General features: G+C 45.3%; 4 protein-coding genes and 1 long non-coding RNA gene across 9 annotated transcripts in view; all 5 read right to left on the bottom strand.

Moving 5' to 3' along the window:
* Positions 1–41,432: 41,432 nt before the first annotated feature.
* LOC110501060 (diacylglycerol kinase iota) lies at positions 41,433–85,369 on the bottom strand. Of its 4 annotated transcripts, none has more exons than XM_090214184.1 (33): positions 84,796–85,369; positions 69,286–69,394; positions 66,978–67,073; positions 60,463–60,534; positions 60,293–60,349; positions 60,065–60,130; positions 59,903–59,971; positions 59,601–59,717; positions 57,741–57,815; positions 57,023–57,118; positions 56,829–56,911; positions 56,671–56,731; positions 56,048–56,161; positions 49,564–49,689; positions 49,302–49,380; positions 49,146–49,201; positions 48,914–48,976; positions 48,592–48,665; positions 48,288–48,399; positions 48,115–48,201; positions 45,942–46,054; positions 44,565–44,627; positions 43,971–44,071; positions 43,544–43,623; positions 43,366–43,410; positions 43,210–43,279; positions 42,936–43,095; positions 42,735–42,760; positions 42,535–42,572; positions 42,270–42,390; positions 42,129–42,165; positions 41,874–41,973; positions 41,433–41,592 (listed from the first exon to the last, which is right to left on the bottom strand). In XM_090214184.1, exons 1-33 carry the CDS (start codon positions 85,026–85,028, stop codon positions 41,476–41,478), a joined length of 2,916 nt encoding a protein of 971 aa, XP_090070310.1. In that variant the 5' UTR covers positions 85,029–85,369; the 3' UTR covers positions 41,433–41,475. The 4 variants fall into 4 exon arrangements, with proteins under 4 accessions (XP_090070310.1, XP_090070309.1, XP_090070312.1 ...); XM_090214183.1 differs by having other exon boundaries at positions 60,463–60,537; positions 84,796–85,333; XM_090214186.1 differs by lacking the exon at positions 44,565–44,627.
* Positions 85,370–88,040: 2,671 nt separating this feature from the next.
* Positions 88,041–115,851, bottom strand: LOC110500212 (cyclic AMP-responsive element-binding protein 3-like protein 2). The gene is made up of 12 exons (XM_021577428.3): positions 115,054–115,851; positions 95,559–95,790; positions 95,137–95,321; positions 94,975–95,050; positions 93,158–93,366; positions 92,699–92,845; positions 91,457–91,515; positions 91,122–91,190; positions 90,627–90,726; positions 90,284–90,407; positions 89,331–89,562; positions 88,041–89,174 (listed from the first exon to the last, which is right to left on the bottom strand). The coding sequence occupies exons 1-12, from the start codon at positions 115,150–115,152 to the stop codon at positions 89,102–89,104; spliced, it is 1,605 nt and encodes a 534-aa protein (XP_021433103.2). The 5' UTR covers positions 115,153–115,851; the 3' UTR covers positions 88,041–89,101.
* A 335-nt stretch (positions 115,852–116,186) lies between these two features.
* On the bottom strand, positions 116,187–118,935 carry LOC110500213 (single-stranded DNA-binding protein, mitochondrial). 2 transcript variants are annotated; one of them, XM_021577430.3, is made up of 6 exons: positions 118,844–118,935; positions 118,262–118,330; positions 118,089–118,146; positions 117,708–117,936; positions 117,387–117,475; positions 116,187–117,290 (listed from the first exon to the last, which is right to left on the bottom strand). In XM_021577430.3, the coding sequence occupies exons 2-6, from the start codon at positions 118,283–118,285 to the stop codon at positions 117,244–117,246; spliced, it is 447 nt and encodes a 148-aa protein (XP_021433105.1). In that variant the 5' UTR covers positions 118,286–118,330; positions 118,844–118,935; the 3' UTR covers positions 116,187–117,243. The 2 variants fall into 2 exon arrangements, with proteins under 2 accessions (XP_021433105.1, XP_021433106.1); XM_021577431.3 differs by having other exon boundaries at positions 118,262–118,306; positions 118,844–118,919.
* Positions 118,936–119,099: 164 nt separating this feature from the next.
* LOC110500214 (uncharacterized) lies at positions 119,100–123,513 on the bottom strand. Its single transcript, XR_016490225.1, has 3 exons — positions 123,223–123,513; positions 121,728–123,062; positions 119,100–120,039 (listed from the first exon to the last, which is right to left on the bottom strand). It is a non-coding gene; the product is annotated as an uncharacterized LOC110500214 (long non-coding RNA).
* Positions 123,514–141,655: 18,142 nt separating this feature from the next.
* The window catches only part of LOC110501059 (uncharacterized), a 13,811-nt gene continuing 11,287 nt past the window's right edge, over positions 141,656–144,179 (bottom strand). Inside the window, exons 4-5 of the mRNA XM_036957596.2 lie at positions 143,882–144,064; positions 141,656–143,729 (exon numbers count right to left, since the gene is read on the bottom strand). Of these exons, the coding sequence (XP_036813491.1) occupies positions 143,453–143,729; positions 143,882–144,064 (460 nt within the window). The 3' untranslated portion in view covers positions 141,656–143,452. The remainder of the gene's footprint in view (positions 143,730–143,881; positions 144,065–144,179) is intronic.

Genomic DNA, 144,179 nt, shown 5'->3' with positions numbered 1-144,179 from the left:
GGCAAACAAACACATATTTTCTGTCTCTCTTAAACATGCCTTGATGCATGTGCTGTGGCATGGTATAATTAGTGTGCGTGTGTGTGCGTGTGTGATTAGAGTGTGTGTATACATGGCCTAATGCACTAAATACATGCTGCTCACACCATTAATTGTAGCATGTAACACCTAGTGTATCATAGCACATGCGTGCACTGTTCTTGGCCTGAGGAGTTGAAATGAGATGCATCACATTCACACTGATATAACCAGATTTAAATATACCGATAGTAAAAGTCAGAGAAACAACATTTTACGTCAATGTTGCATTGTGATCCAAATATACATCCGAGGCAAATAACACATTCTGCATTGTCTATGAATATATTAATATATTGTCTAACAATTTACAGTGCCTTCAGAAAGTATTCATACCCCTTGACATTCAACCTTTTGTTGTTTCAGCCTGAATTCAAAATGGATTAAATATTTGTTTTTTCTCACCCATCTTCACACAATACTCCATAATGACAAAGTGAAAACAAAATATCTTATTTTCATGAGTATTCACACCCCTAAGTCAATACTTTATAGAAGCACCTTTGGCAGTGATTACAGCTGTGAGTCTTTCTGGTTAAGTGTCTAAGAGCTTTCCACACCTGGATTGTGCAACATTTGCCCATTATTCTTTTCAAAATCTTTAAGCTCTATCAAATTGGTTGTTGATCATTGCTAGACAACGATTTTCATGTCCTGCAAGAGATTTTCAAGCAGATGTAAGTTAAAACTGTAACTTGCCCACTCAGGAACAATCACTGTCTTCTTCGTAAGCAACTCTAGTCCGGATTTTCCCTTGTGTTTTAGATTATTGCCCTGCTGAAAGGTGAATTCATCTCCCAGTGTCTGGTGGAAAGCTGACTGAAGCAGGTTTTCCTCTAGGATTTAGGCTGTACTTAGCTCCATTACGTTTCTTTTTCATCTGTCAATCAGGTTAGTATTGTGGAGTGACTACAATGTTGTTGATCCATCCTCAGTTTTCTCCTATTACAGCCATTAAACTCTGTAACTGTTTTAAAGTCACCATTGACCTCATAGTGAAATCCATGAGTTTCCTTATTTTCTGGAAGGACGCCTATATCTATTTAATGACCAAGTAAATTGATACTGTTACATCTGCGCCTGCCACGCCCTCTACTGCTGATCCTGTGTCTCCCTGACCTGCCACCACTCCCCCAGTGCTCTCTCCCTCTTTCTCTCTGTGTGTGTTTTGTGATTGTGTGGGCTGAGACAGGTGCTGAAGGCAGTCCAGAGTTCCTCTCCTCTGCCCCATGAGCTGAATGTTCCGGCGCCCGAGCTTAACGATGGCAACCTCGGAGCTTGCAAGCCTATTTGGTACAATGTTCCCTAGTGTAAGAGCACCAGCCCCAAGCTAATGCTAGCGAACGGACCAAGATTTCCTTCCTGATCGGCAGCCTCTGTGGAGCAGCACTTTCCTGGGCCAGCTCTTCCTACTCCAGCTTCACAAAGGAGATGAGGGGAGTCTTCAACCACCCTGTCTGCGGTAAGGATGCCGCTAAGCGACTTCTGTCCCTCCGTCAAGGCTCCCATAGCGTTGCTGAGATGACGATTGAGAATCGCAACCTCGCCACTGAGAGCGACTGGAATGAAGAGGCCCTTCGGGTAGCATTCCAGCAAGCTCTCACTGAGACCATCCATGATGAGTTGGTGTCCAGGGATGAGCTTGAAGGACTCGAGGAGCTCATCGCTCTCGCCATCTCCATCGACAACTGTCTCCGTGAGCGTTGGAGGGAGAGGGCAGGTAGGGTTGCATGCCCGATCACTACATCTGTGTCTTTTCTTGGTTCTCCTCCTCCTCCGCTTCCCTTCCCAAGTCTCTTCCAGAACCTGAACCCATGCAGCTCTGCCGGGCCCGTCTCTCACCCGAGGAGAGGCAGTGGCGAATCATCACTAGGAGCTGCCTATACTGTGGCCAAGTTGGTCCCTTTGTCTCCACTTGTTCCCAGCGACAGGCAAAAGGAGGTGGCTCGGCAGTTGTGGGGGATATACTGTTGAGCCAAATCACCGGTCCATCTCCCATAGACCCTTGCTAGATGGCACCCTTGTGTGGCAGAGCCAGGCTTGTCCTCTGCCTGCCCTCATAGACTTGGGTGCCAACGAGAGTTTCCTGCACTGAGGTGTCGTTATCCAGTTGGACCTGGACACTGTTCCACTTGATTCACCCCTCGATGCCAACGCTCTCAATGGACAGCTCCTCGCTTGTGTCTGAGAGAACTGTCCTTGTCATCCTTTCGTCTCTCTGGGAATCACCAGGAAAGGATCGGTCTCCACATAACCGACTGCCCTCTCCCAAGGTCCTTGGTCATCCTTGGTTAAAGCTGCACAATCCACAGGTTGACTGGACCACCAGAAAGGAGACTCTGAGTTAATTTTGTCACTCAAATTGTCTTCGTTCTGCCCTTTCCCCTGCGTTGTCAGTGCCCCAGTCCATTCCAGAACCTCCGGACCTGTCATCAGTCCCTCTCGAGTATCACAATCTAGCTCCTGTGTTCAGAAAGCACCGCGCTATGTCGCTGCCGCCTCATTGGCCATACAACTGCTCCATGGACCTCCAACTTGGAGCTCCTCTCCCCTGTAGCATATGATGACTTCACAAAATGTGAAGTTTCATCTGCAACTACAGCCGTATGGCAGCACCTCTCACAACTCTCACCTCCACCTCCACTCCGTTCCACTGGACCCCTGAGGCAGAGGCAGCTTTCCTTGAACTCAAGAGTCACTTCACTGCCACGCCGATCCTCACCCAGCCAGACCCAGAACTCCAGTTCATCGTGGAGGTGGATGCCTGCCTCCGTTCTGTCTCAACGTTCACCCTCTGATCAGAAACTCCACCCATGTGCATTCTTTTCTCATATGCTCTCACCTGTAGAGAGAAATCTTGATCGGTAACCGGGAACTCCTGACAGTGAAGCTAGCTCTTGAGGAATGGCGTCACTGGTTGGAGGGTTCTATTCTCCACTTCATCGTGTGGATGGACCACAAAAACCTGTCCTACATCCAGACCACCAAGTGTCTGAATTCCCGGCAAGCCAGGTGGGCATTGTTCTTTGGGAGGTTTAACTTCACACTCGCCCCGGTTCTAGGAACACCAAGCCTGACACCCTCTTCCGCCAGTTCACTGCCGACAACACTGGTTATGAGCCAGATACCACTGTGCCATCCACCTGCATCGTTACCGCTGTCTCCTGGGAGATCGAGTCCCATATTCGCCGGATTCAGCAGACCCAGCCTGACCCATGTAATGGTCCTAGAAATGCTCTGTTTGTTCCGGATTCAGTTCGCTCTGATGTTCTTCAGTGGACCCACTCTACTCACCTGTCAACCGGGTATGAACCAGACCCTCGCCTTCCTGCATCAGCGCTTTTGGTGCTCCACCATGGAGAGAGATGTTCGGGAGTTTGGCTCAGCCTGCTCGGTCTGAGCCCATAATAAGACCTCCACTAAACCCACTTCTGGTCTGCTTTGCCCTCTTCCCATACCCAGTCACCCCTGGTCACACATAGCTCTGGACTTCGTCACTGGCCTACCCCCATCTAACGTTAACTCAGTCATCCTCAACATAATTGATACATTTTCCAAAGCGGCTCACTTCATTCCCCTCTCCAAGCTTCCGTCCTCCAGGGAGACTGTGGACCATGTGCTGAATGCCAATTTGTAAATAAATTCATTAAAAATCCTACAATGTGATTTTCTGGATTTCTTTTCTCTCATTTTGTCTGTCATAGTTGAAGTGTACCTATGATGAAAATTACAGGCCTCTCTCATCTTTTTAAGTGGGAGAACTTGCACAATTGCTGGCTGACTAAATACTTTTTTGCCCCACTGTATTTGGTTTTAAATATACTTAAGTATCAGAAGTAAATGTAATTGCTAAAATATACTTAAGTATCAAAAGTAAAAGTATAAATATAAATAATTTCAAATTCCTTAGATTTAGTAAACCAGATGGTACCATTTTCTTGTTTTTTATTTATTTACAGATAGCCAATAACAAAGGGTTTGCCATAACAACGGGTTTGAATACTTATTGACTCGAGACATTCAAAAAGCATAATTCCACTTGGTAATCCATTTTAAATCCAGGCTGTTACACAACAAAATGTGAAAAAAATCCAGGGGTGTTAATACTTTCTGAAGTCACTGTACATCATGCCGATATATCAAGGAGATTAAATGTATGCGAAACAAATGAATTTGAATGCCTTGCATTGCAGTGACATTCAAGTAAACAACCACCAACAATCTCCATTCTCTATATGCCATACTCCATCAATATTTACACCATATATCAGGATGATGCAATGTACTGTCTGAGACTGAGTGAAATTAATATTAATGTGTTGTAGTGTCTATGTTTGCACAGCACTCTGCTGTATGTTATCAGAGGAATCAGCTCATAGGTTTAGTATGTTTAAACTGTAACATCAGAGATGACTGATGATGGGGAGAAACTTGTCAACAGATTTATAAATCACCATGGGGGATGAGATACCCTGTATTTATGTGACTGCAATATCAAAGCAGAACCCCTCACATACCATTGAATGTACCATACACACAGTGCATACAAAAAGTATACAGTACAACCTGTACATACAGTGTCTTCGGAAAGTATTCAGACCCCTTTACCTTTTCCATATTTTTTTTTAGGTTTCAGACTTATTCTAAAATTGATTAAATAAAATGTTTTCCTCATCAATCAACACTCAATACCCCATAATGACAAAGTGAAAACAGGCTTTTAGAAATGTTCGCAAAAAAATAAATAAACAGAAATAATACTTATTAATACTTATAATACTTATTTCTAAGTATTCAGACCCTTTGCTACAGTATGATACTCAAAATTGGGTGCATTCTGTTTCCATTGATCATCCTTGAGATGTTTATTAAACTTCATTGTAGTCCACCTGTGGTAAATTCCATTGATTGGACATGATTTGGAAAGGCACACACTTTCTATATAAGGTCCCACGGTTGACAGTGCATGTCAGAGCAAAAACCAAGCCATGAGGTCAAAGGAATTGTCCGTAGAGCTCCGAGACAGGTTTATGTTGAGGCCCAAATCTGGGGAAGGGTGCCAAAACATTTCTGCAGTATTGACGGTCCCCAAGAACACAGTGGCCTCCATAATTCTTAAATAAAATAAGTTTGCAACCACCAAGACTCTTTTTAGAGCTGACCGCGTGGTCAAACTGAGCAATCGGGGGAGCAATTGGGGGAGAAGGGCCTTGGTCAGGGAGGTGAGAGAACTCCAGAGAGATCCATAGTTCCTCTGTGGAGAAGGAGAAGCTTCCAGAAGGACTACCATCTCTGCAGCACTCCACCAATCAGGTCATGACAGCCTGCTTGGAGTTTGCCAAAAGGAACCTAAAGACTCTCAGACCATGAGAAACCAGATTCTCTGGTCTGATGAAACCAAGATTGAACTCATTGGACTGAATGCCAAGCATCACATCTGGAAGAAACCTGGCACCATCTCTACGATGTAGCATGGTGGTGGCAGCATCTTGCTGTGGGGATGTTTTTCAGCGGCAAGGACTGGGAGACGGGAAAGATGAATGGCGCAAAGTACAGAGAGATCATTGATGAAAACCTGCTCCAGAGCGCTCTGGACCTCAGACTGGGGTGAAGGTTCAAATTACAACAGGACAACGACCCTAAGCACACAGGCAAGACAATGCAGGAGGGGCTTCGGGACTAGTCCCTGAATGTCCTTGAGTGGCCCAGCCAGAGCCCGGACTTGAACCTGATCAAACATCTCTGGAGAGGCCTGAAAATAGCTGTGCAGCAACGCTCCCCATCCAACCTGACAGCTTGAGAGGATCTGCAGAGATAAATGGGAGAAACTCCCAAAATACAGTGGTTTCAGAAAGTATTCAACACCCCCTTGGTATTTTTCATATTTTGTTGCCATACATACTGGAATTAAAATGGATTTTTGGGGGGGTTGTATCATTTGACTAACACAACATGCATACCACTTTGAAGATGCAAAATGGTGAAACAAACAAGAAATAAGACAAAAAAACTGAACTTGAGTGTGTATAACTATTCACCCCCCCAAAGTCAATACTTTGTAGAGACACCTTTTGCAGCAATTACAGCTGCAAGTCTGTTGGGGTATGTCTCTATAAGCTTGGCACCTCTTGTAACTGGGATTTTTGCCCATTCTTCAAAGCAAAACTGCTCCAGCTCCTTCAAGTTGGATGGGTTCCGCTGGTGTACAGCAATCTTTTAAGTCATACCACAGAATCTTGGATTGAGGTCTGGGCTTTGACTAGGCCATTCCAAGACATTTAAATGTTTCCCCTTAAACCACTCGAGTGTTGCTTTAGCAGTGGGCTTAGGGTCATTGTCCTGCTGGAAAGTGAACCTCCGTCCCAGTCTCAAATCTCTGGAAGACTGAAACAGGTTTCCCTCAAGAATTTCCCTGTATTTACCACCATGAATCATTCCTTCAATTCTGACCAGTTTCCCAGTCCCTGCCGGTGGTAACATCCCCACAGCATGATGCTGCCACCACCATGCTTCACTGTGAGGATGGTATTCTCGGGGGTGATGAGAGGTGTTGGGTTTGCGCCAGACATAGCGTTTTCCTGGATGGCCAAAAAGCTCAATTTTAGTCTCATCTGACCAGAGTACCTTCTTCCATATGTTTGGGGAGTCTCCCACATGACTTTTGGTGAACGTGCTTGCTCATTTTTTTCTTTAAGCAATGGCTTTGTTCTGGCCACTCTTCCGTAAAGCCCAGCTCTGTGGATGCTTCATGGTGGGAACCACACGGTGGGAACCACACATGTGGAGTTTGTACATTCACCTACTCTGCAGCTCACAAAGACACTGCTGTTGGAACCAGAAATCTCAAATTTGGACTCATCAGACCAAAGGACAGATTTCCACCAGTCTAATGTCCATTGCTTGTTTTTCTTGCCCCAAGCAAGTCTCTTCTTCTTATTGGTGTCCTTTATTAGTGGTTTCTTTGCTAGAATTTGATCATGAGGTTCCCAAGGGGCGCAGCGGTCAAAGGCACTGCATCTCAGTGCTAGAGGTGTCACTACAAACACCCTGGTTCGATTCCAGGCTGTATCACAACCAGCTGTGATTGGGAGGTTCATGGGGTGGTGCACAGTTGTCCAGGTTTGGCCAGTGTAGGCCGTCATTGTAAATAAGAATTTGTTCTTAACTGACTTGCCTGGTTTAATGGAGGTTCAATAAAAAATGAAGGCCTGATTCATGTAATCTCCTCTGAACAGTTGATGTTGAGATGTGTCTGTTACTTGAACTCCGTGAGCAGTTATTTGGGCTGCAATTTCAGAGGCTGATAACTCTACTGAACTTATCCTCTGCAGCTGAGGTAACTCTGGGTCTTCCTTTCCTGTGGCGGTCCTCATGAGAGCAAGTTTCATCATAGTGATTGATGGTTTTTGCGACTGCACTTGAAGAAACTTTCAAAGTTATTGAGATTTTCTGGTTTGACTGACCTTCATGTCGTAAAGTAATGATGGACTCGTTTTTCTTCACTTATTTGAGCTGTTCTTGCCATATTCTACAATGTAAAAAATAGTAAAAAGACAGACCCTTGAATGAGTAGGTGTGTCCAAACTTTTGACTGGTAGTTTGTATATTTACAAAAAATATATATTGGAAATGATCAGAAAATGTAATTGATCGAAAGCCACAATCTCGCTGTAATATTGAAGCTGATCTACCCCCCCCCCCCCCCCCCCCCCAAACAAAATACAAAAAAATTATAAAGATAGGTCTACAACAGTACACACATACAGAACATACAGTCCATATACCTACAGTACATACACAGGGAATGAACGATACATACACCAATACATATATCATGTGTGTAACTTTCTGCTTTTGTAACGTGAATTGTGTTGAAAGTTGAAGTCGTGGCTCATTACACCCAGGGCAGTACAGTGCGAAACATATTCAGCCTGCTGTGTCTGTTGTCTGTAGCAGCCGAAGGCCAGTGAAGCGCAGATCAAAGCTGGGGTAGAGATGGAATCATGGGTAGTGATGGCGCTATGTGTAGACTGGCACAGTGGGAGAGGCACGGGGCTGCAGCCTGATAACCTTCAGACTGGGAACATTGGCCATGGAGGACTGGCTATCCCACAATGCCTCTGTATGCTACACACACATGCACACTCACACACAAACACAGATGTATGCCCGCACACACACACTGACACACACACACACACACACACACACACACACACACACACACACACACACACACACACACACACACACACACACACACACACACACACACACACACACACTCACACACACACAGCACATCCCATGCCATCCCTACCACATCAAAAACCCTCCTCAAATGTCAGACCTCCACATCAAACAGACTGGGCTACATTACCAAGTGTCGAGTCTGTCAGATAACTGAATATGATATATACATTCCCTCTTCCCTTGACAGTCTCATCTTGTCCACATAAACTTTTGTACAGTACTACATGGCCTTGTGGTCGTTTTAGTGCATGTTTTAGATACAGTCTTGGCACTTAGGCACAGCTATTACAGAGATATTATTGATCGTGGACGGCTGCTTCAGTGAAGGAGATATCAGCATGCGTGTTTTATCGCCCAAGGTATTCTGCTGTCAGTGGATGCTTTCATAACCAACAAAACCCTACATACTGTACACGCACACACACACACACCTCCTTCAGTGATGGTTAGAAAATAGATTGAGCTCAACAAGCCCTGGCGGGGAATCGGTGTAGGCGAGTGAGCTCGGCTTAATTTGTTTCCATCTCACAAAGTTGCTTAGTGTTTATATAAAAATGTTGCTCCATCTGCTCCTTGGAGTGGAAAATTGTGGCCCTTCTTCGACATAAACAGAAATGATATGGTTTTATTGCCACCGGTGGGCCTGGGAAGATTTCGACTCTTACACCGTCTTCAGAAAATAAGTACACCCCTTAACCATTTCCACATTTTGTTGTTTTACAGCCTGAATTTAAATTGAGATTTTGTGTCACTGGAGTTACACTGATTTTGTGTCAATATACACTGGAGTTGCTTACCAAGACAAAATTTAATGTTCCTGAGTGGCCTAGTTACATGTTTGACTTAAATCGGCTTGAAACTGTATGGCAAGACTTGAAATGGCTGTCTAGCAATGATCAACAACCAATTTGACAGACCTTGAAGAAGTTAAATAATAATCATGTGCATATTTTGTACAGTCCAGGTGTGCAAAGCCCAGAAAGACTCCCAGCTGTAATCACTGCCAAAGGTGATTCTAACATCTAATCACAACACTGTATATTAGTGTTTTACTTTTACAAAAAAAAATTCACGACTCCTACTGAGGGTGGCTCCCCTTCCCGTTCGGGTGGCGCTCGGCGGTCGTCGTCACCGGCCTACTAGCTGCCACTGATCCCTTTTCCCCTTTCTGTTTATTGGTTTCACCTGTTTTGTGTGTAGGCTGATTAGTCTGGCTATGTTAGCCAGTAGGCCCTCCTGCTCTTTGTGCGGGATTGTTTTGTGTTGCTACTGTGCACGTTTGAGGTTGACGTTTTTTCGTTTGTGGGCTTTTCTCCGGACTGTTTGAGTCCCCGTGTTTGGGGCATTTGTTTTGTGTGCGCCCTGTGTTTCGTGTGGTGGCTTATGTTCGCCATGTGTGCATTTAAAAGCACTACCCTGTACTCTCTGCTTCCTGCGCCTGACTTCGCAGCCACTACGCCCAGAGCGTTACAGAATCCCGCACCTTACCAATGGAGTCAGCAGGAGCAGCTGCCACCCCCCTTCCATCGATGAAGAAACGCGTCCTCCTTCATACCACCGTCCTCCATCGGATAGGATCGGCTATGGATCAGATGATGGAGAGAATGGACTGATGGGAGAGGAGTGGGCTCCTCTCTTCACCTTCGGTTCCTACGACGAGTCCACGTCCTCCTCCCCCCGCGTCCAGCTCCGGCGCACTTCGTCTTGCGCTCCTGAAGGAGTACAATGGAGCGGCGGCTGGGTGCCAGGGGTTTTTGCTCCAACTTGAGCTGTACCTGGCTACCGTGAGACCGACACCCTCGGGGGAGGAGCGTGTGAGTGTCCTCGTCTCCTGCCTGACGGGTCGTGCTCTGGGGTGGGCCAACACGGTCTGAAATGGCCCAGACTCGGTGAAGGAGCACTATCCAGAGTTCACCCACCACTTTCGTGCCTTATTTGACCACCCTCCGAAGGGCCGAGCGGCAGGTGAGCGACTATTCCATCTTAGGCAAGAGACGAGGAGCGCGCAGGATTTCGCGTTGGAGTTCCAGAACTTGGCCGCTGGGGCTGGGTGGAGCGACAGGGCCCTGATAGACCACTACCAGTGTAGTCTCCGGGAGGAGCTAGCGTGTCGGGACGCCGCTCTCTCCCTCGACGAACTGATAGACATGTCAATCCGGCTGGACAATCTGCTGGCTGCCCGCGGGCGTTCGGAAAGGGTCCTGTCTGTTCCACTTCCTAGCACTCCCGCTCCCATTCCTATGGAGTTAGAGGGGGGGGGGGGGGGGGGGGGGGGGGGGGGGCCGAGGGGTACCGGAGGAGGAGGCTCCTGGGAGTCGAGAGGGCAGGCAGAACACTTCTCGGTCACCCCAAGTGAGTCAGCACCAAACTCACCCAGAACCCCCTGTTGGTCACATGTTTGTATTTATTTAGTTTCTTGACTTTTCTCCCTCTTCCCAGCGTAAGCAGCTAGTCAATCCAGGCGCAGCTGGGAACTTTATGCATCGCGGACTCGCCATCAAGCTGGGAATTCCGCTAGTGCCGATAGATCCCCCCTTCCCCGTGCACTCGTTAGATAGCCGCCCATTAGGATCAGGGTTGGTCAGGGTTGGTCAGGGAGGCCACGGTTCCACTGGACATGGTAACGCAGGGGAATCAAGGAGCGGATTAGTCTCTTCCTTATCGATTCACCTGCAATTCCAGTAGTGCTGGGGGTTCCCTGGCTGGCTAGTCACAATCCCAGGATTTCTTGGAGACAGCGGGCTCTCCAGGGGTGGTCAGAGGAGTGTTCAGGGAGGTGTATGGGAGTTTCCATCGGTGTCACGTCGGTGGAGAGTCCAGACCAGGTTTCCACTGTGCGCATTCCGCCTGAACATGCCGATTTGGCTATCGCTTTCTGTAAGAAGAGGGCGACTAAATTACCACCTCATCGACAGGGGGATTGTGCGATAAATCTCCAGGTAAATGCTGCGCTTCCCAAGAGTCACGTGCACCCATTGTCGCAGGAGGAGACGTTGGCTATGGAGACATACGTCACGGAATCTCTGGGACAGGGGTACATTCGGCCCTCCATTTCACTCGTCTCCTCGAGTTTCTTTTTTTGTGAAAAAAAAGGAGGGAGGTCTGCGTCTGTGCTTTGATTATAGTGGTCTAAATGCCATCACGGTGGGGTTTAGTTACCCGCTAACTCTCATCTCTACTGCGTTGGAATCATTTCACGGAGCACGGTTTTTCACAAAACTGGACCTCAGGAGCGCGTATAATCATGTGCGTATTCGGGATGGAGACGAGTGGAAAACCGTGTTTAGTACCACATGGGCCATTATGAGTACCTCGTCATGACAAATGGGTTAAAGAATGCTCCAGCTGTCTTTCAATCATTTTTAGACGAGATTCTCAGGGACCTGCACGGGCAGGGCGAGGTTGTCTATATCTATATTCTGATCTATTCCACCACCCACGCCGCGCATGTGTCTCTCAGACTGCTGGAACATGACCTATACTTCAAGGCTGAGAAGTGTGTGTTCTCGGAACGACCCGTCTCCTTCCTGGGTTATCGCATTTCCACCTCGGGGGTGGTGATGGAGTGTGACCGCGTTAAGGCCGTGCGTAATTGGCCGACTCCAACCACGGTGAAGGAAGTGCACCGTGGGTTCTTAGGGTTTGCCAATTACTACCGGAGGTTTATCCGGGGTTTTGGCAAGGTAGCGGACCCCATTACCTCACTGCTGAAGGGGGGGCCGGTGCATTTGCGGTGGTCGGCAGAGGCTAACAGAGCCTTCAATAGGTTGAAGGCTCGGTTCACCGATGCACCCGTGTTGGCGCACCCGGACCCCTATTTAGCATTCATAGTGGAGGTGGACGCGTACGAGGCTGGGGTGTGTGCCATGCTATCACAGCGCTCGGGTACGCCACCAAAACTTTATTTTCGAGGAATCTCAGTCCGGCGGAGCGTAACTATGATGTGGGGGACCGGGAGTTGTTAGCGGTGGTAAAGGCCCTGAAGGTGTGGAGACACTGGCTTGAGGGGGCTGGGCACCCTTTTCTCATCTGGACCGACCACCAGAATCTGGAGTATATCCGGGCAGCTAGGAGATTGAATCCACGTAAGGCAAGGTGGGCCATGTTCTTCACCCAATTCAGGTTCACCATTTCTTATAGACCAGGCTCCCTGAACACGAAGGCCGACGCACAATCCTACTCCCAACCTTCCAGCCTCTCGGCTGGTGGCACCGGTGGTGTGGGAGGTGAACTCGGACATCGAGTGGGTGGAACCTGCGCCTCCTCAGTGTCCGACAGGTCGCAAGTACGTGTCGCTTGGTGTTCGTGATCAATTGATTTGGTGGGGTCACACACTACCCTCTTCGGGTCATCCTGGTGTGGCGAGGACAGTGCGGGGTCTCAGGGGGAAGTACTGGTGGCCCAACTTGGCTAGGGACATTAGGTTCTATGTCTCTTCCTGTTCGGTGTGCGCCCAGAGTAAGGCTCATAGGCACCTTCCTAGAGGGAAGTTACAGCACCTCCCTGTTCCACAACGACCATGGTCTCACCTGTCAGTGGATTTCCTGACCGATCTCCCCCTGTCTCAGGGGAACACTACGGTCCTGGTTGTTGTGGATCGGTTTTCTAAGTCCTGCTGTCTCCTCCCATTGCCCGGTCTCCTTACAGCCCTACAGACTGCTGAGGTGCTATCAACCCACGTCTTCCGGCACTTCGGGGTGCCGGAGGACATCGTCTCTGATCGATGTTCCCAGTTCACGTCCCAGGTATGGAGGGCATTTATTTAGCGTCTGGGGGTCTCGGTCAGCTTGACCTCCGGTTATCACCCCGAGAGTAATGGGCAGGTGGAGAGAGTAAACCAGGAGGTGGGTAGGTTTCTGCGGTCATATTGGCAGGACCGGCCAGGGGAGTGGTCTAGGTACGTCCCATGGGCGGAGTTGGCCCAGAACTCACTCCGTCACTCCTCTACGAACCTATCACCATTTCAGTGTGTGTTGGGCTACCAGCAGGTCCTGGCACCATGGCATCAGAGTCAGACCGAGGCTCCTGCGGTGTAGGAGTGGGTGCAGCGCTCCAAGGAGACCTGGATAGCCGTCCAGGAATCCCTCAAGCAAGCCGGTGGACGGCAGAAGAGGAGTGCTGACCCCCATCGGGGACTTCGTACCCACTACGCCCAGAGCGTTACAATTTTATGTAAAAAATATGGAATGGTGTCGATCGTTGACGAAAAATGACAATTAAATCGATTTTAATCCCACTTTGTAACACAACAAAATGTGGAAAAGTCAAGGGGTGTGAATACTTTTCCTATCTCTCTCTCTCGCTCTCTCGCTCCTCTCTCTCTCTCTGTCTCTCTCGTCGGAGTGCATGCTGGGAGTGAGTCGTCAAGCAGAGTGTTTGTGAGAGCGAATGGAATTTCTTTTCACTCTATTGGGTTTTGGTATGTACATATATATATATATATATTGATTAGTTTAGTTGTTTTACGGATATATTGTTTAACTATCACTAAGCACGTATAGGGGTGGTGGGATCTTTGAGCACGTATAGGGGTGGTGGGATCTTTGAGGTTGTTTTTTCGCGAGGGCACAACCAGCGGGTGGGGCTGGTTGCAATGGCCACTCGCGGAAATGTAGAGTTTGAAAAACTTAGTCGGAGGCATGGAGTAAAAATTCCTGCTGCGGCTGGGTGTTCAGTGGAAGAATGTAGCTTGGCTGTGGGTGCTATCATTGGGTATGATAGCATCAAATCAGCCTCAAGGATGAATAGCGCTGTAGTGATATTCTTAGATTCAATTGAAAAGGTGAATAAGATAGTTGAGAGGGGTGTTGTGTTGCGGGAGACACAGACGCCGGTATTTCCGCTTATGAATCCTGCGAAGAAAGTTATGCTTTCTAACGTGCCACCATTTGTTAGAGATGAAGTGTTAGAGCGAGAGTTATCTCGCCATGGTCAAATCGTATCTACAATAAAGAAGGTTCTTTTTGGATGCAAATCTCCGTTGTTGAAACATGTCGTGTCTCATAGGAGACAAGTGCATATGATTTTAAAGAAGGAAGGAGATGAACTGAATTTAGCGTTTAGTTTTAAGATTGATGGATTTGATTATGTCTTCTATGCATCTACTGAATCAATGAAATGTTTTGGATGTGGAAGAGAGGGGCATTTGGTGCGTAATTGTCCCGAGAATGAACGCGCTGAGCCTGGTAGTAGCTTTAGTGCGGGTGCAACTAACGTACCACAGCGAAGGGATGAAAATACTACAGGTGTAGGGGAAGAGAGAAGGTGGGCAGATGTGGTTGGAAAAGTAGGAGAGGAAGGCATTGTGGATACGGGGGCAATTGTGGTAGATCAGAACAAAGAGGGAGGGGAAACAGTAGGTGAGATTGCGACTGCCGTCGCTGAGGTGGTGCTGGAAAATGAAATTGGAGGTCAAGAGGAGATTGAAATAACGGAAAAGGAAGCGGATGTTTTCAAAATACCGAGGAGTAAAAGGAAGAATTTAAGGGGTGGTGAAGGGTCTAATTCTAAGAGAAAGGTAGAGATGGATAAATCAGGTGAAGATGAACAGGTTGTAGAGATGGGGTTTTCTTCTGGGGAGGATAGCGAGAGTGAGTCATCTGACGCGTCACAACAATATAGTGAGATAGATGGGGTGGAAGGGAGGTATGGGATCGAGAAGATACGTCAATTTCTGAAGTTGACAAAAGGGAAGAAATATATGCAGGATTACAATGTAACTGATTTTTTCCCTGAACGTGAATTGTTTATTGAATCAGCAAAGTTTCTGATGTCAAAAATTACAGGGGGAGGTTTGAAAAGCCCTGAAATTGCTAGACTCAAGAAAGTGGTCACGAGAGTAATAAGTGATGCAAATTCTAAAGAAAATGAAAGAGTTCAGTTGCAGTTTTAACTCTGTAAAGAGATGTGGTGGCTGTATCTTCCTCTGTATTTTTTTCTTATCCATGAGCAGTTTTAAGATCTCTTCTTTAAACGTAAATGGGGCAAGAGATGTTAAAAAAAGAGCCATGGTGTATGAGTTAATGAGGGGAAAGGGAAGTGACATAATTTTTCTACAAGAAACGCATAGTAATTTGGAAAATGAAGTTATGTGGCAACAGGAGTGGGGGGGGGGGACAGTGGTGTGTAGTCATAAAAACTCAAAAAGTGGGGGTGTGGTTATCTTGTTCTCAAAAGGGTTTTTGCCTTTGTCATATGAGGTTGAAGAGGTAGTTGAGGGGAGGTTATTAAAAGTTAGAGCAAGGTATGAAAACATCAATATGTGTCTGATAAATGTATATGCCCCAGTGGTGACAGTTGAGAGGGTATGTTTTTTTAGAGACATTATCAAATACCATTGAGAAATGTAACAAAGAAGATTATTTGTTTATTGCTGGGGATTTTAACTGCACAGTTAGTGATTTAGATAGAAATCACCAAGAACCTCATATAGCCTCAAGGACGTTTTTAAAACGCCTTATTGTAACAAATGAACTGTGTGATATTTGGCGGAGTCAACATGGAAGAACAAGGCAGTACACCTGGGCGCATGTGAGAGAGAACATCATCTCTATGGCCAGGTTAGATAGGTTTTATGTTTTTGAGCATCAATCTCAGGTCTGTAAATCAAGTGTGATAACTCCAGTGGGATTTTCTGATCATTGTTTAATAACAGAGGTGGTGTTCATTAACGATGTAAAACCTAAAAGCGCATACTGGCATTTTAATATAACTTTATTGAGTGATGCTCACTTCAGGAATTGTTTCAGTTTTTTTTGGGAGAGGTGGAGGTCTCAAAAGGCCAGTTTTGTATCCCTTCAACAATGGTGGGATATAGGGAAAATCCAGATTCAACAATTTTGTAATCAATACACGGAGAATGTCACCAAGGATATCACCAGATCAATGAAAGCCCTAGAGATTGAAATAGTGGAACTCATGACGTTGGTTCAGACCACAGGAGATCGAGGCCATACTCGGGCCCTCAAGAGGAGAAAAGCTGCATTGGCAGATCTGCTGGGTATCAGAGCACAGGGGGCATTGGTGAGAAGTAAATTTCAGGGCATATCTGAAATGGATGCCTCATCCAAATTTTTCTTTGGTTTAGAGAAAAAGAATGGACAAAGAAAAATTATTCATTGTCTCAAATCAGCTGTTGGACAAGAGCTCACTAGCCCTAGTGAAATTAGAAAGAGGGCAGTAGAGTTCTATGCTGAGCTCTACAAGTGTGAGTACAAAGAGGACAAAACAGTGACACAGCAGTTCTTTGATGGGCTCCCAAAGGTGCCTGCAGAAGCTCAGGTTGAGCTTGAGCAACCATTGTCTTTGCAGGATTTATACACTGCATTAAATGGCATGGAAAATGGAAGGGCACCAGGCATTGATGGGCTTCCCGTTGACTTTTTTAAGTCTTTTTGGGCTATGTTGGGAGAGGATTGGTTAGAAGTAGCTAATGATAGTTTAACCGGAGGGTTACTACCAATAAGCTGCAGAAGGGCTGTCCTCACCCTACTGCCTAAAAAGGGTGACCTGAGGGAGGTGAAGAACTGGAGGCCGGTGGCTTTATTGTGTACTGATTATAAAATATTGTCAAAGGCTTTGTCCAACAGGCTGAAGGAGGTGATGGGGCAAATCATACATACGGATCAGTCCTACTGTGTTCCTGGCAGGCAGATAGGGGATAACATTTCTCTGATTCGTGATTTTTTGGACGTCTCTAAGGCTATTGGGTTGGATGCTGGTCTAATTTCAATTGATCAGGAAAAGGCATTTGACCGAGTTGAACATCAATATTTATGGCACACGTTTGAGGCGTTTAGGTTCAGCTCTGGTTTTATTGCCATGATAAAGGTGATATATGGTGACATTGAAAGTGTATTGAAAGTTAACGGTGGTTTGAGTGCTCCTTTTAAAGTGTGTAGAGGTATTAGGCAGGGATGTTCTATGTCTGGGATGTTATATGCTATTGCTATAGAGCCACTACTAAATAGCATTAGAAGTCGCATTGCAGGGGTGTGCCTTTCAGAGGATATTCCTCCTATTCGTCTTTCAGCCTATGCTGATGATGTAGTTGTGCTAGTGAAAAATCAAGCGGAGGTGGATAGTTTGAGTCTAATGGTTGATCGTTTTAGGGGAATATCCTCTGCAAAGGTAAATTGGGAAAAGAGTTGTGCTTTACAGATTGGAGAATGGTCTGGAGGGATCATGGTTTTGCCAGGGGGGCTAGAATGGTGTAAGGGAGGTTTTAAGTATCTTGGAGTGTACCTAGGAGATGAGGGGACTATGGAAAAAAATTGGAGTGGGGTGGTTGAAATGGTGGAAGGGAGGATGAGGAGATGGCGTTGGTTACTATCTCGTATGTCATATAGGGGGCGCACTATTATAGTTAACAATGTGATTGCCTCTGCACTGTGGCATCGGTTGTCAGTTTTTGAACCACCATCTGGCCTTCTGGCTAAGATACAGGCAATTATTGTGGATTTCTTTTGGGATAAGTATCACTGGGTTCCACAAAGTGTTTTGTATTTGTCAAAAGAGGAGGGGGGACAAGGTCTTGTACATCTTGCTAGTAGGGCTGCTGCTTTTCGGTTTCAGTTTATTCAAAGGTTGCTTTATGGACCGGAAAATGTGGTGTGGAGAGGGGTGACAGGTCTTATATTACAGCGGGTTGGAGGATTAGGTTTAAAGAAGGCTTTATTTCTGGTTGATAGTAGCCAGATTTCTAGGGAAGGAGTACCTCCGTTTTACAGAGGCCTTCTCAGAGTGTGGAGCGTAATGAAGGTGTCCAGAAGAACTTCAGCGGAGTCAGTGCATTGGCTGTTGGAGGAACCTCTGGTGTATGGGGCAAGACTGGATTGTACAACTGCAGCTGTTCCACATTTCTCCAAGATTCTGGTGAAGGGGAAAATCATCACCGTAAGACAGTTAATGGCCATGGCTGGGCCCGCCTTAATGGATGGAAGACGGGTGGCAGAACATTTGGGGATGAGGTCGGAAAGGATTGTCGGACAAATGCTGGGGAGCTGTAGGAAGGCTCTGTCAGCGGAAGAATGGGGTATGCTTAGTAGCCACAAGAAGAAGGTGCAAGATGAAGACGTCTCATTTCCAAAACTAGGGATTACACCAAATATCCCAGAGTCAGAAAGAAAGGCGTTATTGCTGGATTTGAGAAGGTTGGAGGAGGTGGGTTTGGATGAGGTGAATGGGAAGGAATTGTATAGGGGGTGTGTCAAGGTGTTGAATAAAGATAAATTGAAAAATAGAAAAGATACTCCATGGAGGGTAAAATTGGGCATTGATGACAAGGTAAAGCCAGCATGGAGAGCACTGTACAAACCACCGTTACAAAAGGGTACTGGTGATATGCAATGGAGGGTTTTGCATGGCATCATTGCAGTTAATGCTTTTGTATCTGTTATTAACTCAGATGTTAGAGATGGATGTCCTTTTTGTAATATAAGAGAAACCATTTTTCACTGTTTTATGGAGTGTGAGAGGATAAAACCTCTATTGGAAATGCTGGAATCTTTGTTTAAAGCAGTAGGGGAGTTTTTCAATAACACTGTTTTTATTTTGGGGTTTCAATATAGTAAACAACAGAAAAGAAAATGTCAAATGTTAAATTTTATTTTGGGACAAGCTAAGATGTCAATTTTTCTGAGTAGGAAACATAAGATAGAAACGGGATATGGGCAGGATGTAAGATGTGTTTTTAAAGGTTTAGTGAAAGCAAGAATAAAAGTAGATTTTGAGTTCTTTTCAGCTGTAAAAGATCTCCTATTATTTGAGGAGAAGTGGGCCTACGAAAAAGCGCTTTGTTTTGTAGAGGAGGGGAAATTATTTTTTGCTGCTGAAATAAGTTGAATGTATATGTTATGTATTTATTTTTGTTTAGGAATAACATTTGTTGTTTCATTTCTGAAAAGGCAGTGTGTCATTATTTATGTTAACACTTGAGTAAAAAATAAAGGTTTTATAAAAACTCAAACTCTCTCTCTCTGTCTCTCTCTCTCTCTCTCTCTCTCTCTCTCTCCCTCTCGCCCTCTCCTTCTCTCTCTCTCCCTCTCGCCCTCTCCTTCTCTCTCTCTCTCTTTCTCAATAGGATAATACCCTCTACCATAGACCAGACCATACAGAGGACCTAGTAATATAGTGATACAGCTCAACTTATCCTTTTCCTCAAACTGTCATTCCAGTGCCATAACCTTTAAGAGCCCTTTGGGCTTAATGTCTTACATCAGACAGTTCTATTTTTGCCTTGGCACTGCCTTGTGCTGAGGCAGAACTCTTATAACTCCCTATCACTCTACTGTGCAGTAATTCCACTAAGAAAATGCCATGCAGAAGATTTGATAGTGTTTTGAATAACAGTTTATTTTCCAGATGATTTATGCATAAAGGTAGTTTAGGCAGTTGGGAGTACCTCAAGGGCTTTTTTATGTTGTACATTTTATTCATAGAAGTTCATATCATTTCAAGGTCAGTCAGGAGAAATTGGCGCTGCTTTACGATTTCGCATCTGATGTATCACCTCACGTTGCCTCTATAATGTTGTTTGTTAATGTGAACTTCAATACCTATGTCTCCCTCACAGCCTCCGGTCTTTCAATGCCTGGCCAGTTTAATGTTGTTTGCAAGGTTGTGTCGTATTATATCTCAAGCCTCCAGTCTTTTCTATACGTTGTTTAATCTAGATGTTGGCCACATCACAGACGAGTTAAGTGAATCGTCAGAGTTTTACCTCTGAGAGGTGTAGGAGGGTGAGGGGCTTAAAATCATAAAGTAATTTGGAATCCTCAATTATTGTAATGGCTCTCGTTGGTGGTAGAAAGAGTAGATCAAGGCGTGGAAAGTGTTCATGATTTCAATTTAAAAATCACTCAAACAAAATAACAAAATCGAAAACAAAAACGCACAGTTCTGTCAGGCAACAGTAACTAAACAGAAAACAAGATCCCACAAGCTCAGGTGGAAAACAGGCTGCCTAAGTATGATTCCCAATCAGAGACAACGATAGACAGCTGCCTCTGATTGGGAACCACACTCGGCCAAAAACAAAGAAACAGAAAACATAGAATGTCCCACCCGAGTCACACCCTGACCTAACCAAACATAGAGAATAATAAGGATCTCTAAGGTCAGGGCGTGACAGTACCCCCCTCCCCCCAAAGGTGCGGACTCCGGTTGCAAACCTGAACCTATAGGGGAGGGTCCGGGTGCAGGCTCCGGACTGGGGACTGTTGGTGCAGGCTCCGGACTGGGGACTGTTGCTGCAGGCACCGGACTGGGGACCGTCGCTGGAGGCTCCGGATTGGGAACCCTCGCAGGTGGCTCTAGACTGCAGACCGTCGCTGGAGACTCTGGACTGCAGACCGTCGCTGGAGACTCCGGACCGTGGATCATCACTGGAGGCTTCGTGCCATGGATCATCACTGCAGGCTCCGGGCCATGGATCATCACTGGAGGCTTCGTGCCATGGATCATCACTGGAGGCTCCGGGCCATGGATCATCACTGGAGGCTTCGTGCCATGGATAATCACTCGAGGCTTTGTGCCATGGATCATCACTGGAGGCTTCGTGCCATGGATCATCATTGGAGGCTTTGGGCCATGGATCACCACTGGAGGCTTCGGGCCATGGATCATCACTGGAGGCCTGGTGCATAGAGCTGGCACAGGGCTTACCAGGCTGGGTAGACGCACAGGAGACTGGGTGCGTGGAGCTGGCACAGGATATACTGGGCCGTGGAGATGCACCAGAGGTCTGGAGCGCAGAGCTGGCACAACGCGTCCTGGCTGGATGCTCACCCTAGCCCGGCAACTGCAGGGGGTGCTGGCACAGGACGCACTGGGCTGTGAAGGCGCACTGGAAACCAGGAGCGCTGAGTCGGCACAATCCGTCCTGGCTGAATGCCCACTGTAGCACGGCAAATTCGGGGAGCTGGCACAGAGCGCACCGGGCTGTGGATGCGTACCAGAGACACACTGCGCATCACCGCATAACACGGTGCCTGACCGGTCACACGCTCCCCACGGTAAGCATGGGAGTTGGCTCAGGTCTAAACCCGGACTCCGCCAATCTCCCCGTGTGCCCCCCAAAAAATGTTTTTGGAGCTGCCTCTCGGGCTTTCGTCGTTGACTTAACTCGTATCGTATCGTCGCCGTTCCTTTCTCGCTGCCTCCATCTGCTCTCTTGGACGGCGATACTCTCCGGCCTGCGTCCAGGGTTCTTCTCCATCCAGGATGTCCTCCCATGCCCACTCCTCCTGGCCACGCTGCTTGGTCAGTTTTTGGTGGGATCTTCTGTAACGGCTCCCGGGGATTTGAACCAGCTCCTTTTTGCTTACTTGCCCAAAGCTCTTAACCTGCTGCCACCACAGCCAAACTATCATCTTGACTTTGCAATAATTAGCAATAATGTTTCCAATTGGTGTTTCATTAGTAATGGGCTAGTCTCATGAATCCTTACTCCTCTCGCTCCATTTTTGATGTATGATAAACAATGAGAGAGTCATAGAGGGGCCATTGGGCTGCCGTTGTCAATCAATGGAACGGAGTAGAATGGTATCAAACATGGTTTCCATGTGGTTGATGCCATTCCATTTACTCCATTCCAGCCATTACTATGAGCCGTCTTCCTCTCAGCAGCCTCCTGTTGTGTGTGTGTGTCCTTCAGACCAAACCAGCCAGGTAGAAAGCAGACAAAGTCCTCTCAGTGTGACAGTTTTAGCCACCAACACAACAGCAACAGGTTACCTCATAACAAGTACCATACAGGTGCTCAGCCAACACCAGATTACCTCATAACAAGTACAATACAGGTGATCAGCCAACAACAGATTACCTCATAACAAGTACAATACAGGTGATCATCCAACAACAGATTACCTCATAACAAGTACAATACAGGTGATCAGCCAACAACAGATTACCTCATAACAAGTACAATACAGGTGATCAGCCAACAACAGATTACCTCATAACAAGTACAATACAGGTGATCAGCCAACAACAGATTACCTCATAACAAGTACAATACAGGTGATCAGCCAACAACAGATTACCTCATAACAAGTACAATACAGGTGATCAGCCAACAACAGATTACCTCATAACAAGTACAATACAGGTGATCAGCCAACAACAGGTTACCTCATAACAAGTACAATACAGGTGATCAGCCAACACCACAAGTTTGTGTTGAGGAAAGAAACATCAGACTGCAGCCGATATGAGGTGCATACAGGTAGGACACGCACACACACACACACACACACACACACACACACACACACACACACACACACACACACACGTTAGCCTTCTAAAACCAGACTAGAGCTGACCCAGAACATTTGGCGACGACCTGTGGTGTCTGCCAGCTGCTACAGTACAGTATGTGGATCACCCCTCCCTGGTGCGTCTGCACCAGAAGGAGTAGGGAGGGAGTAGGGAGTAGTAGAACTCAGGGGAAAGGCCCAGCTCCCCGGTTCTACCCGACCCGGTACCCCAGATCTGCTCATCTCCCCAGGCCGGTGCCTCTCTCTCAGGGTCAGGAAACCAGGCAGACTGGGGAGAAGAGAGAGTAGAGTGAGCAACAAAGGGGGAGTCATCGACCTTTCCTCCGATCCACCAGGTCCTGTTTTTTAACCTTTCTGTTCTTTATGTAGGTCTTATTTAGATTGCAAAGAGCTGTGGGGAAGCAGCTCCAGTAGAGGACAGGGAGAGAGCAGACAGTGGAATTAATTCACACTCAGCTGTAGCTGTGTGTTTGACTGCCAGACTCATTTAAATACTGCCCACAGCTGTTTCTCTCTCTTTCTTTCTATTGTTCTCTCTCTCTCCATCTCTCCATCTCTCTCTCTCTCTCTCTCTCTCTCTCTCTCTCTCTCTCTCTCATTGCCTAGCTCTGCTGCTTCTCCTTCTTGTTCCCTCTCTCCTCCTCTTTCGGCTCTGTTTCCCTTCCCCCATTCCCCAGAGCGAGGGGTGAGTTTGGGGTACACAATGCAGCACAGACTTGTTTGTCTTTGTTTGTGTCCTCTGGCGATACAGAGAGTGAATAGTGAAGAGGAGAGGTGGAGAGTTCCTCTCTGCATCTCTATGGAGAAACACACTCCCCTCCTTCAGGTTTAATCATAGGCTAGTGAAGGAATGAATTCACTTCTATTGATTAACTCTACAAATACACTGACACCCAGCAGATCATCCACCTAGGAAGGGCACCTTTAGCAAGAGCATGTCATCTCCCCTGAAAGTCACTCCTCGTTACTGGCTAGTGGCTACACATATGTGGCTCAATTCACACCCTCCTCCATCAAGTGAGTCAATAATATATATATATATATATATATATGTAGAGTGCTGTATATGTAGCTTGTGGATGGAGGGGTATTGGGGGGCTTAGTGATTGAGGAGTGAATCACCCAGAGAGGAGAGAACACAGATGGTGAGGAGAAGCAGGGAAGCAGGCAGCAGCTGGGTTTGGAGCACAAGCCTGGTTCCCTGGGTGCCATCTCTGCTCTGCGGAGGAGGAGCCAAGAGGGCTTCTCCCACTCCCTCTTCCTCTGTTGCTCCCCACCTCTCTCTCCCCCCGCTTTCTAGTTCTCCCTTTCTCTCTCCCGCTCCTCTTCTACTCCCCCTTCTATCTCCCTCTCCTGTAACCACACACATGGCAGCTACTCCATAGAGCAGGATTCCCTAAACTGATGGCCGTGCTGAAACAGGAAAGGGCCTCCAACTGATGGTCATTCTGAAACAGGAAAGGGCCTTCTCCAAACTGTCGCCACAAAGGTGGAAGCACAGAATCATCTAGAACGTTGTTGTATGCTGTAGCGTTAAGATTTCACTATGCATTGGGGAAGATAGCGTTTTCCTGGCATCCGCCAAACCCAGGTTTGTCCGTCGGACAGCCAGACGGTGAAGCGTGATTCCTCACTCCACTGCTCCAGAGTCCAATGGCGGCGAGCTTTACACCACTCCAGCTAATGCTTGTTATTCCGTATGGTGATCTTAAGGCATGTGTGCAGCTGCTCGGCCATGGAAACCCATTTGGCCATAGACACCCATGAAACTACCATACACGGGAGGGTTAAATGACTGTAAACCCAGCACTCTGAATAGAAGCATGTCACAAACCAAACAATACCTCACAATGATGGGGTGCAAAGAACTGAACTAAATAGTGTGTGATAATGGCATACAGGTGTGTGAACAGGTAATCAGAATTCGGGTGGATCAAGGGATCTACATGTATGAGAGTGTGAGTTGGAAGCAGACGTTACACAATGGCAATTCTACACTCAAACCAATTATTTACCAATAGCTACAGCAGAAAGTAGATATTAGAGTATATTACAGAATCAGTGCCCTAAAAACTGTCTCTGTGAATGGGCCACTGTCTGTTAAATCTAATCTGCAGTAGACATCTTGCCCCAGGACCTTGATAACTTTGCTCCGATGGGTAGCATGACTGCTGATGTCTGACTGAAACTTCCCATCGTCCTCTCTCTATCCCTTCTCTCTCTTCACTCTCTATTCCATCTCTCCCAACCCCCTGATTCCTTTTTCTCTACCTCTCAGAATCCTTTCTAAACTCATGAGGGAGATGATTGATCCACACGTTTTTATTAGTTCCCCTCGGGGCTGAGAAACATGCACAAATCTCACACACCATACCCGGGCTACAGCTTAACCAGACCGGAGGCATGTGAAACAGGGATGAAGTGTATTTCCAACCCAATTTTTTTTTACATGAGATATCTACACCCGAAAAAATAAATACTATCATGCCTCTTGATTAGAATTGCTCAACCAGTTCTCTGTGGGTATGCCACAGTGACATAATCATTTGGGCAACGGTTGGGTTATACCAGAGACGGTTGTTTATACACACAGTCACACATCATTCTCAACCCTGACAGGACTGCAATTTCTCACCAAATCTCTGCATATCTTGTCAAACCAGGAGAGACTTTATAAAATATATGTAAAAACATTTTTTAAACCTGGCAAGTCAACAAAGAACAGATTCTTATTTACAATGACGGCCTGACAAAAGATGGTGGGGGGGGGGATTATACATTTATTTTTAAAAACAATGGAAGACAAAACGAACAGCACAGACAGAAGACACTGGCAACAGCAACGAACAACACAGACAGAAGACACTGGCAACAGCAACTAACAACACAGACAGAAGACACTGGCAACAGCAACAATACAACACAGACAGAAGACACTGGCAACAGCAACGAACAACACAGACAGAAGACACTGGCAACAGCAACAATACAACACAGACAGAAGACACTGGCAACAGCAACAAACAACACAGACAGAAGACACTGGCAACAGCAACAATACAACACAGACAGAAGACACTGGCAACAGCAACAATACAACAGCAAACAAACAGTGGATATGTGTGCGTGCAGGCATATGTGTGGTGTGTGTGCTTTTGAGAGTTCATATGACATATATCTATAAGGGCCCTCTGTCTCCAATCCTCTCCATAGGGTTCATGTCTCATGCACCTGTAGTGAGCTATAGAGCCAGGGCACTGTATAATTTTTTCTTTTTTTAAGCTTGGCCCGAGACATCTTTAAATAATACATTTCTAATGGAGATAGTGGGAGTATTGTTCCACTTCCCAATCCAGCTTCACAGTCATGCAGGGGGGGGGGAAATCCCTGCTGTAATCGCAGCATAATAGATGTCTGATAAGAACAGAACACAGTGAAAACACGAGGCCATTCAGACTCCATCACAGTTAACACAACGCATGGAGAAAAAAGGAACATTGTATTTTTCTACCCCGGGGTTAGGAAATAGTTTTCCATTAAAGGGATGCATGCTAGCAGATACCCATAGACTTCCAGGCATTGCGCTAACGCTAGTTAGCCTTGGCTCACGAAAGTACCTTTAACTTCCTTCGTACTGGACACAGTACAGTTCATCTGGCTCTGGGGAAGTAGATAAAGGGCTTCCTTGCCAAAATTCCAAAGTATCCCTTTAACACGAAGCCGCTGTACTGTACACGCTCATACATGTATTCTAAGCTTTGTATGTCCATGTTTAGTGCAACAGAGGCTATTTAGTGTCTATCAAATTGATGTATATGACTGTAGGCGGTTGTAGATTCGTCAGTCAGTTGAAGCAGAGCTCTAGAGGGAGAAACCTAGATGGACGACTGTAGATTTCTCTAAACGCACAGCCCTCCATCATCGCTACCATCATCCCTGTATCACTTCATCCCTCCATCTCTCCCTCCCTCTGCACTCCACAGAACCTCAGTCATCGCCCGTTAACTAATTGTCAGCATGTCAGTGGCGATTTCTCTCTCTGATAGCAGCTCCGTTGTTTCCCTAATGTTCATATTCTCAAGGCTCCCTCTCCCTAACGCCAGGATAAATAGGCTCAGTATCAGGTCCAATCTGATATTGATGTCAGTTAATGTATCCGGTTGTGGTAGCAGCAGACTCTGATAGTTCTGATACGTGAGGAGCTCTTGCAGTGTATCACTCATGTTCAATTAAGACAACGGTCAGTAGACAGGACCGGAAATCTTTGGAGGCTCCCTTTCTGACAGTCTCGGAAAGCATAGGCCAGTCATTAGAGGAGAAATAAATGGACAATATGTTTTTGATTTCTGCTTCAAAGTGACAGTTCTGACTCAGAGGGGTCAAATCAAATCAAATTGTATTTGTCACATGGGCCGAATACAACAGGCGTAGACTTTACCGTGAAATGCTTACTTACAAGCCCTTAACCAACAATGCAGTTCAAGAGTTAATCAAATATTTCCTAAATAAACTAACGTTTAAAAAAATCTATGAAAAAGTGACACAATAAATCAACATAACAATAACGAGGGACCCATGCCAAATCTTTTCAGTCTCCTGAGGGGGAAAAGGTGTTGTCGTGCCCTCTTCACAACTGACATGGTGTGTCTGGACCAGGATCGTTTGTTAGTGATGTGGACACCAATGAATTTAAAACTCTCGACCCGCTCCACTTCAGTCCCGTCGATGTTAATGGGGGCCTGTTTGGCTCTCCTTTTCCTGTAGTCCACGATCAGCTCCTTTGTCTTGCACACAATGCCAGGTCTCTGACCTTCTCCCTATAGGCTGTCTCGTCGTTGTCTGTGATCAGGCTGTTGTGTCGTCAGCAAACTTTTTTTTTTTTTTAATTATTTTTACCCCGTTTTCTCTCCAATTTTGTGGTATCCAATTGTTGTAGTAGCTACTATCTTGTCTCATCGCTACAACTCCCGTACGGGCTCGGGAGAGACGAAGGTTGAAAGTCATGCGTCCTCCGATACACAACCCAACCAGCCGCACTGCTTCTTAACACAGCGCGCATCCAACCCGGAAGCTAGCCGCACCAATGTGTCGGAGGCTACACCGTGCACCTGGCAACCTTGGTTAGCGCGCACTGCGCCCGGCCCGCCACAGGAGTCGCTGGTGTGCGATGAGACAAGACCATCACTATCGACCAAGCCCTCCCTAACCCGGATGACTCTAGGCCAATTGTGCGTCGCCCCACGGACCTCCCGGTCGCGGCCGGTTACGACAGAGCCTGGGCGCGATCCCAGGGACTCTGATGGCACAGCTGGCGCTGCAGTACAGCGCCCTTAACCACTGCGCCACCCGGGAGGCCGTCGTCAGCAAACTTAATGATGATGTCTGAGTCGTGCTTGGCCACGCAGTCGTGGGTGAACAGGGAGTACAGGAGGGGACTAAGCACGCACCCCTGAGGGGCCCCAGTGTTGAGGATCAGCGTGGCAGATGTGTTGTTGCCCACCCTTACCACCTGGGGGCAGCCCGTCAGGAAGTCCCGGATCCAGTTGCAGAGGGAGGTGTTAAGTCCCAGTGTCCTTAGCTTAGTGATGAGCTTTGTGGGCACTATGGTGTTGAATGCTGAGCTGTAGTCAATGAACAGCATTCTCAAATACGTAGGTGTTGCTTTTGTCCAGGTGGGAAAGGGCAGTGTGGAGTGCGATTGAGATTGTTCCATCTGTGGATCTCTTGGGGAGGTATGCAAATTGGAGTTGGTCTAGCGGTTCTGGCATGATGGTGTTGATGTGAGCCATGACCAGCCTTTCAACGCACTTCATGGCTACCAACGTGAGTGCTACGGGGCGGTAATCATTTAGGCAGGTTACCTTCGCTTTCTTGGGCACAGGGACCATGATGTTTGAAACATGTAGGTATTACTGACTCGGTCAGAGAGAGGTTGAAAATGTCAATGAAGACACTTGCCAGTTGGTCCGCGCATGCTTTGAGTACACATCCTGGTAATCTGTCTGGCCCCGCAGCTTTGGGAATGTTGACCTGTTTAAAGGTCTTGCTCACATTGGCTACAGAGAGCGTGATCACACAGTCATGCCATCATCGTTGGCAGGAGGAGATCACTTCTCGTCGTGTTCCCCCTGCCTTCTCTGGAAGAGAAGAACTTGCGGTCAGGGACTTTGCACAGGAACTTAGGGAAACTCCATGCTGTGACAAGTTTCTGTTCTACATATCACTACTTCCCATTTATGTCACACACATGGTTAAATAAACACAATCAACTTTTCTCACTGAAGGGAGACCGGTAGAAGAGAGGGAATAGGTGGTGATATAAGTGATTCGACCCAGACACCTCTAAGGTGTAGTCTGATGTTGTTTTCTGGACACAAAAGGTTACAGACTGTGGGTTGCCTGGCGCTGTGAGTTGCCTAGCAACCCCTTTAGCCATATAGAAAGACTCTGGTTCTGATGAGGTCTATTATTAACCACAATGATCTGTGTAAGAGAGTAGGAAACTCATACTAGTTCCCTTTTCAAAATTCATAGTAACACAATGCTTTGAATCCTTCTTTATTATTGGGAACATGATAAGCTCATGTCTTTATCACTATTGACTACAATAGTTATTATCACTCACAAACATTGCTTATCATTGACATCCTGAATCATGTTTCTATTGAGCAGTTAAATGGTGGTCTGTCTCTATCCTAAGCTACAATCCCTTGACACTTTGAGGCATCACTAACACTGTATGTGTTTACATGATTTGGCGGATTATTTTTCTGTTCATCAGCCCCATCTGTGTGCTGTGTGTGATCTGATACCATCATCACTCATAGAGAATGGCTCTGGTGAACCTGCAGAGAGGCTTATTCCTTCAGAGAGCTTACACCTAGCCTGGGACAAACACCAGTCTCCCAGCATCCTGCAAACTCCTAACTATGCCAGGGATCATCTACTAGATTCAACAGCTGGCCAATTTCTTTCTTGACTGGGTGGTCAGAGGGCCAAAACCTAAAATAAACAAATAATTTGCAAACACATATAATATTTGACTAAAACATAATAATTTCAAACCTTGCTTACATTTGTAGACAATCCCATATTTCTCCCTATTATTCATGGAAATACTTTGGAACAGATTACACTATATATACAAAAGTATGTGGACACCCCTCAAATTAGTGGATTGTGCTATTTCAGCCACACCCGTTACTGACAGGTGTATAAAATCGAGCACACAGCCATGCAATCTCCATAGACAAACATTGGCAGTAGAATGGCCTTACTGAAGAGGCCACCTTTCCAACAAGTCAGTTCGTAAAATTTCTGCCCTGCTAGAGCTGCCCCGGTCAACTGTAAGTCCTGTTATTGTGAAGTGGAAATGTCTTGGAGCAACAACGGCTCAGCCGCAAAGTGGTAGGCCACACAAGCTCACAGAACGGGACCGACGAGTACTGATAATCGTCTGTCCTCGGTTGCCACACTCACTATCGAGTTCCAAACTGCCTCTGGAAGCAACGTCAGCACAATAACAAATCACAAATCTTCAATGTAAAGGGTTTTAACACTGTTTTCCATGCTTGTTCAATGTACCATAAACAATTATTGAACATGCACCTGTGGAACGGTCGTTAAGACACTAACGGCTTACAGACGGTAGGCAATTAAGGTCATAGTTACTTAGGACACTAAAGAGGCCTTTCTACTGACTCTGAAAAACACCAAAAGAAAGGTGCCCAGGGTCCCTGCTCATCTGTGTGAATGTGCCTTAGGCATGCTGCAAGGAGGTATGAGGACTGCAGATGTGGCCAGGGAAATAAATTGCAATGTCCGTACTGTGAGACGCCTAAGACAGCGCTACAACGAGACAGGACGGACAGCTGATCGTCCTCGCAGTGGCAGACCACGTGTAACAACACCTGCACAGGATCGGTAAACAATTATTGAACATGCCGGACAGGTACAGGAAGGCAACAACAACTGCCCGAGTTACACCAGGAACGCACAATCCCTCCATCATTGCTCAGACTGTCCGCAATAGGATGAGAGAGGATGGACTGAGGGCTTATAGGCCTGTTGTAAGGCAGGTCCGCACCAGACATCACCGGCAACAATGTCGCCTATGGGCACAAACCCACCGTCGCTGGACCAGACAGGACGGGCAAAAATGCTTTTCCCTGACGAGTTGCGGTTTTGTCTCACCAGGGGTGATGGTCGGATTGGCGTTTATCGTTGAAGGAATGAGTGTTACACCGAGGCCTGTACTCTGGAGCGGGATTCATTTGGAGGTGGAGGGTCCGTCATGATCTGTGGCGGTGTGTCACAGCATCATCGGACTGAGCTTGTTGTCATTGCAGGAAATCTCAATGCTGTGCGTTACAGGAAAGACATCCTCCACCCTCATGTGGTACCCTTCCTGCAGGCTCATCCTGACATGACCCTCCAGCAATGCCACCAGCCATACTGCTCGTTCTGTGCGTGATTTCCTGCAAGATAGGAATGTCAGTGTTCTGCCATGGCCAGCGAAGAGCCCGGATCTCAAACCCATTGAGCACGTCTTGGATCTGCTGGATTGGAGGGTGAGGGCTAGGGCCATTCCCCCCCTAGTAATGTCTGGGAACTTGCAGGTGCCTTGGTGGAAGAGTGGGGTAACATCTCACAGCAAGAACTGACAAATCTGGTGCAGTCCAGGAGGAGGAGATGCACCACAGTACTTCATCTGTTACAGAGCACATTTGTGTGTTTTTCATCAACCACATGTAGGACAGGCTCTAAAGCATCTTCACAAATACTCTTCAGGAGGTCAAAGAGGTCTGCTTACAGGAGATAATTGCTTTGCATGTCTCTCATGTACTAGACAGAACTGTCAAATTAATGTTTCACCTTAATAATTTCACCTGCATTGAAAGAAAAAAAGACCTGTACAGAAAACAACATTGAGCTACACGAGCTCTAGGCCCAATCCCTCACTGAGTTCATAGGACATAAATGTCGTACATAGTGAGTCCTGGCCCAGGTCCATCTGTAGTGGAGATAGATAGTGGATCTTAGTGTCAGAGGAACAGCGTAACAGCAGGTTAGGAAAATGGCAGCTGCCTGTGGAGCCCACTGATGCCCATCAGTAAGGCGGAATGCACAGCAGAACAGGTGAGAGAGAGTGGTGCCATCACACCTGCACCCATCTAACACCTAATTAGCTGCTAAATGTTCTTTTAATCTACTAAATCTCATGGCCAGATGACAATGACTTGACGCTATTACCACTGTAGCGTATGGAGTAGATATGGAGCTCTAGGGCTGGATTTCAACCAATTGCGGATAGTCGGTTTCCGAAGAATGTCAGATTTGGAAGTGCAGGAATAACACTGTCTACAATGGAGAGAATTCCGGGCTCTGATCTTATACATTTTACATACTAAACACTGTATTAATATTGTAGGACTAGTAATGCCATATCATTTGATATGTTGTACAGTACATCAATGGGTCAAATAATGGGGGAAAAAAATCATTTCCCAGTGTTTAATATGACGATGTCTTGACAGAATAATTCAGTACATACTGTAGCTAATGGAAGAGCTACTGTGCTTCAAGGACGTATTCACACCCCTCGACTTTTTCCACTTTGTCGTGTTACAGCCTGGATTCAAATCTGATTCAATTGAGATGTTGTGTCACTGGCCTATACACAATACCCCATAATGTCAAATTGGACTTCTGTTTAAAGGCATTTTCACAAATGAATTAAAAATGAAAAGCTGAAATGTCTGGAGTCACTAAAGTATTCAACCCCTTTGTTATGGCAATCCTAAATAAGTTCAGGGGTAAACGCTTGCTTAACAAGTCACATCATATGTTGCATGGACTCACTCTGTGTACCATAATAGTGTTTAACATGACTACCTCATCTCTGTACCCCACACATACAATTGTCTGTAAGGTCCCTCAGTCGAGCAGTGAATGTCAAACACAGATTCAACCACAAAGACCAGGGAGGTTTTCCAATGCCTCGCAAAGAACTGCACCTATTGGTAGATTACACTTTTTTTTTTAAAGCAGATGTTGAATATCCCTTTGAGCATGGTGAAGTTATTATTTACACTTTGAATGGTGTGTCAATACACCCAGACACTACAAAGATACAGGCGTCCTTCCTAACTCAGCTGCCGAAGAGGAAGGAAACAGCTCAGGGATTTCACCATGGTGACATTAAAACAGTTACAGAGTTTAATGGCTGTGATAGGAGAAAACGGAGGATGGATCAACAACATTGTAGTCACTCCACAATACTAACCTAAATGACAGAGTGAAAAGAAGGAAGCCTGTACAGAATAAAAATATTCCAAAACATACATCCTGTTTGCAATAAGGCACTAAAGTAAGAAAATTGGCAAAGAAATTAACTTTATGTCCAGAATACAAAACGTTATGTTTGGGGCAAATCCAACACAACACATCACTGGGTAGCGCTTTTCATATTTTCAAGCATGGTGGTTGCTGTTATGGGTATGCATTGGCAAGGACTAGGGAGTTTTTTCTGGACAAAAATAAACTGAATAACCACATCAAATGCTAGAGGAAAACCTGGTTCAGTTTGCTTTCCAACAGACACAGGGAGACAAATTCCCCTTTCAACAGGACAACATCCTAAAACACAAGGCCAAATATACTCTGGAGTTGCTTACCAAGATGACAGTGAATGTTCCTAAATGACCTAGTTACAGTTTTGACTTAAATTTGCTTTAAAATCTACGGCAAGACATGAAAATGGCTGTCTAGCAATGATCAACAACCAATTTGACAGAACTTGAGGAATTTGTAAAATATTAAAATATTGTACAATACAGGTGCACAAAGCTCTTAGAGACTTACCCAGAAAGACTCACAGCTATAATAGCTGCTTAAGGTGATTCTAACATGTATTGACTCAGGGGTGTGAATACTTATGTATATTTTATATTTCTGTATTTCATGTTCAATAAATTAGCAAACATTCTAAAAACCTGTTTTCAAATTGTCATTATGAGGTATTGTGTAGATGGGTGAGAGAGAAAAAATTGATTTTAATCCATTTTGAATTCAGGCTGTAGCACAGCAAAATGTTGAATAAGTCAAGTGGTATGAATACTCTCTGAAGGTACTTTGTGGCCTTGTGTGAGTTTAAAGTGAGGAGATGAAAGGGTAGAGCAGAGTTGGGTGCCCATGTCCCCCCCCCCCCCCACCCCTCACCCCCCTCACCCCCCCACCCCTCACCCCCCTCGCTCTCCCTCTTTCTTTTAATCAATTAAAATCCCTGTTAAGCATCTCCAGGGATACGTGGGCCTGTGAATACCAAGGCATCAGAGGAGACATCTCCTTTATTCTCTCTGTCTCTCCCACCTCCCTCTCTCTCTTTCTCCACTCGGCAGCACACATGAAAAGGTTAATGAATTGAGAGTGAAGTCTCTCGGCCTGTAGACAGTGTATTGAAGAGCGATGGAGAGAGGATAGGTCAGAGTAAAGGCAATGTAAGGAACAGGGTTGTTAGTCTACTCTACTGTTACGAAATGCCACTTCTAATCAATCATCGAATCCATTTTGCCTCTCCGTCATTGTGTTACGGTGAACATACTGAATTAATAATCAATTAAATGAGCTTTCATGATATGTCTCCTGCCGTATGTAGCCTATCTGAAAGTGAAGCAGATGATTTAGAGGCCATATCATCCCTTCTGTTTACTGCAAAGTTGGAGCTATTGCATATGTGCAATACACAAAAGATACAACAGAACAGAGCGGTCCAGGACAAAACAAGTGTGACAACAACCGATCAGATGCTTTGAAACATCCACCTCTTCTATGATTCTGATAGAAAATATTCCATTGATCCAAACGCTAAAACACGACCCCCCCCCCCCACCCAACCCCAACCCCACAGCCCAGTATATTGCTCCAGGGCCTGTGATATGAATTATTAAATACAGTAGCGATTGCATATTCAATGAATATTCAGACCTTTTTTTACTCTCTCGCCGTCCGTCCCACCCACTGTCACCATCTGTATTCATGTGGCATGGAGGTGGGAGGTTGGTGAGGCTGGCACCCGTTGACAGGAGGACGTGACTGGCACACTGATACCTTGACTGGCACACTAAGACCACTGTTCTGTCCTGGCCCTCCACACTGCCTTACCGGCAGGTGATCACAGACAGGGCCTGGCCAGGTAAGAGAAGACAGACATCGGGTACTGGGGAGAGAGGGATGTAGGAAATGAGAGCAAGAGAGAGTAGCAGCTATCATGTGCAACTTTGTTGTGGGAGAAGTTGTTGGAACAAAGCAATAAAGCTGATTTAAAAAAATTATAATCTATTCTATGGTAAAATGGTCAAAACATCCCTGAAGCAGACTTCACAAGTTCATAATTGTACACACCTGTCAAGAAAATACATTCTACGAGCCCCCCTGATTTGTGCTCTTCTATTTTGGTAATGTAGCAGACGCTCTTATGAAGAGCAATTAGGGTTAAGCACTTTGCTCATTGACAGATTTTCCTCTTAATCAGCTTGGTGATTCAAACAAGCAACCTTTCAGTTACTGGCCCAACGCTCTTGACCACGATGCTACCTGCCTGCATGTATTCAATGCTCTTCGGCTTGCTTTGCGTGCCCCAAGTCCATTGCATGTCTCTAAAGCACAGCACACGGCACAATATTCAACACAGTTCACTGCTTCAATAAATTATGAATCAAATTCAGGTCCCTTGGAATTTAAATTGCAGGTGCATCTTGGATGAGTGTGATTTGAAATATTGGAGCAAGGCTCCCCCTAGTGTTAAAAGCTCCTTTAAATCGTGTGCGAATTAAACAGTAGATTAGATCAAATCAAAATGTTATTTGTCACAAATTCGCCAAATACAACGCTTCCTTACAAGCCTCTTCCCAACAATGCAGAGTTATAAAGTAAGAAAAGATTAGCAAACAAATAACATAAGGAAATAGTAACACAGTGAAATAACAATAACGAGGGACAATATACAAGGAGTACCGGTACCGAGTCAATGTGCTGGGGTACGAGGTAGTTGAGGTAATTGAGGTAATATGTACATGTAGGTAGGGGTAAAAGTGACTAGGGAAACAGGATCGATAATAAACAAGAGTAGCATCAATTTAATGCATATTAATACATGTTGTCATCACTACTGCTAAGTGCCTTATTTCAGCTAGAGTAATTCAGCTACAGTTGAAGTCGGAAGTTTACATACACTTAGGTTGGAGTCATTAAAACTCGTTTTTCAACCTCTCCACAAAGTTCTTGTTAACAAACTATAGTTTTGGCAAGTCGGTTAGGACATCTACTTTGTGCATGCCACAAGTAATTATTCCAACAATTGTTTACATACAGATTATTTCACTTATAATTCACTGTATCACAATTCCAGTGGGTCAGAAGTTTACATACACTAAGTTGACTGTGCCTTTAAACAGCTTGAAAAATTCCAGAAAAGGGTGTCATGGCTTTAGAAGCTTCTGATAGGCTTATTTACATAATTTGAGTCAATTGGAGGTGTACCTGTGGATGTATTTCAAGGCCGACCTTTAAATTCAGTGCCTCTTTGCTTGACATCATGGGAAAATCAAAGGAAATCAGCCAAGACCTCATAAAACAAATTGTAGACCTCCACAAGTCTGGTTCATCCTGGGGAGCAATTTCCAAATGCCTGAATGTACCACGTTCATCTGTACAAACAATAGTACGCAAGTATAAACACCATGGGACAACGCAGCCGTCATACCACTCAGGAAGGAAACGGATTTTGTCTCCTAGAGATGAATGTACTTTGGTGCGAAAAGTGCTAATCATTCCCAGAACAACAGCAAAGGACCTTGTGAAGATGCTGGAGGAAACAGGTTCGAAAGTATCTATATCCACAGTGGAACTGTGAGTCCTATATTGACATGACCTGAAAGGACACTCAGCAAGGAAGAAGCCACTGCTCCAAAACCGCCATAAAAAAGCAAGACAGCAGTTTGCAACTGCACATGGGGACAAAGATTGTACTTTTTGGAGAAATGTCCTCTGGTCTGATGAAACAAAAATATAACTGTTTGGCAATAATGACCATCGTTATGTTTGGAGGAAAAAGGGGGATGCTTGCAAGCCGAAGAACACCATCCCAACCATGAAGCACGGGGGTGGCAGCGACATGTTGTGGGGGTGCTTTGCTGCAGGAGGAACTGGTGAACTTCACAAAATAGATGGCATCATGAGGGAGGGAAATTATGTGGATATATTGAAGCAGCATCTCAAGACATCAGTCAGGAAGTTAAAGCTTGGTCGCAAATGGGCCTTCCAAATGAACAATGACCCCAAGAATACTTACACAGTTGTGGCAAAATGGCTTAAGGACAACAAAGTCAAGGTATTGGAGTGGCCATCACAAATCCCTGACCTCAATCCAATAGAAAATGTGTGGGAAGAACTGAAAAAGCATGTGCGAGCAAGGAGGCCTACAAACCTAACTCAGGTACTGTCAGGAGGAATGGGACAAAATTCACCCAACTTATTGAGGGAAGCTTGTGGAAGGCTACCCGAAATGTTTGACCCAAGTTAAACAATTTAAAGGCAATGCTACCAAATACTAACTGAGTGTATGTAAACTTGACACACTGGGAATGTGATGAAAGAAAGAGAATATGAAATAAACTATTCTCCCTACTATTATTCTGATATTTCACATTCTTAAAATAAAGTGGTGATCCTAACTGACCTAAAACAGGGAATTTTTAGTCTGATTAAATGTCAGGAATTAGGAAAAACTGCATTTGTCTAAGGTGTATGTAAACTTCCGACTTCAACTGTATTTGTCTGCTATCACCCTCACCTTTTCTCTCCTTGTCTCCAGGGGCTGTTTGTCCCTGTGAGCTCCCATTTCCTGGGTGTCATCAATCACAGTACAACTCTGTATGGAGGTCAAGTCCACAAGAGACCGACCTCACCTCCATCACACTACAACCCTTGGAGGGACAGTAATAACCAAATCAGGGCCTGCACAAAGCGTCTCTGTCCATTGGGTGCTAGGAAGAATCTATCATTCATTAAAATAACTTATATAGGTCACACATAGACTTGACATTCCCATAGATAGAATATGCATTACTGTAAGTGGGGTGGACATGATATCTATAGTTATCATGCCATCTAATGGTACATTTGTGTATGACTGCTGGGTCATGTTTTTACTCCCATTCCACTCCAATCCAGTAGGTGGCAGGATTGCACAAACCTAATAAACCTTTGCTGTCATCTAGTGGACATATTGCTCTATTGCCCTCAGCTATGTTTAGACTATTGTGGTCAATGTTTGCTGTGTTCTATTGCGCTATGAAATAGATGACTCTCCTATTCGTAGCACTTTGCCCAGTCATATTCAAGATACCTTTCTAGGGGTTCTTATGCTTCTAGCCTCGATTTGCATTTTTGATAACATATCTACATAGCACAGCTTAATAAGTGTAGTGGAATGATTTATGTAACCCCTCCCTCTTCAAATCAGGGTTGATTGGAAACAGCTGTTCAAAAGAGGACGTTATATTATCATTTCTTTGTGCTCCCTGACGAAGGCCCTGCAGCGGAAACGCGCCAGCGTCGTTTCCATTGAACATGCCATACAAATAAAGGCGTTTTAATGAGTTATATGAAGAAGCGCCTCGGTCCTCCTTTCTTCTTCAAAACCCTACAAACAGTTGATTAAAAGGAACAAAACCATGACACTGCAACAAGATGTTTCAATGAAAACTTTAATCTTCTTCTAAAATTATACGATTATTCAGATGTTACAATTGTACACCCCGGCATGCTTTATTTGCCTCTCAAACATCATTTTATTTCCCCAAATAACTTGCAGAACATTTAACAGTTGAACAACAGTGATTTTGGGTGAAAACCTTTTAAGTCCCCGTTGGAAGATATCTGTGGGAGAAGAGTGTTTTTGGTTTGAGGTCCGATTATTTCAGAAAGTTCTTGTAACATCTGCAACATCTTTGTTACTGTAACATCGAAAGACTCAATATGGCACTAACCAATCCCTGTGGGGGGAAAATGGGGATTGAGGGAAATCAGTGTAAACTCAAAAGAAGCTAAAGAAATCTAGAAGTAGTAGTACCCAGTATGACCAGCAGCTATTGTTCTCCATGTCTGTACCGGCCTTATCAACGCCCTGTAGTACTGGGTATTACTGGGTTATAGGAGGGTAAAGGTCAGACCTAGGTCCGATTCGTTAAATACTTGAGGTGCACTTCATTTGGCTTGACTAGCATGCAGGTTGGGTGGAGTTTGCACTTTTGCTACTATTCTATTGGTTCCATTGTACCAGACAAGCAAAGCACACCTCGAGTATTTGACACAGACACCGGTCTGAATCATTATAATTACAGGTTATCTAACAGGCACACTGCGGAGACTAACTGACTACTGATAAGGTCTCTCAGTAGACTGAATATACAGCATTCCCACTAGGTTCTCTTACTATGTTCTCTAAGGTTATTTCCTAGGGTTAGGGGCAGGCTGCCTTGATATTCAACCACACTAGTGTTCAAATTCATCTTCACAGACACTAAGAACGTTGGGAGACTTCAAGAGACTCTCCTCACAGGCCCTCATTACTGTGACCTCACTGTGACATCACGTCAATGACCAATCAAAACACAGGAAACGTTGTGAGAGGCAGCACTATACGACTTTTAGAGAATACAAAATAAACAACAACATTCAAGTAATCCCATGGTCTGAAAAATACAAAAGCAAAAGTAGAACCATTAAACACTTCAAACCTTACCCATATATACTTAGGTATAAAACTATTCAAATCTTAACAATGATAATAACATAATAATAATAATGCCAGTTTGTGATGCCATTATTATGTGGTAGCAACTTCTAAGGAGGGAAGGAAAATGGCATGCACAACAATGTTGAATAATAAAGAACACAAAATAATACAAAATCATATCCAATTTATTCACAATAATCATAAATAATGGATGTTTGTCTCATAGAGATAGATAGAGGACTCATCTTTGTATCTGTGCCAAAATGGCATATGTGACTGCATGGGCATCTCCATTTTAGAGTAGTCAATTTTCTTCTCAATTTGTATTTGAAAAAAAAGTGAAAAGCTAGTATTGGCAATTTACCACCACCTGCAGTTTTAGAATCCTGAACAAAATCTTGTGTGTCGTTTATTTATCGTGGCCACTAGATGGCAGTAATATATCTTAAAGCCATTTGCAAACCATAGGCAACCCGATTTGAAGAAGTGGAAGACAATGCTCGGATCATTGGCTGAAAGTCCCAACCATAGGAATCCCCACCCAGTTGACTAAAAGAAAATGGTTGAAAACTTAATGGAAATGCCCATGCTAAAACGGGTTATATTCATTTAGATTCCTCAATCTATCTCTATGGTTTGTGGCGCTAAGCACGTCCAGGCAGGGTAGTGGGGGATGGAGGGAGGCAGAACAACATAAAAACATTTCCATTTCCCAGGTCATATTCGACCACTGGTAGACGCTGAATAAATAAAACAAGGTCAAGTACTAAAGTACATCTGTCTTGGTTTTCAGAACAGTCATCTTAACACATTACAGCTGTTTTTACAATACCTAACAGTAGTTTTAGTGTTTAAATCATATAAAGTCAACCAAACTAAACCCACCCCTTTGAGGTGTCCACAACAACAGAAACACAGCCACACACACACCACACACACACACCAGCACGGTAAGAAATTGCACATTCAACACTCCTTGGTGCCATAAAGCACTGTTAAAACATTAATGTAATGTAAACATGAATAGGGAAATGCACAAAAATCATTCATTCATATTGCATTGAATATGGCTCAGAATCTTTTTTTTTACTATTCTCTCTCAAGCAGCCCCCCACCCCCCCCACCCCCCCACACACACACACACACACACTCCCCCTCTGTCTCTGCATCACACAAACACGCATATGCACGCACACGCAAGTCTAAAAGAACTGAACACACAAACACACATTCTGTAGGTATGTACATGCTGCTCGGGTAGAGCTCTAGGTTGGGTGTGTAATGGGTCCCCGGGGCTGCATGAAGAATCAGTCCGTCTCTCTTTTCTTTGTCTGCCCAGCTGTCTGTCCACTCATCTCAGTCCCATACTGGCCTCCAGGGGGGGGGTTATGGAGGCTTAGAATTGGTTGTCTACAAGCCTAGCAGTGTTGTTGGGATAGCAGTAGTGGTATCCTAATGTAGCAGTGGTAGTAGTATGGAGGGTGCTGGGTGCTGTCCCTGCCTCACAGTGCTGCGTGTCGTTGGCACACGTCTGAATGATTCACAAAGGCCTTCTGGGAAATACATACATTGAAACTATGTATGTTTAACCGTGGTTGAACCGCGTTGGTACAGTATGTAAGGCTGCAGGGCCACACTGAGAGAGGGTCTGTGTGTCTGCGAACCCTCACCTCTGATCCCTGACCCCTAACCCCCTGAACCCTAACCTAGCCCAGACCGTGGTATTCAGTGAACAACAGGCAACTCCATACCCCAACACTCCCATACGTTTACAATCAATCAATAAATAAATAAAAGCAATAATAAACAATATTAATTTTGATGAAACATTTTCCTGTGCAGGATAGAACAGAGTCTAAAGCGCGTCAGGCTGCTCCTGTCTGTCCATCCGCCTGTCCATCCCTCAGTCAATCTATGGAGGTGAAGGGGGCTTACCTCTCTCCTCCATCTCTCATCCTCTTCTCTCTGTCCTCCCCTCTCTCCATGTGAAGTCCTCTCTCTCTCTCTCTCTCTCTCTCTCTCTCTCTCTTCTCTTCTCTTCTCTTCTCTTCTCTTCTCTTCTCTCTCTCATACAGCAGTCTCTAGATCTTCGTGGGAGACAGTGGTAGGGAGCTGTTTGCTGGTCAGGTAGGAGGCCAGCTCTTGGTCCCCCGCATCACGAGCTTGCTCTACTGGGGTCTTACCCTGTGAACACACACAGACACACAGGTGTGTGGTTACTTACACTCCATTAAACAAACTCTCTCTTATGTGTGAGCTTGCCTTCGTGTGTGCAAGTGTGTGTGTCTGTGTGTGTTTGTGCGGTGCGGTGCGGTACAAATGTGTGTGTGTGTGTAAAGTGTGTACTGTGTGTGTGTGTGTGTACTGTGCATGTCCTGTCTGTGTGTGTGTGTGTGTGTGTGTGTGTGTGTGTGTGTGTGTGCGCGTGTGCGTGTGTGCATGTGTGCGGTATGTGAGGTTCTAACCTTGAAGTTGGTCTTGATGAGGGAAGCTCCGGAGTCCATGAGAAGACGACACACAGCGTGATGCTTCCGAGAGGCCGCTTTGTGCAAGGCAGTATCTCCTCTGAAAACACACAGGGGCACACACTTCACGCAAGCTACAGGCTGCCTGATCCGTTTGAGGCACAAAAAAGTTACTTTAGGCACAGAAACAAGATTCATTCTTCAACTTTAGACCGTCAGACAGACAACAAAGCCATAAGATAGTGGGGGACTTACGTTTCTCTGTTGGTTAAATCCAGGAGCACCTTTGACCCTAAAATAAAATAAACAGAGCAAACATTTTAGCAAACATCCGAGGTTTGCCAAAAATCTCATTTGACGGATGCAATGAGAAGCAACACACACGCACGCACTCACCGTGCTCCAGTATGAAGCGGACCACTTCAGTGTGTCCGTGCTGAGAGGCCAGGTGTAGTGCACTACAACCAGTAGAATCCCTCACCAGGAGGCTGGTCCCGCGAAAGAAGCTGCCCGACAACTGAAAGAGAGACAGGAAGAACACAGCTATGAGAGAAATGTCTGTATCGACTTCAGTAGTGCATATTATGTCCGGAAATGGCTTTTGAGCTATTTCTAGTAAGACAGTCAGATGTTTGCTAGGGAGACGGTCGAGGTATCTAACCGTAGTCAGGTCCCCAGAGGAGGCGGCCGTCAGCAGTGCTAAAGAACACACACACAAACACACCACTATCAGTTAGACAATGTTATAGGGTTACGCGAGAGTTAACAGGAATCACTCCCACTGTAAGACAGGGGTTTCTATCGAGGAACATCATGGGTTTTTAGAAATGTTCTTCTCTCAAAATACGTAAAATATCCCACCTTGTTCCTCAGACGTCAGAGGGCTCCTGTACCAGAGAAACAAATAGATGAAAAGGACTGTGACTCTCAACATGAAATAACGTCAGAGTTGTGTGTGTGTGTGTGTGTGTGTTTGTGTGTGTGTGTGTGTGTGTATGCACGCGTTTACACATCTGTGTATGTGAGTGTGTGTGTGTCTCTCTCGCGCCCTCTGTCTCTCACCCAGAGTTGGGCTCCACCACCAGGTCAGGCATGCCTGTGGCCGGTCCCCCCGCTAGTCCATCGTGGTCCAGGATAAACACCTCTTCCTGGCAGATTTCCGTCACATAGTGCAGGTGCTCCTGGGCCTTGTCTATGCGGTAGAAACGGTCTGCGGACGTAGCTGGGGACAGGAGACTTGGTTTAGAGAGCTCTCCAAAGCTCTGGCACATTTACAGAAATGCTGATTCATGTTTTGACCCCTAGGCGAGTGACGTCACTGACTGATGTCACTCACAGTCCAGGAAGCTCCAGTTGGGGGACAGCCTGTGGGCGGAGCCAGGTCGTGGTAGACCTCGACACTCATCCTACAGCAAGGGGAGGGAAGGGTTCAATAGCGACTCACTGATAACATAGTCAGATATAGTAGATGGAAAGGTAGACAGACAAGAACCTGGTAATGCACTCGGTGGCCAGCAGATGGAGCCTGATGAAGATCCTGTTAGAAACAGGAGAGCCCAGCAGTGTCTCAGAAAATAGAACAATCGTCACAGCCAAATCATATTGGCGCGAGTGTGTGTGTGTGTACGTGTGCGTGTGCAAGTGTGTCACGTGTCTGTGTGTGTTCTCACCTCCTGTAGCCTGTCTATGTAGAGTCTGCAGGTCTCCAGGTCACAGTCCCCTCTCACCACCACAATCCCCACGGCGACCGCTGCAACACACACACACACGCAGGACACGCACATGGAGATTAGGGGCTGCTGCCTATACATAGACTTGAAATCACTGGCCACTTTAATAATGTTTACATATTTTGTATTACTCATCTTATATGTATATACTATCTACTGTATCTTAGACTATGCCGCTCTGACATTGCTCGTCCATATATTTATATATTCTTAATTACATTTCTTTATTTAGATTTGTGTGTATTGTGTGTATTGTTGTGAAATTGTTAGATATTACTTGTTAGATATTACTGCACGTGCATGTGACCAATAACATTTGACTTGATTTGATGGACGCTTCAACAAAGACACGCAGACACACACTCACAGATGTCTCGGAGTCGTTCCTTGTCGAACTGTAGCCTGTCGTGGTCCTGCAGACTGATCCGGTTGACTCTGAGGCGGAGGCGCTCGGGGACAGCATGGGGGCTGGTGGAACACACACACGCGCACGTTGAAACGTCTCAATCAACATGACGTATTGCTTTATTCAATTTGATTCTCTTCAGTACCGGAAACAAACAGGATGTGTGTATTTTTCATTTTTTTCATTGATTGCGATCTAGCAGTGCCAGGATAGATTACACTGTGCTACATGTACTGTAGCCACAACAGCACAGAGCACAGAGCAGGACAGGGTGGACTCCCACAGAGACAGACACTAGGAGACAGCACACCGGCAGGTTAGAAAGGGTTCAGCATGCAGCGGCCACCATATACTTTCGACGTTAGACCCACTTACTGCACACGGTGCTCGACACACGAGCGCAAACACAAACAAATAACTCAACTCTCTCCTTCTCACTCTGTTTCTCTCCGTCTTTCTCTCTCTCAGACACGCTCTCAGACACTCTCTCAGACACTCTCTCAGACACGCTCTCAGACACGCTCTCAGACACTCTCGCCGGGTTAAAGTACTTACACAGAGAAGGAGTCAGGGGGAGCAGAAAGGCGGCGCAGGTCTGCTGCACACACTTTCTGAATACTGCAGTCGTGCACGCACACACAACAGGGCGGGGCGAGTGCGGGGGGGGGGGGGGGGGGGGGGACAGGCCCAGAGGGGAGTCGGGTAAATATCAAGGAAAGAGAGAGGGACAGAGGAGCAGACACGAAGGTGAGGAGTGAGGTGAAGAAAGAAAAGACGAAAAAGACAGCAGATGATGAAGACATGGATGAAGCCCATGACAGACTAGAGTGGTAATTGCAGAACACTAAGGCAACAACCAGGCACAGCTTTAGTTACTATAGCTGAGTAGCACCACACTGAGTAAAGAGCAACACACACACACACACACACACACACACAACGGCAGCAGCTAGATACACACACAGGCATTAGTGCTGTTGGGACGATCTGCTAACAGGTGGTAGGTAGTAAGCGGAACAGACGGTCAGAGGACAAACTAACAGTGTGAAGTGAAATATGATGAGACGAAGCCCTGAATAAAACCAAGAAAATGAACTGTGGGCCGTGTGTGCGGACCTCAGCAGTGAGTTTACACCTTGACAGATGTTACACTGACGCAGCGCCTCGTTTGACCCCGTATCCCCTTGGTGTATATGCTTCTTCCCAACAGAATGCAGCCACGGCATCAAAAAACTAGCCCTGGTTATCGTAATCGGTGTCAACGTACACTTTGACACATTCATAGTGTCCGTTCTGTAGCCCTGGGGAGCTATGTGACTCACTCGCTAGGGCAGGACTCGGAGGACTTTACCCAGGCCTAGTTCCACAGGGAGAAGTGTCCGTTCTGTAGCCCTGGGGAGCTATGTGACTCACTCACTAGGGCAGGACTCGGAGGACTTTACCCAGGCCTAGTTCCACAGGGAGAAGTGTCCGTTCTGTAGCCCTGGGGAGCTATGTGACTCACTCGCTAGGGCAGGACTCGGAGGACTTTACCCAGGCCTAGTTCCACAGGGAGAAGTGTCCGTTCTGTAGCCCTGGGGAGCTATGTGACTCACTCGCTAGGGCAGGACTCTGAGGACTTTACCCAGGCCTAGTTCCACAGGGAGAAGGATGTGTGCGTGATTCACCGAGTCAGCTCAGGGATTCGAACCGGTGACCGCTCGGTTACTGGTCTCAACCGCTAGGCTACCTGCCAGTCCTCCAGCCATTCTCTTTTGAGAGTGTGTGTGTGGTTCACTCGTTGAGTTAGGGCAGTGAGGTCTTGATACCTAGTGCTATATTGGCCTATATCCTTGGTGTGTGTGTGTGTGTGTGTGTGTGTGTGTGTGTGTGTGTGTGTGTGTGTGTGTGTGTGTGTGTGTGTGTGTGTGTGTGTGTGTGTGTGTGACTCACTCATTAAGCAGGGGTACTGAGGTGCGTCTCTTGCTCTTCTGTACCATGTTGGCCTGGTTGCGTAGGGAGATCCGGAGGGTTGAGGGGGCCAAGCGACACGGCTCTCCATCCACCTACACACATGCGCGCCCAGACACACAGACACACACACTGCATATCAAATACATTCTGACTTGGGGTTGTGTCTCTGCAGCATGGGCCTGCATTGTATCTCTGCAGCATGGGCCTGCGTTGTATCTCTGCAGCATGGGCCTGCGTTGTATCTCTGCAGCATGGGCCTGCGTTGTATCTCTGCAGCATGGGCCTGCGTTGTATCTCTGCAGCATGGGCCTGTGTTGTATCTCTGCAGCATGGGCCTGCGTTGTATCTCTGCAGCGAGGGCCTGTGTTGTATCTCTGCAGCAAGGGCCTGTGTTGTATCTCTGCAGCAAGGGCCTGTGTTATACACCTGCCTGTTTGGCCCTCCTGTTAGTGTGCACGATTCTTTCCATTCTCCTTCAACCTCTCTCATCAACAAGCTGTTTTCGCCATCAGAGCTGCTGCTGACTGGATGTTTTTTGTTTGTCGCACCATTCTCTGTAAACCTTAGACACCGTTGTGTGTGAAAAACCCAGGAGGGCGGCCGATTCTGAGATACTGGATCCGGCGTGCCTGGCACCGACGATCATACCTCGCTCAAAGTCGCTTAGGTCACTCGTTTTGCCCATTCTAACGTTCAATCGAACAGTAACTGAATGCCTCAATGCCTGTCTGCCTGCTTTATATAGCAAGTCACGGTCACGTGACTCACTGTACTATCTGTAGGAGCGATCCATTTTCATGAATGGGGTGTACATCATAAACTGGCCAGTGAGTGTATATGTGTAGCATGCACTGTAAACCCCAGTGTGTTCTCATTACTCAAAACCTTGGAGGAAACCCGTTGCACTTAATTTATCTGAGTAAAGTTCCTTAGAGTGATTTTGTAGTCATTACTCAAACCGAATGAGTCACTGCGACCCTAGAGGTTCCAGATTTGATAAGTAACAGAAATACGTAACACTCTTACTAAGTCACGCCTCCAATATAATTTCCCAGTGTGCCTTGCCTTTTTAAGTGAATCGCAGTTACCACCCATGACTGTGTTTGTTAGTGACAGAGGCATGGTTGTTGAATTTGTTCATTTACAGTCCTGTGGCCTTCAAGTGAGTTCATAGTTGAATGTTACCATTATAATTAAACTCTTTATGACAATACATCACATGAGACTTTATTTTGAGGCCTAGCTTTATCCTAATACAGTGGCCTGAAACTCATAGTTTACAGGCCACATCAGGCCTGAAAGTTCCAGTAACTTTCCCAAAATTCCCACATTTTCTAAAAAACCTGGTTGAAGGATTGCCAGGAATATTCCAACTGGGATTTCTGGAAAACCTGAAAAACGTTCCTGAATTTTGCAACCCGACCTGCAAGTCACATTATGCTGGCTTGCAAAATGATGTGCAATTCCTATTGGAATCCAGCCAGAGTTAAGATATCCAACAGTTGTATTCACCCGCAGCCTGCTTTCATAATGACTGCAAGGGTTCAGTACAGTGTGAGGAGACTACCTAAGCAACTTCAACTGGAACAACCATTTCAGTAACAGGTGCAAAAAAATCTAACTAAATTATTGGATTTGTTTAGAAAAATGTATGTTATTTATCTGTAGCATAAGATTAATCACTCAATGTACATGCAAAAACAAAGATATTATTAATGTTTTTAATTTTTTAATCTACCTGCATTAGAAAAAATGCTGGGAAAAAAAGTGAATTTCTTATAATAACTTTTTTTTAAATGTGTTGCTGTGACTTCTCATTTAGTTTTGAGTCATACCACACAAACATTTTAGGTAATAATGACTTTTCATTTACTTTGAGTTCAACTTACTAGAAGTAGAAGTATTTGAGTTAAAAATGCCTTAATTTTCTAATTCCATGAATTCCATTGATTCCTATGGAGGACTGCTCCTTCTGGGGAGTGCCAATATGGCCGATCGGTGGCTTCAAAGCCTCTCACTGGCCAATAAATAGTATCAGCAATCCAGGGTTTATCTACATCATTGGTTGGATCGCTAGTGTGGGCTTGTGTTATATATCTGTAGTATGGGCCTGTGTTGTATCCATTTAGTGTTGGCCTGTGTGATATCTCACCTGTACAGCGATGGTCTTAAAGGTGGTCAGAGTCACCTCTCTACACTGGTGCAGCCTCTCACCATGACCTCCTACCTGCAGTGCCGCCTAGGGGACAGGAAGAGGAATTACACCATTTTGTATAGTCAAACACACTCTCTCACACACACGCACACACGCACACACACACTCACAAGGGAGGACATGGTGAAGCCGATGACTTCAATACAGCCGTCGTCATGGCGCTGAGGCTCAAAATCCCGGTGGTCTCCTGTGTTCCCCCACGGCATGGTGCCCGCACAGTACCTACACACACACACACACACACACACACACACACACACTTTTAAAAACACACATAATCCTCAAACACCCTCACAAAAAACCTGCAGTATGCTGCATGCATAAAACTATGGGGTAGGTTATGGACAGACCACAGATCTACCAACAGCGTCAGGTAGACAGACACAAGGTCACCTGGGTGGGGTGATTAGCTACCTGGGGATGTTTAAGAAGACGATGCACTGGAACTTCTGCTCCTGGATCTTAGCAGTGAGATCCGTCCCGTCACACTGGTACAGAGAAAAAGAGGTTTCACTGAATCCAGTAATTGAATGTAGAGAGATTCCAGTTCCTGAGCCAGGGACCTGTCCAGTGGCAGGTTGATTATCAGGCTGTCAGGGCCCTCTTAACCAAACTGTCAGCCTGTGACACTCTGTGTGTGTGTGTGTGTGTGTGTGTGTGTGTGTGTGTGTGTGTGTGTGTGTGTGTGTGTGTGTGTATGTGTGTGTGTGTTTGTGTGTGTGTGTGTGACACTCACCACCACTCTGACGTGTTTAGACAGATCCCTGGAGCTCCTCTGGAGGAAGTCGGAGAACGCAGCCTGACAGGAAGCAGAGACAACTCGTTACATTCTATATACGCCTTTCTCACTCTCTCTATTCCCTCCCTCCTCTCTACCCTCCCTCCAAATCCCTCCACATCCCTCTCCTCATCCCCTCTCCCCCCTCGCCCCAATCAGTAATGTGGTGTTAAGTCTGTCGGGTACTCACCCCTGCATAGAACATCTTGTTGCGAAAGCGACTATTGAACTTCTCAGGGTTGGCTTCTGCAGGGAGGAGGAGGTACAACAGTTAGAGTCTGTGTCCTACTGTGGTCAGACAGCTAAAGGAACGATGCTTCTGGTCCCGAGAGACAGTACTGCTCACCTCTGGATTCGTGGAACTCCAGTGTGACGTTGGCGTCGAAGCCGAGGCTGAAGTAGTTGTTGAACACGTTCAGTGGGAGCTGGAGACATACAGAGAGATGTAGAGTGAAAAAGAGGGGAACGCACAAGAGGTACAAAATCAGTTTAAATAAGGTTGAACTCACTGTCCATATCACTCAGACCATGAGACAGCCGTACCACTGACCCCTCCCTTGACCATTCACCCCTCATCTCTGACCCCTAACCTCTGACCCCAGACAGACCTTCTGTGTGCCCTCCTCCGGCTGGGCGGGGCTTCTCTCCACCTGAAGGTTCCACCTGTCTAGCTGCACCACAGAGCCATCCTCCACCTGACACAGTACCTTGGACACCGGCTCGTCTGTATAACCCTACACAGAGAGAGACAGGTTATAACCCTACACAAAGAGAGACAGATTATAACCCTACAGAGAGAGACAGGTAATAATCCTACACATAAAGAGACAGGTTGTAACCCTACACAGAGCAACACAGATTATAACCCTACACAGAGAGAGAGAGAGGTTATAACCCTACACAGAGAGAGACAGGTTATAACCCTACACAGAGAGAGACAGGTTATAACCCAACACAGAGAGTGACAGGTTATAACAAAACACAGAGAGAGAAATGTTATAATCCTACACATAAAGAGACAGGTTATAACCCTACACAGAGAGAGACAGGTAATAATCCTACACATAAAGAGACAGGTTGTAACCCTACACAGAGCAACACAGATTATAACCCTACACAGAGAGAGAGAGAGGTTATAACCCTACACAGAGAGAGACAGGTTATAACCCTACACAGAGAGAGACAGGTTATAACCCAACACAGAGAGTGACAGGTTATAACAAAACACAGAGAGAGAAATGTTATAATCCTACACATAAAGAGACAGGTTATAACGCTACACAGAGAGTGACAGGTTATAACCCTACACAGAGAGTGACAGGTTATAACCCAACACAGAGAGAAACAGGTTATAACCCAACACAGAGAGAGACAGGTTATAACCCAACACAGAGAGAGAAATGTTATAATCCTACTCATAAAGAGACAGGTTATAACCCTACACAGAGAGTGACAGGTTATAACCCTACACAGAGAGTGACAGGTTATAACCCAACACAGAGAGAGACAGGTTATAACCCTACACAGAGAGTGACAGGTTATAACCCTACAGTGAGAGACATGTTATAACCCTACACAGAGAGAGACAAGTTATAACCCTACACAGAGAGACACATGTTGTAACCCTACACAGAGAGCGACAGGTTATAACCCTACACAGAGAGTGACAGGTTATAACCCTACACAGAGAGTGACAGGTAATAATCCTACGCATAAAGAGACAGGTTGTAACCCTACACAGAGAGAGACATGTTGTAACCCTACAGAGAGAGAGAGAGAGAGAGAGACATGTTATAACCCTACATAGAGAGACAGGTTATAACCCTACAGAGAGAGACAGGTTATAACCCTACAGAGAGAGAGAGAGAGACATGTTACTTCAGGTAAACGGAGCTAATTTCAATTCCTTTAAACTGAAGCCAGAGACAAGTGGAATGGGACCACGACAATAATAGCATTTCAAGTGTTCGAAAGAGAATGAGAGTGACTTATCCAGGACACCGAGGTCAGACTGTTTACCACCTACACCGTCAGACGGGTGGACACACACATGCACACACACACACACGTGCATGTACACGCACGCACGCACGCACACACACACACACACACACACACACACACACACACACACACACACACACACACACACACACACACACAGTGACAGAATAATGAAGGGCTTTTATGGAAATAAGTACCTATTATGCCTGTCTCTCTGTCACGGTAATAACCAGCATAGTTCCAACACAGCTGAGGCATCACATACAGCATTCAATAGCCATGTACATAAACACACAATAAAACCCTAACACATGTGCTGCAGTGGATTCTTCTCTTGTTGCCACCGTAGTAAGCAAATGTTCAAATCAAATCAAACCTTATTTGTCACATGCTTCGTAGACAACAGGTGTAGACTGACAGTGGAACGCTTAATAGCGGGTCCTTTTCCAAAAACGCAGAGTTTAAGATAAAGATCGGGGGGAAAAATCAAATAGAAATAGTGACACGGGGGATAAATACACAGTGAAAAAAGACGAATAAAGAGCAGAAACAACATGCTAAATACAGGGAGCACCCGTACTGAGTCAATGTGCAGGGCCACAAAGTCACTGAGGTAGCTACAGAATGTACATATAGGTAGGGGTGAAGTGACGAGGCAACAGGATAGACAATACACTGAGCTGTGGCCGCAGCGTATTTGACGCAGTAGCAGCAGCGTACGTGGTGAGTGTGAAAGTGTGTGTGTGTGTGTGTGTGTGTGTGTGTATGTTGTCAGTGTGCACACGTGCGCATGTTATGTGTGTGTGGGCGTATGCGGTGGATATGTGTAAGTATGGGTGAGTGTGTGGGTATAGTCCAGTGTGTGGGTATAGTCCAGTGTGTGTGTGTAGAGTCCAGTGTGTGGGTATAGTCCAGTGTGTGGGTAGAGTCCAGTGTGTGGGTAGAGTCCAGTGTGTGGGTAGAGTCCAGTGTGTGTGTAGAGTCCAGTGTGTGGGTAGAGTCCAGTGTGTGGGTAGAGTCCAGTGTGTGGGTAGAGTCCAGTGTGTGGGTAGAGTCCAGTGTGTGTGTAGAGTCCAGTGTGTGGGTAGAGTCCAGTGTGTGTGTAGAGTCCAGTGTGTGTGTAGAGTCCAGTGTGTGGGTAGAGTCCAGTGTGTGTGTAGAGTCCAGTGTGTGGGTAGACTCCAGTGTGTGGGTAGAGTCCAGTGTGTGGGTAGAGTCCAGTGTGTGGGTATAGTCCAGTGTGTGGGTAGAGTCCAGTGTGTGGGTATAGTCCAGTGTGTGTGTGTAGAGTCCAGTGTGTGGGTAGAGTCCAGTGTGTGGGTATAGTCCAGTGTGTGGGTAGAGTCCAGTGTGTGGGTATAGTCCAGTGTGTGTGTGTGTAGAGTCCAGTGTGTGGGTAGAGTCCAGTGTGTGGGTATAGTCCAGTGTGTGGGTAGAGTCCAGTGTGTGGGTATAGTCCAGTGTGTGTGTATAGAGTCCAGTGTGTGGGTAGAGTCCAGTGTGTGTGTGTGTAGAGTCCAGTGTGTGGGTAGAGTCCAGTGTGTGGGTAGAGTCCAGTGTGTGGGTAGAGTCCAGTGTGTGGGTATAGTCCAGTGTGTGGGTAGAGTCCAGTGTGTGGGTATAGTCCAGTGTGTGTGTATAGAGTCCAGTGTGTGGGTAGAGTCCAGTGTGTGTGTGTGTAGAGTCCAGTGTGTGGGTATAGTCCAGTGTGTGTGTATAGAGTCCAGTGTGTGGGTAGAGTCCAGTGTGTGTGTGTGTAGAGTCCAGTGTGTGGGTATAGTCCAGTGTGTGTGTATAGAGTCCAGTGTGTGGGTAGAGTCCAGTGTGTGTGTGTATAGAGTCCAGTGTGTGGGTATAGTCCAGTGTGTGTGTATAGAGTCCAGTGTGTGGGTAGAGTCCAGTGTGTGGGTAGAGTCCAGTGTGTGGGTAGAGTCCAGTGTGTGGGTAGAGTCCAGTGTGTGGGTAGAGTCCAGTGTGTGGGTATAGTCCAGTGTGTGTGTATAGAGTCCAGTGTGTGGGTAGAGTCCAGTGTGTGTGTGTGTAGAGTCCAGTGTGTGGGTAGAGTCCAGTGTGTGGGTAGAGTCCAGTGTGTGGGTAGAGTCCAGTGTGTGGGTATAGTCCAGTGTGTGTGTATAGAGTCCAGTGTGTGGGTAGAGTCCAGTGTGTGGGTAGAGTCCAGTGTGTGGGTAGAGTCCAGTGTGTGGGTAGAGTCCAGTGTGTGGGTAGAGTCCAGTGTGTGGGTAGAGTCCAGTGTGTGTGCATAGAGTCCGTGCAAGAGAGTTAGTTAAAGAAAAGGGTCAATGCTGGTAGTCCGGGTAGCCATTTGATTAGCTATTTAGCAGTCTTTTTAAGCAGCGTTATGGCTTGGGGGTAGAAGCTGTTCAGGGTCTTGTTGGTTCCAGACTTGGTACACCGGTACCACTTGCCATGAGGTAGCAGAGAGAACAGTCTATGGCTTGGGGTGGCTGGAGTCTTTGACAATTGTTTGGGCCTTCCTCTGACACCGCCTGGTATACAGGTCCAGGCTCCAGTGAGCCTCTCCCTCCCTCATGCACTCTCTCCCTCATCATCTCTCTCCCTCATACTCTCTCTCCCTCATACTCTCTCTCCCTCATACTCTCCCTCCCTCTCTCTCCCTCATACTCTCTCTCCCTCATACTCTCTCTCCCTCATACTCTCCCTCCCTCATACTCTCCCTCCCTCTCTCTCCCTCATACTCTCTCTCCCTCATACTCTCCCTCCCTCATACTCTCCCTCCCTCTCTGTCCCTCATACTCTCTCTCCCTCATACTCTCCCTCCCTCATACTCTCCCTCCCTCTCTGTCCCTCATACTCTCTCTCCTTCATACTCTCTCTCCCTCATACTCTCCCTCCCTCATACTCTAACTCCCTCTCTGTCCCTCATACTCTCTCTCCTTCATACTCTCTCTCCCTCATACTCTCCCTCCCACATACTCTCTCTCCCACATACTCTCCCTCCCTCATACTCTACCTCCCTCATACTCTCCCTCCCTCATATTCTCCCTCCCTCATACTCTCCCTCCCTCATACTCTCCGTCCCTCATACTCTCTCTCTCTCCCTCGTCTCTTTTCTCTTCTCTTCTCCTCTAAGCAGCTGAATGTTATTTCCATGCAGATTTTATGTTGTTGTCTGTAATGAATTCTAATCACAGCTAATAATCCTTGATATACACATCCCTCCTCTCCTCCCCAAGAGTCTGGAAGTGTTTCCTCTCTCTCTCTCTCAATCTCTGCCCCCCCCCCCCCCCCCCACACACACACACACATGTGTGGTTCAGAGAGAACTCGTTTATATTTAGGCAACGCTCATTAGAGCTACTGCTAATTAGCCTTAGTGCACACACACCCACACACACATGCACACACGCACAAACATATTTACACTGATTCAGGCAATTTGTGTCAGAGAAAGTAGCACTCTCACCAACAGGATACAGACATACACAAACACGCACGCACACACACAACATACACACAAAGAGAGAGAGAGAGATTGAGAGAGAGTGCCAAACAAAGGCTGTTTCACATCACCTACACACACACACTCTTAGCTTTTGTGTCAGCGAACGTGCTGATGACAGCAGCACTCTCACCAACAGGACACACAGACACACAGACCCACAGACACACACACACACACACACACACACACACACACAGGCGCTGTGGCAAGGTGCAGGGGAACCGAGAGGACAGGCTGTATGCTGATAAAACAGGACAGTCAGACAGAGCAGCAGCGGCGAAAAGGACAGTCTAAAAGAGCCACAGGCTCAAAGAGAACAAGACAACACCTGCAACGATCCCCACTAATTACAGCTGCAGTACAACATTAGTTATTTCAGTAAGACAGAGTCCACTGTGTTGACTGTTACTGTAGTTAGCAAGGTGACTGTATAGGGTCAGAGTCCACTGTGTTGACTGTTACTGTAGTTAGCAAGGTGACTGTATAGGGTCAGAGTCCACTGTGTTGACTGTGCTGTAGTTAGCAAGGTGACTGTATAGGGTCAGAGTCCACTGTGTTGACTGTTACTGTAGTTAGCAAGGTGACTGTATAGGGTCAGAGTCCACTGTGTTGACTGTTACTGTAGTTTGCAAGGTGACTGTATAGGGTCAGAGTCCACTGTGTTGACTGTTACTGTAGTTAGCAAGGTGACTGTATAGGGTCAGAGTCCACTGTGTTGACTGTTACTGTAGTTAGCAAGGTGACTGTATAGGGTCAGAGTCCACTGTGTTGACTGTTACTGTAGTTAGCAAGGTGACTGTATAGGGTCAGAGTCAGACAGAGGGAAATGTATACCGTACAAAACATAATGAGATACACACATGCAGGGAGGACACAATGGGCACGTGCCCCCCTCTGCTTTTTACACGTTGAATTCATTACTTAACTTCATTTTTAAGCCCACGTTTTATCCAAATTGTTTATAAAAAAAGATCTGTCAGCGGGAATTTGGCGGAGGGGGCACACCGACTGGACCAGTCAAAGAGTAGCCCGACCCCCTATTCTCCTTGCCACCTAGCAATGTTATGAAGTAGGTTTTAGCTGGCCAGCTAGGTTCCCAATCTCCCGACCTCATTACTAGCCACCAAGGCATTTCAGGCTACCAAGTTGGTGTAGCTTGTCTGGCTATCTTAGCTGGCAGGCCTGCTGGCAAGGTTGCTAGACTTGAGAAAATATGAAAATGCCTTATGACACTTTACACCAGTGTGACAATCGTACTAAACTCCTAAGGCATAAATGTTCCTAAAGAATCGATGTGCAACATTCATTCAAATGACATTTGAACAGGTTAAGATGTACGATTAGATTACCTATGCAGAATAATATACATACTGTATTTTTTTTGTTGCACAGAATTAGGCATAATGACTATCGCTCTAGGTTGCAGGGAAAAGGTGTTTCAGGTGTTTGAAAAGTACAAAATTCCAGCCCCTCTCCGGACAACCCCCCCCATCCTCATGTTCCTCTTGCCCCCTCTAAAATAATGAGTGGATGACACCCCAGTGCGGGCGCACACCGGCGCAAAACAAACACACACGCACATCCACACACAAAGGGCAGCTTACCCCTCCCCAGTTGAGAGTCCTGGCGAGGTCATTTCCTGTCCCCAGAGGAAGTACTGCTACAGGCGGATGGGGGGTCATTCCTAACTCATCCAGAGCAGACAGGATCCACCCCACCTAAGGCGAGAGAAGGTGAGAGAGAGAGAGAGAGAGAGAGAGAGAGAGTGAGATGGGGCTCTGTTAATGAAGTTCATTAATGCTGTGAATAATGTATAGGTCCTGGGACATGTTCATACATGTTAACTATGTATGTGTGTGTGTGTGTGTTGCCACCAGGGGGAGCTGTGTTCACACACAGTAACACATTTGCACTGTCTATCATCAAGCACCCTCAAACTCAACTCTGGACCTCGAAGCCAGTTCCATTGCTTTTTTCATTGTTCCCCTGTAATCAGGGACTGATTTAGATCTGGGACACCAGGTGTGTCCAATTAATTAGCAAAATTAACAGAAAACCAAAAGGTTTCGGATCCCATGGGGTAAAAGTTGAATACCCCTGACAGTAGCACTGAAAACATACAGAGTCATTGTGACGGACGGACGGACGGACGGACGGACGGACAGACAGACGTTAGTAATAGCAGTTGAATTGAAGTAAAACAGTAATAACATGTTCATTCTCTCACCGTCCCGTCTCCTCCACAGGCCAGGATACGCAGGTTTGGCACTTTCCTGTACAACTCCAACCTGGGAGACATGACGTACAGAGGTTAGGGTGTAGGAAATAGTGTATAGGGTGTAGTGTGTGGGAAATAGATTGTAGCATGCAGGGCGTAGTACTCACGCCTCTCTGAGCCCTCCCTGGGAGAGATCAAACACCTGGCGAGGGTTCAGGATCCACATAAACATCTGTAACACCTTAGTACCCTGAGACACGGAGAGAGAAGGATGTTAGGGTCAGGGGTCAGGGATGACGGTAGCTAGGGGTTTGTGGGACAGCAGTTAGGATTATAAGTCAGGAATCATTGGTTAACTTACCTGGTTGCCTCCACTCTTGGGGTTGACAAAGACTAGAACAGGTTTCATCAGAGGGGAGGGAAGGGGCTTCAGCATGAATGGGCGCCACTTTGACTCCTAATGGGAGCAAAAAGATATTAGCAAGAGTCTACCCCTTGTCAGCAAATAGAACACGTTTGTACCTACACCCCACAGGGGGACAGAGAACAGTACTCCCCCCACAGAGGGACAGAGAACAGTACTCACCCCACAGGGGGACAGAAAACAGTACTCACCCCACAGGGGGACAGAGAACAGTACTCACCCCACACAGGGACAGAGAACAGTACTCACCCCACAGGGGGACAGAGAACAGTACTCACCCCACAGAGGGACAGAGAACGGTACTCACCCCACAGAGGGACAGAGAACGGTACTCACGCCACAGAAGGACAGAGAACAGTACTCACCCCACAGAGGGACAGAGAACAGTACTCACCCCACAGGGGGACAGAGAACAGTACTCACGCCACAGAAGGACAGAGAACAGTACTCACCCCACAGAGGGACAGAGAACGGTACTCACGCCACAGAAGGACAGAGAACAGTACTCACCCCACAGAGGGACAGAGAACAGTACTCACCCCACAGAGGGACAGAGAACAGTACTCACCCCACAGAGGGACAGAGAACAGTACTCACCCCACAGAAGGACAGAGAACAGTACTCACCCCACAGAGGGACAGAGAACAGTACTCACGTCAGTTCCTCTCTTACTGGTCCTTCTTTTGAATGATGTGCGTTTTTTCCTCCTTGTAGAGTTTTTGAATGAGCTCTGTGTGAGGGGAGAGAGAGAGAAACGCATTAAGGCATGTTCCACAGATAAACCCTGAAGCACACACAACACGCACACACAACACACACACACACACACAGCGCTGTCTAGCTGCTGGTATATGCGGAGGTCAGTTGAAGTTAACAGTAATAAGAAGAGACTGCAGACTCTAAAAGGAGTGTGCAAAGGAGTGCGTAAAGGAGTCTGTGAATGAGTATGTAAATGAAGTTGGTAAATGAGTCTGTAATTGAGTCTGTAAAGGGCTGCGTAAAGGAGTGTGTAAAGGACTGCGTAAAGGAGTGCATAAAGGAGTCTGTAAAGGAGTCTGTAAAGGACTGCCTAAAGGAGTATGTAAAGGAATCTGTAAAGGAGTGCGTAAAGGACTGTCTAAAGGAGTCTGTAAAGGAGTCTGTAAAGGAGTGTGTAAAGGAGTCTGTAAAGGAGTACGTAAAGCAGTCTATAAAGGAGTCTGTAAAGGAGTGTGTAAAGGACTGCCTAAAGAGTATGTAAAAGAGTCTGTAAAGGAGTCTGTAAAGGACTGCCTAAAGGAGTCTGTAAAGGAGTGTGTAAAGAAAGGAGTGTGTAAATGAGTCTGTAAAGGAGTGTGTAAAGGAGTGTGTAAAGGAGTCTGTAAAGGAGTACGTAAAGCAGTCTATAAAGGAGTCTGTAAAGGAGTGTGTAAAGGACTGCCTAAAGGAGTATGTAAAAGAGTCTGTAAAGGAGTCTGTAAAGGACTGCCTAAAGGAGTCTGTAAAGGAGTGTGTAAAGAAAGGAGTGTGTAAATTAGTCTGTAAAGGAGTCTGTAAAGGAGTGTGTAAAGGAGTGTGTAAAGGAGTGTGTAAATGAGTCTGTAAATGAGTCTGTAAAGGAGTGTGTAAAGGAGTCTGTAAAGGAGTGTGTAAAGGAGTGTGTAAAGGACTGCGTAAAGGACTGCGTAAAGGAGTGCGTAAAGGAGTGTGTAAATGAGTGTGTAAAGGAGTCTGTAAAGGAGTCTGTAAAGGAGTGTGTAAAGGAGTGTGTAAAGGAGTGCCTAAAGGAGTCTGTAAAGGAGTGTGTAAAGGAGTCTGTAAAGGAGTGCGTAAAGGACTGCCTAAAGGAGTGTGTAAAGGAGTGGTTAAAGGAGTGTGTAAATGAGTCTGTAAAGGAGTGTGTAAAGGAGTATGTAAAGGAGTGTGTAAATTAGTATGTAAAGGAGTCTGTAAAGGAGTGTGTAAAGGAGTGTGTAAAGGAGTGCCTAAAGGAGTCTGTAAAGGAGTGCGTAAAGGACTGCCTAAAGGAGTGTGCAAAGGAGTGGTTAAAGGAAAGTGTAAAGGTGTGTGTAAAGGAGTGTGTAAAGAACTGCGTAAAGGACTGCCTAAATGAGTCTGTAAAGGAGTGTGTAAAGAAAGGAGTGTGTAAAGAAAGGAGTGTGTAAAGGAGTCTGTAAAGGAGTCTGTAAAGGAGTGTGTAAAGGAGTCTGTAAAGGACTGCCTAAATGAGTGTGTAAAGGAGTGGTTAAAGGAGTGTGTAAAGGAGTGTGTAAAGGAGTGCGTAAAGGAGTGTGTAAAGGAGTGCGTAAAGGAGTGGTAAATGAGTGCGTAAAGGAGTCTGTAAAGGAGTGTGTAAAGGAGTGCGTGCCCAAGCATGTGGGTCTCCTCCAATCCTGGCTGTTTGGCTGTGATGTGACGTGAAGGCTCCCTGTTGGACTGTGTGTGTGCTCTAGGGTTAAGCCGGTGGTTGAGCTGCAGTTGAGCTACGTGCGTGTGTGAATCTGTGTCAGGGTTCGTGTGTGTGTTGTGTTCTCACCTGTGGCTTCCTGACTTTGATGATCCAGGAGGGGGGGACGATGACCCCGGCGTGAGCCCCCAGTGAACAGGGCTCCTCAATCTGATGTAGCTGGAAACACGTCACCTTGTTATGGAACTGAGGGGGACAGGAGGGGAGAGAGGAAAGAGAGGAGAGAGGGAGGAGACGGGGTTAGGGGTCTGTAGGTACCGCTACTAACTCATACAGACACTCTAATAGAGAAGAACACACACACACACATCCCCAATACACAAACACACACACATACAAACACACAGAGAAACACACAAGACACTACTCACAGCTTGTTTGCACCAGGAGCAACTGATGGCCACAATCTCTTTACTGTGGAAGAACTTCTGCTGGAAGCTCTACCGGATACACAGGATGTATCATGTTATTCATTCGAGATATACACAATATACAGGGTGCATATACTTCAAGGTGTACAGTAGGTGTCTTACCTTCCCACACTGTCTGCATTTCCCCTCTTGGCGGCGCCGGTGCACCCAGTGATGCCTCAACATATTCTGCAGAAGACAGGGACGAGGGAGAGGGAAAGAAAAGAGAGCAGTCAGAGACGGACATATACAGCAGTTCTCACACACAAACACACACGCACACACACGCACGCACGCACACACACACACACACACATATCAGAGACACACCATCATCAGATGCTGACTTACATCTCTGAGGCAGCGAGAGCCTCCTTCTCTAAACGTTGGTTTACAGCGGAAGTTAATCTGAGAGAGAAGGAGAGGGTGGGGGCAGTGAGAGATGGTACGGATGTAGCGCCAGGTGTGCTTTATCGGACTGACTTGTTGAAAGGGAGAATTGCAATGTGTGTGTGTGTTACCTTGTCGAGCTGCTCGATGCAGGCGGTGTGGACTACGATCTTACACGCTCCGCACTTCCTCCTGGGGGCAGACTTCTTAAAAGAGAGGACACACACACACACACACACCAGAGAAAGCAGTGAGACTCACGTAGAGACACACACACACACACACACACACACACACACACACACACACATACAATCGGGTAAATCTGCCAGCTCGGACCAAGTCACAATAAAATAGTTGTCTACGCTTGAAAAAAACATAAAACACGTATTAAGCCCATAATGTGTTAGAGAGGAACTTGACATAGAGAGAGGAAGAGATGTATTTATTGTTTATTTCACTTTTGTTCATCTACTTCACGTGCTTTGGCAATGTAAACATACGTTTCCCATGCCAATAAAGCCCTTAAATTGAATTAAATTGAAATTGAGAGAGAGAGAGGGAGAGAGGAAAAGAGAGAAGAAGAGAGAGAAAGAGGGAGAGGGGGGAAGAAAGAGAGAGAGACAGATGGGAAACTAGAGAGAGATTACATTTTGTCCTGCTCTTACCAGCCTCTATCCTATTCAGACTAATGACAGTGTTTGTGGCCTATCCACTAAGAGATATTAAAGGACAAATGCAGCCGTTTTTTTTATCAATATCAGATCATTTCTGGGTAACAATTAAGTACCTTACTAACCATTTTTGCATCCAACCATTTAATGCGATGAATTACCTGACGCACGAAAAAAGTCACGACCGGGCTGATGGAAACATGAAATGCCGGTACAGTATTATAAATGCGGACTGACAATTTGTTCGTTCGACCGGTGGATACCTTTTGTGTCTGTAAAATGTATTATGCAAGAAATGGTGGTGGAACCGCCTTTATGCGCAAATATTGACATACTATTAACCATCATATCGAAGTAAACTTGGAGTCACGCGAAGACAATGGTGTGTGGTCCTCCCACTAGGACTCGGGAAAGCCTTGCGGTTTATTAGGCTACAGATGAAATAAGTCATGATGAATTTCACAGGGCGGTGAATACGCACGGCGATGAGCTTGATGTTGCTTTCCAATAAATATTGAGGGTCTTATTCTGGTGACATGATAATCGATGTTTGGCTGCCGTTTGACAAAAACAAATAATATCGCTTTTATCCATAATCTCATAGTACACTGTAGGTAGCCTACCCGTACTGTATCTGTGAGCTGTTGGCTGGAGAGTTTTTTTTGTGAAGACCAGAGTTTTTCTATATAACGCAACAGTTTTTGTGATCAAACCATCAGTAGATTTGAAACTGTGATGGAAACCCATTTCATTTTTAATTCGGTACATGGGAATTTAACGTTATTTGTATGTGCACCACGTCATCACGCACAGCCTTTTATCAGCAAAATAAGTCTGTCTGATGGAAAGACATCTCTGGCAGGAAAATGCACATATTGTTTTATGCAGACTTTAGAATATTTGCATAAAAATCTGTCGCAATTTTTTTCCTAAAAGCAATATCTTATGCAAGACTTTTGCTTGGAGTGGTCTGAGTCGGGAAGGGAAAACGGACAATTTGTTGTTATTGGCAGAGAGGGCCTGTTAGAGGACCTCTGACAGTCTCTATGGGGGTGCCACAGGGTTCAATCCTCGGGCTGACTCTTTTCTCTGTATACATCAATGATGTCGCTCTTGCTGCTGGTGATTCTCTGATCTACCTCTATGCAGACGACATCATTCTGTATAATTCTGGCCCCTCTTTGGACACTGTGTTAACTAACCTCCAGACGAGCTTCAGTGCCATACAACTCTCCTTCCGTGGCCTCCAACTGCTCTTAAATGCAAGTAAAACTAAATGCATGCTCTTCAACCGATCGCTACCAGCACCTGCCCGCCCATCCAGCATCACTACTCTGGACGGCTCTGACTTAGAATATGTGGACATCTACGAATACCTAGGTGTCTGGTTAGACAGTAAACTCTCCTTCCAGACTCACATTAAGCATCTCCAATACAAAATTAAATCTAGAATTGGCTTCCTATTTCACAACAAAGCATTCTTCACTCCTGCTGCCAAACATACCCTTGTAAAACTGACCATCCTACCGATCCTTCACTTCAGCGATGTCATTTACAAAATAGCCTCCAACACTCTACTCAGCAAATTGGATGCAGTCTATCACAGTGCCATCCATTTTGTCGTCACCAAAGTCCCATATACTACCCATCACTGCGACCTGTATGCTCTCGTTGGCTGGCCCTCACTTCATATTCATCACCAAACCCACTGGCTCCAGGTCATCTATAAGTCTTTGCTAAGTAAAGCCCCGCCTTATCTCAGCTCACTGGTTACCATAGCAGCACCCACCCATAGCACGCGCTCCAGCTGGTATATTTCTCTGGTCACCCCCAAAGCCAATTCCTCCTTTGGTCGCCTTTCCTTCCAGTTCTCTGCTGCCAATGACTGGAACGAATTTCAAAAAAGCACTGAAGCTGGAGACTCATATCTCCCTCACTAACTTTTAAGCACCAGCTGTCAGAGTAGCTCACAGATCACTGCACCTGTACAATAATGATATAAAACACAGGCAAAACTGAATGTTGACGACACAGGGCCATTAAAGGTAATGTTAGAGATTACTACTGCAGATAGTGTCAAAGCTATTTCTTATCCTTTTTCATGATCAAAGTCATCTCTCTAGAGCAGTGGTTCCCAAACTTTTTGTAGTCCCGTACCCCTTCAAACATTCGACCTCCAGCTGCATACCCCCTCTAGCACCTGGGTCAGCACACTCTCAAATGTTGTTTTTTTGCCATTATTGTAAGCCTGCCACACACACACTATACGATACATTTATTAACCAGTTGCATCTCTAGGGGCGCTATTTCATTTTTGGATAAAAAACGTTCCCGTTTTAAGCGCGATATTTTGTCACGAAAAGATGCTCGACTATGCATATTCTTGAGTTTTGGAAAGAAAACACTCTGAAGTTTCAGAATCTGCAAAGATTTTGTCTGTAAGTGCCCCAGAACTCATTCTACAGGCGAAACCAAGATGATACGTTAAACAGGAAATGAGCAGAATTTCTGAAGCTCTGTTTTCTAATGTCTCCTTATATGGCTGTGAATGCGACAGGAATAAGCTTAGACCTTCTGCCGTTTCCCCAAGATGTCGGCAGCATTGTGACGTATTTGTAGGCATATCATTGGAAGATTGACCATAAGAGACTACATTTTCCAAGTGTCCGCCTGGTGTCCTGCGTCGAAACTGGTGCGTAAAGCCATGTGCAAGTATTTTTCCATTTGATTGAGAGGGGAAACCATGCTTCCACGAACGATATATCATCGAAGAGATATGTGAAAAACACCTTGAGGATTGATTCTAAACAACGTTTGCCATGTTTTCAGTCGATATTATGGAGTTAATTTGGAAAAAAGTTCGCGTTTTGAGGACTGAATTTTCGTTTTTTTTTGGTAGCCAAATGTGATGTACAAAACGGAGCTATTTCTAATACACAAATAATCTTTTTGGAAAAACTGAGCATCTGCTATCTAACTGAGAGTCTCCTCATTGAAAACATCTGAAGTTCTTCAAAGGTAAATGATTTTATTTGAAGGCTTTTATGTTTTTGTTGAAATGTTGCGTGCTGGATGCTAATGCTAATGCTAACGCTAAATGCTACGCTAGCTAGCTACTTTTACACAAATAATTGTTTTCCTATGGTTGAGAAGCATATTTTGAAAATCTGAGATGACAGTGTTGTTTACAAAAGGCTAAGCTTGAGAGATGGCATATTTATTTCATTTCATTTGCGATTTTCATGAATAGCTAACGTTGTGTTATGCTAATGAGCTTGCTGATAGATTTACACAATCCTGGATACAGGGGTTTTTTCATAGCTAAACGTGACGCAGAAAACGGAGCGATTTGTCCTAAACAAATAATCTTTCAGGAAAAACTGAACATTTGCTATCTGAGAGTCTCCTCATTGAAAACATCTGAAGTTCTTCAAAGGTAAATGATTTTATTTGAATGCTTTTCTGTTTTTTTGTGTAAATGTTGCCAGCTGAATTCTAATGCTAAATGCTACGCTAAATGCTACGTTAGCCATCAATACTGTTACACAAATGCTTGTTTTGCAATGGTTGAGAAGCATATTTTGAAAATCTGAGATGACAGTGTTGTTAACAAAAGGCTAAGCTTGAGAGCTAGCATATTTATTTCATTTCATTTGCGATTTTCATGAATAGTTAACGTTGCGTTATGGTAATGAGCTTGAGTCTGTATTCACGATCCCGGATCCGGGATGGGGAGATCAGAAAGGTTAAACATAAGAATGAGTGTGAGTTTTTGGCACAACCCGGCTCGTGGGAAGTGACAAAGAGCTCTTATAGGACCAGGGCACAAATAATAATATAATAATTATCAATATTTTTGCTCTTTATTTAACCATCTTACATATAAAACCTTATTTGTTCATCGAAATGTTGGGTTGTATTGGAGAGAGTCTCAGCCTTAAATCATTTCCCACAGTCTGTGCCTGTATTTAGTTTTCATGCTAGTGAGGGCCGAGAATCCACTCTCATAGGTACTTGGTTGCAAAGGGCATCAGTGTCTTAACAGCATGATTTGCCAAGGCAGGATACTCTGAGTGCAGCCCAATCCAGAAATCTGGCAGTGGCTTCTGATTAAATTACATTTTCACAGAACCGCTTGTTGCAATTTCGATGATGCTCTCTTGTTCAGATATCGGTAAGTGGACTGGAGGCAGGGCATGAAAGGGATAACGAATCCAGTTGTTTGTGTCATCCGTTTCAGGAAAGCACCCGTGTAATTGTGCATCCAATTCACTCAGGTGCTTCGCTGTATCACATTTGACATTGTCCGTAAGCTTGAGTTCATTTGCACACAAACAAATCATACAATGATGGAAAGACCTGTGTGTTGTCCTTGTTAATGCAGACAGAGAAGAGCTCCAACTTCTCAATCATAGACTCAATTTTGTCCCGCACATTGAATATAGTTGTGGAGAGTCCCTGTAATCCCAGATTCAGATCATTCAGGCGAGAAATAACATCACCCAGATAGGCCAGTCGTGTGAGAAACTCGTCACCATGCAAGCGGTCAGACAAGTGAAAATTGTGGTCAGTAAAGTAAACTTTAAGCTGGTCTCTTAATAAAAAAAAAACGTGTCAATACTTTGCCCCTTGACAACCAGCACACTTCTGTACGTTGTAAAAGCATTACATGGTCGCTGCCCATATCATTGCATAGTGCAGAAAATACATGAAAGTTCAGGGGCCTTGCTTTAACTAGGTTAACCATTTTCACTGTAGTGTCCAAAACGTATTTCAAGCTGTCAGGCATTCCCTTGGTAGCAAGAGCCTCTCGGTGGATGCTGCAGTGTACCCAAGTGGCGTCGGGAGCAACTGCTTGCACACATGTTCCCACTCCACTATGTCTCCCTGTCATGGCTTTTGCTCCATCAGTACAGATACCAACATGAGCTGCAGCTACGTTTGGCTACATGCAGAATTAGTGGAATTCCCGCGAGAGAGTAACGGTTAATGTGATTGGATGTTAATTACTTGACGAGGCTACCTGTATTTGACATTGTGTTGTTACTTCGCTGAACACTAGATGGTTGAATTTGATTTTTGGCAGTGAAACGAGGCTACTCAGGCAATAAACAAACTTCACCCAAATGTATGGACCCATTGGAAATTATAAATGGACTGTTTGAAAATGTGAAGGAAAAAAAAGTTGTAAAAAATTTGAATCACATTTTTATTTGGCGTACCCCTGACGGCATTGCGTGTACCCATGGGGGTACGCATACCCCAGTTTGGGAATACCTGCACTTCACTCTACTGACGCTCTCCGTGGCCTTCTAACACAATGTAAATACATACAGCCAATAAAACTTGAAATTTGAATTATAGACCTCAGCATAACACTGTTATCACCAGTGCTCTCCTCACACACTCTGGCTCTCTCTCCTCACACACTCTGGCTCTCTCTCCTCACACACTCTGGCTCTCTCTCCTCACACACTCTGGCTCTCTCTCCTCACACACTCTGGCTCTCTCTCCTCACACACTCTGGCTCTCTCTCCTCACACACTCTGGCTCTCTCTCCTCACACACACTGGCTCTCTCTCCTCACACACACTGGCTCTCTCTCCTCACACACACTGGCTCTCTCTCCTCACACACTCTGGCTCTCTCTCCTCGCACACTCTGGCTCTCTCTCCTCACACACTCTGGCTCTCTCTCCTCACAGACTCCTGGCTCTCTCTCCTCACACACTCTGGCTCTCTCTCCTCACACACTCTGGCTCTCTCTCCTGTGACCACTCTCTTCCTCTTTCCCCTTCTGTCTATTCTCTCCCTGTTTCCCTCACTCATCTCTCCACTTTCTGTCCCTTGTCCTTTCTGTCAGTCTACCCTCCTCCTCTCCTTCTCCCTCCCTCTCTTTTTCTCGCTGTCTCTATTTTCCACTCTCCCTCTCTCTATCCCTCTCTCTGTCTCACTCCCTCTCCATGTACTCACTGCAGTCTTCAGTACACAGGTGTCTTCTCCCAGGTAGCACAGCTCTCCAGAACAACTGGTCTCCAGCCACAGGTGGTCTCCGTTCACAGCAGTCTCCTACACACACACACACACAAATGCACGGCAACACAAAATTCAGCACACGCACACAAAGAAACATGTTAGACCTTCTCCCACATGCCCGGCAGACAAACAGTGTATGAGTGTTTAATGTGTCTAATTGTCCATTGGATTCCAGTGTGTGGGCGAGGGAAATATATCCTCCCCTACAGGGTGTGTGGATCAAACATAAAACACACACAACAAACACACACAGAGAAGCAGCACAGCACAACCACAATCACATTATTCGCTCTGTGCTGCATGAAGTTGATACATTAGCTCATTAAAGTTTAATGGCTGTGTGTGTGTGTGTGTGTGTGTGTGTGTGTGTGTGTGTGTGTGTGTGTGTGTGTGTGTGTGTGTGTGTGTGTGTGTGTGTGTGTGTGTGTGTGTGTGAGTGTGTGAGTGAGTGAGTGAGTGCGGTGTTTGTGTGTTTGCGTGTTTGCGTGCGTGTGAGTTAGTGTGTGCGCGCGGTGTGTGTGGATCATGCAGAGAGGGAAATGCCAGTAATGACGTTGAGGAAATCTCCTGCATGGAGGGACCTATTTCTCCCCAGGTATAGCCGGGTTGGATCCCTGGGTGTGCCCTTACAGAAAAACCACACCAATTTCACCTGATGAGGTGTTTCACATGTGATATTATGTGAAGTGAATGTGATAAAATGTGACAACATGTAAAAGCAACATGTGATGACATGAAACTACACAGGTGACAAACATAAGGATGCCAAATATTTTCACATGTGAAACTGCAATTGTGAGAACATGTTATTCTATGTGAAAAGGTGGTGTTAGCATCTACATTTATTACATGTGAACATATGGTTTCACATGTGAACAACTGAACTCACACATGTCTCTTTTGTTTTCACATGTGAACATTTCAGCTCAACATGTGAAAACACATGAAACTGCAAATTTCACATGCTTATTTGTAAGGGAAATGAATGAAATGGTATGGGGTTTTAAAGTAAGTGGTATGCCGTTCAGCTCAAATAGTGTTCAAATCTTTAATCAATGACAATATGATTACATTTGACATGACCACCTAGTGCTGAATTTGCAATATGATCCCACCTGGGATTTGAACTCACAACCTCTGGATTTGGGATACACTGAGAGTTCTGTAGCAGTCCAATACACAGTCATTACCTATAATACATATCTGCACTTAGCAGAAGAGTGCCATCTGCACTGTTATGTTAGTTCTCATTTAAAGACATGCTCCGGAACTTTGGTGACTGGTAAGTATTTTCTAAACCTCTCGCTGTGGGCTGGATGTGTCAATGTGTAGTTCATACATGCATAATCTATTAGCAGAATTAATATCTTACCTCAATTAGCCACGGAATCCCTCATTTGAAAGCAACAGTTTTTCTGGAAGCTGTGCTGCGCCATTTTCCCTCCATTTTCCCCCATGTGGTCCAGAACCCGAGCAATTCGAGTTCAACCAATGGGCTTCAGCCTCTCGCCCCATGAGTGACAGCTAGCAAGAGGTACATCATGAACCCATAGCAGAGCGAGAGAGAGAGAGCAATGACGTGATGCACATACTGTATGTGATGTACTAGGCCATTTTCGGGGACCACTTTAGGCTCGTGAGTTCTACTTTCAGAACTACTGGCAAAAAAAGAATACAAAAGTACCGGAGAACCTCTTTAATCTGACTATTCTCCCATCATTGATTTAATTGACGTATTTCAGACATTTGAGGGTTTTCTGTATAGATATCTAATGTTGGTGGGGCATATTATTCTGCTTTAATGTTACTGCTGAATCACTATGGTAAATATCATATTTTCTTCTTGAGTTTATTTTTTAACAAAGCTGAGATGGAATATGAAGTTCAAAGTGTGAAATCAGTCGTTGACACAGACATGGTGGCGTAGCAAGTTGATCATCGTGCTGCGAACCGAGAGGTTGTGAGTTCAAATCCCAGGGAGGACGTGTTGAATAAAAAGCCCTGTATAAATAAACAATCTAATCAAGTGTGTCAAATATGTAAGTTGGAAATGCTGTATGTGTTGTTTGTGTGTGTATTCTAAGAACTGACTTTTGTTTGCAGGAAATCTCAGGTGAAATACTCAATCCATATTTGAAAGGTTATGTGATCACGTGAACCGTCATCACACGTGAAGTGTTCCAAAAAGTGTTCCAAAAACACGGTTTTCCGTGTGTGTGTGTGTTTGTTTGTGTGTGTGACTCACTGTCCAGTCAACGAACGTGCGTATCTCCTTGGACGGTCCGTTTGTGATGGGGGGCATGGGTTTGTGGACCGGGGCCAAGTGCTGGAGACCCGACCGCGAGATGGCTTTCCTGAAAAACACACACATTATTAAAGTATTAGTGTGACCCATCATATCAAATCTCTTGACCTGTAATCAGTGAAATGAAGGGATTCATTGACGAGTACCATCTTTAATCAGTGACATGAAGGGATTCATTGATGAGTACCATCTTTAATCAGTGACATGAAGGGACTCCGGTGATTGAGGAAAATAACACCATGTTTTTTTTAGAGAGGATTGCATGATGCTACTTCAGTACACTGACCCAGTAGCCCCGATACTCTGGAGAGATGTGGAGAGAAAGAAAGAGAGGGGGACGGAGGGAGAGAGAGAAAACGTCTGCTCTCTCAGTCAGGGGTAGGATGAGTCAGCAGTGTTGAGAGCTGCTCCTGGCGCCCTCTCCCTCAATATAACCTCCCCACAACCTCCACACAACCTCCTTAAAGCCTCCCCTACAACAACCCACAACCTCCCTATAACCAACTTTGAGAGTTAAATCTCTGCTATCTGCTCGCAGTAACATTTGTATGCTTAATGCGTAATAGCACTATAATATTGAGTATGTTCAGTATAATGTAATACAATAAATCTAACATTCAGATCCGTCCTACAGAGTAGCTGCCTATATTCCAATCTCCAGCCCGCTGTAACTGTGACAATCTAGGTGGGTTAAATAACAGCAACTACCCTGCTCCACCTCATCTCTCTCTCATTTGTCCTATGCAGTATGCAACACAGAGGGCGTATGGTGAGGCCTGCGTGCGTGCGTGCGTGTGTGTGTGGATAGGTACGGTGGAAAGTGTGCCTAATTCCCCTGGTGCCAAAGATGTCAATGAAGGCAGCCCCCCCTCTGATTCAGAGGGGTTGGGTTAAATGCAGAAGACACATTCCAGTTGAAGGCATTCAGTTGTACAACTGACTAGGTATCCCCCCCCTTTCCCTTTCCCGAATACCTGACAACCTGTTGAAAGTTTCAGACCTCATCTAGAATTATCCACCGTGACAAAAACAGGGCTGCTTACAGGGCTACGTAACACGAGCCCCTGCACACACACACACAAAATAGACGTACGTGGGTGACAACACGCGACTGAAAATGCATGCCACTGAGGCCAACACACACACACACACACACCACATTGACAGACAATAATGCACCTAAAATCTACCGCATTAACGGATACCAGTGATAACATAACACACACACACACACACAAACACACACCCATACTGTCCAAACACACTTAACCCCTGTTCTTATCAGATGCCAGTGATAAAGAAACACACACACAAACTTCCCACACACGCTCATCAGTGTTTTTAGTGTTGAGTGATCTAGATTAATCTAACCTGATTATAGCCGGGACCTGATCTGACAGGATAGACAGTTTGAGTAGACTGACAAAGTAGAGATACGGATGTGTGTGTGAGGGAGTGGGATAAAGAGAGAGAGAGAGAGAGTGTATATGATAGCGAGAGTGATAGAGAGGCCTGTGTTCATTCACTACTATCAACACCTGATGCCTCAGCGATCAGAGAGTAGCTATGTACTGTAGTGTGTTGAACACACACACACACACACACAGAGACACACAGACAGAGGGCAGACAGACCACCATTGCATTTCAACTGCATGCTTAGTAATCTACTAAGTACATAGCAGGATCAAGGTATTAAAGCTTGATTTGATGACTTTGGTGTTAGACTGGATGGATATACAGTAATGGGGGCTCTACAGAGGAACGAGTCGGCTCAGGCACCTAACAGTCAACAGGGTAACAGATTAGAATATGCACTCCATGGTTGGGGTTCATTCAGTTCACTTTTCAGTTCAGTAAATCCAGGAAGTGAACTGAAATTAAACTAATTCCTTAAAAAAATCCTCAGAGAAAACACTGGGCGAAAATTCAGAATGAACCGAATGGAAAACTGAATTGATCCCAACTGGTGATTGACACTCCCCCGATGTAGAAGTTAGTGGTTGCTGGTGTATCACATAAACCAAAGAAAGATACCCACACAACTGACTGATTAACTGAGCAACTACCGAAAAAAGCAGACTGTGCCTCTGCCTCCATCTCTCACCTCCATCTCTCGCCTCCATCTCTCGCCTCCATCTCTCTCTCTCTCTCTCTCTCTCTCTCTCTCTTCTTATCTCCTTTGTCCTCCTTGCCTACTCTTCTTCTTTCTCCTCCTCCTCTTCTTCCTCCTCTTCCTTCTATAAGTCGTGGCAGCAGTGCAAGGCTGACATGGTTGCTATAGTAACCACCCAGTATGCACCAGTTGTCTCTGTGTAAAGATGTAATTATAGAGTAGAGACTTAGTGTCAGCATCATGGTCTGCGCACACACACACACACACACACGCACGCACGCACACGCATGCACGCACGCACACACGCACGCACACACACCTGTATCCTCTGACTGTCAGGCTGCTACACAGGCAGGACCAACCCCCAAAGATGAGGTCACCCTACTGTACCCACTCAATGCCTCTACCAAGACACCATCTAATATAAAAGCATCTCCAATACAGTGCCTATTGTAACTGTTCAACAGCATTATATACAGTTGAAGTCAGAAGTGTACATACACTTAGGAGTCATTAAAACTAGTTACAAGCTACAAAAGTATCAATATCCACAGTAAAACGAGTCCTATATCGAGATAACCTGAAAGGCCGCTCAGCAAATAATAAGCCACTGCTCCAAAACCACCATAAAAAAGCCAGACTACGGTTTGCAACTGCACATGGGGACAAAGATTGTAGTTTTTGGAGAATTTTTTACATTTTTTTAATTTTACCTTTATTTAACCAGGTAGGCTAGTTGAGAACAAGTTCTCATTTGCAATTGCGACCTGGCCAAGATAAAGCAAAGCAGTTCGGCACAAACAACACCACAGAGTTACACATGGAGTAAACAAAACACAGTCAATAATACAGTAGAACAAAAGAAAACAAAAAGTCTATATACAGTGAATGCAAATGAGGTAAGATATGAGGGTTAAGGCAATAAATAGGCCATGGTGGCGAAGTAATTACAATATAGCAATTAAACACTGGAATGGTAGATGTGCAGAAGATTAATGTGCAAGTAGAGATACTGGGGTGCAAAGGAGCAAGATAAATAAATACAGTATGGGGATGAGGTAGATAGATGGGCTGTTTACAGATAGGCTACGTACAGGTGCAGTGATCTGTAAGCTGCTCTGACAACTGGTGCTTAAAGTGCAGTTCGTTCCAGTCATTGGCAGCAGAGAACTGGAAGGAAAAACGACCAAAGGAGGAATTGGCTTTGGGGGTGACCAGTGAGATATACCTGCTGAAGCGCTTGCTACGAGTGGGTGCTGCTATGGTGACCAGTGAGCTGAGATAAGGCGGGGCTTTACCTAGCAGAGACTAGTAGATAACCTGTAGCCAGTGGGTTTGGCGACGAGTATGAAGCGAGGGCCAACAAACGAGAGCGTACAGGTCACAATGATGGGTAGTGTATGGGGCGTTGGTGACAAAACGGATGGCACTGTGATAGACTGCATCCAGTTTGTTGAGTAGAGTGTTGGAGGCTATTTTATAGATGACATCACCGAAGTCGAGGATCGGTAGGATGGTCAGTTTTACGAGGGTATGTTTGGCAGCATGAGTGAAGGATGCTTTGTTGCGATATAGGAAGCCAATTCTAGATTTCATTTTGGATGTCCTCTGGTCTGATGAAACAAAAATAGAGCTGTTTGACCATAATGACCATCGTTATGTTTGGAGGGAAAAGTGGGATGCTTGCAAGCCGAAGAACACCATCCCAACCTTGAAGCATGGGGGTGGCAGCATCATGTTGTGGGGGTGTTTTGCTGCAGGACGGACTGGTGCACTTCACAAAATAGATGGCATCATGAGGAAGGAAATTACGTGGATATTTTGAAGCAACATCTCAAGACATCAGTCAGGAAGTTCAAGCTTGATCGCAAATGGGTCTTCCAAATGGACAATGACCCCAAGCATACTTCCAAAGTTGTGGCAAAATGGCTTAAGGACAACAAAGTCAAGGTATCACAAAGCCCTGACCTCAATCCTGACTGGAACTCATCAATCTATGGAATACACACAGACCCCATACAAATACACACATACCCTAAGCCAGTGGGTTTTGAACGCTCTCCTCGGCACCCCCAGGCGTTTCACAATGTTGTTGTAGCCCTAAACTAGCTCACCTGACTCAAGTAGTCCAGGGCTTGATAATTAGTTGAATCAGGTGTGCTATCTCTGGAATAATTCAAATCCACGGAACGGCAGGGGTGTCCCGGAGGAGAGGTTTGAAAAGCCCTGCCCGAGGTTGGCCGCTCACTCACCTGTAACCCAGCAGCCTGCGATACCAACGTACTTCCTTTATTCTACCTCTCCTCTCATCCCCTCTGTCCTTTTCTCTCCATCAGTCTTCCACAAACGCTCCTCTCCGCCCCTCCGCCCTGCACTTCTACAGTCCTGCAACTAGTGTCCACTGGTCGACAGGTACTGATGGAAATGCATCCTTAGTAACACACACACACCAGGTAATTGTTCTGATCATTGTGACGGGCAGCTGAGACTTGACACCAGTCTCCTATACCGTGTGTGTGTGTGTGTGTGTGTGTGTGTGTGGTGTCAGATGGTCCGTGCCACTTAGCCACATCACCCCAGTCTTCCCCCATCTCAGTCACCCCAAGGTCTATTCTGGGAACATTGCGTCACCCTCACGACCCTGACCGTTGACCCACGACCTGACACCGACAGCTGTTCGCCAGCGCGCCGGTCCAAGGTTTTACGTGACATAGAATTCACAACATCACGTACACAGTGCGGATTACACCATTCCTTTTTGCTGTTGTTTCTTTTAAGACGGAATGAGAGTTTCTTCAACCGCAAACACACACACACACGCACAGACACACACACACACACGCATAAAGGCCCAATGCACACAAACACATACATAGACAATGGCAGGAAAACTCAAAATAGTGTAGACCAGATCTTAACGACACGCAATAAGCACTCACAGTCACACACTGACCAGGGGTGGACGAGACTAGGGAGAGGGTCAGGAAAGGGTTGTCATGGTAACCTCAAACTTCCTTCCCTCTGAGTTCATCTAAATACAGCATCTCTCTCTCTCTCTCTCTCTCTCTCTGAGTGGGTGTATGTGAGAGCAGCTGCAGTGAGAACAGAGCTCACTATCAGCTCCTATTAGATCAACTCCGCTCTTCGCAGCACTGCTATGACACACACACACCCCTACCAAAGCACTTTGAACACACCGCCTGCTAGATCAGACTGTGTATCATATACAACACACACACACTTAACTAAAATCCCTGTGAGACTTCACCACTTCTTCAAAAACACAAAAGAGAGAAGAGAAGTGAGGAGAGAGGAGAGGAGAAAAGAGGTATGGAGAGAGGAAAGAGGAGAGGTATAGAGAGAGGAGAGAGGAGAGGAGAGGTATGGAGAGAGGAGAGGAGAAGAGAGGTATGGAGAGAGGAGAGAGGAGAGGTATAGAGAGAGGAGAGAGGAGAGGTATGGAGAGAGGAGAGGAGAAGAGAGGTATGGAGAGAGGAGAGAGGACAGGAGAAGAGAGGTATGGAAAGAAGAGAGGAGAGAGGAGAGGTATAAAGAGAGGAGCGAGGAGAGGAGAGGTGTGGAGAGAGGAGAGAGGATGGGAGAAGAGAGGAGAGAGGAGAGGTATAAAGAGAGGAGCGAGGAGAGGAGAGGACAGGTATGGAGAGGAGAGGAGAGGAGAGGAGAGGAGAGGAAAGGAGAGGAGAGGAGAGGAGAGGAGAGGAGAGGAGAGGAGAGGAGAGGGGTACGGAGAGGCTTGCTTTGTCAGCACGATTCACTGGCAGATAAAAAACAATCTCATCTTTGACTCTCCTTATTTCTGCTAAATTAAACTAATGTACTGTTGGAGGGAGATAAGAAAGCGCTGAGTGGAGAAGAGGAGGACAAGATGCTACTGAAACAGCAGATGTGTCCTCAATCTGTTTGTCTTCTTTAACCCTGTAATGTCTGGGGTTTTTAACATTGTAACACACACACACAACAGACACAAATACACACACTCGCAAACACGCATTCGCAAAGACACACACACACACATGTAATAGCATGGCTGCCTGGACACCAGTGGAGAGGGAGGAGTAGGTGTTGGAGAGAGAAGATAACCTGTGTGTGTGTGTGTGTGTGTGTGTGTGTGTGTGTTTGAGCTCCATCCTGTCTGTGCAGACAGGAAGCCTGGGCCTTTCCCCCTGACCCCCCCCCCCCCTTCCTCTTTCTATTTCTATCCCTCTCCCACCCCACCTCTAACCACGCACGCACACACACACACACACACAAAACACATACAGACAGACACACAGACACTGAAAGAAAACACACACACACACACAAAACACATACAAACAGACACACAGACACTGAAAAGACACACATACAAACAGACACACAGACACATTTCGGTTTGGAATGAGAGTAACAGAGGAGTGGGGAGGGGGACAGTGGAGGGAGGAATAGGAAGAAAGCAAAGAGAGGGAGAGGAGGAGGAAGAGGTGTCAGCCACTGGGGAGGGTTAGGGTCCCAATAGAACAGATGCTCACCGCTGCTGTCCTTGACCAGGAGCAGAGGGTGTGTGTGTGTGTGTGTGTGTGTGTGTGTAAGGGTGGTTCAAGCTGTCCTATTCCTTCACTCCTCTATTGGCCTACATTACTTTTCCTTAGGCAGAGAGACAGCGAAAGAGAGAGAGAGCGAAAGAGAAAGAGAGAGAGCGAAAGAGCGAAAGAGAGAGAGAGAGAGAGAGAGTGACAGCGAAAGAGAGAGTGAGAGCAAGAGAAAGAGAGAGAGAGTGAAAGAAAGAAAGAGAATGAGAGTGTGGGAGAGAGAAAGAGAGAGCGAGTGAAAGAGAGCGTGAGAGAGAGAGAGAGAGCGAGAGAGAGAGAGAGAGTGAGAGAGGGTCAGTGGGTGGTTTGGCTCTGCACCCCAACCTCCAAACAGAATCCAAGTGCTCGGGGGCTCAAGCTTCTCTCGTCTCTTATCCTTCTGTCCGTTCTGCCTCTTTCATGCCACAGAAGAAAAGAAGCAGCACATTCTTCCAGAACTCCTACCCTGCCAACCCCCTCTCCTCTCAAAGAGGCGGCAGTTCCAAAAACAGCTTTAATGGCATATATCTCTGTCTCTCTCCCTCTGTCTATCTCTCTCTCTCTCTCTTTCAGTGTGTGTGTGTGTGTGTGTCTACATGGGCATCAGTTCCAGAATTGTGGGAGGGAATGTGCCCACTCGCGACAGAGGATCCTCTCTCCCTCTATTTCTCTCTCTCTGTTCTTCTCTCATTCTCCCTCTCTTTTACACAGGGTCGTGACACCTCAATAATTACCCAGTGTGTGTGTGTGGGTGTGTGTGTCTGCGTGTACTGTGGGGGAAGTATCTGAAGCATGCTGCTCTCCATGACCTTCCATCAGCGCAGAACAGACCGGCCAGCAGAAGAAAAGGACTGAACTGTCATATCAAAATATAACAGCAGCATTTACCGCTTTCATTCAAAGTCCCTTGTGTCAATGGTGAAATCTGTAGTTCTATTTCTGGTACAAAACATTAACCCAGGTGGGAATGAAGGGAAAACTGACACTTGAATATGGCTGGAATAATGTTGAAATAGGGTTAGCGTAAGGTTTAAAAAAGGGTTTTGTATTAATAATGTTCAAACCGGGTTAGAATGAGGTTGTAACAACACCGTATCACTGTTGAAACAAGCGTTAGATTGCATTCATGTCGTAATAGGGTTAGGCAGAGGTTATAATAAGGTTAGAGTTGAGCAGGAATAACGTTGGAACAGGATTAGACAGAGGTTAGGCTTGCTGCTGAAGGAGTGGTGTCTCCTGGCTACGGTCTCACTCTCATCTCCTCACTGGTTAATAGAATCAATGATTTACTAAATGAGGCTCTGCTACCCAGAGAAATCACACACAAGGCCCCCCAGACCACAGCTGGAGAGCAAGGGACGTTCTAGAATTACTGAGATCTCCAAACAACTGTTCTGTGTATTCTGTGTTGTGTGCTGTGTGCTGTGTGCTGTGTGTGTGGGTGTGTGTGTGTGTGTGTGTGTGTGTCTGTTGAGATAATTCACAGAGTGAAGCTTACATGTATCAATACTTTTGCAATTAACTCCCACACCTGTCTGGATGCTAGAACCACAGCCAGGCATTTTATTAAGCTTTTGTGTGTGTGTGTGTGTGTGTGTGTGTGTGTGTGTGTGTGTGTGTGTGTGTGTGTATATACGACTGGTAGGATTACAGAACACTGCTAGTCCCTCAGCACTCAGAGAGATGACTCTCGATTCAGAGCTAATGCCTCGCTTGCTCACAGACACACACACACACACACACACACTCACACGCTCTGCTCACACATAAACCCTGACACACTGGCACCTCATGCACTAGGATGAGGATGTGAGAGGTGTGTATCGCCTCCTTTCCTCTCTCTGCCTCCCTTCTCCCCTCCCTCTCTCTCTCCTCTCCCTCTCCCTCCCTCTATTTCTCTCTCCTCTCCCTCTTTCTCCTCTCTCTCCCTCTCTTTCTCTCTCCTCTCCCTCCCTCTCTTTCTCTCCCCTCTCCCTCCCTCTCTTTCTCTCTCCTCTCCCTCCCTCTCTTTCTCTCTCCTCTCCCTCCCTCTCTTTCTCTCTCCTCTCCCTCCCTCTCTTTCTCTCTCCTCCCGCTCCCTCTCTTTCTTTCTCCTCTCCCTCTCTTCCTCTCCTCTCCCTCTCTTCCTCTCTCCTCTCCTCCTCTCCTCTCTTCCTCTCTCATCTCTTCCTCTCTCCTCTCCTCCTCTCCTCTCTTCCTCTCTCATCTCTTCCTCTCCCTCTCTTTCTCTCTCCTCTCCCTCTCTTTCTCTCTCCTCTCTCTCTCTTTCTCTCCCTCTCTCTCTTTCTCTCTCCTCTCCCTCTCTTTCTCTCTCCTCTCCCTCTCTTTCTCTCTCCTCTCCCTCTCTTTCTCTCTCCTCTCCCTCTCTTTCTCTCTCAGCCAGACATGTGTCACAGTGATGGAGTCAGTCTCAGCTCAGTGGGACTGTCTGTGGCACTGCCAGATGGACTGGACAGCACAGAGGGAGAGAGAGAGGAGGGGGGGGGGTATTTGTCTAAGCAGAGAGCTCTGACAGACAAACAGCAGGTTTAACAGGCACACACCACACCTGTTCCTGCCCAGCCATCCACTCTAGGGCCTAGTGAATCCTGCTGAAACTTGGGGCTGTAGTAGGGCCCCTCAGCCTGGTCTGCCTGGTGCTGGGTGATGTGATGTTGGGGGGGGGGGGGCAGGATCCAAAGCCTCTTACAGCCAGACAAACACCAAATAAGGAGAGACTGACTCCACGCAGCCTGAACATCCAATCCCCTTAATGCCTCATCACACTGCATTATGGGATGAAAACACCAGTCGCCAGCCCCAACCTCAGCGCTGCTCTGGAAAACGCCAGGAGACAGAGAGACCTTTTAAAGGAATAATCTGTCCTCTACTCCTAAAACAGACATCCCCCCATTCCTCTCTTCACCACACAGATTAAGACTGACGGTTACCTACGCACGTATTATCAGACACTGTCTGTGTGTCTGACCTGCCCCACAGACCTGCTCCCATCAAATAAAACACTGGCATGCACACACACACACCTCACTCACACACACACACACACCTCACACTCTCTCACACACTCACACACTCACTCACTCTCACACACTCACACACTCACACACACACACTCACTCACTCACTCACTCTCACACACTCACTCACAAACACACACATCTCAGTGTTGGACAACCAGAACAGGGTATTACAACCCACAATGAGGAGGAAAGAGAGGAGGATGTATCACACTACTAACATCCTGGTGTGTGTGTGTGTGTGTGTGTGTGTGTGTGTGTGTGTGTACTGCATACTGTGTGCGTTCTGCACGTGTGTATGCATGCAAGCGATGTGCAGAACGCACACAGTATGCAGTACACACACACACACACACACACACACAGAACACCCAACCATCTCACACACGCAGCTCAAATACACACCGCTCCAATGCCTTTCAGCACATTCACGGGCTGCCAAAACTCCAGAAACTCAGCAGCTTATCCACCTTCAAACCAACTCACAGAGAATGATCGACTCCTCCTCTCCCTCAGTAATCACAACTCACAGAGAATGATCGACTACTCCTCTCCCTCAGTAATCACAACTCACAGAGAATGACCGACTCCTCCTCTCCCTCAGTAATCACAACTCACAGAGAATGATCGACTCCTCCTCTCCCTCAGTAATCACAACTCACAGAGAATGATCGACTCCTCCTCTCCCTCAGTAATCACAACTCACAGAGAATGATCGACTCCTCCTCTTCTCCCTCAGTAATCACAACTCACAGAGAATGATCGACTCCTCCTCTCCCTCAGTAATCGCAACTCACAGAGAATGATCGACTCCTCCTCTTCTCCCTCAGTAATCACAACTCACAGAGAATGATCGACTCCTCCTCTTCTCCCTCAGTAATCACAACTCACAGAGAATGATCGACTCCTCCTCCTCTCCTTCAGTAATCACAACTCACAGAGAATGATCGACTCCTCCTCTCCCTCAGTAATCACAACTCACAGAGAATGATCGACTCCTCCTCTCCCTCAGTAATCGCAACTCACAGAGAATGATCGACTCCTCCTCTCCCTCAGTAATCACAACTCACAGAGAATGATCGACTCCTCCTCTCCCTCAGTTATCAAAGGGTTCATATGAAGGGGTCACCGCCTGGGCCCTGATCTGTCTTTTAATTTTGTCCATCCGTCCGGCTGCTCCCTACGCCCGCTGCCTGCTTTAGAAATACACGAGGACGAAGGGACTGAACGAAGGGACAGAAGGACAGAGAGAGAAAGAGAGAGAGAGGAAAAGATGGAGAGAGCGGACGAGGGGGGGATCATTGAAACAGGCTAGATAGAAGCAGACAGTTGTAAGCCCTCTCTTCCCCTGCACTAGACAGTCAACGTTCAGTGTGTTATCATTATGTATTCATCTGTATAAAACGATGGCGTCAGCAGCACGCTCTCTCTGCTGCACATGAATAAGTTAGTGAGGAAATGGAGGGGATGTACTTCCTCCCTGCTGTACAGCCCTCAGCTCAAAGCAGAGAGAGAGATGAGAGGGAGAGAGAGAGAGAGAGAGAGGTTGTATTGCTCAAAGTCAGCCTTTAATAATGACAACAAATTCTGTCTTGTATATTTCCCATACACAACCACTACCAGGCCCAGGCTCTTCCCAAGGACATCCAACCACTACCAGGCCCAGGCTCTTCCCAAGGACATACAACCACTACCAGGCCCAAGCTCTTCCCAAGGACATCCAACCACTACCAGGCCCAGGCTCTTCCCAAGGACATCCAACCACTACCAGGCCCAGGCTCTTCCCAAGGACATACAACCACTACCAGGCCCAGGCTCTTCCCAAGGACATACAACCACTACCAGGCCCAGGCTCTTCCCAAGGACATCCAACCACTACCTGGCCCAGGCTCTTCCCAAGGACATCCAACCACTACCAGGCCCAGGCTCTTCCCAAGGACATCCAACCACTACCAGGCCCAGGCTCTTCCCAAGGACATACAACCACTACCAGGCCCAGGCTCTTCCCAAGGACATACAACCACTACCAGGCCCAGGCTCTTCCCAAGGACATACAACCACTACCAGGCCCAGGCTCTTCCCAAGGACATACAACCACTACCAGGCCGAGGCTCTTCCCAAGGACATACAACCACTACCAAGCCCAGTGCAAAGTTAAAGCTAGAATCATTAGGTGCTATATACATCTTTGGACTTATAAATCAATGATATATACCCATTATTCTTGAAGACGATAACCTATAAATGCCTCATGAGCTTATTTCAACTGTCGTTCCCCATTAGAAGCCAAAATATAAGTTTGTAAACAACGTAAACAATGTAAACAAACACTGTAATAACCTCAAATCATGGTTAAAACTACACATTTAAAATCATGGATGTCAGTCCTTGCATCCATAACGATGCCTATGAATTTGAGAGTGGTTACATTTCTCCAGCATCATTCCCTTCGTTGTTTAGCGACACAGGGGCGGGGAGAACGCTTTGTTATTGTTTCAGTTAAGGATAAGGTTTTGTCTCCTTAAAGTTGGTGGCAGCTCAGTTGACATACAGTATGATGCTTTAGAGACACAGTAGCCCTAGATCAGCCTGTAGGCTCATGTCCTCTCTCCTCCGTTCTCTCTCTCCTCCTTTTGGGAAAAAAAAAGGTCAAAGGTAATCCAGGAGAGGCGACGTGGGGGGGGGGGAACGTGGACGGAAAATGCACCTGTATGAAACGGGAAGCTCCTTCTTCTCGCGTGTCATCAGGCAAATTACGTTTACAGGGGTGTGTCCCAAAATAAATGTGTAAAGTTATAAAAAAAATTAAAAAAGAAGTTTATGTGCAAAACATTTTATAAATACAAAGATAAGTAGCATATCGTTTTTAAATTGTGTGCTGGCTTTTCTCCTCCCACAATGCAACTGATCTGATTCAAAACTCTTCCGCGGTAGGATACACTTGTGCTTCCTCACCAAAAGGACGCTATCAAGGAGGGAAGGGCCGTCTTCCGTTTGCCTACTAACGGAAATGACACACTCCTCGACAACTCGGCCACTTATCAGTTTCCGGGGTCACGGAGGAGAGAGGACGGAGGAGAGAAAACAGGGCACGTTCTTTTGCCCAAAAAAGAAAAGGCCTATGACTCAGAGTTTGTCAGGAACAGAAACCCATTCATATTGTATGTTGAACTGTTCACTGGTTCGGGATGGGAAAATGTGTCATCTGAACAATTCTACAATTAGGACTCTGATGGGCTGTTCAGAAGAGCACAAGTCTCTTTCTGAAGTCCCAGGCTGAGCGCTCTACTCTCTCACTGTGACAACTGATTAAATCCCGACAGGCCTCCTGGAGAGTTTTACGCCAATATTTGAGTCTGGGTTATGGATGTTGTGGCCTTTTCATGGCAAACAGATCTGACCCAATTCTGGACGATAATAACAATAAATGGTAACTGGGCCAAACAGATGTGGGCCGGATTTGGGCCGTAACAATTTTGCTGTCAGTGTCTGTCTGTTCTGGTCAGTTCAATGCTTCTTCCTTCAGTTACTGCAGGCAGGAACTGCGATCAGGGAACCATATCCAGAAGGTGTCTCGGAGTAGGGGTGCTGATCTAGGATCTGTCCATATAAATCGTACTCATTAGGATCTAAAAGGCTAAAATGATCCTAGATCAGCACATCAGAGTTGATGTTTTTCCATCCTGTCCTGTTTCTCTCTGTGTGGTTGTTAATCTTCTCTCTGTTGTTGGGTGTCCTGGTTGGGGATGAAGTAAAAACGATTTTATCCCACATGAGAGAGAGAGAGGCTTTGAACGTCCTCCTCTGGGAGATAGGCTACCCCACATACAACACAGACAACCACACATGCGAATGCATGCAAACACACACTTGCGTACACACACACATACACACAGTGGCGTTAAGTCCTTAAGTAAAAATACTTTAAAGTACTACATAAGTAGTGTTTTGGGGTATCTGTATTTTATTATACTTTCACAACATTCCTAAAGAAAATAATGTACTTTTTACTCCATACATTTTCCCCGACACCCAAAAGTACTCGTTGCATTTTGAATGCTTAGCAGGAGAGAACATGGTCCAATTCACCTCCCTGGTCATCCCTACTGCCTCTGATCTGGCGGACTCATTAAACACACATTCTTTGTTTGTAAATGATGCCTGCTATCCGTAAATAAATTTAAAAAACAAGAAAACGGTGCCATCAGGTTTGCTTAATATAAGGAATTGTTTTATTATGTATACTTTTACTTAAGTATATTTTAGCAATTACATTTACTTGTGATACTTAAGTATATTTAAAACCAAATACTTTTAGACTTTTACTCAAGTAGTATTTGACAGGGTGACTTTCACTTTTACTTGAGTCATTTTCTATTAAGGTATCTTTACTGTTACTCGAGTATGACAATTGGGTACTTTTTCCCACCACTGCACATACACACACACACACACCCGCTGGGTGTCTGAGCGCTGTTTATTTATGGGTAGCAGACATAGACGTCTCAGAATAGATGAAAGGGCCGAGAGCTTTCTGGGAACACAGTCCTGTGTGACCACTCACCCAGTGGGAGTCAGCTCAATGTGGGGATACAACACACTAAGTACACTCTCTCTATTATCTATATATCTACATATCTGTCTGTCTGTCTATCTCAATCAATCAATCAAATGTATTTATTGACACTCACACACAGAGACACACAATTACACACTCTGCCTGATTACCACAATACACACTCTCCAGCTGTGGTCTGCCCCCTGGGGGCAGTGTCACTATTACAGACTGGTGAAGGGGGTACCTATTACTGGTCTGAAAGAAGTCATTGTTTTACACACACACACACACACACACACACAGACACAGAGAGAGAGAGAGAGCCTTTGATGTTCAACGGTATCATTTCTCAGGTTTGTTTGAATCACACACTTAGACCACGGAGAGCTTGGACTTCAAACAGACACAGGAGCTGCATGTAATCCTGATGCATTCATTCACTATGGCTACTACAAACCAGAAGGCAGACAGACAGACTAAAGATTTCAACATCTCTCCACAAAAACCAAACGGCAAACAAATCATTAGGCGATATTGATTTGACCTCCAAAGCAGACCGTTTTCCAATACAAGAGGCAGACTGACCGACACACTACGCTATGCAAGACCACACACACACACGCACACTCCATCTCTCACTAAATCAGAACGAAAGCTATAGCTTCCTCTGGGTTTTGTTGGGCACACACACACACACACACACACAGCCTGCAAATCAATAAAGATAACCCCCCTTCCACACACGACACCACACAGAAAAACGACACAGAAAATACAACAATACGCATTTGCACACACACTATGGACACTAGGTCAGAATGCTAGTGTGCTCAAGCCAATGCGTGGTTCAGTCAGGGAGAAATAACCTACTCTGATAGTTATCACAATTTAATAATGTAATAGTCTACTATATTAGTAATAATACAGTATTTCAGAGGACCTTATGTCAGAAATATGTGCGCTATCAAATGCTCTATCCCTCTCTCTTCTCTCTATTTGTGTGTTCGATTGTGTTTTTGTCGATGTTTGCCAATACAAACAACAGCCCAAGTGAATGTAAATGGGCAGAGAATTATCTAACGTTACAGTCCTCTAATCCCATCTTCCTCTCTGCTGTCTAAATCCTAGTTTTTATCCAAATAACGTTTAGCCCTTATTCCTGAAGGCTAGCCTTCTACCGTTGACTCACCTATACGAAGTCTGTTTCCTAAAAGCCAGACCCTTTAATTTCTCCTCCAGCGTCTCCACCTCCATCTCGACGAGGCTAGTGAACGTATCGCTGCCCCCCATGGCCTCCTCTTCGCCGCAGCCGGACTCGCTGTCCTCCCCCGCAGCTTCCAGCGCCGTCAGCCGGCCGCTGAAGGTCCCGGGGGTGTGCTCCGCCTGGGACGGGCAGGGCTTGGCCAGGGGGTCCATGCTCATGCTGCGGCTGACGCTGGACCCCCTCTCCCCGGCTACTCCGGGAGACAGAGACGGTCTACGGTGGGTTTCGCTGGATGACAGTGTCCGTCCTTTTTATGGTCGCGTTTGTTGAAGGAACCCAAAGCGGCGGGGAACTGTGTTCGCCGCACGGTCAAGCACGAGATGGTGATCGCGAACGGCTATTCGGAGATGACCGTCTGGAAATGGCAGCACGAGCTGCGGCAGGGAAAACAAGCGTCAGCTCAACAGAAGCTCACGAGCTGCAGCAGGCAGCATCCATCTCCGGCCCCGACAAGGGCATTGTGGGATACTCCTGCTCCTCCTCACTCCGCTGCAGCATCATCACCATGGTAAAAGTAGGGCAGAGCAGGGGCGGACTGGGACAAGATTTCGGCCCTGGCGTTTTATTCACACCAGCCCACAGCACTATGCGCACAGCCAACTAACTTCCTCCTGGTGTCACTGGTGCCACTAACTTTGTTGGTAATCTGGTCAGACAAAGTAATTCATAGTCCTTCAATAAGTGCAACAAATAGACTACTGAGGTATTTTTTTTAAAATGAATTCATCTAACACATCCAAGCAGGAATGCATGATTCGAGATATTGTCATGTGCAATCCAGTGATTGTCAAGTTGACAAAAAAAATCTATAACAATGGCATGGATGGAAATACAGATATTAAACTATAACATTTCGCTTTAGTACATTGAAATACTTGCATTATTTACGACACAGAAAGCAACTGCCCCTCCACAGTTTTCATCTTTGCCTATCTAGTAATTTTACAATCACACAAGTTTGGTAGCCTATGCTGTTGGATGCACGTTCTAGTCATGGGCGTAGTTCATGCGGTGGTCACAATGTATTACTGATCAAACATTCTCATAAAAGGTCTGTGGCGAAACCGCGGGAGCAAATGAGTTTGGAACAGGGATATAGACATCATTTTTACATTCAAATATGATTGGATACAGCGTTTGATTATTGAAATATCTGCCTCAATTTAACTTCAGAGTTGTTGTTTTCTTTCTGAGGGCTTATCGGTGACAATTTCAGGGAACGCTCTAAAATCGGAGATTGTCCCCGGAAATCAGGAACGACTGGTCACCCTAGTCAAATAGGACACCAGAATTTCCTCCTTTTTTCCCGAAAGAGATGAATTACATACATCTTTATGTGCACTAACTCATATAATAGGATCATTAATTTAGGGTTCAAAACCTGAGAAAGTGAAAACACAAAATGAGTTAATTAGATAGCGAACTCTAAATATAATACACACCGATAGTAGCCATGTATTCATCCAACAGTAAATTGAACATCCTACTCATGAGACCTACCCATGAGGCCCTCGCAATATCCGGTGCACATTTCGCCATATCAAAATAGTTATTGAGCTGAATATTGAGAGTTGATAAATACAATGATACCTACAGAAAGCGGAGACCCTCCTCTCTTCGTCAGAGAAGGGAACAAAGCTTCCAAAGCTGTGCTTTTTCCACAATTGCATTTCTTAATGTTATACAATCAGAACGCATTTGTCTTTCAAGCTGATGGGGGGATAGGAGAGAGGCTCGCTCATCACAGCAGCAGGCCCCAGCGAGGGCAGACACATGGGCAGGACAGACACTTTCACTACAGGAATCATGAGAATACACTTTACTGTTTGACCAAATCATGGTTTTAGCCACCACACATTTGTTTTGAGTGAAGTGACAATGTAGAATGTGCTCTTTCTGCATTTATAGGCACCCTTTGTTTTTTACGATCCATGATCTTGGGCCGTTGCCGACTGATCAGCCAAACCCTTATTATAGATTAGTATACCGCTGGCCATGTCACCTTGCTCATTGTTGTATTTTTAATGTAAAAAAAAAAGAAGAAAATTCAACTAGCCCACCCAACAACAAAAAATGGTCCAGCCCATCTGGCATTTGCCAAAATTGACATATCAGTTGCATCATTATAACCCACTATGGGAATGAATAGGGAAATGACTAAGTAGTTAAGGATTGGAAATGATGCTTTTGCAGTAATTTGACAAATTGCATCTGATTCTGTCAGTAAGTCTCTGTTTTTCTGTTAAATGCAGTCAGTATCCCACCTCCCAACCATGAGACTTTCATTCTAAGCAAATCATCATCTGAACTGACACAACGTTTGACAAAATGCATCTGATTCTGTCAGTAAGTCTCTGTTTTTCTGTTAAATGCAGTCAGTATCCCACCTCCCAACCATGAGACTTTCATTCTAAGCAAATCATCATCTGAACAGACACAACATTTGACAAAATGCACACAGAAATGTGCATAAATGCACACACAGAAATGTGCATAAATGCACACACAGAAACGTGCATAGACGACCGCATGGTCACACACTCACCAGTTGAATCCATAGACCCGTCTGCCAGAGGCAGAGCTGTAATTTATTTGAACATTGGAGTGAGGGTTAAAACAGCGATTCTCAACTGGCGAGTGTATTTAAAAAAAAAAAATACTCCAGTCTGAACTGAAACGACTAAAACCAGATAGAACGTGTGTAGAAATCAGTAGAACTATTTGGTTGATTTTGCAGTCTGAAACCAGTGAACTTCACATTCCTCATCAAGAATATGGGCAAAATGAAAAATGAGGTACTGTTGTTCCCTTGTCATATAATTTGTACATTTACTTTCAAATAGTACTGCAAAAATAAAATAATCCAGGTTGCATTTTGGCAACAAACCAAAAATAATCGCCATGTGAATATTGGATCGCGGCTGAGACAATCTGGTTCCATTTGGGTCCCGAGGCAAAACCAGTTTGAGAACCACTGGGTGAAAACATTTGAGTAAGTTGATTTGAATGGCTGGTGGTCAAACCTTTGGGAAGGGCTTAGTACGACTTCTGACGCTTATGTCATTATTGACTGACACATGCTCACAGTGAGGGTATGCGTGCTCGCAGTCTCAAACACACATACACATGACTTCAATCACACTTCAAAGCAGGACAATCTTACACGGCAGTTGATGCTTTTACTACGGAAAATATTTATTTGTTTTAATCAAAAACCAAAAAAGAGAACCCATAAAAGACAAATATAGGTCCTGTGGAGGCAAAAATGTGACTCAACAGTTTATATACAATAAATAAGAATGACAATGGACTCTTTGGGGGACACAGTACGAGTGGATTGACGGCAGGGTGCAGGCCAATGGGGAAGGCGCGTATGGCTCTATTCATCTGTGTGAGACAGCGCAGGTGGTACGGAGACTATGACCTAGCAGAAACCTCATAGTGGTTCATTACATTTCACAAGGCCACCATTGTGTTTTCTCCAGCAGGAACGTATCTTAGTTTAGGAAACAACACATTCCCTACACACATTATCCGGTATAAAAAGTACTGTGTCATAAGGCTGTATTATAAAGCTTGATTGTCTCAACATCCAACCATCGATCAACGTCCGTCAACATTGTTTTTACTGACCGCACACATGTAGGCTGACTATTACATTGTTATTATTTACAATTTACAAAAATAGGGTTCGCTACGAAGACCTTTGGCTTTTGACAGATACTCATATTTAAGGACACAGTGTGCTATTCTGAATCCATCCTGAAAAAAAAATATCGACAGGAAACCAATACGGAAAGGAAATAGCATTTGAGATAGAAAGCCCCATCACTGTGAAGAAGACAGTCGAGTATTCACAGACCTCCGCGGCCCCATCCTCATAACACCACCATCACATGGAGGGGAATATCACCATAGAGATACAGAACGAAATACCACTCACTCAAATGTAACAGAGCATAATGGCCAGAGCAAAGCATGTCCTCAAATATATAAAGAAGTAAAGCAAATAAAAGGCTAAATAAAAACAAAGCATGAACACAAAAATATATCAGACGGCGGTGGTACTATTGGAATGGAATAAAAACACAATATAAAAAGAACAACAACTACATACGATAAAATAATAAAGATATCCAAAAAAAGGATTCTATAAATACAGAGAGCCTCCGTCTCCTGCGCCTGCAGAGGGAAGGTCGAAGGTCAGGGGTGAGGAGTCAGAGGTAGAGCCCTATGACGTCTCGTTGACCGTTCTCTCCAGCTCTATGATTTTAGTGCTGTCGTTCACCCTCTGCTCCAGAGACCTGAAGCAGAAGAAGAGAGACGAACCAATAAGAAACTACAGTACTAGACTTTTACTGGCATCAATACCCTAAAATCGTGTCAAAAACAAGTTTTTCTGTCTCATACAGTCTCTGATATCATCGCCTACCATAAGTGTGTGTGTGTGTGTCTGTTACCTGTGCAGGTCTAATAGCAGGGGTTTCTGTGGATTCGCATCACTGTTGTTGAAAGGTGAGCGTGTCTCAGCACGGTGTGACTCCTCCCCTTTCTGCTGCTTTTTCTCAGAGCGCCACGCTGCCATGACGACCGTGGGCCTCTCCAACTGGTCAGGATAGTCCCCGCCCAGACCCAGAAGGTGTGGCTCGTCTAGCCCTCTCTCCTCATAGGACAGCAGGCTCCTGGACTTCACTGTGAAGGATCATGGGTAAAAAAATATATATATATTTTTTAAAAAAAACACCTGTCTGATCACATGTCCAGAAAGGAGAAAGTACTCAATGACATGCCTACCTTAATCTTTTACATATTCCCTTGTTGAAATGTCTTTTGGTTTTTAGGGCCGGTATAATCCTTTGATATGATCAAGTCTACTACTAATGCAATCCTACATCCCTGCAACCCTCTTAACAAGATTTACAAATGAAGTCTTATGAAAAGGATTACACACAAAAAAAAACAACCCAACCCTACCAACAGTAAACCTTGCTCTGTACATAGCCTACATCCAGACTGTTCTACTGTAGGGCGGACTGCCAGCAACACTGATACTGGGCTCTGTGGCAAACAGGCTGTGTGTGGGAGGGAGAAGAGCGGTAGGGGGAGCAAAGATCAGTCATCATTAAAATGGCTGCATTGCAGCTTAATCATGCTAATGATAGTCCCGCTGAATGGGAAACGATGACATTCAAGTGTACACTCTTCCAGGAGGCCACGCCAAAACACTCAAAAAAAGGTGTGTGTGTGTGTGACTGGTAGGATTAAAGAACACTGCTAGTCCCTCAGCACTCAGAGATTCAGAGCTAATGCCTCGCTCGCACACACACTATAAAAAGATCAGCATTAATCCATGAAACATGAATGTGCAACGTATGACTGACTGACTGTGTGTGTGTGTGTGTGTGTACAGTACCTGTAGCTGTGTAAGACTCCTGCATGGCCATGTCTCTGGAGAGGCCAGTCTCTGTGATGGAGGAGCAGGGACCCAGGCTGGGGTAGAAACTCCCTAGGAACACAGCGAAGCACAGCACCACTACCTAGACACACACCCCCGATATGTCAGTAGGCTCCACAGTCAAGCATTTACATGAAAAGGACAAGATAGTCTGCCCACAACAGCTGACACACAGAGCATGCAGGAGTCATATAAAATGAAAAGCAAAAGGTTATCCAATCAATATGAAACACACACACACACACACACACACACACACACACACACACACACGGCTGAGCGTTGTGTTGGGGAGTCTCACCATGAGGCAGGAGGAGGTCTGGGTGCCAGTGACTTTGCAGGAGCGGGGAACCTTCCCTGCCACCACCGCCTGCAGAGAGTGCAGCTGTTGTATTAGAGTCCTAGAGAGAAGTGACGAGGGGAGAGAGGGGGGAAAGGGAGAGGGCATGAGGGGATGGGGGGGGAGAGCTTAGTCATAGACACACTCACACACCCCGCCGAAGACAATACACACGCACTCATTCTCACACGCGCGCATTCTCACACGCGTGCATTCTCACACACACAGCTGAAAAGAACAGCAGAGAATTATACACGTCACTGGACTAACATGTGACTTCACAGACAATGTTACACGGTGTGTATTCGTGCACAGACACATGAAAACACAACTAAACATCACGCTCCGCTCGACTCAGTGAACTGTGTGATACATTTTACAAGGTTGGATTAATAATGTAGGAGAGGATGAAGCACGAAACATACCCTGCAGCACTATATCATGTACGTCTCTTACTTGTTGGTACACTCCAGATTCTCCAGTTTCCTGCGCAGCTCGCTGTTCTCATTGGAGCAGTTCTCCACCCTGTGGACAAAAGGGGGAACTACAAGATCAGTGACGGGTAGAAGGAATAACCAGGGGACACAATGCCTTGACAGACGTTACTGCTGTACTTGTTTAAAGCACTTTTGAGTTTTATGACTTGTCATAATAAAGTATTTATCTATAGCATTTGATCAGGATGCAAATTAATTACCAAAGAAATAGAAGGACAAACAAACAAAAAAAACGCATCACCCAAAGCAACACATTTGATTTCACGCCGAATGAGAACATCACGAAAGACTCACTTCTTCTCCAGGGCGTCCATGTACTCCTTCTTCTTTCTGCGGCTCTCTTGAGCAGAGATCTGAAAGAAAGGGTGTCGAAATTACTTCCAAGTCATGGCTCACGGAAGTGTCACTTTAATGTATCACTCTTGAAGTGTGTTATTGCATGTCGGGCACAGGCAGAAATAGAAAGTATTAAAGATAAATATATAGACAGTGGGGTCGGAAATGATTGTCACCCTTGATAAAGACCAATAATGACTGTATAAAATAATTATATTTATAATCCTGAATGAGAATACAATGTCTCAGGATTTAAAAACAACATATACAGTCATTGTTGCTGAGCGTTATCAAGGGCGTCAATCATTTTAGACCCCACTGTATACAGAATATAGTCAACAAAAATATAAACGCAACATGTTAAGTGTTGGTACCATGCTTCATGATAAAAGATACAAGAAATGTTCCATACACATTAAAAAGCTGATTTCTCTCAAATGTTGTGCACAAACGTGTTTACGTCCCTGTTGGTGAGCATTTCCTCCTTTGCTGAGATAATCCACCCACCTGACAGGTGTGGCATATCAAGAAGCGGATTAAACAGCATGATCATTACACAGGTGCACATTGTGCTGGGGACAATAAAAGGCCACTCTAAAATGTGCAGTTTTGTCACAAAACACAATGCCACAGATGTCTCAAGTTTTGAGAGAGTGTGCATTTGGCATGCCGACTGCAGGAATGTCCACCCGCGCTCTTTCAAGAAAACGGGATGTTAATTTCTCTACCATAAGCCGCCTCCAACGTAATTTTATAGAATTTGGCAGTATGTCCAACCAGCCTCAAAACTGCAGACCACTTGTAACCGTGCCAGCCCAGGACCTCCACATACTGCTTCTTCACCTGCGGGATCATCTGAGACCAGCCACCCAGAGAGCTGATGAAACTGAGGACAACTTCTGTCTGTTTTAAAGCCCTTTGTGGGGAATAACTCAGTCTGATTGGCTGGGCCTGGCTCCACAGTGGGTGGGTCAAGCTCCCAAGTGGATGGGTCTACGCCCTTCCCAGGCCCATCCATGACTGCAGCCCTGCCCAGTCATGTGAAATTAAGAATAGGGCCTAATTAATTTATTTCAATTGACTGATTTTCATAAATGAACTCTGAGTAAAATCATTGAAATTGATGCATGTTGCGTTTATATTTATGTTCCTAACTATTGTTTGACATTTCAAACCAGAAATCGTAATCCCAAGTCCCACCTTGTTCTTGATCTTCCTGCGTATCTTCTTCAGGGCTTTCTCCTCCGCCTTGGACAGGGGCAGCTTGGTGGGAACAGGGTAACCCTCTGCAACCAGGGTTCTCCTCTCTTCCTCTGTCAGCATGAGAGGGCCAGAGCCCTGCAACTTCTACGGTGGAGGAGATGAAGTGTCATCAGAGGCCATCAGATAAATTGACATACTGTATCTTATTTCAGTGACTTCCCAGTATCTGTTCTCTGAATAGTTCCATCGCTCATTCCTTAAGTTTCAGGGGAGGTTGTCACTGATCTGACCAGGTTGGATTGGTGAACGCAATACGGTGATAACCTCGCATTAACTTATCCAATCTCTCTCAGATCAGTGATCACCCGAAGGAAGGCTGGAAGGATTCATATTCTGCCAACAGGGTCCCTGTATCTTTTCAGTGAATCCCTGGTCCCCAGTCTGTGTTGTACTTACGTGTGGGGCGGTGAGAAGAGGGGAGTTGGAGAGGGAGGAGGGTGTGCGCTGAGACACCTTGAGGCCGGCCTGGGAGGGCGCAGGGCTGAGGGGAGAGGAGGGGGTGGAGGGGCTCTGGGGGGTGCTGGCGTGTACCGGGCTCTGACTGCCCTCGGAGTCACTGCCGTGGGAGGAGGGAGGGGTGGGTGGCATCTGCAGAGACTCCAGACCTTGTGAGGGGAAACACACACAAACAGGTTACACACTTGCAAACGTTCTCTGGAGATTATCAACACTAACATTTACAGACTTTACACATTGGATTGTACTTAATGTCAACATTATCCATCAGTGGCTAGAAGGGGTCCTCAGAGCAGCACAACACTGATCCGCCTGCATAATAACTATACTGAACAAAAATATAAAACGCAACAACTTAAGATTTTACTGAGTTACAGTTCATATAAGGGAATCAGTCAACACAAAATACATTTCTTAGGTCCTAATCTATGGATTTCACATGACTGGGAATATAGATATCCATCTGTTGGTCACAGATACCTTAAAAAAAAGGTAGGGGCATGGATCAGAAAACCAGTCAGTATCTGATGTGACCACCATTTGCCTCATGCAACGTGACACATCTCCTTCGCATAGAGTTGATCAGGCTGTTGATTGTGACCTGTGATTGTGGAATGTTCTCCCACTCCTCTTCAATGGCTGTGCAAACCGGAACACGCTGTCGTACACATCGATCCAGAGCATCCCAAACATGCTCAATGGGTGACATGTCTGGTGAGTATGCAAGCCATGGAAGAACTGGGACATTTTCAACTTCCAGGAATTGTGTACAGATCTTTGCAATATGGGCCGTGTATTATCATGCTCAAACATGAGGTGATGGCGGTGGATGAATGGCACAACAATGGGCCTCAGGATCACATCACGGTATCTCTGTGCATCGAAACTGCCATCGATAAAATGCAATTATGTTTGTTGTCCGTAGCTTACGCCTGCACATACCATAACCACACCACAACCATGGGGCACTCTGTTCACAACGTTGACATCAGCAAACGTACTGCCAAATTCTCTAAAACAACGTTGGAGGCTGCATATGGTAGAGAAATTAACATTCCGTTCTCTAGTAACAGCTCTGGTGGAAATTCCTGCAGTCAGCATGCCAATTGCAAAACTTGAGACATCTGTGGCATTGTGTTATGTGACAAAACTGCACATTGTAGAGTGGCTTTTCATTGTACCCAGCACAAGTTGCACCTGTGTAATGATCACGCGGTTTAATCAGCTTCTTGATTATGCCATACCTGTCATGTGGATGGATTATCTTGGCAACGGTAAATGCTCACTAACAGGGATGTAAACAAATTTGTGCACAAAATTAGAGAAATAAGGTTTTTGTGCGTATGGAAATTTCTGGGACCTTTTATTTTAGCTCATGAAACCAACACTTCACATGTTTCGTTTGTATTCTTTTTTTTAAGAAGAAACCCACACACTGCTCTGGATAGTAATCACTGCTCTTTAATAGGCTTACGTATCGGCCTCACGACCTTCGTCAGAGCGTTTGTATTTAAAACAAATATTTTGTACATACCATATACATTGTCAAATACTTAAAATGTGCTTGATTTACCTTCAAAATGTATGCACACATGACTAAGTCACTTTGGATAAAAGCGTCTGCTAAATGGCATATGTTATATTATTTAATGAGGTGGAAAGAGTTAGCACAGTATTTGACACGTATATTTGACCCAGGTCAAACAGAGAGGTTATGAGTAGTGTGGCAGTACGATATGGTGTGTGTCAGGTCTCACCTTTAGGTGACAAGTTAAGGAACTGGTCCACTTCATGAGGCTCCAGTTTGATCTGGATCTCACCAATCTCCTTCGCCTAGACAATCAGACAGCAGAGAGGGACGTTACACGCGTGCATTGTGGGCCTGTCTGCATGTGCTGCGACTCTAGACGTCCTATTACCTTGCTGGCCTTGCCCTGTGTGGCGGTCTGTGGGTTGGGCTTGGGGGCTGGTGGGGCCGGGGCCTCAGTGATGTGGCCCTCAGGGGCCAGGGAGAGGGTTAGGGTGGGCAGCAGGGCTGGAGGGTCACACAGCAACACCTCCATCTGTTCCTCCTGCTCCAGGGACCAATCCTCACCATCTGATTCTAACAGAAAGAGACACGTCGGCATCAACACAGTCACTTACATTAGATACTGTACGTATTGTTCGTTGTCTTGTGCGGCACTGAATGTACACATCTCCACATATGTCTATATTGCCACCCTCTTCTTTTTATAGATGCCGTAGATAGTCCACACATTACAATACGGCATGCAATCTACAACTGCCACTGAGGCCCAAAACCCTCCGCTCTTTCCTCACTCTGCCGTCCCCCTCTCACCTGCATCGCTCCCCTGCTCCCCAGGCAGATGTGAGACGGGCGACTGGGGCCGGGAGTCCCCACACAGGGAGTAGGAGTGCTCCGCCTGGATGTGGGGCGGCAGCGGGGAGGACGGGGTAAAATCCTCCCCCTCGTCCATGGCCTCTCCTTCCCAGCCGGAGAGGAAGGGGTCGCTCAGCAGCTGGCCCAGCAAAGCATCCTGGGAAAAGTCATCCAGGAGGTCTGTGAAGTGCTGTTAAGGGGGGAGGGGGGGGGCGAGATTTTAATTATAGACTGATGTTAATGAGACTGACAAAAGATATGCGAAACACAGACTTAAGGCTAAGAGCACAGACGGACACAGACATGATACCATCTAGTCATCACACTGTCTAGTTATTACACCATATACCATGTCATTATTATAGCATATACCAGTAGCTAGTCTGTAATTACTGCCTATAAAAGCTATTTTATGGCTATCAGCACTTTCTTTGAGGAAAAGCCCCCCAGCAGGCCAGCAACAAACAGCCAATCACAGAGCTGTAAAATCCCCTCTCCTCCAGTGACAACAGAGGCTGATATGGCTCCAACCAATCAGAGCGGCCATATCTCATCCTCCCATCTCTCAATGCGGTGAGACGTTTTGAGTAAAGGCCAAGGCCGGCAGCCATCTTCTCCACTTCTCCTCCATTCTTTCTTCCTTCCATCCCCCCCGATCCTACCCTCAGAGCATTCCTCCATGCACATTCCTTCCCGTCTTCCTTTCTTGATGTGACCTGAAAACTCATCTCTCGTCACTGCTTGGGACAGGTTAGGACAGGCCTCTCAACCTCAGCTGTCCAATGTTTCTTCCTCTCTCCGCTTTTTAGATTCCCTACCTCTGTGTCGGCATGAAGACCTTCGGGTCAAAGAAATGCACTCAATAAACTGAGGGAGCATTCGATGTGTGTGACGGTACTGTACCCTGCACTTGTCTTATCAGATGGGTATATACTAATTTAACTATCTACCTCTATAACACTTTCTGCTTGTCAGGTTATGTACTTCTTTAACTCTATTTAACAGGACCTACCTAATAATGCCTATCAGCCAGCTGGAACAGTAACAATGGTCTGACTATTTTTTTTGTAGCTAATAACTACATTGAAACAGCTTGCCAGTTAGCATCAACAGCAGTTCATCATGTCTTCTGTGAGCCAGTGGAGGACAGGGAATATAAAGTACATAGCCTAACAAGAAAACTGTTGAATAGCATGTGTTTTGTCCCCCGTTCGCGAACACAAAAAAAACATGCTTTTGGTTGGTTTCACGCAATGATGTAGAGTGCCTTCAGAAAGTATCCCGACCCCTTGACTTTTCCCACTTTTTGTTACATTACTGCTTTATTCTATTCTAAATGGATTAAATAAATAATAAAAACACTCAGCAATCTACACAGAGTACCCTATAATGACAAAGTGAAAACAGGTTTTTAGACATTTTTGCAAATGTATAAAACGAAACAGAAATCCCTTATTTACATAAGTATTCAGAACCTTTGCTATGAGACTCGAAATTGAGCTCAGGTGCATCCTGTTTCCAATGATCATCCTTGAGATGTTTCTACGACTTGGTTGGAGTCCACGTGTGGTAAATAAAATTGATTGGATATGACTTGGAAAGGCACACACCTGTCTATATATATATATAAGGTCCCACAGTTGACAGTGCATGTAAGAGCAAAAACCAAACCATGAGGTCAAAGGCATTGTTCATAGAGCTCCGAGACAGGATTGTGTCGATGTACAGATCTGGGGAAGGCTACCAAAATGCATTGAAGGTTCTCAAGAACACAGTGGCCTCCATCGTTCTTAAATAGACTAAGTTTGGAACCACCAAGAGTCTTCCTAGAGCACTCCACCAATCAGGCCTTTATGGTAGAGTGGCCAGACGGAAGCCACTCCTCAGTAAAAAAGGCACATGACAGCCAGCTTGGAGTTTGACAAAAGGCACCTAAAGACTCTCAGACCATGAGAAACAAGATTCTCTGGTCTGATGAAACCAAGATTGAACTCTTTGGCCTGAATGCCAAGCGTAACATCTGAAGGAAGCCTGGCACCATCCCTACGGTGAAGCATGGTGGTGGCAGCATTATGCTGAATGCTGCCACCAGCATTCAGCGGCAGGTACTGGGAGTCTAGTGTGGATCGAGGTAAAGATGATCGGAGCAAAGTACAGAGAGAGATCCTTGATGAAAACCTGCTCCACAGTGCTCAGGACCTCAGACTGGGATGAAGGTTAATTATCCAACAGGACAATGACCCTAAGCACACAGCCAAGACAATGCAGGAGTGGCTTCGGGACAAGTCTCTGAATGTCCTTGAGTAGCCCATCCAGAGCCCGGACTTGAACCCGATCTAACATCTCTGGAGAGACCAGAAAATACCTGTGCAGCAACTCTACCCATCCAACCAGACAGAGCTTAAAAGGATCTGCTGAGAAGAATGGGAGAAACTCCCTAAATACAGGTGTCCCTAGCTTGTAGCGTCATACCCATTTTCCCCTGAATTTAACCAGTGGTGGGATGACTTGGATCATTTCTGTTGTACAGAAATGCTCTTTCTGGTGTACAGAAATGCTCTTTCTGGTGTACAGAAATGCTCTTTCTGGTGTACAGAAATGCTCTTTCTGGTGTACAGAAATGCTCTTTCTGGTGTACAATAATGCTCTTTCTGGTGTACAATTTCTGTCACTGAGAAGGTCACCCATTTTTGACTCAGACCGCTGGATGGATTACTTGTAACAGAGTTCTGTGTTCTGGACTTGTAATGAACTGCATTACAGATGTGTGGTCTTAATTCGAGCCAGTTTGCTATAGCAGGAAAATAATCCTTCAGAAACAGGAAATGTGAATTATGTGGATTATAATTCATGGACATTACGGGTTGATACATTTTTAGTAAGGGAAAACTGAAAGTCTTTCATTTTAAAGTGGAAATTACAAACTTCAGAAGCCTTTTTAAACCCAAGATACACTACACGTTTTGAATTTCCTGTACTCCTGCAAAGTTCTCCTGCAACAGGATGATCAAATTAAGACCCTACATCTGTAAAAGTGTCAGGGGACCTTAGTTTAGCCTATATCTCCATATACTCCCATCCTATACCCCCACTGCTATATATCTCCATATACTCCCATCCTATTCCCCCACTGCTATAGATCTCCATATATCTCAGCGTGTGTCTGTATGTTTGCCTGCGCGTATGTGTGTGTCAGAGAGTGGGGATGATGTTGTACAGTAGGGAACAGTGTTACTGTAGAGCTGAGGAAAGGGTAGGAGGGAGGGAGTGATGTTTCAATGTGTTGCTCATTAACAAAAGACCCACAGAGACAACAACCTTGTGAAACAAAGGCCTTTTCACTCACAACAACTTCCACGGCTGTTTAGAAGGTAAAACAAGCCGTCTTTAACTTTATGTTTAAAACTAATAAGAAAAACACCAGAGACATTTAAAGTATGCACGTTATTAAAAAACGAATAGGCCTACAGATTTCACAGTAATACTAAGAAGCATTACTCCATAGGATTTGGAGACAACCGTTCAGGTTGTACTGCAGTGTGCTGGAAACCACTGAGTCAGCCAAACAGTTACGTTATTGTCCTGATTCCACCCCAAGTTTGGTTCCTTGGAAGTACATGCATAACTAATAACCTTCACCTGCTCTAGACTAGAGTTCTGTCTCTGGGCAGAACTCACAGACCTGAGCCAATAGGAATATTAGTCAGAGAGGGCCGGTCTCTAAAATGCTACAGCGGGGGATAGGAAGCTTCTAGAAAATGTGTCTTGGTAGCATCTCAGAGAGAGGGCAGAGAAAACACTTCATGGATATCATCTAAGTTGGAAAACAGAGAGCAACATTCAGGGGAAAAGGGTGGAATAACAAATAGGAAAAGAGAAGACAGCAGGCGGAAAAAGTGATGAACTCTCCCTGGAGAATGTGAAAGGAGTAAGAAGAAGAGGGGGACAGAGCGAGAAAGAAAGAGAGAGGGAGGACAAGGAGAGAGGGAGCGCAAGGAGAGAAGGGTAGAGATGGCAGGAGGCCAGGCATGTGGGTTCAAGTTACAGTCTGATTCAGGCCAAGACAGCGAAAGACAGAAAGACAGAGAGAGCGAGCGAGGGAGAGAGACAAAACTGACCACTCGCCATTGGAATGTTCTTTCCGCTCCTTTTCCACTTATACCATTTTCTACATGTACAGCTGGAAGGGAACTCCATACAAATGCAAGTCTGTCCAGTGGGCCAACTACAGTAGAGAGTCAGAGTGACCTCTTTAACTCGACTCTACACGCTAAACATCCCGTTACACACCCAGTTATACCCTAGTAGAGCCTATATGGCTCTATATACTCTAAACCACCATAGGAAACACTCAGTCCTGTACATATGACTTAAATAGTACCCAAACAACTCATATACACACACATACTACTGTATGACTCCCAACTCTCCATAAGGAGTCATGTGGGCATATATAAGGGGTAGGACTTCAGATACTTTTCAGGCATGTCTCTGTGTAATCCTCTAACAGGCCTGGTGTGTGTGTGTGTGTTTAGTTAGTATGTTTATATTAACACACACACTAGAGGTCAACCAACTATGATTTTTCAACGCCGATACCGATTGGAGGACGAAAAAAGCAGATCGCCCGATTTTTTGTTGTTATATATATATATATATATATATATATACTGCTCAAAAAAATAAAGGGAAATGTAACTCCAAGCCAATCACACTTCTGTAAAATCAAACTGTTCACTTAGGAAGCAACACTGATTGACAATAAATTTCACATGCTGTTGTGCAAATGGAATAGACAACAGGTGGAAATGATAGGCAATTAGCAAGAAACCCCCAATAAAGGAGTGGTTCTGCAGGTGGTGACCACAGACCACTTCTCAGTTCCTATGCTTCCTTTCACTCTAGTGGTAGCATGAGACGGAGTCTACAACCCACACAAGTGGCTCAGGTAGTGCAGCTCATCCAGGATGGCACATCAATGCGAGCTGTGGCAAGAAGGTTTGCTGTGTCTGTCAGCGTAGTGTCCAGAGCATGGAGGCGCTACCAGGAGACAGGCCAGTACATCAGGAGACATGGAGCCGTAGGAGGGCAACAACCCAGCAGCAGGACCGCTACCTCCGCCTTTGTGCAAGGAGGAGCAGGAGGAACACTGCCATAGCCCTGCAAAATGACCTCCAGCAGGCCACAAATGTGCATGTGTCTGCTCAAACGGTCAGAAATAGACTCCATGAGGGTGGTATGAGGGCCCGACGTCCACAGGTGGGGGTTGTGCTTACAGCCCAACACAGTGCAGGACGTTTGGCAGTTGCCAAAGAACACCAAGATTAGCAAATTCGCCACTGGCGCCCTGTGCTCTTCACAGATGAAAGCAGGTTCACACTGAGCACATGTGACAGACGTGACAGAGTCTGGAGACGCCGTGGAGAACGTTCTGCTGCCTGCAACATCCTCCAGCATGGCCGGTTTGGCGGTGGGTCAGTCATGGTGTGGGGTGGCATTTCTTTGGGGGGGCCACACAGCCCTCCATGTGCTCGCCAGAGGTAGCCTGACTGCCATTAGGTACCGAGATGAGATCCTCAGACATCTTGTGAGACCATATGCTGGTGCGGTTGGCCCTGGGTTCCTCCTAATGCAAGACAATGCTAGACCTCATGTGGCTGGAGTGTGTCAGCAGTTCCTGCAAGAGGAAGGCATTGATGCTATGGACTGGCCCGCCCACTCCCCAGACCTGAATCCAATTGAGCACATCTGGGACATCATGTCTCGCTCCATCCACCATATATATATATATATATTTGTAATAATATTTTAACTTAATATAATACATCAATAAAATCAATTAAGTCTCAAATAAATAATGAAACATGTTCAATTTGGTTTAAATAATGCAAAAACAAAGTGTTGGAGAGTGCAATATGTGCCATGTAAAAAAGCTCAGAACATGTGAAAGCTGGTGGTTCCTTTTCCTTTAAAGTCTTCAACATTCCCAGGAAAGAAGTTTTAGATTGTAGTTATTATAGGACCATTTTCTCTCTATACCATTTGTATTTCATATACCTTTGACTATTGGATGTTCTAATAGGTACTTTAGTATTGCCAGCCTAATCTCGGGAGTTGATAATAGGCTTGAAGTCATAAACAGAGCAATACTTGAAGCACAGCGAACAGCTGCTGGCAAATGCAGGAAAGTGCTGTTTGAATGAATGCTTACGAGCCTGCTGCTGCCTACCACCGCTCAGTCAGACTGCTCAATCAAATATAAAATCATAGACTTAATTATAATATAGTACCACACAGAAATATGAGTCTTCGGTCATTAATATGGTCAAATCCGGAAACTATCATTTAAAAAACAAAACGTTTATTCTTTCAGTGAAATACGGAACCGTTCTGTATTTTATCTAACGGGTGGCACCCCTAAGTCTAAATATTGCTGTTACATTGCACAACCTTCAATGTTATGCCATAATTATGTACAATTCTGGCAAATTAATTACGGTCTTTGTTAGGAAGAAATGGTCTTCACACAGTTCGCAACGAGCCAGGCGGCCCAAACTGCTGCAATTACCATGACTCTGCTTGCACAGAACGCAGGAGAAGTGACACAATTTCCCTGGTTAAAAGAAATTAATGTGAGCAGGCAATATTAACTAAATATGCAGGTTTAAAAATATATACTTGTGTATTGATTTTAACAAAGGCATTGATGTTTATGGTTAGGTACACATTGGTGCAACGACAATGCTTTTTTGGCAAATGCGCTTGTTAAATCACCCGTTTGGTGAAGTAGGCTGTGATTCAATGATACATTTACAAGCACTGCATCGATTATATGCAACGCAGGACAAGCTAGATAAACTAGCGATATCATCAACCATGTGTAGTTAACTAGTGATTATGTTAAGATTGATTGTTTTATATAAGATACGTTTAATGCTAGCTAGCACCTTACCTTGGCTCCTTGCTGCACTCGCATAACAGGTAGTCAGTCTGCCACGCAGTCTCCTCGTGGAGTGCAATGTAATCGGCCATAATCGGTGTCCAAATATGCAGATTACCGATTGTTATGAACTGTTATGAACTTGAAATCAGCCCTAATTAAAATCGTCCATTCCGATTAATCGGTCAACCTCTAACACACACACACACACACACACACACACAAAATGGGTCTGGTGTTAACTGTCTAAAAAGTGCCTCACCCTGCATCTGGCCTGTGTTTGGGTAGGGGAGAAGAGAGAGGGGTAGGCAGGGGTAGAGAGGGGGAAGGGGAGAGGGGAAAAGAGAGGAGGGGAGAGGGGGAGACAAGTTGGAAGAGAGGTGAGGTGAGGGGAGAGAAGGTTATAGAAGAGGAAGTAAGAGGGTAAAGGAGAAAGGACTGCTGGCTACGTCACATCGAATCCATAACCAACAGAAAATGTACAACCCCATCACTGGCGCTCACGTCTCCTAGCAACAGAACAGCCGACCCCAGCGATTGTCACACAAAAAAAAAATCACAGAAATCACAGAAAATCTGGACCCTTACCAGGACAACCACCGACAGACACACCCCTATCCATCATGTTTGTCCCTTGTCATCATGTGTTGTGTGACAGTTATGGTTTGGTGAGATGATGATGGTGAACAAACTGTTGGGTGTTGACTAGCTTCACAAGAGGAAGAAGAAGAGGAGGAGAAGGGAAGAGATGAATGAAGCTCTGGCAGTCTTCTAGGGAGAGGTTAGACTGTCGAGGCCTACTGAACCACAGCCCTCTCCCTCTCTCAGTCATTGCCTTGACTATTCAGGGACATAAAATGGAGGAGGGGGCTGGGGCGGTGGGGTTGTGGTGGTGTGTGAGGCCTAGTTGTGCAGGGGGATGTGGGTCGTTGGGCTAGGCTCCCTCTGCTCCAGAGGTGCTCCTGATGGGAGGGAAGGCCTCTTCTTGGTCTTAGGCCTGGCACAGAGGCAGCTGGGGTGGGCATGAGGGAAAAGTGAGGTAATGTTGTTAGGGGTGTTTGGGTGAGGGGCTGTAAGCTGACTCTCTTGACTCCTTCTCCAGCTGGTAGACGGATGGTTTCTGCAGACACACACACACACACACACACACACGGGGCTAATGTTGAAGTCGAGGGTGATGAGAAGGTGGTCTGTCATTTCTGACCCCCCAGGGCATAAATGTGTGTGTGTTTGTGTGTGTTTAGTGTGTTTAGGCAAAGGGAGGAAGTCGGTCAAGCACGGGGGGGAAGGGAAGAGGCGGAATTGATGACGCAATACCTTCCCTTGAAAAACATAAACCAGATGTGCACCAATAGAGGGAAGAAATTACTCACACACATACACACACACACACACACACAGCCCACATGGGCACAAGGGTCATCTTCCTTGTGTGTGTGCGCATGAGGCTGTACCTTGCCCTGGACTCTTCCTTGTGTACTGACTCACTGATAAATGACACACACAAACACTCACACACACACACACACACACACTTGCTTTGCATGCCTGCCACCTAGTCATGTAGCATTACTCATTGAATCACAGTCAGCACGTCCCCGTTCTAACACTCTAAACCCTAAGACTGATGGCTCAGATAGCAGGAAGGACAGGGTGTCTTCAACAGATCACCAACTCAAAACAACAACGATAAAGACTGAGGCCCTGTTCTGACTGTTGTGGTTGGCTGATGTTGGTGTTATTCCCAGCAGGGATGAACACACTCCAGGCCTGGAGCTCCAGCTGTTTCTGGGGGTTATCAAGGCTGAGGCCAGGAAACAGGGCTCAGACTGGGGGGTTTGGTGGGGTTCCAGACTGGCAGGCTGGTGTGTGGGGGGGGGGGGGGGGGGGGGCTGAAGGGACCAACTGAAGCCAGGGTTGTGTTCCTATCCTTTGGACCAACGCAATGCTATGATCCAATCCCATGGTCAACCTGCAAAGAAACAGGCTCGGGATGGAAAATGTTATTTTTTGTTTTGTTTTCATTAACAGAACACTGAAACTCGTGCAGCATTCTTCACATTTTAAACGTTTGTGACGATTCATTTCAACCAAAGAAACGGCCGCTACGTGACCCAGTTATCCCCCTTTGAGCAGGGTGAAGGGCGAAGAGTCAGAATGACCGATGAGACCATGCTGATTGGATAGGATTAGGTGGAGGAGAGGGGGAAGGGTTTGTCTGTAACTCCAGGATACTAATACCAGTGGGAGTGATGCTTAACCAGTGTGATATGTAGACTGTCCACAACACTGTGTGTTTCAGGAAGATAATCACTAGAAGTAGTGTGAATTGAGACGGGGGGAAACTACTGCATGATAATAGGACATGGCTAAATTACATTACAGTGTAGTAAAGGGTACATTGACACCACTGGCGGCTGGTGGCACCTTAACTGAAATGCTGGAACAGAACATATGGAACGATAGCAAACCCGTCAAACACATCTCTTCCGTGTGCTTGATACCGTTCCATTCGCTTCATTCCATAATTGATTATGAGCCGTCGTCCTCTCACCGCCCTCCCCGGTGATTTGCACCCTCTTGCCCATACGGTGCACTGCTTTCGAAAAGCAGTTCACTTTAATGGGAAAGTGTGTCTCCTACGTGGCTTTAGGGAGGGCAGTTGGATTGGAAAAAGACGACTTAAAAAGTTGCAAAAAAAGAAATAAAGTAGGTGAAAGTGGTGCAAATAGAAGTTGCTGTTTGTGGAATCTCAGATCGTCTTCAATGACTGACCGTTGAGCTCATGAGTTGAACATCCTCGGGGTCAAAGTTCAGACAGTGACTCACAGTGTTATCAGTCACACACACCACTGACAGTCAGACTACAGCAGCAGGATCCGAGATGGAAATAGGGAGGGAGGGAAGAAGGGAACACGAGAGAGAGATAGAGAGAGAGAGACACGAGGCTGGAAGATGACTAGTGTCTGGAAAACTCTATCTCCCTCTCTCTTCCTGTCTCCCATGGTTTCCTACCAAGGCAGCTTAATTGAGTCCAAAACTCACACACCCCGCTTCGGTGACATTGAACTTTACCCCAAACCTGCTCTGACACAGTGACCGGCCATGCAGTCACTCTGCCCCACTGACGTCCTTCAACTGTTGACCAAGCGTTCGCTCTGTGTAAGTGTAGTGGGTGTAGTTAAATGGAGTCACAGTCCCCTTCAGCATAAGGGCTTCCAGTGAAAGGCTTTACACGCCTGCTGAGAGAAACAACTTGTTCAATCATGCATTTATTAAGTTGTTTGGAAAGCACTCAATACGTGTCTCTCTGGTTGACATCGTCTAATAGGGAAAATGATGTCAATGTCAAAATGCAGGGAGTCAGAGGGATCAGAGAGGTGAAGGAGCTTTGTGTTTAGACTATGGGGCAGGAGCAGGCATGTTCCCCTTGGCTGTCCCTTCCCCCACCCGGCCTCGAGGGAAGAGAGGAACAAATGCAGGGATAGAGGAAGGAGTAAGTTATAGGGTTAAATAGGGAGGGGGTGAGAGAGATGGAAGGGACGGAGGGGATATGGAGTGAACACGTGTGAACAGCCCAGGAAATGGGTGCTAGGCGATAAAAAAATAAGAAAATTAAAACACAAACTACTGTGCCCTGATTCGATCCTAAACGGCTCATTCTAAATTCAAATCAAATAAAATGTTATTGGTCACATACACATGGTTAGTAGATGCTACTGCGAGTGTAGTGAAATGCTTATGCTTCAAGGTCTGACAGTGCAGCTGTATCTAACAGATGATATCTAACAAGTACACAACAAAACCTAATATCGAAAAAAATCCACAACAAAATCGAATAACAACAAAATCTAGTAAAGGAATGGGATGAGAATATACAAGTATAAAATATATGAATGAGCAGTGCGGCTAAGATGCAATAGATAGTAAAGAATAGATAGTGAAGGATACAGTATACAGTATATACATATGAGATGGCTAATGCAAGATATGTAAACATTCTTAAAGTGGCATTAAAGTGACTAGTGTTCCATTTATTAAAGTGGCCAATGATATCAAGTATGTAGGTAGGCAGCCACCTCTCTGTGCAGGTGGTGTCTGTTTAACAATGTGATGACCTTGCGATAGAAGCTGTTTTTCAATCTCTCTGTCCCAGCTTTGATGCACCTGTACTGACCTCGCCTTTTGGATGGAAGCAGGGTGAACATGCAGTGGCTCGGGTGGTTATTGTCCTTTTTGCCTTCCTGTGACATCGGGTGTTGTAGGTGTCCTGGAGGGCAGGTAGTTTGACCAAGGTGATGCGCTGTGCAGACCACACCACCCTCTGGAGAGCCTTGCGGTTGTGGGCGGTGGAGCTGCCCTCTCCTCCTCCCTGTAGGCCGTCTCGCCGTTGTTGGTAATCAAGCCTACTACTGTTGTGTCGTCTGCAAACTTGATGATTGAGTAGGAGGCATGCATGGCCACGCAGTCATGGGTGAACAGGGAGTGCAGGTTGGGTCTGAGAACGCACGCTTGTGGGACACCGGTGTTGAGGATCAGGGGAGTGGAGATGTTGTTTCCTACCTTCACCACCTGGGGGGCGGCCCGTGAGGAAGTCCAGGACCCAGTTGCATAGGGCAGGTTCGAGACCCAGGGTCTCAAGCTTAATGATGAGTTTTGGAGGGTACTAGGGTTTTGAATGCTGAACTTTAGTCAATGAACAGCAGTTTTACATAGATATTCCTCTTGTCCAGATGGGATAGGGCAGTGTGATGGCGATTGCATCGTCTGAAAAGAAAATTGAAGTGGGTCTAGGATGGAGGTGATAATATCGATGACTAGTCTCTCAAAGCACTTCATGAAGACAGAAGTGAGTGCTAAGGGGCGATAGTCATTTAGTTCAGTTACCTTTGCTTTCTTGGGAACAGGAACAATGGTAGCCATCTTGAAGCATGTGGGGACAGCAGACTGGGACAGGGAATAATTGAACATGTCCGTAAACACACCAGACAGCTGGTATGCACATGCTGAGGACGCGGTTAGGGGTGCCATCTGGGCCGGCAGCCTTGCGAGGGTTAACATGTTTAAATGTTTTACTCACATCGGCCATGGAGAAGGAGAGCCCGCAGTCTTTGGTAGCTGGCCGCGTGAATGTAGGGCTACGCAGAAGTCCGTGGTTAGATGACACAGAGAGCAGGGAAATACGAGTACAATCACTGGATCGTGTTGCAGAACTCTGATTACTAGGCCAAACTATATCCTTACTAGGCTATGGTAGATTTGACTCCTCTCCCTGTTTAGGGCTGGGACACCATGCCCTACTCTAAAGAGAAACATAGACACCACCCATACACACAGAGAGAGACACACACAGAGAGCGAGAGAGAGAGAGACACACACAGTACCAGTTAACAGCTAACCAGGGCATCAAGTGAGAGAAAGAAAGAAAGGGTGAGTGTAAATGTAGCTGTGCTGTAGAGTGTGGAAGCTAAGCTAGCTGCTGTGGGTTAGGAGTAATGACCCCTCTCTCACACACACACACACACACACTAATTACAACCTTACAGTAACTATGAATATCTGGCTTCAGAGCAGAAGAAAAGCTACATGGAGTGTGGAGGAAGACTTCACAGTGGAGGGGTTGGAGAAACTCTGTCCGAAAGTAGTGCACCAGAAAAGCAAAAGAAAAGGTGCCGTTTCCAAAGCAGACATGGTTAATGAGCAGCCGTTGCCATGGTTACGCGACATGAAGTTGAGCGTGGTACAGGTACCTTCCAGTATCACGGATGGTTTCTCTTCAATAAGGATTTATGAAGTTTGAGGAAGAGGCACCCAACACAACACCATAGCGAGGAAGGAGAAAACCCGCCTGAAAAAACGAGGGGGTCATCTTTCTAATGGGATTGTTATTGTTTTGATTATTGCAAATATTTCCTGTTGTCTGAAGAACCTGAATATCCAGTACAGCACCTCACCCTGGAGCTTATTTAAGTGATAATGCTGAGGAAGCCGGTGTTTGGAAGATATATCCGCACGTCTCGGGCCAGCAAACCGTGCCAATGTGTCCTCCAAACACTGGCATCGAGGGCATTATCACTTTCATACAACGGGTTACAAACATATTCAAATAATGATTAACATATTTTCACTACAAACGTTATTTGGATTCATTGATTCATACCATTTCATCCTTCCACAAGATATAGGCCTGACACAAAACTAAAAGGTTGCTACCCAAGCCGGCTGGTTGTACGTTCCATCGGTTGGGTTGCCAGAGACGTCGTTCAGTCTTTTTGTTCTGTATCTATGGACACGACGGAGCCGTTCGTTCTAAATGTTCCATTGCCATACAGGCTGGCGACGTTTTTTATCCCTTGCTGGCAAGCTAGCCAACTACGGCTAACTTAAAGACACATCAAACAGTGCAGCCAGAATAACATAAAAGTAGCTGCATTTGCATTTGTTTAAGCTGTTTTCTAGTGAGATGTATTTGGATACATCCATAACAATGAGCTAATGGCTGGCATAGAAAAAGAGCTCTCTCGTCTGGACACTTGTTCAGAGGAGCTAACCAACAACACAGCTAACAATCACTTCAAACTGAAAGTGGAAAGACCGCAAACTAAACTAGCAGTTTTACCTGTTTTCTATTGATCGTTCTTTCTATATAAATGATGCTGATTCGTGATTTCGACTGGCTGAGTTAAACAGGGACATTACTATGGGATATCTGGAGATCGAATATGCAGGTTTATACAAATCTCCACTGTTTAAAGCTAAATGTTAGTCTAAAAGAAATGTGAGAATGTCTAAATGTTTTTTTATAGTAGAGAGCAAGTTTATAAATTGCCTGGCTGGGCTGATGAGACAATGGATTGCACAGTCAGATGAAACAGAGTAAATAGGCATTTTAACGTCACGGATTTAGCTGGCGGTAACTTGTGGAATAGACACTGGCTGGAATGCAGTTTTAACCAAATCAGAATTCAGGCTTAGAACCACCTGTTGTATGAAACAGAATAGCAACATGACATACAGTTGAAGTCAGAAGTTTACATACGCTTAGATTGGAGTCATTAAAACTTGTTTAACCACTCCACATTTCTTGTTAACAAACTATAGTTTTGGCAAGTTGGTTAGGACATCTACTTTGTGCATGACAAGTCACTTTTCCAACAATTGTTTAGACAGATTATTTCACTTATAATTCACTGTATCACAATTCCAGTGGGTCAGAAGTTTACATACACTAAGTTGACTGTGTCTTTAAACAGCTTGGAAAATTCCAGAAAATTATGTCATGGCTTTAGAAGCTTCTGATAGGCTAATTGAAATAATTTGAGTCAATTGGAGGTGTACCTGTGGATACATTTCAAGGCCTACCTTCAAACTCAGTGCCTCTTGGCTTGACATCATGGGAAAATCAAAAGAAATGGTAGACCTCCACAAGTCTGTTTTATCCTTGGGAGCAATTTCCAAACGCCTGAAGGTACCACGTTCATCTGTACAAACAATCATACGCAAGTATAAACACCATGGGATCATGCAGCTGTCATCCCGCTCAGGAAGGAGATGAGCTTTTGTCTCCTAGAGATGAACGTACTTTGGTGCGAAAAGTGCAAATCAATCCCAGAACAACAGCAAAGGACCTTGTAGAGTTGCTGGAGGTAACAGGTACAAAAGTATCTATATCCACAGTAAAACGAGTCCTAGATCGACATAACCTGAAAGGCCGCTCAGCAAGGAAGAAGCCACTGCTCCAAAGCCGCCATTAAAAAAAGCCAGACTACGGTTTGCAACTGCACATGGGGACAAAGATAGTACTTTTTGGAGAAATGTCCTCTAGTCTGATGAAAAAAAATAGAACTATTTGGACATAATGACCATTGTTATGTTTGGAGGAAAAATGGAGATGCTTGCAAGCCGAAGAACACCATCCCAACCGTGAAGCACGGGGATGGCAGCATCATGTTGTGGGGGTGCTTTGCTGCAGGAGGGACTGGTGCACTTCACAAAATAGATGGCATCATGACGAAGGAAAATGATGTGGATATATTGAAGCAACATTTCAAGACATCAGTCAGAAAGTTTAAGCTTGGTCGCAAATGGGTCTTCCAAATAGACATTGACCCCAAGCATACTTCCAAAGTTGTGGTAAAATGGCTTAAGGACAACAAAGTCAAGGTATTGGAGTAGCCATCACAAAGCACTGACCTCAATCCTATAGAAAATGTGTGGGCTGAACTGAAAAAGTGTGTGCGAGCAAGGAAGCCTACAAACCTGACTCAGTTACAACAGCTCTGTCAAGAGGAATGGGCCAAAATTTACCCAACTTATTGTGGGAAGCTTGTGATAGGTTACTCGAAACGTTTGACCCAAGGCAAACTATTTAAAGGCATTGCTACCAAATACTAATTGAGTGCATGTAAACTTCTGATACTAATGATGAAATGATACTACATCTAAATATCTGCTGTAGAGAAATATGATTTGTTCCTGATCACAAAGCGCCTCACATGCCTGGGAGGACTAACTGACAGTGACATGCAGAGGGAGGGAAGAAAGAGGTGTGGCATGACAGAAACACAGCTATATATAAACACGAGCCCATGGGTAGGGCTGGAACAGGGACAAACATACAAAAACCACACACGTCAAAGCACATCACCATCATCACAGAAAAAGCTGATTGACAGGCTGTCTAATATATGCAAAGTACACGGTGCTTAACACACTCCGTTCATATGAATGTTTGACACACACACACACACACACACACAGCACCAAATCTGTGCATGTCCTTTCCCACGGAAATGATCCTCTCCTGAAATGAAGGTGCTGATATTGAACTGGGTTAGGGCAGTGAGTGAATGTGGCGTTGTGAGTGTGAATGTGTGCTCGTGCGTTCACACACGTGTGCCATGTGTGTGTGTCCCAGACTGTGACCCCCTCTCCCAGCAGACATCACACAGACGGCCCTTTCAGCCTGGCGGGGAGAGAGACAAGGTGGGGGTGTCGGCCTGTTATGAGGGGCCACACAGGATAAGGCTGCCCTGCACCAGTGGAGAACAGGCATCACTCTGTGTCCACACACACAGCATGAGAGCGCCCACTCTCTGTTTGACTAGCAGAGCGTGTGTGTGTGTGTGCCCTGTCCTTCATCGGCATGTCCAACCGGCACATACAATACTGAGAGAGAGAAAGAGGGCTCTATTAAAATAAGACTGCCAACCGTACCCTCCATCTACCCCCCCTCTTAATAAATCTCTGAGCTGATTGATGTATTGCACTTTATGTCCTCTGGCGATCAACTTTCTCAGAGAGAATATTCGCATGACACCACAGGGGAGGTTTCAGTAACCTGCATAACCAAACCTGCATGTCAGGGTGATCCTGCTTCCTTTGGCGTCACTACACTCAACTCAGATCAGTTTAAACCAGTCATAGTGTTTCCACTGAACACTCCTAGACATAATGGGTTATGAATATGTCCACATGTTAATACACTACACAAAACATACTGTATCTATAAAGTAATTTTAGTATTCAGACCCAGAGAAATACAATCTGCCCATTCAGGCCCATCTCTACTCCCTGACCCCTCCTGTAGCTCTTACTCTTTCTAAATATGGACAGAACAAACACAGAGGCATGCCTGGCGGGTGGCAGACATGTTGGTTTTGGGCATACAGACGTTCTCTTGTGGGCGGCCGGTGGCTTCAGATGTAGGAATCTTAGACCAGGGACTTCCTGTCGTCCGAGTGCCTAGGCAGGGTGAGCTGAAGTAGCAGAGCTGTTAATGGGCTTTCTCTAACTAATCACTGCTATGACCTCACTGACTCAGTAGTGACATGGCTCATTCACAAAAGACGCCTTCTCTGTTCTCTTCAGTAGCTCTAACAGTACGGCCTGCGTATCCAGTCTCCACCATACACTTAGGGGGGAAAAAAGGTGCCATCTAGAACCTAAAAAGGGTTATTCCGCAGTCCCCAAAGGAGAACCCTTTTTGGTTCCAAGTAGAAGCCTTGGGGTTCCAGGTAGTAGTAGCCTTTGGGTTTTATGTAGAACCCTTTCCACAGAGAGTTCTACAAGGAACCAAAAAAGGGTTCTCCTGTGGGGACAACTGAAGAACCCTTTTGGAACCCTTTTTTTCCCCTAAGAGTGTAGCGATAAAACAATGTTCTCACTAGAGGTTTATCCCTACGGTCTGCACAATGGCTCGATCTGTCGCCAGGCATTCTAAGTTGTAAGTTCCGCAGTAGGGCTGTGAGAGAACGGTGAGGACGTCAATCGGAACTTCCCTTCAGCTTTTATAATACCACGATGTACGCAGGAAAAATATACACAGTAATATACAGTATTATAAACCCATAGATGTATGACTAGATCCTAGAGAGCTCCTACTTTGATCGTCACACAAGGCTGCTACTCGATTAGTTTATGTAGAACGGCGGGTAGGCTGTACGCAAAATATAAATGTCTGTACCTAGACAGGAGAGGATGAATCATGTCTGGAAAATGTATTATGGAAACAAAGCAATATTGCAGCTGTCTGATATTAGACAGACTAAACCACGGGATTTGCCGAATAAGACCAAAAACAGGCCACGGGTGCATGACAACGAACAACGCCGTATTCTAGATGTTTGCGGGAAAAAAACGGACTGTAGCGCTTCGTAAATATTTGAGGCAGAGATACATTCTCTCTGAGAACTCCTCTGTAAGCAAAAAGCACATCGGTGTCTGCCATCAAGTCTATATGAGCTTGTCTGCCTAAGTCAGCCAACTGTCTGTCCTATAAATTGCCTTTGCTACTGTAAGTGTTAGCATCACGCTGCCGTTTTTCTAAGGACTGATCGGCCCTGGGTATATGAAACATAAGAAAAATAACATCTGACAGTGTGTGACTGTCCTTCAGAATGACTATCTCCTAGCAGACATCTATGAAGAGCGGATGGGGTTTCTAGGTACGGAACGTGAGTGGTGGGGATATGTTGTTGTGGAGCGGAGAGGTTATGACTCCCACCTCAAAAAGACTAGTTGCGTTATCGTGTTAAGAAACAAGAGTAATAGTAGACATGCATGAGTAGAGAAGAGAGCATTGTACAAATAGAATTAGTCCGGGATTGAGCTGACATATGCAGCCCCCTCGAATGCGGAGTGTTGCCTTTAAAGGGTGCATTGCAGACGAGGCGTGATTGGATTGAATTCCGGCCTTAATAAATCAATAAAAACGGAATGGCATAAAATGATTGTATTTCAATGTAAAGCAGATGTATGCTCAACGTCCAGTCTTCCTACGTGACGATTCAACGTTGGTCTGTGCCCAGTGGGAGGGACACGCAGAGAGATGTGCCCTCCTTACTGACGGGAGATCCAGACGGGGGTCTCAAGAGTACACACACATACCAATCAGTAACAGTGGAGGTGAGAGCTCTGCTCTGCAGCTGAGAACAGTTGGCATTGTTGTGAGATATGCCATGTCAACAAACCCCAGGGAGAGAAAGTGAGAGTGTGTGTGTAGGCTTCAAACCCAAGGAATGGAGAGGAGGGGGGGGGGGGCATGGGAGTCTTGAACAAAGACCCTGCTCTGTTCTCTTGCCATCTGAGATGATCAACCTTTTCTCCGCACACACACACCAACCGACAAACATTAAGAATAAACTACGTGGTGAGTTGATGCCTATTCGGCAGCTAGTTAGCTAGGTGATTGACCGTGCTACTTTGTATGCGTTGTTTGTTGGCAACCTTGTACTTTACGAAGTTTTTGGAACAGATTCCTGTTGGAACGTTCCACAAATTATACCCACCCCCCACACACAGCCTGCTACTCCCTCACTCACACACACTGCTACTCCCTCACACAGAGGCTGTACAGTTTCTTCTCACAAAGCCTGGGATTTACTACTCACACAGGCTGTACGGTTCTGCAGGTCTGTGGACACAGTTCCCTGTTGTGGGTTAAGAACAATGGCTTTGCTGGGGGCCACAACACTGGTGCACGTTATCGTACATTGGAACTAGGAAGGTGTAGATGGCAGAAGGGTGGACTTGGTCCAATACACAGATAAAAGATCAGCATGGTGTGAATTCGCTGAGGTTTTAAGATTCCAGCTAGTACACTAATCTATGGCATTGGAAGAAGTAACGGAAATGTAGTCAGTCACACCAAATATAGACAGCAGAGAAAGTCTCAGCCTAGTGTACAGTAAGTGTCTGGTTCCCATCCATTATTAACTCTGTCACCACAAACCGAATAACTTATCAATTAGCCCATCGACCTACCCCACTCATGGTGGGTCGATGTAGGGCAATGAAGAGGCGAATCATAGTTTGCATTGAAAATAGCAGACTCAATTGAAATTCCTAACAAAAGAAAATAAACTGGATGGCATATTTTCACTAACGTCAACACCCCAGAGAAACCTTGAGAACCTTGGTATGGCAATCAATAATAAGAAAAGTGCTATTGACAAGTGTGGCAGTGGCATAATGGTGCGTATTGTTTATAATATTTGCCTATATATAACTTACTGTGCTGTATAAGACATGTTCGTTTTCTCCAGGCTCCGAGAGCTCACTGAGATTCCTATCCCAGTGTAAAAAGGACTCAGTACTGTCCAATATTTCCATCCTTGGCGATGCGACCGCTCTGATTCCTAATGTGTCGTTAGATGACAGTTCCCTTGATGATGATACTTTGCAGCGCAGATAGCAAATACTCTCCTTCACACACTTTACAGCGATATCAACCGAAGAATGTTATGTTTTTACTCTGTCCACGCAGTTAATTCAACTTCAGTGAAGAAACGTAGTTATGCAGTTGATGTAACTACAACGCCGTAATATACGCAGCAGTGCTGCCAACAAAGCAGTTATCTCCGAATTACAATATTAAAGGTGAAAAATAGCGTTAGAAGAAGACTGCCCCGTGTTGGCTCTTGTTTATTTTCTTTGCACAGAGTTCCATGGACTTTTTCCTTGATGCAGTTTGCTGCCCACCACCAGAACAGACCAGACAGGCAGGAATGTGGGTGGGGGCGGGGACAAGAGTAGCGACATCTAATTAGACTAAAACACTACAGGGTTTGCATTCCATTTGCGTAGGTTGTATCAAGATAAAGGGCAACATACAATGCAATGGATACACATTTAGCGCAATATCTACAATGTATGTGGAGAAACTTTTCACATGAAAACTTTGCAATAATTTCGGTCAGAAATTGGAGAATTTGTAACTTCCACTGCAAAAACAAAAAAAAAAAACACTCCTGTCCATCTGCGTCATACCAATCGAACGAGTCCTTCTATTCTATTCCAGTCTGACCGTCTGTGACTGACAGGGTTCTGCGACCAATCCAAAGCATTTGAGCCCGAGTATTTGATTGACAAGCGAATAAGCCAATTACATCACATTAACGTATGTTTTGTAACAAATCAGAGAAAGACAAGAATTCTTCATTCTAAACACGGCCTCCCTGGAATGCAAATCAACCAATCAAGTTAAAGCTCTTAAAAAATAAGCGTTTGAGTAGCCAACTTTCTGCTGCAATAACTTAACTTTTTCTGAAATTCCCGAGTGGTCTGCCAAGGAACAGGTCAAAGAGGACATTCTGCTAAGAAACATATTCCACTAATGTGTGGATATTGAAATTAAGAGGCTAAAGTACTGGAGAAAAAAAAATATATTCTACCTACATGATACATACAAGTACATTAAACAACATGAGTACAAACTTTGCCCAGACAGAATTGAGATGAGAATCTGGTGATTTCAGGAAGGGGAAAAAAAACTAAGGTGGAATGAAACCAAAACTAAACAAATAGTTACAAGTTTCAATCTATCTTTAAAATAGAACAGAAAGACATGCTGAGATGAAAACAGGTGGTATAACATTCTATTTGAAACTGGCACATAATCCTAGTTTGGGGTACAGCATTATGTGGATGAGAGTCAGTCACACATCACCCATTTATTTCTCTCATCTGTTATCTGGCTTCTCTGGGAAAACAACTAACTGCTCACCTTTAAGGCCTGATCCTTCGCTCTGCTTTGAACAGCAGTTCCATTAGTAGTACTGCAACAAGAGTAGCGCAAATGGACGTAAACTAAGATTATACAGTAGTAACAAACATTTTGGGGGATAGAATACATACATGTGACCCCATGTCTAGGTATACTCTGGCGCGCTCAGAGAATGAGAGGACTTTAGTAACCATAAGCATGTTTTAGCATGGGCAGTGCCATTGAGGACTTTCACCATTTTGAAGTAGTCAACTGGGTGGTACCTCCTATGGGTTAAGGAAGGATCACATAATTCCATCCAGGGCATCAGCCAATGAATTATTCTCACGAGCGAACATTCCATAACTGCAGGTGGCAGTAAATCTCCACTTGGCTTTACACCTGTTCAAACAACGCATTACAGTTGGCAGTATGAACCATTTCAGTTTGTTTACCAACTCATAGAAGTAGTATAAGAAAATTGACTACTTCAAAATGGAGATGGCCTCAATGGCGCTGCACGTGCGCTCACCGACGTCATAGTGGGACAGACAGTCCTCTATCATTCACTACAATCAACAGAGAGGTGTTACACTGTGTTCTGTCCCATTTAGATAGCAGGCACACAGCTTCTTCCACGGTCAGTTAATATATAGACAATAGAGTAGCTACACAGAAAGAGCTTCAGTCTTCCTCCTAGATGAAGATCGCCACATCCCTCATTGATCCTTCCCTCGAATGTTGTCGCTTAAAAATACAATGTTGTCTGTAGAATGGAAAATAATGACATGTTTAATTGTTATGAAAATATCAAATGCCAGTGAATGTGAAATGTGTCTGAGTGCGTGTTCCCCTCTCTCACCTGCGATGATGGTGGTAGCCTGGCGTCTGACGTTGTTCTTGTCTACGTACTCCCCGTAGTCCAACTTCCCCTCCACCAGAACCCTCGACCTACAACAGGGGGCACACAGAACCAAGGAATGTGTTACTGATGTTTTCCGCGGATTGTTATAAGACCAGTTGTCTTTGCAATAAACACAAGGATGATACTTCTAGAAATAAGTAGATAAGACAGAAAAAGTTTAAGTTATCAGGCTACTAGTCCCCAGAGAAATAGAAACTAAGCCCGAGAAATTGACAACCCACAGTATCCAGGGGAACACAGAGTGAAAAACACACATACCCTTTCTTGACATACTGGTACGCCACATCCCTCAGACCAGGCTTGAAGATTGACACACGATGCCACGTCGTCTTCTGGCTGACATCTCCTGCGGGAGACGTCTCCACGTCCCCGGAGCGCCACATCTCGTTGGTTGCCATGGAGAAGATGGTAACGGGGTTCCGTCCCTCCACCTGTCTCATGACAGGGTCCTGCCCCACGCGGCCCAGCAGCTGAACACGGTTAATCGCTGTGTGTGTGTGGGGGGGGGAAGACATTAAGGTGTACACACGTCAAAGCTAATGGGGGAAGACAGAGGAGCGGACAGACATCAGCTGGTCTGGGCTGTTTGTGTTCGATAGATGAGAAACCTGAGAAAGTGCCCTGACGGTCTATACTCACATCTCTCCAGGATCAGGCTGGTGTCTGTAGACTGGTGTCTGACCAGCTGTCTGAAAACCTGCAGGGGAGATGCATAAAGACACACTACAGTCAGCCAAGGAGCCACGGCCACAAAAGTAAAGTAGAGTAGCGATTAAGGGGGAACAGCTGGAGTATTTGTGTTGCACACTTACCTGTGCTGCTCCGTTTCTCAACATCCTCGTTGTTTGCTGGACGGACTGTATGATAGTAAAGTAGACAGACTGTAAGAAAGAGTATCGAGTTGACTTCATCTCAAGATGAGGCTATGAGCATTAGTTAGAGCTTTAATCCTGACTAACAGCCAGCAAGTTACATGGACACAATTGTCTTTCTTCTATAGTCACACCTGTCATATTTGGTTAGCTGTCCCAGTGGGTATCTAGCTATCATTATTCAAATACCTAGCTAGCTAGCTACAATCGAAGACAATAATAATACGGACTGCTGCTTGAAATAGGTCTAGCTAACTTACATTGTCTCCATAAAGATAAATTGTATCGCATTATAACCATGGGTAAATGGTTGCTAACGCTACATTGTAACATCTACTGATGTTACAGTCATGCCCAGCTAGCACGCTACATTAGTTGCAATGCGAGTGAATAGATAGATAATAATAGGGCCGAGACATAAACTGCCATAAAAAGTACACTTATCCTACAAAATATTAGCATGCTTGTTGTTGTTTATCATCATTGATATCTAAGGACATACAGTAAGTTAATTCAACTTACATGATGCAGTAACCGAAATCCTTAAGTGCACGCTGCTTCCGGTCCGTCGCTAATATAAGTCCGTGATTCATTGTAGAAGGCAATAGGAAAGTTCCGCTGATACTGGGGGCTGGATCAAATACTTTAAAATAAAACATGTTAAGTTGATGATGAAGTATTATATATGTGGGGGACATGACATAACATATAGGTTTTATTTCCAAATATTATGGATGTTGTCTCCCGTGAAGCTGGACGACACAAGATATAAACAATAGAGCTGGATAGTAACTTTATTTTAGGCCATTTACCAAGGTCGAGTTCTAGAAAACCTTTGGTTACAATCCTTCGCTCACAGAGAGTAAGATGATGATACACAATCAAATCTAAATAAATGCATTCAATTCTGAATCAAAACGATAATGTGTCTAAGTAAATACTGCACACAAGGTCTTACAAATCAGTAGGCCTATATCAGTAATAAGGTACATCGGTAGAACATGCCTTTTGCTCAACAAGTGGAACATTTATTATTTCTAGTGTAAGCTGAATATCCTAGAAAGTGAGATGTGCAGTACCTTGATTAAATTCATACATTTTATTGCGACCAATCTGACCATTCTGACTGCCATTTACATGACAGTTAACCTGAGAACAAGGCCGTGTGTAGGAGAGAAGAGAAGAGTGAGATGCCTCGCATCGTACATCTCACCAAGTGCAAAGACATAAACACAAGTATGTACAGTACCCAACCACACAGGAGGGAAACTTCTAAGGTCCTTCAGAAACCACACACCACTCAGACAAAGGTACACTTTCCCAGAGCAATGTCCTGTCCCTATGTCTGTGAGAGTTTTTAATAGAGTATAGGTCCAGTTGACCTTCCTCTGTGACCCAAATTGTCCTCCAACGACCCAAATTAAGAAATACAGTGTGATTGTAGATGTATTCTCATATCTCACTAACCACATCTCACATGCACAGGGCCCACTTTAAGTCCCGACCTATAGTTTGTGAAACCCTGATATACAGTATAATTCTAAAAACACATGAGAATAAGTACGTCTGTCTATGAATCAAGGAAATGCATGTAGTGTTTGTGGTCAGGAATTCTGTATGATAAGTCCAAGCAGTTGAGAGACAAGGCGAAAATCAGGCTGGCTGATGGGTAATCGGGGGTCAACTTCTCCTCTACACAAGGCCGCTTCACATATTACCTGCAAGAGAATACCATACCAGATGGAAGACATTATAACCACTCCAAAAAATTCCTGGTTAACAAACTATAGTTTTGGCAAGTCGGTTAGGGCATCTACTTTGTGCATGACACAAGTAATTATTCCAACAATTGTTTACAGACAGATTATTTCACTTATAATTCACTGTACCACAATTCCAGTGGGTCAGAAGTTTACATACACTAAGTTGACTGTGCCTTTAAACAGCTTGAAAAAATCCAGAAAATTATGTCATGGCTTTACAAGCTTCTGATAGGCTAATTGACATCATTTTAGTCAATTAGAGGTGTACCTGTGGATGTATTTCAAGGCCTACCTTCAAACTCAGTGCCTCTTTGCTTGACATCATGGGAAAATCAAAAGAAATCAGCTAAGACCTCAGAAAAAAATGGTATACCTCTACAAGTCTGGTTCATCCTTGGGAGCAATTTCCAAACACCTGAAGGTACCACATTCATCTGTACAAACAATAGTATGCAAGTATAAACACCATGGGACCATGCAGCCGTCATACCGCTCAGGAAGGAGACGCGTTCTGTCTCCTAAAGATGAACGTACTTTGGTGCGAAAGTGCAAATCAATCCCAGAACAACAGCAAAGGACCTTGTGAAGATGCTGGAGGAAACAGGTACAAAAGTATCTATATCCACAGTAAAAATGAGTCCTATATCGAAGTGAAATGCCACTCAGCAAGGAAGAAGCCACTGCACCAAAACCGCCATTAAAAAAAGCCAGACTACGGTTTGCAACTGCACATGGGGACAAAGATGGTACTTTTTGGAGAAATGTCCTCTGGTCTGATGAAACAAAAACTGTTTGGCCATAATGACCATCGTTACGTTTGGAGGAAAAAGGGGGATGCTTGCAAGCTGAAGAACAACATCCCAACCGTAAAGAACGGGGGTGGCAGCATCATGTTGTGGGGGTGCTTTGCTGCAGGAGGGACTGGTGCACTTCACAAAATAGATAGCATCATGAGGAGGAATATTATGTGGATATATTGAATCAACATCTCAAGACATCAGTCAGGAAGTTAAAGATTGGTCGCAATTGGGTCTTCCAAATGGACAATGACCCCAAGCATACTTACAAAGTTGTGGCAAAATGGCTTAAGGACAACAAAGTCAAGGTATTGGAGTGGCTATCACAAAGCCCTGACCTCAATCCTATAGAACATTTGTGGGCTGAACTGAAAAAGCGTGTGCGAGCAAGGAGGTCTACAAACCTGACTCAGTTACACCAGCTCTGTCAGGAGGAATGGGCCAAAATTCACCCAACTTATTGTGGGAAGCTTGTGGAAGGCTATCCAAAACGTTTGACCCAAGTTAAACAATTTAAAGGTAATGCTACCAAATACTAATTGAGTGTATGTAAACTTCTGACCCACTGGGAATGTGATGAAAGAAATAAAAGCTGAAATAAATCCTTCTCTCTACTATTATTCTGACATGTCACATTCTTAAAATAAAGTGGTGATCCTAACCGACCTAAAACAGGGAATTTTTACTAGGATTAAATGTCAGGGATAGTGAAAAACTGAGTTTAAATGTATTTGGCTGAGGTGTATGTAAAATTCTGACTCCAACTGTACTTCTATGATATCAAGGAAGAGCGCGAGACAAAGAAACAGAGAGGGAAGGAAGGAGAGAATGTGTGTGTGTACTCACTGCTTGACCGTAAGCATGTTGAGTCGAGCCTGCTCGATCCCTGAACGTCAAGGCCAGGATCTGAGCGATCAGAGTACACAGCCTGGACACAGGAGACAAAGAGGGTTAGGGTCCGAGATAAACCCATTTTGAGAACAGGTATGATGGAGTTTAACATTTATATTCTTTACCACTGGAGGGGGCTAGTGAGACTTGTCACCTGTCACCTAACCTGACCTACGTAACAGTGTAGTAGTGTAGTAGCGACACAGCGATCCACATTAAACCCCTAATCTAGTTGCATAAAGACAAAGCTGCTTAAAACCCCCAAAGAAAACCCAGCTGGGTTCCTTAGTTAATCCACACTCCGGTGTTTCACAGTGGCACTCTGCTAAACCTGTTCAAGTGACGGTGGTCATGTTATGAAAGATAACAGGGAGTCTTAACCAAGGATCACTGTAGTCACTCACAGTAGGCTGTCAGCTTTGTGCTTACACACACCCACACACACACAGTGTCACTCAAAGTAGGCTGTCAGCTTTGTGCTCACACACACCCACACACACACAGTGTCACTCAAAGTAGGCTGTCAGCTTTGTGCTCACAAACACCCACACACACACAGTGTCACTCACAGTAGGCTGTCAGCTTTGTGCTCACACACACCCACACACACACAGTGTCACTCACAGTAGGCTGTCAGCATTGTGCTCACACACACCCACACAGTGTCACTCACAGTAGGCTGTCAGCTTTGTGCTCACACACACCCACACACACAGTGTCACTCACAGTAGGCTGTCAGCTTTGTGCTCACACACACCCACACACACAGTGTCACTCACAGTAGGCTGTCAGCTTTGTGCTCACACACACCCACACACACACAGTGTCACTCACAGTAGGCTGTCTGCTGTATTGGTCTCCAGCCTGTTCCAGCATCCGCACCAGGAATGGAAACATGTCATTGGACTAACACACACACAGTTATGTATGGAGAAAGCAGGACACAGAAAGTCACAGAAACAAACACACACACACAAAGATCCCTGTGATCTCACCCTCCAGAAGAGTTTCCTGCAGGTGATTCTGCATTGCAGAGCTCCTGGAGGAGCAGATATAGGCTCTCCAGACTGATGCCCTCCTCAAGCAAATCACCACTCAGCTGGAGGAACAGGTGGGCTGTACGCTCCCAACTACACACCGACAAGGGAGTGAGTGACCATGGAACAACATGTTGGCTGATTTGGGGAACAGTATTGGAAAGTACCTAATTGGGGGTTGTTTCTGTGTTGAGGTGTTCAACATGACATTGCATCTCCTTCTGTAGAGGGGGTCCAACAGCAACGTCGACCTCTGGAGGAAAAACAACAACATACACACACGTTACTGCGACATTGTAACACACACACACACACACACACACACACACACACACACACACACACACACACACACACACACACACACACACACACACACACACACACACACACACACACAGTGAATGACTCACTATAATGTAACTGTTCCAGGAGATTTGCAGGTGCAGGTAGATCCGAGACGTAGGCGACAAAGCGTCCAGATGCAGCTCCGCCTCTTTCTCTCCTCCCACATCTTTATCCTTCTCTCCATCCTGCTCTCTGACCATCCTCTCTCTCTTCAGCAGGCGAGCCAGCACCAAGCCTCTCCTCCAGGCACAAAAAGGGCCTCCGGGGGCCTCTGGGTCCAGTTACCCGGGGGGAGGGAGAGAAAGAGGGAGAGTGGAGGGCTGAGGTTACTGGATGGGGTAGATGGGGTGTTCCTACTGGGGAGACAGAGAGATGGTACAGTCCGTGTGACTGTGTCAGAAACACACCCAGACACCTTACCTAGTCAAACCCACACACAATTTGAGCCACATTACACAACTCAGAGTAAGTTGAACTGTGGTAACGTATCATGGTCGTGGCAGGACAGCAAGGTCATGCTGTGTTATCCCACCAGGGGGCAAAGTGAGAGTGCAGTGAAGAGGGAGGATATTCCCCTGGCACAGAGAAACAGTTACCTAATCCTGACCTGGAACCTTGACAAGGTCACTCACACAGAAAGCCTTTCTCTATCTTTCTGTCTGCCCTTCACTTCTTCTCTCTCTTTCCTTCAACTCTCTTCGAAATCCCCGCTGAGAGAAGGAGGAAGAGATAGAGGAAGGTATCTTTCCATGTGGAGATTTACTGTCATGGTCCTTAGAGGAAAACCCAATTATTTAAAGAGCCTGTGTCTACACAGATGTAGCATCTTAATTTGAGCCAGTTTGCTACAGCAGGTAAATAATCCTGCAGCAACAAGACATTTTTGTTATTATGTGTTTTATATTTAATTGACATTTTTGGTAGGGATTAATACATTTTTCGTAAGGGAAAGTCAAGTCTGAAATTTAAAAATGACAAATGACAAACTTGGAAATGACAAACTTCAGGAGCCTTTTATTTGTTGTATTTTACCCCCAATGATATCCAATTGCGATCTTCTCTTATCGCTGCAACTCCCTAACGTGCTCAGGAGAGACGAAGGTCAAGTCATGCTTCCTCCGAAACATGACCCGCCTAACAGCGCTTGTTAACACCCGCCCGCTTAACCCGGAAGCCAGCCCACCAATGTGTCATTCAACTGACAACTGGAGTCAGCCTGCAGGCGCCCGGCCTGCCACAAGGAGACGCTAGAGCACAATGAGCCAAGCAAAGCCACCCCCAGCCAAACCCTCCCATAACCCGGATAATGCTGGGCCAATTGTGGCACGCCCTATGGGACTCCTGGTCATGGCCGGTTATGACACAGCCTGGGATCGAACCCGGGTCTGTAGTGACGCCTCAAGCACTGCGAGGCAGTGCCCTAGACCGCTGCGCCCCTCCGGAGGCTTTTTTAAACCTCAAAATACACTACACACTTTACATTTTCTGCATTGCATCTGTATTTAGTTCCTTTGTCTAAGCACTACAATACAGATTTAGCTGTTTTTGCAATTTAACAATAACTTACAGTATTAATCAACAGTAGAACACACAGTAAAATAAAATACATTTGTTTTACTGCACACTGTAAGACTTTTCTGTAATTTTAGCAGTAAGTAATACACTGTCGAATGCACAGTAAAATACCGTAAATGTGTTTTACAGTAATCATTATGGTGCATTGTGGGAAAATGTTTGGGCAAAGAGTCTCTCGCTCATTAACATATTTTAAGGTGTGCCTTGTAAGAGGCCATATTTGTTGCGCCCGTGAGTGAGAATGCTATACCCCCACAGAATATGGTAATATATTGTGTTGTAGGAATTCTACAAACGTTGTCCTGAAACTCAACAGTAACTTACTGGCAAATTGCTGCCAGTAATTTACAGTAATTCAGAATGCAGTACTATACTGCATTTTTGGAGTGCCAAAAACCTTTTGAATACTAGTTGGTACGCATTAACATATTTTGAGACTATTACTGCATGGAGATACCGTGATTATGTCAGTAATATATTGGCGCTATTTAGAAATATTGTGTTGTAATTACAATTATTTTGACGACCAATGTATCCTTAATGACAACAACATTTTCAGTGACGATTACAGATATTTGTACTTGCTATGACTGAGATACATACAGTGCCTTGCGAAAGTATTCGGCCCCCTTGAACTTTGCGACCTTTTGACACATTTCAGGCTTCAAACATAAAGATATAAAACTGTATTTTTTTGTGAAGAATCAACAACAAGTGGGACATAATCATGAAGTGGAACGACATTTATTGGATATTTCAAACTTTTTTAACAAATCAAAAACTGAAAAATTGGGCGTGCAAAATTATTCAGCCCCCTTAAGTTAATACTTTGTAGCGCCACCTCTTGCTGCGATTACAGCTGTAAGTCGCTTGGGGTATGTCTCTATCAGTTTTGCACATCGAGAGACTGACATTTTTTCCCATTCCTCCTTGCAAAACAGCTCGAGCTCAGTGAGGTTGGATGGAGAGCATTTGTGAACAGCAGTTTTCAGTTATTTCCACAGATTCTCGATTGGATTCAGGTCTGGACTTTGACTTGGCCATTCTAACACCTGGATATGTTTATTTTTGAACCATTCCATTGTAGATTTTGCTTTATGTTTTGGATCATTGTCTTTTTGGAAGACAAATCTCCGTCCCAGTCTCAGGTCTTTTGCAGACTCCATCAGGTTTTCTTCCAGAATGGTCCTGTATTTGGCTCCATCCATCTTCCCATCAATTTTAACCATCTTCCCTGTCCCTGCTGAAGAAAAGCAGGCCCAAACCATGATGCTGCCACCACCATGTTTGACAGTGGGGATGGTGTGTTTAGCTGTGTTGCTTTTACGCCAAACATAACGTTTTGCATTGTTGCCAAAAAGTTCAATTTTGGTTTCATCTGACCAGAGCACCTTCTTCCACATGTTTGGTGTGTCTCCCAGGTGGCTTGTGGCAAACTTTAAACGACACTTTTTATGGATATCTTTAAGAAATGGCTTTCTTCTTGCCACTCTTCCATAAAGGCCAGATTTGTGCAATATACGACTGATTGTTGTCCTATGGACAGAGTCTCCCACCTCAGCTGTAGATCTCTGCAGTTCATCCAGAGTGATCATGGGCCTCTTGGCTGCATCTCTGATCAGTCTTCTCCTTGTATGAGCTGAAAGTTTAGAGGGACAGCCAGGTCTTGGTAGATTTGCAGTGGTCTGATACTCCTTCCATTTCAATATTATCGCTTGCACAGTGCTCCTTGGGATGTTTAAAGCTTGGGAAATCTTTTTGTATCCAAATCCGGCTTTAAACTTCTTCACAACAGTATCTCGGACCTGCCTGGTGTGTTCCTTGTTCTTCATGATGCTTTTGACGCTTTTGACGGACCTCTGAGACTATCACAGGGCAGGTGCATTTATACGGAGACTTGATTACACACAGGTGGATTGTATTTATCATCATTAGTCATTTAGGTCAACATTGGATCATTCAGAGATCCTCACTGAACTTCTGGAGAGAGTTTGCTGCACTGAAAGTAAAGGGGCTGAATAATTTTGTACGCCCAATTTTTCAGTTTTTGATTTGTTAAAAAAGTTTGAAATATCCAATAAATGTCGTTCCACTTCATGATTGTGTCCCACTTGTTGTTGATTCTTCACAAAAAAATACAGTTTTATATCTTTATGTTTGAAGCCTGAAATGTGGCAAAAGGTTGCAAAGTTCAAGGGGGCCGAATACTTTCGCAAGGCACTGTACATACATACACACACATACCTGGAGAGGCTTACAAGACACAGTGTCTCGCACCCACTGTGAATTTTGGTAGAGGATGCACGAATCAAGCCACGTTACAAGGTTGTCCTGGAAGAAAAGTTGCTTCCTTCTGATCTGACAATATTTCCCAACTCAGAGGACTGGTTTTTCCAGCAGGACAATGCTCCGTGCCACACAGCCAGGTATATCAAGGTGTGGATGGAGGACCATCAGATCAAGACCCTGCCATGGCCAGCCTAATCTCCAGACCTGAACCCCATTGAAAACCTCTGGAATGTGATCAAGAGGAAGATGGATGGTCACAAGCCATCAAACAAAGCAGAGCTGATTGAATTTTTGCTCTAGGAGTGGCATAAAGTCACCTAACATCAATGTAAAAGACTGGTGGAGAGCATGCCAAGACGCATGAAAGCTGTGATTAAAAATCTGGGTTATTCCACCAAATATTAATTTCTGAACTCAACATGTCATGCTGATAGCAGCACCTTCATGGCTGTTACATCTTCTGATGATTACTGACACTGTTCAGAGACTGTCTCACAGCTCAGTGGATGTGTGTGCGTGTTAATGACCTCCCAGGTGACAGAGTGTGTGACAGAGAGAGAGAGAGCCCTTCCCAGAGTTAGACGAAGACACCCAGAGGCACAGGAAGACGATTATGCACTGAGCCTGTTCGGACACATGAGAGACCATTCCACATGCACACTGGTTCTGGTTGTCCTCTGTGGATCCAGGACAGGGAGAGAGCACTCATGTGCATGGACACACACAAATGGACGGACACACACTGCTCAGACTAAGAGCCCCTTTTAGTCTGTACTGTATGTTGTGGATGCTGGCTTTTAAATGTGTATCTGTACCTGAATGTGACGTATTTTGTGCTATGCATGTATGACCTAAATTGTTGAGCATGTGTAAAAACTCTTTACTCTGGTGCACATTAAACAGTCATGAGCCACATGAGCAGCCTGAGCACCCCACCTAGCAGCCTATAGCAAGCAGCCTGGAGAGCCTGAAGTAACCTGCCTCCACTTAGCAGCCACACTCACATTACAGTCTGCAGGACTAACCTGGCCTCTATCCCTGCTCCAACTCCTTCAAAACCTTCACCATTATCTCCACCTCCCTCTCTCCTCCCTATACTCCCTCTCTCCTCCCTAAACTCCCTCTCTCCTCCCTATACTCCCTCTCTCCTCCCTAAACTCCCTCTCTCCTCTCTAAACTCCCTCTCTCCTCCCTATACCCCCTCTCTCCTCTCTAAACTCCCTCTCTCCTCCCTATACTCCCTCTCTCCTCCCTATACTCCCTCTCTCCTCCCTATACTCCCTCTCTCCTCCCTATACTCCCTCTCTCCTCCCTATACTCCCTCTCTCCTCCCTATACCCCCTCTCTCCTCCCTATACTCCCTCTCTCCAAGCCTCTTACATTCCCCTGCAAGGGGAGTCAGGGAGACAGACCTGAGAGGACAACATAATACTGTCACCCAATCCCTGTAAAACACAGCTTTTGTCCTTCAGCAAGGATACAAGAGAGAGAGAAAGAAAGACACCTCTTCACGCAGACTTACTCAGATTCACTGTTGTCTTCGTTTTAACCCCGTCTAGTTCACTTCCCAGATTAGTCTGTCATCATGTTAAGTGTTTTCCCTGGTCAGTCTGTTCTTATGTTCAGTGTACTTTTATATACTTCATTTTTTTAATGTGGGATTTTATTACTTCTTTTTTTTTTTTACTCGTTGATTACCTCTCCATGTAAAGTGACTTTAATTATAATAAATATTAACTTCTCCTGATTGTAAGACAACAGACAGCTGCTGCTAAATTGTTTGCATAACAATCTCTAAATATTGACCCAGTTCCTAAGCAACTGGTGCTACGTACAGAGACACACCCACCCACAAAGAGAATGGCAGCAGGCCAACCACAGAACATACAGTTCCTTTAGAAGGTATTCACACCCTTTGACATTCTACACATTTAGTGATGTTATAAAGTGTGATTTAAATAGATTTCACAGTCTTTTTCTGTTTGCCAATGATCCACACACAATGTCAAAGTGAAGTCAAATGATATGATTAGATAAGTATTCAACCCCGAGTCAATACATGTGAGAATCCCCGTTGGCAGCGATTAGAGCTGTGAGTGTTTTGGGGTAAGTCTCTAAGAGCATGAATGGCATATCTGGGTTGTAAAATATGTGTAGATTATTATTTTTTAAATTACTTGAAGCTCTGTCAAGTTGGTTGTTGATTATTGCTAGACAGTCATTTTCAGTCTTGCCATAGAGTATTAACTTAAATCGACTTAAAAATCTAACTAGCCAACTCAGGAACATTCAATGTCGTCTTGGTAAGCAACTCCAGTGTATATTTGGCCTTGTGTTTTAGGTTATTGTCCTACTGAAAAGCGAATCTGTTTCCCAGTGTCTGTTGGAGAGCAGACTGAACCAGGTTTTTCTCTAGGATTTTGCCTATGCTTAGCTCTATTCCATTTTTTAAACTCCCTAGTCCTTGCCGATGATAAGCATACACATAGCATGAAGAATGGTACTGATGTGTTTTGCCCCAAACATAACACTTTGCATTCAGGACAAAAAGTTTTTTTGCAGTATTACTTTAGTGCCTTATTGCGAACTGGATGCATGTTTTGGAATATTTGTATTGTGTACAGGCTTCCTTCCTTTCACTCTGTCATTTAGGTTAGTATTGTGGAGTAACTACAATGTTGTTGATCCATCCTCAGTTCTCCTATTACAGCCATTCAACTCTGTAACTGTTTAAAAATCACCATTGGCCTCATGGTGAAATCTCTGAACGGTTTCCTTCCTCTCCGGCAACTGAGATAGGAAGGACGCCTGTGTCTTTGCAGTGACTGGGTGTATATTGCTACACCATCCAAAGCATAATTGCTCAGTGTCTGCTTCTTTTCTTTCACCCACCTAACCAATAGGTGCCCTTCTTTGCAAGGCATTAGAAAACCTCTCTGGTCTTTGTGCTTGAATATGTGCTTGAAATTCACTTACAGATAATGAATGGTATGTGTGAACAGAGATGAGGTAGTCATTCAAAAATCATGTTAACCACTATTATTGCACACAGTGTGAGTCCATGCAACTTACTATGTGACATGTTAAGCACATGTTTACTCCTGAACGTATTTAGGCTTGCCATAACAAAGGGGTTGAATACTTACTGACTCAAGACATTTCAGCTTTTCATGTTTTATTAATTTGTAAACAAATATGAAAATACAATTCCACTTTGACGCCATGGGGTAATGTGTCTACATCAGTGACACGAAATCACGGTTGCCAAGATGCCTATGGCACCTGCCTACGCAAACACACGAGACGTCTCTCTAGCTAGACGTGTTGGCCGTGGTGATGCAGCTCATGTACACATGTCACATGCTACCACTGAGAAAGGCTTAGAGAGTACAGTTAGCAAACCAGACTGTCTCATGATTGTCCATGGTCTGTGTTTGATTGACAGACTGACTGTCTCCAGTAACAGTAGGATAATAGGTTCTCTCTGTTTAATGTGGAAAAGGCCCTCTAGCCAGGGTCAGCCTGGAAGACAGAGATAAGGTCATTTCAAAGGGGACCGTAAGGCAGGGAACTGACTGGGACTGAATGGAGCTGAGAGGGGCTGAAGAGCATCATGGATGTTGAATGGGAATGGACAGCAGATCTCATCTCATGGGGACAGTCTCTATCTGGGGGTTCTGAGCGGGTAGACAGGAGATTACCACCAACACCTGGAGAGAGAGAGAGAGAGAGATAGAGAGAGAGAGAGAGTAGGGGGACAGAGAGACAGGGGAGAAGGATGTAGAAAGGTTTATGAGAGCACTCTATGTAATTGGAAGCCCTAACATTGATGAAAACTTGTACTTTATATTTAACTGGGAAACAGTTGTAGAATCGGCAGAATGGGAGAGAGAGGAAGGTAGACCGAAAAAAAAGAAAGAGGAAGGCAGATGGAGGCTGAGAAAGAGAGAGGAAACAGAGAGAAAAAGAGAGGGGGAGAGGAGAGAAAGAAAGGAGGTGGAGAGAGGGTGTGTGGAGAAGGAATTTCCTCGTCTTTGGAGAGAACAGGCTTTGGGAGTGTAGCACCAGTGATGTGTCAGAGAGGATAATGTGAATTCCTTTACAAGGTGCCAGATAGCTTATTGTGTGTGAGGTTTTTGTGTAGAGTTCTCACAAAACCTAGGCCGAAAGATTCCTAGTATTGAGAGTTAACCTGATGAAGACATGCTCTTCTGCCTGTGTGTGTGTGTGTGTGTGTGTGTGTGTGTGTGTGTGCCTAAGCATCGCACTTTCACTGATACGTAAACCCCTAACCCTCCAAGCCCTTACACAGGGCAGGGACAGAGAGACTAACTCTATGTTAGCAAACATACTGTCTGTCAATGCTATAGGGGTTAAGAAGTCTACAGCAGAGGGATGTGAGGATTTGACGGGGCAGAAAGGCTGGAGAATGACAAGCAGAGCAGCACTGTAATGGAAAACTGTCATTTATACGGTAATTTGGGCTATTATCATCAGTAAAATATAAAATGATGGTGCATTGCAGGGAAAGAATTGCTGTATTTCGAATGGTACTGTAATTCCACTCCACAGAATACAGAGCTCCAAAAAACCTTTGAACACTAATGGGTGCATAGTATGTTTGTTTCTGGCTCATTAACATATTTTGAGGCGTGGCTTGTAAGAAGCTACATTTGTATCAATTTAACTAGTATCTGGTTATAGTGCCCCTACAATTTAAAATACGGAGCAGATTGGAGTGGCAGCAAGGCTTAAACCTTAAAGTTAACAATAGGACTCTGGTTGGTGGACATTTTCTAGGGTTCTCTACCATCTCTTCTATCCTTTATTATTACTATATATATACAGTTGAAGTCGGACGTTTACATGCACCTCAGCCAAATACATTTACATGTAGTTTTTCACAATTCCTGACATTTAATCCGAGAGAATTCCCAGTCTTAGCTCAGTTAGGATCACCACTTTATTTTAAGAATGTGAAATGTCAGAAAAATAGCAGAGAGAATGATTTATTTCAGCTTTTATTTATTTCATCACATTCCCAGTGGGTCAGAAGTTTACATACACTCAATTAGTATTTGGTAGCATTGCCTTTAAATTGTTTAACTTGGGTCAAACGTTTTGGGTAGCCTTCCACAAGCTTCCCACAATAAGTTGGGTGAATTTTGACCAATTCCTCCTGACAGAGCTGGTGTAACTGAGTCAGGTTTGTGGGCCTCCTTGCTCGCACACGCTTTTTCAATTCAGCCCACAAATGTTCTATAGGATTGAGGTCAGGGCTTTGTGATGGCCACTCCAATACCTTGATTTTGTTGTCCTTAAGCCCATTTGCGACCAATCTTTAACTTCCTGACTGATGTCTTGAGATGTTGCTTCAATATATCCGCATAATTTTCCTGCCTCATGATGCCATCTATTTTGCGAAGTGCACCAGTACCTCCTCCAGCAAAGCACCCCCACAACATGATGCTGCCACCCCTGTGTTTCACAGTTGGGATGGTGTTCTTAGGCTTGCAAGTCTACTCCTTTTTCCTCCAAACATAACGATGGTCATCATGGCCAAACAGTTCTATTTTTGTTTCATCAGACCAGAGGATATTTCTCCAAAAGGTACGATCTTTGTCCCCATGTGCAGTTGCAAACCGTAGTCTGTGTTTTTTATGGCGGTTTTGGAGCTGTGGCTTCTTCCTTGCTGAGCGGCCTTTCCTACATCAACTGTATATATTTTACATTTTCACCCCTTTTTCTCCCCAACTGGTAGTTACAGTCTTGTCCCATCGCTGCAACTCCCGTAAGGACTCGGGAGAGGCAAAGGTCGAGAGCCATGCGTCCTTCGAATCACGACTCTGCCAAGCCGAACTGCTTCTTGACACAATGCTCGCTTAACCCGGATGCCAGCCATACCAATGTGTCGGAGGAAACATTGTACAACTGGTGACCAAAGTCAGTGTTCATGCGCCCAGCCCGCCGCTACGAGTAGCAAGAGAGCGATGGAACAAAAACATCACAGCCGGCCAAACCCCAACCTGGACGACGCTGGGCCAATTGTGCTGTCTCCCGACACAACCTGAGATCAAACCTTGGCTTGACCTTGCCACCTCCACCCCCGACAAACCCCTGGTCAAAGGGGAGCCGGTTTTGAGAGAAGTCATTCAACTGGAAGACCCCCTCACCATACAACTCCAGTTCTTAGAGGGCGACGATGACCCAAACTCGACAAACAACAGACCAACAAGAATCCAGACCAGAAGATCACCCCAAAACCTAAACCCCGACGCCAGCCAGCTCAACACCCCCCAAGTGCATTACTTTCTCTGATCGCTCCTCCCTACCCCTTACTGTCCCTGATTCCCCACTCGCACCACCAACAGCCCCTGACCCCCCTACCATACCCCAACTGTCCTTGACTCCTCCCCCCTGCTCCTCTGCAACCCAGATCCACACTCCTTAGCCCTCCTGGCCCATGATCCCACGCAACAGCAAACCAGCCAGCCTTAGTCTAGACCCCTCTGACCCTCCAAACTGCCTTCACCCCTTCCAGCATTCCCCATTCCATCACCAAGACAGTATAGGGTTTCACCAGGGAGTCATTGGGGAGGCATGTTAAGACCAGTAAACAGCCAAGAACCACCCAACACAATTTATCCGCTAGAGGCTCTCATCCAAATCTGCAACGACATGGCCAACACCAGACCTGGCCCTCCCCCCAATAACCCATCATCATGACCCTGACAACACACACCGAACAGAAGGCCTTTCCCCAGACGGCTGTTCATGGTTGCCTCCCCACTAGGGAATCCATCTACAGACGGCACAAGGTACATACAGAGAGCTTCCCCCACGGAGGCACTCACACTGAACACACCTACCAACTGTTTGTGAGTGCTCCATGGCCAGCTGGGTCTGGGCCCTGTTTGCTACCTCCGTCTTCCAGCGTCCAAACTTGCCGCCGCATCACTCCTTCTCCAGCACCAGTCCAGGCCTATGGACATAGTTCCTGGTTCCTGTTTTTTTCTGGTCCCCAGCACCAGATCCAGCACCTACCCTTGGCCTCCAGTCCCAGTCCCAGCATGACTTCCAGTCCCCGGCCCCAACAGCAGTACCAACCCAGGTTTTCCTGGTCCAAGCCACAACAGCACCAACCCTGGACACAGCACCGAACAACCACAACTGCTATCCCTTTCAGCAACTGCCAGCCCAAACCCCACTGCTTCCACTCCACCAACACAAAGACACATTGTAACTGACTGAGTAGACTGACATTGTCACGACTTCCGCCGAAGTCGGCCCCTCTCCTTGTTCGGGTGGCGTTTGGCGGTCGACGTCACCGGCTTTCTAGTCACCACCGATCCATGTTTCACTTTCGTTTTGTTTTGTCTGTATTACACACACCTGGTTTCAATTTCCATATCATGTTGCTTATTTAACCCTCTGGCATACATCTCTGTTCTGTCTGTGATTGTTGGTGTCTTAGTGGTTGTTGTAGGTGTTAGTTTGTATGTATTTTCCTATTTGGAATATTGCTTGAATTTTTTTGTGAGTAAACTCAGTTGAGTTGCTCTAACCTGTGTCCTGCGCCTGACTACATCTCTGCACCCAATCGCTGACAGACATATTTTTAATTGCTTTTGTTTTTGTTTGATTGAATGACCATTTGTTTTTTTGCCTAATTTGAATTGATAACTTATTGTTTGAATTGTTTAGTATTTGGAATGTTTTATTAATGATGGATTTAATTTTAACATGAACATTTGAAACTCTAATGAATTTAAGAATAACCAAATCAAATTACCTTAAACCTTAAAGTTGACACAAGGATCCCTTGTGTGTATGCTTGCTCCTCATGTTGTCTTTACTTCCCTCAGCTCCTGGTTCCTGTTTCTCCCAGGTTTCACAGCACCAGACTCAGCACAAGCCCCTGGCTTTCCAGCCCTGGTACCAGCAACATTTCCAACCCGGCCTCAACACCAACCCAGGTTTTCCCAGTCCCAGCACAAACCCTGGACACAGCACCGACCAACCACAACTGCCACCTTCATCCAGCAACCGCCAGCTCAGGCGCCACCCCTTTCCCTCCCCCAACACAAATACACCGTCAACCACTCCACCAGACCAACCATGACTGACTGACTGTGACTGACAAATTGACAGGCGGATGTAATTTAAGCGAATGCATTAGAGTTTTTTGTGTGTGGGTGGACTATTTCAGATTGTCAGTGATGTGTACGCTGAGGAACTTGAAACTTTTCAACTTCTCCACTACAGTCCCGTCAATGTGGATAGGAGCGTGCTCCCTCTGCTGTCTCCTGAAGTCCACAATCAGCTCCTTTGTTTTGTTGAGGGAGAGGTTATTTTCCTGGCACCACACTCCCAGGGCCCTCACCTCCTTACTGTAGGCTGTCTCGTCATTGTTGACAATCAGGCCTACTACTGTTGTGTCATCTAGAAACTTGATGATTGAGTTGGAGGTGTACGTGGCCACGCAGTCATGGGTGAACAGGGAGTACAGGAGGCGGCTGAGCACGCACCCTTGTGGGGTCCCTGTGTTGAGGATCAGCGTAGCGGAGGTGTTGTTTCCTACCTACAACACCTGGGTGTGGCTTGCAGGAAGTCCAGGACCCAGTTGCATAGACCTAGGGCCCCGAGCTTAATGATGAGCTTGGAGGGTACTATGGTGTTGAAGACTGACCTATAGTCAATAAACAGCATTCTTACATAGGTATTCTTCCCGTCCAGATGGGATAGGGCAGTGTGCAGTGTGATGGCAATTTCGTCATCTGTGGATGGAGCCGGTACGCATATTGTAGCGGGTCTAGGGTGTCGGTTAAGGTGGAGGTGATGACGACAGAAGTGAGTTATCACCTCCAAGTGAGCTACAGTGCGATAGTAATTTAGTTCAGTTACCTTTGCTTTCTTGGGTACAGGAACAATGGTAGACGTCTTGAAGAAAGTGGGGACAGCAGACTGGGACAGGGTTTACAGACATTGAATAAGTCCTTGAACACTCCAGCCAGATGGTCTGCACATGCTCTGAGGATGTGGCTAGGGAGGCCATCTGGGCCGGCAGCCTTGCGAGGGTTAACATGCTTATATGTCTTACTCACCTCGACCACAGAGAACGAGAGCCCACAGTCCTTGAGAGCGGGCCGCGTCGGTGGCACTGTCTAATCCCCAAAGCGGGCGAAGGAAGTGTTTTGCAAGAAGTCGGTGTGTGCGACGTGGCTGGTTTTCCCTTTGTTATCTGTGATTGTCTGTAGACCCTGACACATACTCGTGTCTGAGTCGTTGAATTGCGACTCCACTTTGTCTCTGTACTGACATTTTGCCTGTTTGATTGCCTTATGGAGGGAATAACTACACTGTTTGTATTCAACCATATTCCCAGTCACCTTGCTGGGGTTAAATGCGTTGGTTCACGCTTTCAGTTTTGCACGATTTGATTAACTTAAGTTGTATTGACTTTTTATTGTTTGAATTGTACATTTTTTAAGGTTAACTAAATTTGATTTGAAATATTTACATGTAATGAATTATGGAAAAAACAAATAAATGTACCTTAAACCTTAAAGTTGAGCATTTTGCCATGTCCTTTTGGTCTGTTTTGTCCTGTAATAGTGGTGCAATCTTATAGATGATTTGGATATGAAGCGTGAAAATGCTAATATAGGTACCATTAACTTGCGTTGGATTTGTGCCACAAATGCTAAAAGGTTAGCGTTTGAAACAGTGGCCAGGTAAATAAAACCAAAGTATGGATTACTGTCTTACCTTGGGAGATTCTCAATTGGGCTAGTCTGTCCTCTTCTCGACTCCTCCGTCCTCTCCTCCGTAAAATGATAAGTGGTCGAGTGATCGAGGAGTGTCAATTCGTTAGTTGGCAAACAAAGGAGTCTGCTGCCCTCCTCGATGATCTACTTCGACAGAGGATGCACAAGAGTATCCTTGCGGCAGGTAGTTCAGAAGTGTTTTTATAATCTGCCCCACCCCCTTTGATCAGCTGTTTTCTCGAATGAGAAAAGCATGCAAACATTAAAAAACGATACGCTACTTACAAGGTAAGGAAACCAGTAAAGTGCATTCGGAAGGTATTCGGACCCCTTGACATTTTCCACATTTTGTTACGCTACAGCCTTATTCTAAAACGGATTACATTTTTTTAAAATCCTCATCAATCTACACACAGTACCCCATAATGACAACGCTAAAACAGGTTTAGACATTTTTGCACATTTGTTAAAAATAAAACAGAAAAACTTAAGTATTCAGACCCTTTGCTATGAGACTAGAAATTGAGCTCAGGTGCATCCTGCTTCCATTGATCATCCTTGAGATGTTTGATTGGAGTCCAACTTAATTGGAGTCCATCTGTAGTAAATTAAATTGATTGGACATGATTTGAAAAGGCACACACCTGTCTATATAAAGGTCCCACAAAAACCAAGCCATGAAGTCGAAGGAAATGTCTGTAGAGCTCTGAGACAGGATTCTATCGAGGCGCAGATCTGGGTAAGGGTACCAAAACTGTCTGCAGCATTGAAGGTCACCAACAACACAGTGACATCATTCTTAAATGGAAGAAGTTTAGACAACCAAGACTCTTCCTAGAGCTGGCCACTCGGCCAAACTGAGCAATCGGGGGTCACTCTGACAGAGCTCCAGAGTTCCTCTGTGGAGATGGGATAACCATTTCTGCAGTGCTTCACCAATCAGGCCTTTATGGTAGAGGGCCAAGCGAAAGCCACCTCTTAGTAAAAGGCACATGACAGCCTGCTTGGAGTTTGCCAAAAGGCACCTAAAGGACTCTCAGACCATGAGAAACAAGATTTTCTGGTCTGATGAAACCAAGATTGAACTCTTGGCCTGAATGCCAAGCGTCGCATCTGGAGGAAACCTGCCACCATCCCTACGGTGAAGTATGGTGGCGGCAGCATCATGCTGTGGGGATGTTTTTCAGCGACAGGTACTGGGAGACTAGTCAGGATCGATGGAAAGATGAACTGAGCAAAGTGAAAACCAGCTCCAGAGCACTCAGGACATCAGACTGGGGCGAAGGTTCACCTTCCAATAGCACAACGACCCTAAGCACACAGCCAAGACAACACAAACACAAAGATGTGCCAAGCTTGTAGCGTCATACCCAAGAAGACTCAAGGCTTTAGTCAACGCCAAAGGTGCTTCAACGAAGTACTGAGCAAAGTGTCTGAATACTTATGTAAATGTAATATTTCAGTTATTTTTATAACTTTTTTTTGCAAAAATGTCTAAAAACCTGTTTTTGCTTTGTCATTATTGGTTATTGTGTGTAGATTGATGAGAAGGGAAAAAACAACTTAATCCAGTTTATGTCCTTTTCTATGCCTTAAACATTGAGGGGGTGATTCTTCACACATTATTCACACTGATAATATCAGGATGTATGACGCTAAACCTAACAACTTAAATGACTCATTTCTCTGAACAGGGGAAAACAAACATCAAATTCACTGAGAATATAATACATAGTATGAAGAAACATTACTCTGAGCCGCAGCTCCATACTACTTGCCAGACATAGAGAACTGATACTGTTTACTGGTTGTTGTAGAGTAATTGATGTGGTGGGTCAGTGAGGGGTTTTAGATTTTTTTTTGGGGGGGGGGGGGGGGGGGGGGGGTTGTTGTTAGGTAGAAGTTTGGTCCAAATGGGATGTTTGATACTATATTTATTGAATATTATATGAATGCTATAAATGAAAATGACCAATTTGGGTGCAATCCAATAGCTTAGCCCTTCACACTCGTACCCGTATACTGTATGGGTTGAAAATTGCAGATTTGGGCACTAATAAGCGACTGAATTGGAACGTTGTGGCTGTTCAGTAACATGATATACATGACGTCAGAGTTCTGGCTCTGCGCTTCACAGTGCTGAATGCGTTTTGACTGACAGACGTTCTGAACTTGAGCACCGCGCGCGACAAGAAGTTGCCCCCATCCCTCTCTGCAAAATGTTTGTTGTCTGAGCGAGGGAAAAGCAGTAAATTGGGAGGACTCGATGTATTTTGAAAGATGAGACATTGAGGATTATAATAAATACCGCTTTGATGTCATACAAGCAAGCCAAAACCCTGTGAGTCCAAATGTGCGCTTCACATTTCCAAATGCCATATACAATGTCAGCAGTTATGATCACTGTGTTTGATGTACAGTTACAATCTGACATGTCATTGCCCGGGTTGTTCTGCACAGAATGAGCCCGTGTTTGTTTGTTGTGAAGAAAATGTGCTGCGGTTACACACCTCAATGCACTCGTGACTCCTTTCTATGCTCAGCAAAATTAACCATCTGATTTTCGGGAATTGCCTTGTGAAAGCGTCAGATCATATTTTATAACTAAGCTAGTCATGTTGGTGACAGAACAAGCTTTCGAATCACAGCCAACATTTTTGAATGAGGTAAACGGCAGCGATAACTGTGCGCTGGCGGGGCTGCAGGGTTGTGTTCCAAACAAGACAACTACAAGTGCGCTTGCTCTAGTTCTTCAACGGCACAGCAAGGAGAGTTCGAAAAAGTACCTTCAATTTGAAGACTGTGCACACATTGGAGAGGTGTGTGATCACTTGGAGACACCAGTTAGTCCTCTCACTCAAACCCTTACCCTTTTCTTGTCTTATGTTGCACCTACCCCACATTTCCCAGGAAAAGTTGTACAGAGCCAATCATATCAATCTGGGAAAGGTAAAACCATAGAAATAGAATCTATTTAGAATCTATTTCTATGGTAAAACAAGCGCGTAGCGTGATCGTCACAAGTTAAACCTTAAAAACCTGCTAGAAAAGAGTTAGTGCCCAACTAAGTGCCAGGTGACGCAGAGACTGGGACGGTAGACAGACAGACCTTAGATGCAGACAGAACCTTCCCATCCTTCAGCTGCTGCCACAGCAGAGCAGCGTTGGCTAGAATACCAGTCAACATGATGACGATCTCAACATGTTCTTTGAGGTCATAGAACTGTCATTCCTTCCGGATCCTATCCAGTCCACTTTGACATTCCTCCACGGTTGTAGTTGAGATAGCTGGAGTAGTAGAATAGTTTAGGATAGTTTGCCAAGACGAGAACGTGACTGTAGCTTCAAGCGTCATGATGCCAATTCTCCTGCTCTCAATGGCTGAACACCTCTCAGTAGTTTAGAGTCTCTCTGTCTCTCTCTCTCTCTCCCTGTCTCTCTCTCTGTCTCTCTCTCTCTCTATCAGCTGACAAGGTAAAAATCTGTCATCCTGCCCCTAAGCTAGGCAGTTGACCCACTGTTCCCTGGGCGCCGATGACGTGGATGTCAATTAAGGCAGCCCCCCGCACTTCTCTGATTCAGAGCGGTTGGGTTAAATTCCGAAGACACATTTCAGTTGAATGCATTCAGTTGTAGAAATGACTAGGTGTCCCCTTTCCCTTTCTCTCTCTCTCTCTCTCTTATTCTCTCTCTCTTATTCTCTCTTATTCTCTCTCTCTCTTATTCTCTCTCTTATTCTCTCTCTCTCTCTTTTATTTTCTCTCTCTCTCTCTCTCTCTCTCTCTCTCTCTCTCTCCTTCCTCTACCCCCCTCACCAACCATTTCATCTCCAAAGGGAACTATTTGTTTTTCAAAATGGCATCAGCATGTCTTATTTTGTTGTTGTTGCTTAACGTGCTTTGAGATTGTACTGAAACGCACTACAAAAGTTTAATAAACAATGATTCTTTTCCCTCTTCAATCTCATCATCTCCTCAGTACTGCAGAGGCCTCCCAGGTCTATCACTCTATCGCTCCTCTCTACCACTGGACAAAATTCTAAGGTGTGTATAGCCTAATGTATCTCCTGAGCAACACACCCAAACACACACACACACACACACATATCCACACATATCCACACACACACGCACGCATATACACATAACCCCCCCCACACACACACACACACACACACACACACACACACACGCCAAATGAGCAGGTTTGGGATATTTCCTTGCTTCAATGCAAATAGTAAACCAAACTCGGTCCTGTCTCTTGTGTTTCATGGGTACATTAAGATATAGCATTTGCCTGTTGGAGATATATTAAAGAAAACTATACCTGTCGTTAAGGATAGCATCTACATGTGCCTTCCAAATCAGCTACCGTAGCCAGACAGAGATGTAGCTTCATCCAGCATAGTTTTTTTGATCGTTGTGATATCTATGTTTATAATCTCCCTTAGTCTTTATTGACCTATTGATGGATATAGCTACTGTTCACATTTCACCCATCATTATACAGGATGTTGTCCAGAACATCGTTTCTCAAACTCTGTCCCGGGGACCCCCAACGGGTGCACGTTTTGTTTTCTTGGCCAAACACTACACAGCTGGTTCATGTAATCAATTCATCATCGAGCTTTGATGATTTGAATCAGCTGTGCGTAGTGCTAGGGCAAAAACCAAAAGGTGCACACTTTGGGGTCCCCAGGACGGAGTGAAACGCTGGTTCAGAGCATGTCAGCGTTTTCTATGGAACTGATCTGCTGTGAAAGGTCTCCCCTTGCTGGATAGTGCAGAAATGACAGATGATGGATAAGGCACATGGCTATGGAAATAGGGGTGATGTAGAGACAAAAAAATACTCTCAGAACACTACATTCAACTAAACAAAAATCTATTTAATCAGTTTTCAGGTAGAAACCATTTTTCATACAAACATATTGCGGGAATAATCAGTGCAAGGTTCTTGGAATTGCTATTGCCAGCCCGTCAGTAAAATCCATAAAGTGCAGGTTAGTTGGTGTGACTGTTCCACCACCGTAGAAAAACACACGACAAAGACCTCAACAACAGGTAAGGAGCTCTCCACATTTTTCATCCAAAGCTTTAGAACAAAACGGGGGGTAAATAATGGGTGAACTTTGCTGAAATGCCTTCTGATATCATTAAAAGGTCCTGAAGAGTCATTCTGATTCCCATGTAAAATAGCCTTTTGAGTGACAAAAATATCAGCCATTATATTATTTTGGGATATAAATGCTAAACATTTTAGAAAATTGCTTTTTCTCTCATGGCTAACTACCAGGAAGTTTGAAAAGACAGGCTGAGTGGGCGGGGAGCTGATATTCATGAACTCTGAGTACTCTGAGCTCTTTTAAATGCCTATGTCAAGTAACTTGGATGCAATGAGCAGTATTACACTAAAATCCTCTCAAGCTAATTTGGTGCTACACAAAGCTACTCAAACAAACATTGAAATCGCATCAGTGATATACATCTTTTTTTTTTATATACATCTCCCGTTTGGCATGTTTCCGGTGTTGCGATTCACAGCAGCACCCAAGGATGTGTTAACCTGACAACTGTGTCAGGGTTCTGAACGACCCGTCCCCCCTTTAGTTCCACGCTGGCTGAAGACCTAGCTAGCCAGTGACTAGGTAACACCAGTAGAGTAGTTATCTAGCTCTATAAACCACGCCCCCTCTGCAAACACGCTTTCTCCGGTGTTTGTTACAAGGCAGTACTTATTTAAATTAGGTAAGAGAATATCGTGTTACCATTGGTGTGTTAAAACGAGAGCATTAGGGTGATGTCACCCTATCCCCTTAATAATCCTGCTTCCTGAATCCAATACCGGGGGTGGGGACCAGTAACTTTATGATCAAACTTTAGAAGTGTAGAAGAAACAGTCATTTTTCATACTTGGGTCATCATACTTTCATCCAAATATCATCCAAATTCATGAAAAGCGTGATTTTGACTGTTCGTGACCTTTAAGAATAATATATTATTACCCATACATGGTATTGGGGATGATTTCTGCATCAACTTTACTCAGTTAAGTCCATTCTCTTCTTTGGTCGGTGGCGAGACTTGGTGACCACCGCCAAACAACATCTCACAGTCTTCAGTCAGGGACATCAACAAGTGAACTTCAGCTAAGTGTGTCCTGATAGGCCCGCTCTGAGGGTGACTTCGACCAATCAGAAGACTAATAGGAAGAATGATCTTGTGAAAATGGAGGACACCACAAAAGGACCAAAAGTCGACAGGAGACAGAGAGAGGATGGTAGAGATAGAAAACCCTTCTCTGCCGTGTAGAGATACACTAGAAACAGCAGAAAGGGCGTCAGAAAGTCAGAAAGTGCTGGAAAATACCCTCTTGTCTGTCTGTCTGTTCATATCATACAGTATGTACAGCAGCACGTTTCCCATCCATCTATCCTTGGAGTAGTAGAAGCATCTCACTGACAGGGGTCTGAGGGCTGTTCTCAAATCACAAATAACACCTTATTCCCTATGCATTACACTACCTCTGACGAAAACGTGTATGTTAACTGCATAGGGCTCTGCTCAAAAGTAGCACACTTATTAGGGAATAGTGTGTTATTTGATCATTCCTTCTTGACCCTTGACCTACAGAGAGGGAGAGAGAGAGAGGGGACAGTGACAGTTCAATGGGGCTGCGTTTGCCATGGAACTCGCTGGGGGGTGGAGTTGTGGATGGGATACTGCGGGGTAGGGTATGGGGGCATGTGGTGTGGCTGTGTGGGAGCACATCCAGAGTTGGAGGCAGAGTTGGAGGGCATATTGTGGAGGTAGACAGGGGCTGTAGGGGCAGTCGGGGCGGTGGGGGTGGGGACTCTCTGGAGCACCACGTGGGGGTAGATGATCTGACTCTCCGTCCGGAACAGACCAGGAAGCGTGGCCTTCAGTAGGCTCTCCTGACTCCTAGAGAGAGAGAGCGAGAGACCTTAGAATCAGTGGAAACAACATTTCTCTACAAACCAATGTATTAGGCATACAGTAGGTGCATACAGTAGCAGGTTCCAATTGATATTTACAACACGTTTCGGTTCATACAGTAGATCTCAGGTTCTCACCTCAGGTATCCACGGTTGTCGAAGCCAGCCATGCCCCCCAGGTAGACCGGGCTCTCTGCAGCCAGCCGGAGGTCCGGCCGCTGGGACAGGTGGAAGATCTTAGGAGGGGGGAATGTGTCCCAATCCCCCTCCTCTCTCTCCAGCCAGCACTCACTACGCCGAGAAGACCGTGTGTCTCTACGCCTGGAGAGAGGTAATTATCATCATCTCCATCAATATCACCTCTGTCTCCTCTTTCCGGTAAAGGTTTGACGTATGCGTGTCTGTATGATTTGGATATGTTTTCTTATATACCAAA

The sequence above is a fragment of the Oncorhynchus mykiss genome, chromosome 21, assembly GCF_057628025.1.
Source record: "Oncorhynchus mykiss isolate SJ-2025 chromosome 21, ASM5762802v1, whole genome shotgun sequence".
NCBI classification, from domain to species: domain Eukaryota; kingdom Metazoa; phylum Chordata; class Actinopteri; order Salmoniformes; family Salmonidae; genus Oncorhynchus; species Oncorhynchus mykiss.
The sequence above is the reverse complement of the archived record's forward strand: the minus strand, read 5'-3'. Positions and strand labels throughout refer to the sequence as shown.

Excerpts from the sequence above, each read along its gene's own strand:
- LOC110500213 (XM_021577430.3), bottom strand. The coding sequence starts at position 118,285 with ATGTTGAGAAACGGAGCAGCACAG. Across the intron at positions 117,937-118,088 it reads CAGCCTGATCCTGGAGAGAT|CGATTAACCGTGTTCAGCTG; the intron begins GTGAGTATAGAC and ends ACACACACACAG. Across the intron at positions 117,476-117,707 it reads TACCAGTATGTCAAGAAAGG|GTCGAGGGTTCTGGTGGAGG; the intron begins GTATGTGTGTTT and ends CCCCTGTTGTAG.
- LOC110500212 (XM_021577428.3), bottom strand. The coding sequence starts at position 115,152 with ATGGAAATATTGGACAGTACTGAGTCCTTTTTACACTGGGATAGGAAT. Across the intron at positions 95,051-95,136 it reads CACAGGGCAAGGCCAGCAAG|GCGAAGGAGATTGGTGAGAT; the intron begins GTAATAGGACGT and ends CTGATTGTCTAG. Across the intron at positions 91,191-91,456 it reads ATGGACGCCCTGGAGAAGAA|GGTGGAGAACTGCTCCAATG; the intron begins GTGAGTCTTTCG and ends TTTTGTCCACAG.
- LOC110501060 (XM_090214183.1), bottom strand. The coding sequence starts at position 85,028 with ATGAGCATGGACCCCCTGGCCAAGCCCTGCCCGTCCCAGGCGGAGCAC. Across the intron at positions 48,202-48,287 it reads GCTTCACCATGTCCTCCCTT|GCGGCACTGCAGGTAGGAGG; the intron begins GTGAGTGTGTGT and ends CCTGTCCCCTAG. Across the intron at positions 44,628-45,941 it reads TCAGTACCCCTGCTTAATGA|TATTCAGAAAGTGTGTGCAG; the intron begins GTGAGTCACACA and ends GCACGACTGCAG.